At 32.0% G+C, this 144,179-nt stretch overlaps 3 protein-coding genes and 1 long non-coding RNA gene across 6 annotated transcripts; all 4 read left to right on the forward strand.

Annotated features, from left to right (window-relative positions):
- The first annotated feature begins 774 nt into the window (after nucleotides 1-774).
- LOC127712350 (uncharacterized) lies at nucleotides 775-7,989 on the forward strand. The gene is made up of 4 exons (XR_007987050.1): nucleotides 775-1,070; nucleotides 4,203-4,531; nucleotides 6,893-7,171; nucleotides 7,931-7,989. It is a non-coding gene; the product is annotated as an uncharacterized LOC127712350 (long non-coding RNA).
- A 1,220-nt stretch (nucleotides 7,990-9,209) lies between these two features.
- Nucleotides 9,210-22,009, forward strand: LOC127712348 (B-cell receptor CD22-like). Its single transcript, XM_052218719.1, has 8 exons — nucleotides 9,210-9,392; nucleotides 10,726-11,004; nucleotides 12,008-12,142; nucleotides 15,464-15,509; nucleotides 17,111-17,166; nucleotides 18,123-18,156; nucleotides 19,971-20,053; nucleotides 20,933-22,009. The coding sequence occupies exons 1-8, from the start codon at nucleotides 9,242-9,244 to the stop codon at nucleotides 20,989-20,991; spliced, it is 843 nt and encodes a 280-aa protein (XP_052074679.1). The 5' UTR covers nucleotides 9,210-9,241; the 3' UTR covers nucleotides 20,992-22,009.
- Nucleotides 22,010-31,389: 9,380 nt separating this feature from the next.
- LOC127712344 (uncharacterized) lies at nucleotides 31,390-115,839 on the forward strand. 3 transcript variants are annotated; one of them, XM_052218713.1, is made up of 10 exons: nucleotides 31,390-31,491; nucleotides 40,381-40,683; nucleotides 43,764-44,093; nucleotides 44,618-44,896; nucleotides 46,817-46,954; nucleotides 111,244-111,289; nucleotides 113,508-113,563; nucleotides 114,512-114,545; nucleotides 114,886-114,968; nucleotides 115,557-115,839. In XM_052218713.1, the coding sequence occupies exons 1-10, from the start codon at nucleotides 31,422-31,424 to the stop codon at nucleotides 115,607-115,609; spliced, it is 1,392 nt and encodes a 463-aa protein (XP_052074673.1). In that variant the 5' UTR covers nucleotides 31,390-31,421; the 3' UTR covers nucleotides 115,610-115,839. The 3 variants fall into 3 exon arrangements, with proteins under 3 accessions (XP_052074673.1, XP_052074674.1, XP_052074672.1); XM_052218714.1 differs by lacking the exons at nucleotides 111,244-111,289; nucleotides 113,508-113,563; nucleotides 114,512-114,545; nucleotides 114,886-114,968; nucleotides 115,557-115,839 and adding exons at nucleotides 47,731-47,776; nucleotides 53,159-53,214; nucleotides 53,787-53,820; nucleotides 54,166-54,248; nucleotides 54,857-56,127; XM_052218712.1 differs by lacking the exons at nucleotides 31,390-31,491; nucleotides 40,381-40,683; nucleotides 43,764-44,093; nucleotides 44,618-44,896; nucleotides 46,817-46,954 and adding exons at nucleotides 103,096-103,245; nucleotides 104,909-105,211; nucleotides 106,562-106,891; nucleotides 107,317-107,595; nucleotides 110,569-110,706 and having other exon boundaries at nucleotides 111,229-111,289.
- Nucleotides 69,088-88,289, forward strand: LOC127712347 (B-cell receptor CD22-like). Its single transcript, XM_052218717.1, has 7 exons — nucleotides 69,088-69,308; nucleotides 70,421-70,699; nucleotides 72,964-73,227; nucleotides 73,710-73,988; nucleotides 75,487-75,621; nucleotides 86,711-86,766; nucleotides 88,257-88,289. Exons 1-6 carry the CDS (start codon nucleotides 69,281-69,283, stop codon nucleotides 86,758-86,760), a joined length of 1,035 nt encoding a protein of 344 aa, XP_052074677.1. The 5' UTR covers nucleotides 69,088-69,280; the 3' UTR covers nucleotides 86,761-86,766; nucleotides 88,257-88,289.
- Nucleotides 115,840-144,179: the final 28,340 nt, after the last annotated feature.

Below are 144,179 nucleotides of genomic sequence, written 5' to 3' on the forward strand. Positions count from 1 at the left end.
GTCTTAACGTAGTGCTGATACATGTAGCTGACCTTAGTTGATTCGTTTTATCAGACAGGTCTGTTGACGGTTTAAGTATTTAGTTACTTTCAAAATGATAAGTATTAAGCCATTTGATATAGTTGCACGTTCCATATGAAGAAAATGTAAATTGTTTCAACAAATTGGAGTCTGTCATTGCAGAGTCTGTAATTTCCAAAGCTATTCTACATCTAAACGGTAATATATCACCTTGGTTAGATACGATCAGTTATAAAAGGATAAAATGAATGGACAATTATGACTTCTAAAAAGCTTTAGAGAAAGTTTTAAAAATACGTGTCTGACTTCAGGTATTTAACAAATATTTTGTGTCGAAATTAATATGTCTAACTATTTATAAATGCAACAATGCAAGTGACTTTAACAATTAAAGACACTAACTGTTTGCCTGTTTTGTTCATGTTGTTGGTATCAGTACGCTTTCGATACTGTTATACATAAAAGAATCAAGATGACATTATTATATATTTAGTTTAGGTCTTTAACTGAAATCGATATAGTTAAGGTAATTATTGTTTCTCATAAATGATAATTGAACTTGCTCAGTCTTTAGTTTTCTATGTTGTGTTTTGTCTACTGTTGTTTGTCTTTTGGTCTTTTTATTTTTATTTTGCAATGACGTTGTCAGTTTGTTTTTACTTATGAGTTTGAATGTCCCTTTGGTATCTGTCGCCTCTCCTTTAAATCAGCAAAAGTTAAACACGTTGTTTTATTTGTAGCATTTATAATTTCAACATCATCTGACAAAGCAACTGCTGGAAAAGACTTTAACTTGACTTGTAGTTATGATGGATACTTTGTGTTCGTGATTATTTACATATATGACAAGTATGAATGTGCCATGGGGGTTGATGGTACTTGTAGACTATATTATAGCAATCCAAACTTCAATTGTACCTGCAACTATAAATCTATCATTTTGACGATACCTGGAACATTTGATATAGACTCCTTACATGGATCTCTTTGGACATGTCGAGGTATCAATAGAGATGAAATCTCAAATACGGTGCAGCTGTATGTATATGGTACGTAGCGTTAGATATAATTATGTTTATTTGTAAGTCATCAAAGATACAAGGATTATAATTTGGTTCTCCAGACGCGCGATTCAATCAGTGACACTCAATTCAAAACAGTTAGAAGGCAAAATAAATATGAATTTGAAGCTTTAAAAAAAGAAAATTCCGAAAAATGTGTGTTAAATACAGTTCAGGAAATTTAACTGTTTGAAATAATCAAACATTCTATAAATAGAGAATTTAAGAACATATATATACCATGCATAATGCTAAAATTTCGTGTCAACTCGAAACGTTCACTAGCTGTGGCATCTACCCAGTGGTTGCAAACACTCATCAAAGATATGAGGCTTATCATTTGGTACATCGGACGTGCATTTCATCTACATATTATTCGTCAGTGTCAGTTTTTTCACTATGCAAATGTTGTTACTCGTCAAACAATTGTTTCTTTCAAAATGATTATTATTACTTATTCACACTGCGCATTAAGGTCAAGAAAAAATGCAGTTCTTAAAAAAGCACAATAGGCGAGACAAAATACTATGCAAATAATTTAAGAAAAACACGTGTAAGAACCAATTATTGTCAAATTCCAATATGCTATGCTACAAATGTATATAATGTATATTTGAAACTTAATCGTTAGTATATCAGTTAATAAAGTAAAATACAATAATTTATTTTTTGTTAAGGGTTTGGATTATTTTACAAAAAGTAGAATCTTTAAAATTTTCTACCATATTTGATCGTGAAAGATAAATAAGTCCATATTTTGATAGTTATAGGCAATTTAATACTTGAATTAATAAGAATGTAAATGCATGATTTTCTATAAGAGCTATTACAATTACTGCATGCATAATATACCAATATTACTGTTATGATTATTCAATGAGTACACATGGAAATAATTTTCAGACCTTTGGCAGTTATAAATAATCATCCAAGAATATATGGCTACCAAGGGCGTACCTACATGTAGCATACATTCATCTGTTTCATTTCTAATGCCAAGGTACTGCTGAAGGCAGAATGAAGAGGTCTGTTTGGGTTATCCTCTTTAAATACGTTTAGTATGTGCGCAACTGTTTATGCATAGGGGTTGTTATGCCCTTGTATATATTTCTTATATACGTCCAATGATACTCGTGTAATTACTCACGTATATAGGATAACTTCTAACGTACTTTAAATGTCGATTGACAACAAAACTTTACGACAAACGAGATGATTTTAGCTTCCCAATTGTGAACTTTCCATTTCTATATATCAACATTCCAGCTGCGCTTGCACACAAGTATTTATCTCCCAGTTAAAACGATATTCCAGGGCTTGCGTTTCCTATCATGGTTTCATCTTTCATCACAAGGAAGTTATTAAACCAAGAGGTCTAAATGGTGCAGTTGGAATAATCCCTTCGAAAACTTTACAGATGCCATCGCGAGTTAGAATATCTGTTTCACATCGTAAAAACATCCCGTCCTCTTTTTCATTTGTTTTTCATTTGTTCCGTTGATTTATAGCGTTTGATTGTGTCAGTGTTTAAGGAATTTCCCCTTTTTGAATTTGCCTTGGAGTTCGGTACTTTTGTCATACGTTTTCCCCCCAAATGCGAACTACCGAATTATTATCACTTGAATTTTATTTACATGAGCAGCACGACGAGTGCCTCATGTGGAGCTGGATTTGTTAACCCTTTTGGAGCATCTGAGATCACCCTTGATTTTAATGGGGATCGTGTTGCTCAGTTTTTTGTTTTCTATGTTGTGTTTTGTATTATGTTGTTTATATTTTGATCTGTCTCTTTTTTTGCCGTGGATTTGTCAGTTTATTTTCGACCTATGAGTTTAGATGTACCTTTTGTATCATTCTCTTCTCTTTTAATGAAACGGCAATGGTACAATGTTTCGATATGTAAGCATAAAGTAGAGGTAACAGAAGTTTAAGACACAATAGGTTTACATGTACCTGTATATTTCATACATAAGTCAATCCTGAATACGGTATAAGAACATTTGCCGTACGTTTTATTCGTCTTGTGCCTTTGAGATATATGACAGTGAGTTTTTTATTGTCTACTGTAGACATTAAAGACTTTAAAATTTGTATTTGTTTCTTCTCCGCTCAGCACGCGGTTTTAAGAAATAAGAGCAAAGACATGTTTTCCTGCGGACTATAACCTTGTAAATAAGCAAGTTTAAAATCCGGTTCAGCGTCTCGGTTAATTACAAACCAGGGTTAATATTCATATCACATTACCGTGTTCTCGTCCTGAATATGCATTTAATTTGCCGCTGGACGTTAATCAGCCATCAATCATCATCATTATGGATTCAAACTTAAATGAACATGTCTAATCACCTGTGGTAAGTTTATATGACTTAATATTTATGATTTATAATCAACGTTATGTTTTCTTGCTATTTTAAGTTATAGGTAACTGTAAGTAACAATTCATAATTATTCATAATGTACATGTCATTTGCAATTTTCACTTAACTTGGTGAGCGTTTCATAGTCAAATAATCGTCGTCGTGTTTTGCACATAGTTTAGTTCATAAGTCACTTAGGATAATATATTATTGATACATGTACAGGTCCGAATACAGAAAAAAAAACTTGACTTTAACTTGACTCATACCAAGCAATGTTTAAAATTTTGGCCTTTTGTTTGTCCGTTCTTCTCCCCAGAGGAATAGGTTGTCGGTGGTTAGCGTTGTCATTTGTTCACCATATTTTTACCAACATTTGCTATTCCTCTAATGAATTATACATTGACCTAAAGATTTTGGCACATGATGTACTTTGCTTATAACTTTTGATCTTACGACACCTAGACATTATATATCACTAATGTCTAGTTGATATCTACAACTCTTTTGGTGTTTGTGTCGTTCAATTGCTGTCACATGTATGACACATTCGATATCTCCTTTCCTTGGTTCATATAAGTGTATAAGCCAATGGATTTTTTTTTATTATGGTAGTCAGTTCATGGTGTGTTCTTCATAATGTACATTCTTGCAACAGACTAAGTAAATACTAATATGTAATACCAACATATACTACTAAAGCAACTTGTTTTGATTGAGTTAAGCCTTGTGTATTTTTGATACCAGTATTTATATTTTTCAGTGCCAATTACCCAAGTCAATATAACATCAACTCCATATGATTTAAATCCAACAGAAATTTTGTCCGGTTCAAGTCAACACTTTACATGTACAACAAACGCCGGTCGGCCATCGTCAAGGATACAGTGGTATCTTTCTGGTGCAAATATTACTGATGCTGCTGTTACGCAGGCTGACGGATGTAATCCTGGGTGTGATGGAAAAGTCACATCGTCAAGTGTTTTTGAATACATCGGTAATTCAACCGACGCTGGAAAGACATTTTTTGCACAGCTGTAAATTTTGAGGGACAAAGTGTCAGATCATTTAACCGAAGTATTGATATTTTGTGTATGTATAAATTATTCTGTTATTTGTTAAAGTCATATAAAACTTCAAATCCCCCCCTCCCCGCCCAAAAAGAATATAAAGATGTATTATAAGTTTTACAATTAAACAAGTGTCTGTAAACATTCTTGTGGAAGAAAATCATTTATATAATCAAAATTGTCATAAATGTACTGATACTGAATTATTGTTTTCCCGTAACTTAATTCGCGGATATTTTTACAGATGCAGCGACGTTAACTACGAGACCTCTCGTAAGAACTTAGGTCACCGCGCAACGCAAGTGCGAGGGGAAATCGTGATGAAAGAATGTAAATAAACGTGCACTGGAAGATAAATAGAAATAACCGATTTTTAAAGAACACATTATGTACAACAAACTATTTAATAACTGTTAAAGATGTATTCTTCTGATGTTTCAGTCTCGTTGAAATCACGTTCGGGAATTATTTCCGAAACATGTGATACAAGTGGAAAATATCAATGAATTTAAAAAATATTATTATCAAACTAAACTCTATGAAAAAATTGTGTACTTACTGTAATTTTATAACCAATCCGATCATTGTCATCAGCCTTCAATGTTGAGAAAATGGGCGAGGAGTAAAAAGAAATGATTTTACCAAAATACGTACATCCCATATCAATGTTTTCTCTTTTAAAAAAGAGAGAGAAAAATCACAAATTTACAAAATTGACAGCACGGTCAATTTCACATGAAAAAGCAACAAAATTTTATAAAACTTTCTAATTTTAACACCAACCTATAGTTTTTTAAGTTAAATTTATTTAGATTGGTCCATTTCATCTTAAGTAAAAAAGGTTTAATTGTGAAACTGATTTTGTTCGTGATAATAGCCCCAAAATAGGTAAAATTTGATGAAAAATGTGTGAAAATCATTAAAAATGAGTACTTTCGAATGGCCGTAGCAAAAAAAGGAGTACACCACCATATGATTTTTTTCTTTATCAATTACTTTCTGAAGTCATATGAACCCAATAATCAGGTTAAGAAAAAAGTTTAATTCTAGAAATTTTTGGCTCCTCAGAGGTGTGCATCCTTCAGGAAACGTTAGATTAACAAATAGGAACGCATGGAAAATATTAAAAAAAAACATATAAAGCCTCTATAAATTCACGGGTGTGGCCCGTGCTCTACGTGTTCAGTGTTCATTTTTTTTATCAATGTCACGATTTAGTTAACTTCGGCAACAAACACGAAAGTTAATGAGCTTGATATCAACATTAATGAATGAAATATTTTTGTCGATAATACGCTATAGAGTTGTAATAGTATTAAAAAAACCCGTGCATACAGGACTTAGGTAAGAATATCTGCATGCATTGGCTGAATGGTTTTGATAACATTAAAATTACAAGAGACTCGTTTTATATGGCTTTAATCATGTCACAAAGAAATGTGCTAGCTCGATGTAGGTTTAAAGGGATTGGGCTATTTATTTCAAAATAATTTGTTTTGTTTATATGATAATGAAATTAAATATAGACATCTATGACAATGGTTAAAGGTTTCTATTATTTATAGATGTGAAATCATATGGCATATCACTGTTGGTTCGTCATAGGTTATACACTGAAAAACTTTGATATATTTATTACCTAAGAAGAACAGATTGCTATCTTCAACCACAAACTTATTTTTGTATCAGTGTCTGATGACATTCACTAACAGATAACCAACAGTGGTATTGGCCCAGTGTCAGTGTCATAAATAAGCTAAAAACAGTTCATACATGTCGTGCGTCAGAACTGCTTTTCTGGATTTACCTTCATCAAGAACGGAACTGAAACCTAAACATTTCAAAGCTAGGGATTTTACAACGTAATAAACTGTATCACCAAAGACGATTTATACCGATGATCAATTTCATCTAAGGTCAATGTTTCTAGGATTTATTCCAATCAAACTATAAAATGGTTTATGTTACAGGAGCAATGAAAGCCATAAGCTGAAAAAGACAGTCAACACCATGGCCAAACAGAAAGAACAAACAATGGTTGACAGAACACTATTGGGCACACTACATGTACATATTGAGAAAAGACAAACAAACAAACAAACAAACTAAGGATATTTCATACAACGTTAAAGTAATAATTCATTTTATTAACATCAAATAGTACGAGAGGATATGGTACACTTTGACCTTTTTTACGGACTCATTACCTTAAAAATATATTGTTATTACCTCCTAAGGTGTTATAAATTTTCAACAATTCCCAGTGCATAAAGCCGTCAAAATAAAATTGACATTTTATTTAATATTATTATATACAATATAACGGTATATATAATGTTTATTCAACAGTACAATTTCACCAAAAAAGTATTCATTTGTATAGACAAACCATTGATCTTCAATATACCAGATTACAGCATAACAGAAGGATCTAATCTGACAATTACACCTTCTATTGATGCTAATCCATACCCTGTATCTGTATGGTGGACTCATCAAAATGAAACCGGTTTCAGGTGTAATGATTCGAATCTTATAATCAGTAACATACAGAGAAATTCAAGTGGTCACTACATCTGTCATGCAATGAACACTATAACAGCTTCAGGACATCTCCCACAGAACAGGACATCAGAGGAAATTTTTAATGTCAATGTTCAATGTAAGTGCAAATCTTATGGAATAGGAGCCAAGCCTTTTTTTCATGGAAGAATAAAACAAAAATATATTAAAATTGAAATATTGGTTTTATTACAATTCATTTCCGTGTTATCTTTTTAAAGTATATAATCGTCAACGAGATTTTTTTAATATTAAATATTTCATCTAGTGAACGACAAATACACCACTTGTTCGAATTAAAAAAATCCGATAACATAATTTTTCCAAAATTAGCATCTAGTTTATCAACTCAAAGAAGTGTTTAAACCATATCATCAGAAAATAACTGATATCAGCACTAAATGCAACATAAAACCGTGACATCACTAGGTAATATTTCTGCCTCTTCCTTTGGCAATTGCGAATGGGCTTATTTTGCTATCCCTTTTAACCTCGATTCAATGTGTCTGTACTGTTTATATAAAAAACACTTTGTAGTTATTTAGTATCTAACATGCCTGGTGGTTATTCAAGAAACGCTTGTCGTGCCTTCCGAAATCGATATTATGTTTGAATAAGCATGTTCACATGTGGTTGTAAAGTTTAACCCTGTCTAGGAAGTCAATCCTTTTCCTATTGTTTCAATCAGTGTATATAACCAAATCACAACATTTTTTTTACCACAAATAACAATCAATTCAGTCATATTAGCATCATAAAGGATCAATATCTAAACTGAATAAAACCTTTACAATATATAAAACAGAATGAAACAATGTTCACTGATGATTTATATATTGCTTTGATTGATCAATTAAAGATTCACCGTCAGTTCACATTGAACCTCACTATATTCCATTCATCGTGCAAAAAGGACAACAAAACGTCCGATTGATATGTTATATAGATACAATGGATAAGCGTGGATTCTTGAAAAAAAAACCATGAGCCCGGGGGGCGAATGGTTTGTTTTTCATGAATCTACGCTTATCCATTGTATCTATAACTTAAACTATTGTGTTAATTTCTTTTCAAATTTAAAGCTTTTTCTTAATTAGAAGGTATTGTAAGTGAGTTTAAATAACCATGTTATCGTGTCCAACGATGCATTGATAATTCTCAGATCACAATTAATTGGTTAACAAAATAAAAATATAACACTTCTACCTTTAAAGATCTTTATATTATCAGGCATCTGAATATTATCTGTTTTTACAAAATAAGACATTTTCGAACTTATTTCTAATAAAATTGAGAATGGAAATGGGGAATGTGTCAAAGAGACAACAACCCGACCAAAGAGCATATATAAAGTATATGTAATAAGTATGTTACCGAAATTTCTAGCACTCTAGGCACATCACGATTTTCTAGCATAGGAATTTGGGAACAAATATTTGTAAAATTATGTAGTAAAACAGATGAAATCATACTATATTTATACAACAAAAATTGACAAATAGAATGTAATCATTTTTGTTTCAAACATGTGAAATAGCCAATAATAATCCAAAAAATAAACGGTAAAACACGCTATTACATGTATTACAAAAATATCCACTATAACATGCAAAATTAGAAAAAAAAACAGAATTGGGACAACAGAGATAATACAGGGATTCGAACCTAAACCGACAAATCCCCATCTTTTAACTCGTTGATTTTAAGCATGCTAACCTCGCGGCTACCAACTTATACTATACGACTGCCCATTGTGTATATATAAAGGTACAACCCCTGTGTGTCCGATGTTCATTTATATATATAAAATAGACATCTAAGTTGTAACCCATTGGTAGCCGAGAGGTTTCGTCGATATGTTGATGTCAGTCATTCATAACAGATTTCAAGGAAGGGTTCGATTCCCAGTGAAGGCATATACAAATTACAAAAATTAAAAGTAAGTTTTTAAATTAATTCCATTAGTGAACAGAAATCAGTAAATTAGCCAATTCAAACTTAATGAAATTAGACACACAAAGGAAACAATTGAATATAATTTGGTGAGTCCATTTCAGCGGCAGATTCAGGAAGCGTTGATTCTAGAAAAAGAATCCACGGTAAATGAATAGGCTGACGTCACCACAATGGTTTAAGTGTAGTAGATGACGCTAATCCTTCAGATGATATTATGTATCAATGGACTAATCCAGCTGGTAACATCAGGGGTGGAGTCTTAACCATAGCAACAGTTTTAATGAAGCATATCGGACAGTATTCATGTATCGCTACAAACTCGGTTGGTACATCAACAAGAACGAGGCAACAAATAGATGTACATTGTAAGTTTATAAACAAGAAAAAAAGGTAATTTACCTGTAAATCATAAAATTGAGAATGGAAACGGGGAATGTGTCAAAGAGGCAACAACCCGACCAAAGAGCATAAAATAACGCAAGGCCTCCAATGGGTCTTCAGCACAGCGAGAAAATCCCGCACCCTTATGTGGGCCTCAGCTGGTCCCTAAACAAAAATGTATACCAGTTCTATGAAAATGGACGTCACACTAAACTCCAAAACATATAATTGAACCAAAATTAAAAAACATACAAGACTAACAAAGGCCAAAGGTTCCTGACTTATGACAGGTGCAAAAAAGTTGTTTTATCTATTGTCAGATCATTAAAGATGGCATTTTGTTGAATTAATATTGATTCACTCATAGGGTCTTTGCATCTGAAATAAACACATTTATTCTAAAACCAGTTGTTGGCATGATACGGGTTATGTTTTTCTCGTATATTTCATGATGGTATGATACCAAACCCCCTATGGGAGGGATTGTGCTTGATCTTCAAATGATGAAGATATAATCTTTCAATCAGTTTAATTGAGGTCTGGAGCTGGCATGTCAGTAACTGCTAGAAGTCCTTTGTTAACTTATGTTATCGTTGTCATTTTGCTTAGTTTTTTCTGTTACCTATTCTAACATCGGACTCGGACTTCTTTTAAACTAAGTTTAACTGTGCGTATTGATGAATTTTTGTTTATTCTACATTGGCTAGAGGTATAGGGGGAGGGTTGGAGCTCTCAAAACATGTTTAACACCGCCGCATTTTTGCGCCTGTCCCAAGTCAGGAACCTCTGGCCATTGTTTGTCTTGTATGTTGTTTTAATTTCGGTTCATTTATATGTTTCGGAGTTTAGTGTGACGTCTATTTTCTCTGAACAAGTACACATTTTTGTTAAGGGCCCAGGTGAAGACCGCCTCTGGGTGCGGGACTTTCTCGCTGTGTTGAAGACCCATTGGTGGCCTATGGTTTTTTTCTGCTCTTTGGTCGGCTTGTTGTCTCTTTGAAACATTCTCCGTTTTCATTCTCAATGCTATTTGTTATTAAGGTTACCACTCCAAAGATGTTTTTTCGTGTACCATTTTACTATTCTAGATTATCTGTTTATCGTCCCATTGTAGAAGTATCTCAAAGGTAAAAGTGTGTCTTTTCTTTTCTTACGGTCATTATTATAATAACTTGGACGATGATAGATTTTAACGCAATAATTGTTATTGCACAGTGTTTTGCACGTTATACACTTTCCAAAGATAACAAACGATTGTAATTGTATTTGCATGCATGTTAGAAATAAATGTTAAGATATCTTTATTAATCGTTTCAGATAAACCTGTAATTTCTGGCATTCAAGATTATAACATTGAAGCAGGCGAAACACTTACTGTTACTCCAACAGTAGATGCTAACCCTCTCCCTACAACTATATGGTGGACTCGTCAGAAAAATATCAGCTTTATATATCATGGATTCAATCTTACAATCATGAATATACATAAACGGGACACTGATAACTATACATGTCATGTGATGAACACTTTAAGACTATCAGGGGTATCTGTGCAGAACAGAACTTCAAAAAAAGTTTTTAACATTAATGTTCAGAGTAAGTAAACAGTTCTATTTCCTTTGGACTTTGTTCAATAATGGTCTCATTGACAATTTTACTACATCTCCTCTTATTACATTATCCTTCTTTTCATAAATAACAATACTTCAACTTTACGTTTCACATGCATGGACATATATAAAACTCAATTTCATCGAGTAAAACACTAAAATTGATCTGTTGATTTTCTTTATTTTGAAAAACGTTTTGAATGTTTGATCTCCTGTTATTTGGCTTTCTAAATTTTGGTGAATTTTTGCATCTCATATATCTCGAAATACTTGAAATTTAGGATACTATGAGGCTACCAGTTTTGCGTCATATCTTGATAATTATCTCGATATTGACACTTGGACGACTTCAAATTAGAATGATGATTTTGACTTATAAATTGTTAACATCCTATTTCGTTTACATTTACGTTTTTCCCATGGCATTGAATTAAACCAATTGGAACGTTGCGCACGTGCATATGCATATGCTAACACAAAAAGTGCTCTAAAAGAAACTGCTTAAGTTTTAGTGTGACCATCTCAAATAGGTTGACCGATACGATATGTCTGTGTCTTCACTCACTAGCGACAACTTTTCCCGGTCTCAGATAGTATGAGTTGTCATATCTATAACTTTTACCGATTGTCTCAGTTTATGTGTGTTACCTGGGTGTTTTGTTTTCTATACAAAAGCGTTGATGGCTTATTTTAAAATTTTTAGGTTTCTAAGGAATTTTTGCTTCGAAATTGATTTTAATTTTAAACTGTTTTATGTTGAGTGCAACTTAAAAGTCCAGAAGAAATTTAGTTATGAGCTCAGTATTCAGAAGGTATTTTTGTATCATGTAGATCAAAGTTTTAATCTGAAATCGTTTCCTTAAAAATGTAATTTATGAAAATAAAGCTTACTGTAAAGAAGATAACGAGAACGACAATATAATGTTTGCTGCATATTTCATTTTATTTCTGAAAATTATCTATTTTACATTCAAATTTACTCATTTTAGAGATACCCAATGAAGAAACAGTAAACGGTGCTGCGATCGGTGTAGGAACAGGATTTGCTATTATCATATTGACATTAGGAGTTACCAGTCTATTCGTTTTTATGTACAGAAAACGTCGAATGACAAAGAGAAAAGGTAAACAAAATTTTATTATTTCAATGGATACATTTTCAAGTGTATGTTTGCTTTTTGGTAAAATTATAATCTTAAATTGACTAATACATTTAATGAATTAAGGAAGTTCGCTACTCAGTTTCAAAATAACAAGCTTTTCATAGCACTAGTATATATTGATAGGGGACTAATAAAGGAACCAAACGAGCGAAAAAAAAGTATAGGTCCGTGTGCTTATTTTCGAGATATTAGCCATTGAAATTTTGGCGGGAAAATATTCTCTCTTGATTTTTCATAGCTTTATCATTGACAAGTTTAAGTTCTCAAAAACTATTAAAAAATAACAAAAATTTTATAAGACTTTTACAGATGGCTTATGATTATACATGTAAAAGATTTATAAAAAGAAAAATGGGGGTCAGAGGGCAAAATTTTTTAAGGCATTCAAATGGATAAAACCAGAGGATTCCGAAAATCTGACAAAAATTCCAAAACATGACAAGCGAACATCCTTAATGGATAAGAAAATACATGGTGGTAGACATTTCGGAAGAATTATAGTATGAAGAGTGTATAAAATATAGCATAATCAAAGTAATCCCAAAACAGCTTTTAAACGATGGCAACATGAATGCAATTCATCAACGGTGATATGTGGCATTCGTTTTAAATCCTTAGTTGTTTTTATTTTACTATTAAATCAGTGCTGGTCTTTTCGTCTTCTGTGCTTTGGGATTGTATCATCTGTCTTTAATAAAAAAAGTCTTACTTTGTGAAGAACAGCACAGATTCTTGCAACAAATACATGCACACCGAGGATAAAATCATGAAAATGCTAGATATTATAACAAATTAATTGATTTGCTGGATTGGTTTTTCAGCAGATAGTTAGTATTCCAATGGTTACTAATTTTGCACAGACTTGCCTTTGTGCTTATATGAAAGATAATCAAGACAGAACCATCTCAAAAAGAAAGAGAAAAAAAGTCTTGCAATTTTATTTATAATTAAAAAGTAAAATCACAAAAATACTGAACTCCGAGGAAAATTCAATCGGAAAGTCCCTAATCACATGGCAAAATCAAATGACAAAACACATCAAACGAATGGACAACAACTGTCATATTCCTGACTTGGTACAGGCATTTTCAAATGTAGAAAATGGTGGATTGAACCTGGTTTTATAGCGCTAAACCTCTCACTTGTACGACAGTCTTATCAAATTCCGTTATATTTACAACGATGCGTGAACAAAACAGACATTATAAATAAAATAGTCAAAATATGGGTACAGCAGTCATTACTGTGTTACAATATCAAAACAAACAATTATTTACAAAAAAGCACAAAAGCATCCATCAAACCAAAAACCACATTCATTGCTTCGCGTGTCTGACGTCAGAAAATGTAAACGTCACATAAGAAAAAAGTTTGTCATTCAATGTTTATTCAAAACAATTTTATAATTTCAAATGGGGAATGTTGGCACACAGGGTTAAAAAATCAAAAGTTATGTTAAAACCAACCTCAGAAACAGACCGAGATTTAAAATTGTCCAGAAGTTCTTTAGAATTTTCAAGAATCCACACACGGTCAATACCACCACGCGAGCAAAACAAATTTGTCGTTTGTCGTTCAAAGTATTTTCAAATTGATAATAGAACAATAACATAATGACATATATTAGAACAATAACATAATGCCGGGATCTTTTAAAGTACAGAGTCACGTTATAAGAACCACAGAAACACAAAAAGTCGCATATACAAAACACACCAGCAAAAATGAAAGATAATACAAACACATTGACGGGATGTATAAGTACCTAGCCACGTCAAATGGATATCACAGAAAACAAACCAACAGTAAAATTAATATTAATAGTAGAACAAAGACAAATGAAAGAACAATATTACACGTTGTTAAGATGATAAACAACGTCAGTATGCAGAATCTATACTTCAAGACCATCATGTATTATTTGTGAAGTTGATACGGAATATTTATCAACAAGGTCTTGGTTTAAGTTTCACCTTCAGATATATTAATAGTGTCCAATTAATGAATAATTCACATAATAGTAAGTATCATTCTCTTATATTCCACTGAATTTGGGATTAAGGACACTACTGAATCTAGAATGTATTCTTGTATCTTGATATTTTCCTTCATATCGACACAGATGGATGACTTCACACTAGAAAATAGGACAAACGTGATAATTGTAATTTTCTAATTGTCAACTTGAATTTCTCAGCAGAAAAAACACTTTCTGTCCTATTGTATGGTATATAATTATCCTAGTAAATACGCTTCGATCGTGCATGTTCACACTATTCGGTCTTCACTAACAGAGGTGTGATAACACTAAATCTGCTCCAACACCGGTATGAGGAAAAACGACTGAAATTGACACTAAATACGTTTGACGGTCAACCAACATAAATTGGTTGACCGACACGATGTATCTTCCTCTCTAACCTCTATCGATGTATTTACGCAGTTTTAGATTTTTTAGATTAGAAAATGTCGTATTCCTTCATTAATGATGATTGTATATTGCGCATTTTTTTAATTTTTCGATTGATATAAAAACATTTAGTGATGTCTTCAATTTCAATGAATGTAATAATCGAATGCGGTATAAAATTTTACTCTCCCTTTTTGTTATATAGAAATTTAGGAATGCAGTTGCACAATGATTTACAAGTTAAAATCAAATAAAAAAGTTGGATACCTTGTCGATTATTGTCGATCCTTTTGTTTTGATTTCTTAAGTTGTTGTTTTAGAAATTGTATGTCAATATCAGAAGATGATAGGTTAATGACATCTAAAAGTCATTCTTAAAGGAATGTGAATTGTTTTACATTTGTCATTTCGAGGCCTTCATAGCTGACTTTGCGGTATGGGTTTTACTCATTGATGAAGGCCGTACGGTGACCTATACTTGTTAATTTCTGTGTCATTTGGTCTCTTGTGGAGAGTTGTCTCATTGGCGTTCATATCACATCTCCTTATATTTATACAAAGACCCAAGTATGCTCTTGACAAATCATAAGCCACGAAATTAAGGTTTTATTTTTGTTAGTAATGTTGAAATCAAAGAGAGATATTAAACAATTTGCAAAATCTCACACTTCATTTTAAGTGTGAGGTGACCTCTGACGCTGATATGAATGGAATTCTGCGTTAAATGTCGAATAAGGAAAAAATGCAGAAGAACACAGATGATCAACAAATAAAAGATATCCACATACCACATCACGAAAACTGTTAGGTAATTTGACAGAATATTATTATTAATATCTCCCCATATTCATATTTAATAACAATTTTTACAGAAAACAGCAACAGCAAAGTATATGAATCAGGATTAGAAAAACGGAGGTAAATAAACATTATAAATCCAGAATAGACGAAATCAGTAGCGGATATCATAAAAACTATTATATAAGATTATGTAAAATGTTTAACAGGGATACTATTGGTTTACAAATAAGCAATGCTAGTCAGTAATATTATATATGAGCAGCACTACAAGAACAAACGATTCTGAATGACTAAATGTTGTCTGAATTTAAAAAAATTTGTCTCTACACTAATATGTAAAGAATTACTTTTCCGCAATGTTCTTCACATTGTCTAACACCTCTGGAACTTCTTTTATTATTCACAAAGTTGTGTCTCAACACATTCCTAACAATCTTAAAACTGCATAAATACTTCTCAACACATTTTCAACATTTCTCATTCCAGATAATCTTTTTCACGGTCATATATCGTCCAGCCTTATGCAAAAGACCTTATGGCTTTATTATGTACACGTATGATGTTATAAAAAAAGGTCAAAAACTAGAATTTCAGATTAATTTTGACCTTGATCTAAATTTCAATGTCATAGGTTAAGGACATGAAAAAACACAGGTTCATGATATGTTTGGTTAAGAAGTCTTCCTACCAAACAGCTTATTTTGAATATACAGGGGAAGAAACTCCTATAAAAGCCAACAGAGCACTTGGACCCAAATGTATTGGCGTAGCGCCATGTGGCAAATGGAAATTTGTCTAAAACGTTGTGCCGGTCAGTTTTACGGTTTCTCAAGAGTTGTGATAATAAGCATTGTTCAGAATTTAGAAAAAAACCCTAACCTCTGGATTTGCTTACCCTTCTGTATCACTTCGATCACCCCAATTTTTGATTGGGCTCCTGTTGCTCAGTCGTTAGTTTTTCTATGTTGTGTTTTTGTGTACTGTTGTTTGTCATTTCGTTTTTTGCGATGGCATTGTTAGTTTATTTTCGACATATGAATTTTAATATACCTTTCATTGTAGTCTCTTTTCCTGCTTATTCACTAAGGGCCTCATATCAAAAGCGTCTAGGTCTCTATCATATACCAGATATCTTGTCGACATACTTCGAAACAAAAGCAAATTTTAGAAACCTAGGTGGCAAAAGAAAAATATAATCAGAACAAAATATGTTCTGCAGTTTATTAATCTTAACCTATATGTTTCTAATTTAGTTTTTAGCTTTATTGTTGAATCGATCTTGTTTATTTAGTCGGCATGCATATCTTCCCTTGATAGGGCAAATTAATGCACAACTTCTTTCACTTCAATGCCAATGTTTGCATACATGTATACTACTGCTAATGCAGACAGCATATCGTCAACACGACATAATTGATATGACACATGTATATTTATTTGACATTCGGGAATAATGAAAGTTGGAGACTTGTGCATAAAATTGATGTTGCATTATTTAACCCATGGAATATAAAACCTCTTACTTAATTAATATTTTAGGTTTTTTTTTATTTCGGGTTATGTTGTAGTTAGTCTTATTGGAGTGTTCTTTTTTACTTTTGTATATTTATTTTTTGGTATAAGAGTCACGAGATAACCCGTGTTGAAGCGTAAGTCCATTAAATGTGTAATAATAAAGTAAACTTAAGTGTAATAATTTTCTGTCTTATTGTTTATAGACAACTGTCCGAAACAGACAATCATTTATATAATGAGTTACAAGATCTAAAATCAGGTGAGTACAAGCATGATCTAATGGTTAATTGAATTGTAAGTAAAATAACTTTTTCGTAAATAAAAACTACAGATATGCATTTTAGAATAAACAAATTTATAAAATTTAAAATTGAGAATGAAAATGGGGAATATGTCAAAGAGACAACAACCCGACCAAAGAGCAGACAACAGCCGAAGGCTACCAATGGGTCTTCAACGCAGCGAGAAAATCCCGCAACCGGAGGATGTCCTCAGCTGGCCACTAAATAAAATTGTGTACTAGTTCAGTGAAAATGGACGTCACACTAAACTCCAAAACATATAAATGAACTAAAATTAAAAAATAAACAAGACTAACAAAGGCCAGAGGCTCCTGACTTGGGACAAGCGCAAAAATAAGCGGGGTTAAACATGTTTTGTGAGATCTCAACCCTCCCCCTATACCTCTAGCCAATGTAGAATAAAGAAAACACATAGCAATACGCACAGTAAAACTCAGTTTAAAAGAAGTCCGATGTACATTTAGTCTGAGACCATTCACTTGAATTTCTGAATTTTGAGTCCTAAGTTATCTTCAACTTTTTTTTGCTTCAAACGTCACTGGTGTGTCTTTTTAAGACGAAACGCGTACAAAATAATGAGCCAGTTGGTATCTTTTATGATGTTTTTTACATGACATAATAAAATACACTAGAGGGAAAAAAGGAGGTAATCATAAACTATGAATCTGAGAACATTTATATCGACCGCTGTACATTCACATTGACGATAGAAATGTCTAGTAAGTATAATAAGCCCAACAAAATATCATCTAATGTGCCTCGTATAGCAATATATGAAAAGAACAGTTCTTTTTCCACGGATGCCAAATCGGTTCAGGAAAAAAACGGAATTTGAAATACATCATTTTGCTAATAAACGATACGCAATTAAAAAATACATAATTACAAACCGATTTGATTTATTATTTTACAGATGCTAAACAGCAGCATAAAATCTCAGAAAGAATGTAAGTAGTGTTCTTATCTATTGTGTAACGCACGTTGCTAAATAATATTAAAAAAATGTATTCGGTTCACATCAAACGATGATGTCATACTTTGCGTTATGTCGTCGCAGCTACCTTTGTTCTGATTTGATTCCCATTCGACCTTTTGTTTATAGGAGAGTATAAGTACTTTACAAGTATAACTATTTATCTGCAACTGTTAAAAATTAAAGTCAACTGATTTGAATAATGTTCATATCAGGACATAGTAAACAAATGTTGGGAATTCTGGAAGTTCATGTTTATGTTCACAACATCTGTGGTGTGATGAAATTTTATTAAAGGTAACAAACTTACGGATTAAGAGAGAAGGTCACAGGTAAAATATATATTATTCAAATTAATTTTACGAATGTGAAATATTTTATCTAAAACATTAAATAATATTATTATTTGTTTTTGTAATCTTGATATTTATTATTATTTGACTAGGCATTTAATGAATTAGAAAAAAACGCCCCAAGCTCTTTTTATGAGTACTTTTGGCAGGAACGCTGAAACCCCAAAATTTTGATAGCCAAAGACGAACCTATATACAGGAGGGGTTATAATAGAAAACAAAATCAAGACATATTCTGTCTTGGAATGTCCCCAATTAAGATGTGCATTCAGGAAAGCTTACGTTAAGAAATAAAAATATGTGTAGATTAACTTTTTTTCTTTCATTTTCTGATTCCAAAATTGTAAATTCAGTTACATTTAAATAGAAAATATACGAGAAAACTGTTGAAATAATTTTATTATATAGTTCTATAATAGTATATATTTGGAAATTTTGTTTAATGTAGATTTATCAAATTTTCATCATGCAGATGATACATCATTGTCTTGAATATCCATTACCATGGAAACACTAGCCTATTTACATGTTAATTTAACAGTTTTTTCAACAAATATTTTATCATTATTATAGTTTTAAACATATTGCTTACCAAACATGCTGTACAAAGTAGATATACATGTAATAGCTCAATAAAAATAAAAAAATGATTTAGAATCTGTTGTAAAATCTCAAAGTTTAATTGTTCTTTCTTGTCAAATGATCTTCTGTCTTACATTCATGGGCATTTCTTTTAATCAGACTTTGTAATTACTTTTAGTGAGTTATGTCTTTGTACACGTACATGGTAAAAGAGAATTTACAGTTTTTGTACAATCCTTTCAACGGTAGCATATGTGTTGTTACATTCATAATTATTAAAAAATATTTGAGGAAAAATAAAAAAAAATCAACAACAATGTTTTGAAAACTCAGATAATTGTTACCTTATTTTTTTGTCCTCTGTGTTTTCCTCCTATTTTGTATTTCATAATTTGTCTTTCTAGCAGACCCATACATCAATCTGATCACTGTAAATCTAAATAAATGTTATTCAATTCTTTTGAGTATGTTGGTAGTGAACTAAATTAACATTGTATTTATATTATTGTAGCTCATCCAGTAGGTGTCAAGTTTAAATTGCCCTATATAACTAGCAGTCCATTGTTTCTTACCCTTAACAAAGGTACACTAGCACACTTGAATGATAACGTGCTATTTCACATAGCAGTTAGCAAGATTAAACGTACCTTGTAGTCCATAATTTATAGTTTCCTTCCAATAAATGCCTAATATCTAATGCCAGGTAATGCTAGTAATTGTTTGAAATATGTCCCAGTGTGTTCTGTATAAACTCACATAAAGATTTAAAAAAGGGCCCTGATCAAATATAAATTGTTATAAAAGAGGTACATAAAAAACCATTCTTATGTGTGTCATTATTGTCTCTCTACAGCTCGAACACTTACGAAGAATTTGGAGAAGTCAAGAGCAATACGAATGATAATATTTACGAAAATATGAAAATATCAACCAACGGTAGGTACCATTTTCATAAATGTAACTACATAGTGTTTTTATCGATCTAGCATTTAAAAATATTCTTTTACATTGCAGCTGATATTAAATAGTTATATAACATGTATTATCATTCTGCTTCAAAAGAGGTCGTATTGGACTGTCAATCTGTCCGTATGTCCGTTCGTCCCTTCGTCTATCCGTCCAGCGATAATTTTGCTGCATATTTGTTAGGATCTACAAAGAAAAACTTCCTGGAGTTTGTTTACACATTCCTGTTAACAAATACGTATAGCTAGGTTATGATTTGTAAACAGTAGGTCACAGTACATCTTTTGTTTTGTCTATTTATAAATCAGTTGCAAATATTACAATGTGTTGGAACATATAATAACCTGATCAAGGCAAAATATATTCTTGGAACTAAAAAGAATCAAGGAGAAAAAAACATAAGTTTTGTGTAAAGTGTAACACACGTAAAAAAAAGTAGTGTGTTGGTTATGTTGTAAATTTGAATGAGGTTGGTTACTAGTTTAGACATTGATACTATATCAATTTACTGAAACAAATGAAAAGCAGTATATTTTTATACATAAATATCTATCTAATGATTCATTCGTCCGAGATTTAAATACTACTATTGTTGCACAGTTGTATTTTAGAAAAGCGCCTTTGGTGTGTTTTGGGTAATATTTGTATTTGTTGGTTGTCTCATTGATATATACTTCATATGTTTAAAATAATACCAATATTGATTCTCTTAGAATCGCATTGCTTTGAAAAAAGATATCTAAATTGTAGAATATCTTTTGTACAACAGTTGTCATGATAAACTATGCATAGCGAATTTCAAGATTGAATGAAAGAATTCTAAGGTTGTTCTTTTTATGTTTATTTCAGAGATACAAATACATCAAAAAGATACGAATTTATATGTAAATATGGAACTAAAACCTTAAAAAAAATCTTAATTAACCAGTGTTGTTTGATAACTTACTGAAAACTTAAAACAGTCTCTACATCATGATACATTTCAATCATGGACTGCATTGCTTTGAAAAAAGATATCTAAATTGTAGAATATCTTTTGTACAACAGTTGTAATGATAAACTATGCATAGCGAATTTCAAGATTGAATGAAAGAATTCTAAGGTTGTTCTATCAACATTTTGTTAGCAATTGAATCCACGTTCACTTAATTATAATGTAATTGGGCTTCATGCTATTGAATGTTCTAAAATGAATTCACAATATATCTACAATATTCAATTTAACAATGGAAATTTTCTGTGTTTATATTCATCTTTTTCACTATATCCCTTATAACAAACACACGTTCAATTAAAGAACACTTACCCAAACACTATTCACAAGTTTCTAGCTAAATTCTGGACATACAGACCACATCAGTTTAGTCAACACAGGTTTGTTTCATACACAACTATGTTTTACTATATTGAATCTTGGGTCTCCTATTTTTGTTGCTTTAATATTTAACATTGAAAAGCAATAGCTGCCTGTACAAAAATATATGTTTTATTGAGCACATGTTAGCTTTTTATCTATTCAACTTACCCCTTACATGCGTGATAATGTGAACGCTTCATTGTGTTTGAATTTCGAGCAATTCTATAGATTAAGTAGGTTTTTATTAACTTTTAATTTAATGAAATTATCTTAACATGTACCTTGAATATATTAGATAAACAAATCGTCAAAAAGGCAAAAAAGTATCTTTTTTGTTTGCTTTTGTTTATCAATGAATTAAAACTGTTATCAATTATATCATTAAAGTAGAAACAAGACGAAGGTATATCTCCACTTTATTAATACAGTACAAAACGAAGCTAACGCCCATCAAACAATATTTGATATTAATTTTACATAGCTGCTTAATTAACAATAATATTTATATGTTTATAATTATATTTACTTCTTATATCTTCTTATTTAGAAATTTGACAAATCGATAAACCGAAGATAAAAGATACAAGTTTTGTTTCTTCATTTCGCTTTAAATGTCATATTTAATGTTATATTATGAAGACAAGCTGGCAATGCTATGACATAAAACAAAAACAAACAGAACTCTACAAAGCTTACCATATATACCTAAAAAATGAGCAACATGAACTTCATCAAAGATACGAAAGGTAATGTCAGGTACTCCGAAAGGTTAGGCAGATCCTGCTCCATATGGATACTTTGCTTTATCTGAAATGGTATCATTGTAATTGATCAATTCTTTACAAAAAGGAATCCTGCTTGTACGGAAACTATATCTTGAAGATTGTATGGGTTCATAATGATAAAGATGAATTTATCTTTTGAACGTTTTACGGACGTCGTGTCTTGGGTTGAGGGGCCGTTATGAAATATCAGATCGCAAAAAAAAAGGGAACCTCAAATTTATTAAAGTTTACTGAAGATACCAAATGATATTAAAACGCATCAGTCGAATACAAGCTAACAACGTTCCTGCAAAAAAACAAAAAAAAACAAAACAAAAAACCAACTAAACAAACAAACAAACAAGGTCGAAAAGACAAGCAACAGTCTACGAAACACTACATAAAAAACCGGTGCAATACGAACCCCACCGAACACTGGGTAAGATTTCAGATGCCCAGGAAGGATAGGCATATCATAATCTACATGTGCGGTGATTGGTCTTATTTGGTCTTATTTGGTGATGTTACATTGAAAAAACGATGTCGGGATTATAGTTACAGCAATAAAAACATATCCTTCGTCAAATGTGAAACAGATATTCCATAACGGACAAATAACTCGTGATGGCGTCGGTTAAATTGTCGAAAGGATGACTTCAATATCATCATTTGGAACCCTTCGATTTAAAGCTTCCTTGTAAGTTGAAATCCTTTATCAAGAAATTCATGATATGAAAAAGAAGCTCTGTGATATCGTAACAACTGAGAGATATATACCCCATATGCAAGCGTTAATGGCACGCTCCACGAATACTGAATGATCAAAAGCATAAAAATTATTTTTCAAACTAACTGATGAAGAATTTGAAAAAAAAGTTATTAAAAAACCACTAGAAATTCTCTTAAAACTTCTTTCAAAAACAAAAAATTCTCGTTAAGACTACCAACAAAAAATAAAGTTTAATCATTAACAAATTTTCATATTCATACATACTTGCTCGTGTAAATTATAAAACTGGTACTTGACTGTTGCACTGCTGTTGTTTTCCGTGGGCAAATATGCCTGATTTCCTGTGGCACTGGTAGGTCCAATGACATTCCTCATTATAATAGTAACAGCGGGTTGCTTCTTTCTTCCCTCTAAAATACTCTTATGGCGTGTCGAATCTTCTTCTATCTGATACGCTCCTGTTCCTAGATGATTCTTCTATATATGTTCCACTAGGCTGAAAAACAACGTCGTCTTGCTTTACCTTGTGTCATAAAATATAATAGATTTGTATGATCTGTTTTAAGAGATTTTCCCCTCCTCTTCATTTGAGCTCGATATTCCTTCTGCTTTAGTCTGGAAGCCTCTTCTGAACTCTCGATTAGCGGGTCGCCCGTTAACTCTTCAACGACATCACAGCCATACTTGTCGGCAAAACGAAGTAACTTGTTTCTTTCTTTAAGAGATGTTTCAGCTTGCTCTAAAGTTTTAACAGCTGCGCCAACAGAACCGAGCTCTAGAAAATCTTTCGCTTTATCAATGTTATTTTTACATGCAGTATTGAAGTCGTGTTGTCTTCTATTACCCTCAATATAAGATTGGGAGTGAATGATGGTAAGCGTGAACTCTTGTCCGTCGAACTATTGCAAATTTTTCAATCAATTTCTGCAGAAAGATCTTACATATGTCTTATCAAAGCAGAAACTAATTGACGAGAAAACAAAGAAAGAGCATTTTCAGGAGAAAACTCTACAATTGTTCCCTGGGTATGTTCGATTGTAAGCTTCAATATCCCTAATATGTTATTAACATCGTGTTAGTCGTCTACGTCACTCATGTTTAACTTTAAAGTTGTTGAACAAGTTTGGTGGGTGAAATCTGGATGCCATTTGCCCCCTACAGCAGTCAGTTTTTGCATGGGTTTCTTATATATGAATCATGGGACGTCTTTCAAAAGGAGGCACCAATGCCGTCCGGACGTGGCTGCGTATTTATACATGTCCCACAGCCAAACGAACGTCCCACTTTAGCAAGCAAGGGTTTTACTGCTGAAACTTGAGAAGTCAAACATTAACCATAGTTCTATTTGTGAATATAGAAAATTACTCAACCATGTTTTTACCTCAGAATGTAAGAAAATAAAGCAAAAATTAGGCCTACTAATGCGCTCACTTTATGTTTTTAAGTACCAATCTGCCAAAGATTTCAGGCAGTTGTGAAAACATGACAAACAAAAACCCGCTCAAGTTTACATTAATTTGTGTTTAAAATGTATAATGGTGCATGATTTGATTTTTATATATAAGGTTAAGGAACTAGCAAACTTGAATATATATCAGTTTGAATATTAACGGAATGATAACAGTACATCAACACAAACGTCAGGTGTTTTTGTTTGGTGAATATGTAAACAGTTACGAGTAAGTATTGGCAATCAGCATAAGAAACGTGGAATTGAGAAAGGGAGAGAAACTAGCTACATACGACAATGACAAGCTTTATAAAAAGTATAAGATACTTCGAACACTGGACTTTGATGGGGTTCATAAAATTAACGGGGTAATTTTTTCTGCATTTCGCTAATTAATGTCTCTTCAGTGATGCTAGAAGACAAAATATTTGGAAATCCAAACTTATTAAAATATGAAGACCTATGTTAATTTTGCCTAATCTTTAGGTTTCTAGAAGGTGCATATCTGTGGTATACAGTCTGAAAAGAAATATAAATGCATCCATCTAGTTCTGATTAACATTAAGCAATGTGGCATGCATATCAGGTAAACATGTGTCCGATTTGCTTATGATACCTTTTTGATGATATTAATCACCAAAAACAAATAAAAGGCTACGCTGGCATCAGCATGATACAACAGTAACTTATACATGTGTGTATCAAAAGTGAATATAGACAGTACCCTTTACATTATACGACAGGCACTCTTTTGTGGTTATTTTAATTAACCTTTTAGTACATAAACAAACATTATAATTCCTCCATAATGCTTCTAAACATGAATTTAACTTTTAAATATTTTGATCATGAACATACGTGATTGAGGTTTATTTAGGAACATGTGTAGTTAGTACACAATTATGTATTATATGCTTTACTTCCTCTTGTTTTTACATCGGCAGGATGAAAATTATAGTTAAAACTGAACAGCTTAAAAGATTTTCCCAAGATGTATGTTAAAACTTGATTAAAAGTCTTCTTCGGAATCACTATAACCACCTTCATCTTATGTAATTTCAATATGTGACAATCTACAACATAGTGCTAGTATACTAGAAAATGAAATTTTTATAATTATAAAGAAGACATACTGTTTATCAGTAGTTGTGTCTGAAAGATAATGGTATATGGTTCAGTGTCACCATTTACCCTTGACCTTTGTATCAAATTGAATACTTATTATAACCCAAAACACAACTGCCAAGGTTAGCTCTGATTAACTTCTTTAAGGTTTTTAATGGTTAATGGATTTGCAAATACTTAGACTCGAGAATCGCGGAAGAAATAAAAATTGTCGAAATATGCATATGGTGCTGGACAATGACTGAAATGTTATAACTATCACTGGATCGATTCCTCTGATGGTTGACTGTTAGTCAATGGGGTTATCACCAGCCCAGTAGCCAGTGATTAGGTACCAACATTAATATATACAGATATTGATTTATTGAAATTTTGGGAATGACATGAAATTTCTCCTGCATGTAAAGCTTTAGTTGTCCGAGTTTTGGTCTTACGTAGTATTTTGTTTTAGTTTTATCATCTCTTTAGGCTTTTGATTTTCAAAAAGTGACATTTATTGTCAAATAGCCAATCTGGTGCAGTAAAACTGTTACAGTTAATGTTATTCCAATTCCAGTGGTCTATCTTATAATTTCTGAGAAATTGATTTGATTCGCCGTATGATCAAGGGTAAGCAAGCATATTAGTGACCAACTGTGAAGTTCTTTATATCGCGCACAACAAGTACCTTATTTCAACAGTATGAGAAACTACCACGATCAGTGGTTAAAGTAATTAATTATCTTGGTATTGTCACTCAAAACCATTTTTGATTGAGAGTATCTTTCTATCTTGTACGGTTTTAATACCCACAAATATAGGGTTAGACAATTTTTTCACTTCTTTAGCAATAGCTCAAAAGCAATAAATCCCCGTTATTTGGACTTAAATTGACAAATGTAGATGTCGATAAGACGTACATGTCTTATATGAACTGCTTCAATCTGTTTCAGTTTTGGAGATAAAGCGATATAAAAGTATTCAACAAAGAGTCAACGTCACCAGTGAACTTTATTCTGAACATTTACGGGTCCTAAGATAAATGATGAAGGTCCCTTTGACCTACGATTTATATGTCAAAAACCTTATATACTATCGGCTAATCGGCAATAACTTTAATACAACTAGACAGTTTTGGAACCATGCAACACATGTAGATATGGAAAAGCTGCACATGTTTGCAATATTGTCAGCACTTATCTTTAACGCTCTTTGAAATAGAGCAATAACAAGTCCCTAGGCCAAAAGTCAAGACCAATTATGATATTTGATCATCTTATTTTCCGAATTGTGCTATAATGTTGCCTGAAAATTGTAGAGGGTCCTAGACCTCATCAACTTTTATTGACCCTACTCCTTTTTGACAAGGGGACACAGTTCTTATACGACTTTCCTTTTTAAATCGATTCAATACAAAACACGGAAACGAAAGGGATTTACTACATAGTAAAGCTTGTAACTAATCTTCAATGCACCCGGGAAAACAAATCAATTAACCTTAATATTCATATACTCGTCTGACATTGAAACTTTCAATCTAGTTAGTGTTGAAAGACTATTACAGCAGTAACGCATTAGGTAATTTTCCTCTTTTCCCAAAACAAAACCAGTTTATTAATTCGAACAATCGGTAAAATTACAGATCAGACGACTATTCTGGAATCTGAAGATCTAAGACAATGAAACTATATCGCTAGTGAGTTGAAACACAGACACATTGTATCAGTCTACTTATTCTTGATTAAGAGTGCCAATATTTCTTCCTTTAATTGTCAATCACGTACTGTTACTTGAAATCAGTCATTTAGTATGCGTTGTACTGTGAAAGTAGTTTTATTTGGGGGGAGGGGGGGGGGACCAATTTTAGTGGTTTTCGTTGATTACTTTATCCACAAATTTAAATGTCCAACGAAATATAAGAACTGTTGTCCAAATCAAGACATGGAAAGATCCCCATTACCGTAGGTTTGACTACATGGATACGGGCATATGATCTAAAAAAGACCTTGAATATCAGCAAGCGCACTATGAACTAAAAAACAACTTCAGAGAGGATTTTACCCATTTAATCTTTACAAAACTTAAATAGTTACTGTACAACATGTTACCCTCTTTATTCTCACGAAAAATTAGTTTTGATTGATAAAAAAGGCAATAGTAGTATACCGCTGTTCAATAGTCATAAATAAATTTAACTGAAACAAATCCGGGTCAAAAACCAAAATTGAGAGAAACACACCAACTATAAAAGGAAAGAAAACGGAACAACAGAAACACTGAACTGCTACAAAAAAAAAAAACCGCCAACATACACGGAAAACGGACTATGTGATAACAACTGCCATATTCCGGACTTGGTACAGGACATTTTAAGGAAAAATGGTTGGTTGAACCTGGTTTTATGGCTAGCAAACCTCCCACTTATATGGCAATGTTAAAAATACCGCTAAAATGACAACACTACGTCACATTTAAAAATAAATGCAAGAACACTCAGGACAGAGAAATACATAAATAAATAATATAATAGTATATTTCAACATGTAAACCACAGAATAACAACGAACACCTAAAAGTAATTTACGACAGAACACAAATACAGCACAATAGAATTATGAACTGTGCGTCACACGAATGTATCAACGCCAGAAAAAGTGACGTCACAGGTAAATTTCTAAACAAAGAATAAAAAATTGGGATTAAGTTTGCAATGGTGTTATTTGATGTATTTTCTAGCCATTACAAGAATATTAATATAGCATTATCTTAGAAATGGTGTAATATTTGTATTTTATAACCATGTCGGTTTTTCTTCTAAATCAAACTGAGTGTGTAAAAACAAATAAATCCTGTGCATATAGTTGCTTTAAACTAAAAATAATATAAATGAACTAGGTGATTATTTATCTTTACTTTTACATACATATAGAAAATAGAAATAGAATTAAAACCACAAACGATAAGACATAAAACAACATCCAACCAGAATTACAAATGAAACATCATAACTAAATACATGTATGTTGGATGTACAAATACCGAGACACGTCTGATAGCAATGCGAATTTACACTCAGCAAAACAGTCATATTCGGGAATGGGTCACGTTCGGTACTAAGAAGACCATACGACGTAGATGGTAAACAACAATCTAAGACATGGTAAAAATCGTTAATTAGTTATAACACAGACACATCGTATAGATCAACCTATTCGTGATGGTGTTCGTAGAATTATGGAGTGTCATTTTTAATCTTTCCTCCTCATAACTCTGTTGGAGCAGTTTCTGCGTAAGGAGCACACTCCTGTATATGAAGTCCGTATAGTGTGAACATGCACAAGCATAACGTATCAACTGAGATATGTAAACACCATACGATGGGGCAGAGGGTATGTTACTGCTGAGAAATGGGACATTGATAATTGGGAAGTTGAAATCGTCCTGTTTGTCATAGATTTTAGTGTGAAGTCGTCTATCTGTGTAAAAATTTAGGAAAAGATCAAGGTATGAAGCAGTCCTTCTGGTATCAGTAGTATCCTTAATTTCAAGTTCACTGGGATATATGAGATGTAAGTACTGGCTGAAACATGGGTTATTCAGTGATAGGACATCATCAATATATCTGAAAGTAAAATTAAAGAATTTCGCAAGGTGCTTTTTCTTTTTGTCTTTTAGAAGGTTATGAATGAATTTTGCTTCATACGAGTACAAAAACAAATCAGCCAGTAGGGTTGCACAATTAGTACCCATTGGAATGCCGACTGTCTGTTGAAATATCAATCCTCCAAACTCAACAAAGATATTGTCGATCAGAAAGTCCAGCATTTTGATAATATCATCTTCAGTATATTTATAAAGTCTTATTTTCCGCGTGGTGATGATAAACGACGATGAAGTTTTCATTTTATCTACTCATAATTCTCGTACGAAAAAATAAATAATTTCAAATTGGACAATCATTTTTTATTTCATAAGAATTAATTCTACTATTCAAAATTTGTAGAATTTTGTTTTATTTAACCTTTGGTGATCGTTAATTTGTTGATCAATCGATCTCGGTGAATTAGTGTCATCACTTCTGATAACACGTGTACAACAATTAAAATGTTTACTTTGCAATTTCCTTCAATCGAGAACATTTGTAAGCAATGATGAATCGACTTATTTCCGAAAGCAATTATCTTATTAAACGTTTGATGAATGTTGTCAGTAATGAAAAACAAACAAGTAAGTGAAAATGAACACCTTATTTTACAATGTCCACAAATTATTATAGAACAACATATGAATATTTTCACGAGTTTTCGTTTCAGATGGCTTCAAATTCTTAACCCGATTTTTGTTCTTTAAAAAAACTATTTTCAGTATTTCATTAAATGTGAATATTATTAAAGAGAGGCGGATGATAACAAAGGGACATTCAACTCATCAGTCCACATTGCCATGTTTACAAACGAAAACTACCAAACAGACAAATAACAGTACACACAACACAACATCGAAATCAACAGACTGAGCATTAAGATCCCCATCAAAATCCGGGTTGATATCAATTTATCCGGAAGGGTAAGCAGATCTTGCTCCTCATGTGGTATTATATATGAGTAGAGATACTTAGTATATAAATTGTTTTGTTTGAGAGTGCAATTATTTTTTTAACATTTTAATTGAAATCATGAAACACCATTTGATATCTGTACAATTTGATCAGGTAAGTTCTTTTTCATAGAATGTTATAAATATAACTGTGCTGGTTTTATACTTTAAATTTGTATCTATCAGGAGTTCAAATTATTATTCTTGGCATTAAAGCATGATGTAACGTCATATTTTCCTGTCGGTACTATAGTAGAAGTTGTTTTTGTACTAAAAATCATGTAACAGTATCGTTATTGTCTTTTATTCATTGATGGTTTGCTTTTCTTAAAATGTGTTGAAATTGTTTTGTTCGCATTGAAAAAAGGTGTCAATCTTTTTCTTGGTTTTACCAAAAATGTTTATAGATATACGTGCTTGTGGTTTCTCTAGATGTGATTTGTTTAATAAAATGTGTTAAATATAAAAGACGATAAGGCCACAGTGGTTTACCGATGTACAAATATCATAAATCGACACACAAAAACTCAGGGAATAGCACGAACTAAAAAAAAAAGAACGGGATCGGAAGGGTCGACATAATATATGTCTTCTGCTGTAATCATGCATCAACGACTATGCGAATCCATACTAATTCAAAGTATGACATCAGAGTTATGAGAAAGACCGTTATAAATCAAGACGTCATACGTTTTACGGTTACATCGCACATTGGTTGATTGATCTGATAGGTCTGTGTCTAAACTTACTTACGATATTCCTTCGCAGTCTTAGATCTTTAGATAAGGGAATAAACGTCTAATTTGTAATTTTACCGATTGTGTCCTTTTCCCGATTGTATTATTTTGTCTGATTGTGTATTCGAATTGCGATCATTATATGCATAACAACCGACGCTTATCCTGTCGACGCACTAGTTCTCACTTTATTCGCGGTTCTTACAGTTTTTGTTTGTTATATTGATTTGTTTCTTTAAATTGATTTACGTGATTTGAAAATCGGCTCAATACTTTTGCTTTAACTGAAACTGGCATATAAATACGTGGAGGGTTCAACTAAGATTTTTAAAATTTACACCCTCACCCTTTTAATCTCGATCAGTGGCCTTAACTTATTGTAAAGTTAAAAAGATTTTTAAAGGTAACAAGTACGATCACAAGGAAGTTATATACATTCCCTCCTTTTTCATACCCACTAATATGTTAGTACAGGTAAATTTTGTACTTAATGCACTTTTTTTAACAAAAGAAGCATTAAACGTGTTTTGGGTCAAAGAGTTTTAAAATTATAAATATTAAGTGACCTATAAGGAAGTTGAAATATACAAATATTTGTGCATGATGAATGCTTATAGCTATTCGTGGAGTTTTGCTTTATATTTACTTTCATTTGAAGCATATTCCATAGGTATTTAATTGCTTATGCATTTTTTTTATTGAAACTCCGATATAATTGAAATAATTTAATTTTTACAATGTATAACCAAACAAATATATGGAAACTGCTTATCATTCATTGAAAGTCATTATATATGTGCATTGTCCAGTAATGATTTTGATATGACAATACCTTTTTAGTTCATCTGGCTCAAAGGGCCAAGTGTGCTTTTCTCACCACTTGGCGTCCGTCGTCGACGTCTGTCGTCTGTTGTCGCCCCCCGTCAATTAACTTTTACAAAATTTTCTTCTCTGAAACTATCAGGCCAAATTTAACCAAACTTGGCCCATTTATCATGGTTTAAAAAATGTGTCCGATGAACATGCCTACCAACCAACATTGCCGACATGGCTAAAAATAGAACATAGGGGTAAAATGCAAGTTTTGTCTTTTATTTTATAAACCGCTATGAAAGGAGAAAATTTAACAATGACAGATCTGCCTTCCGTCCATTACATAAAAAACTGTCTGAGTTATTGCCTTAACATGACGAATTTTACTTTTGTCCCCCATTTTTGCTTTATATCTTGAAAATTAAAATATTATATTGAAACCTATATTAGATAGATAGACTCTTTAAATGGAAAAAATTATCAGCAGTACAAGATCTACAAATAATTCAACATCGATCAAATCGTCAGTCGACTTCTTATTAGAGATCTTGCACTTTTATGATGATTTTTACCATGTTTTGCCTTTTTGCCTATAATCTTTTATAGAAAACTATAAAAGATAGATACACACTTTGAGATTGCATTTCTGTAAAGATAAACAATGCAATTTCCCATAGGAACTCCTTTTACGGCTAAAACTGTACCACTTTTACTATGAAGTTTCTTAAATAATTATATGCTAGAATGGAAAGCTCCTATGCACTAGTATTTTTTTCAAAGGTCAAAATATAGGGCTGTGCGGCATATTTTCAACATTTATATGCCCCGAACTTCTAAGAGTTTAAATATTTATACACAAATTCTGTACTACCCCTCCCTTCACTGTAAGTCTTCCTCAGAATTCAAGGCGGCCGCTATTTATGTTAATTTTTACAGGTAACATTTTCAAGTTATGTCTCTATGAGATGAAACATAGAGATCATATCTGGGAACCAGTACGTAAACAAAATAAAATATCTATGAATATTATATATCTCCCCAAAAGAGGCTAGGTTTGTGAAACAGCTGTATTTACAAAGTGCAACCTTAAAAAACAAAACTTATCAGCAAGAAAAAAATCTGCAAACGAATTAACATCAATTCTCTGTATGCATCAACCAACAGCTGGCCACATAAAAAAATAATGTGATAGAAAAACTACTTCTAACATCAAAGTTAGTTGCATTATTCATAAAAACCAGTTTAAAATCTTAATCATCCAAGTCCTTCTTGTCGGTTGCTAAGGAAAATAAAAAAGAGTCAAATTTGACCAAATTTGGTCCCTAAAATATTTTTTTTTGCAGAAATATAGCCAAAACATGACTCACTAGACTTAAAGATTAGGTATTTAGCTAATCATTAATGAAAAAATATCTCCGGGTAAACATATTTTAAATTACTGGCGGATAATTCAAATTGGGTCATATTAAGGGGTGTAAACTGTTCATTTAGGCCAATTGTACATATCTTTGCTATCATACCAGACAATTTCCACCATATAAACCGACTAACATGTTATATAGATGTTGGTGTTTGTTGAATATGTTTGTTCAAATGACTGACCTATGATTGACAATAAAAAACCTTAATGCAAACCTTAAAAAAAAGGGTGTGTGGGGGGGGGGGGGTCGGGGGTGGGGGGGGGGGGGGGGGGGGGGGGTTGACATAAAAAAAAAGAAGTTTTTTTGTTTTTTTTTTGTACAAAAAGTTAGTACAGAATTTTGGAATGGATACTTCTAATGATGTTCTTTAAATACAGAGATAAACCAAATGGGTTCATTACGAGGTTCATTATATTTATGGACATTTTGGGTTTTATGTTAAAAATTTGGGATTTTGAGAATCAATTTATTTTACAGGGTATACTTTGAGTAATTAAGGAACAACTCTTTTGAATCAAAGTTGAACATATAATTTGGTATTTTGTTTTCTTCAATTCAATTTAAGGTAAAGGTTAGAGGACAAAATATTACATTTTTGTTGAAAAACCTTAATTTTGGGATGAAGTATACTTTAGGCAGATGCTTATTTTAATAACATGATTAGTTTTGCATATATTCAAGTTATTTTTAATAAATGTATTAACTTATAATTGTTTGGACTATAAATAATTTTGTTTTGAAGGTTTGAGTCAATACCCATTTAGTTTCACATCAATATATGTATCATTATACATACACATGATACAGTTGTAAAGATATTTTTAAACAATATATTTAATAAACACTTTCTTATTTTAAATCAGATATACTCAGATTATTAAAATATGTGTTCATCTTTAAAATAACAAGAATAAGAAAAATTCGAAAGGGTTCCGCGGAACCCAGTGTCTAGCCTACTTTTTCTGTTAATCGCAAGCTCAACAAAAATGAGGAAGTAAATCAATAAAAATATTCCACTTGATAATATCTTTTGATTGTAAGAAGCTTCTGTCCAAGTTTGGTAAAAATCCAGGATAGTTTATGAATCTAATAAATGTTTAAAAACTTTAACTGCAGACTGAATGTAATGTTAACTGGAAGAAAACAAAATTTCCTTCTAGATACTAGCATTTGATCATAAACAAGCTTCTGTCCAAGTTTGGTACAAATCCAAAATAGTATAAGAAAGTTATTAAAATTTTAAAAACTTTAACCACAGAGTGAATGTGTTGTTTCCTGGCAGAAAATCCAAGTCCAGTTAAAAGTAAAATACAGAGCAAATGGATTTATTTTTTTACAAAATTTCCTTCTAGATACTAGCTTTTGATTTTGATCATAAACAAGCTTCTGTCCAAGTTTGGTACAAATCCAAAATAGTATAAGAAAGTTATTAAAATTTTAAAAACTTTAACCACAGAGTGAATGTGTTGTTTTCTGGCAGAAAATCTAAGTCCATTTAAAAAATAAAATAAGGAAAAAATGGATTTATTTTTTTACAAAATTTACTTCTAGATACTATCTTATGATCATAAACAAGCTTCTGTCCAAGTTTGGTACAAACCCAGGATAGTTTTAGATAGTTATTAAAATTTTAAAAACTTTAACCACAGAATGAATGTAATATTTCCCGGCAGAAAAACTAAGTCCATTTATAAGTAAAATACAGAAAAAATGGAATTTTATTTTTACAAAATTTACTTCTGGATACTATCTTATGATCATAAACAAACTTCTGTCCAAGTTTGGTAGAAATCCAGGATAGTTTAAGAAAGTTATTAAAATTTCAAAAATTTTAACCACAGAGTGAATATTTGTGGACGCCGCCGCCGACGACGACGACGCCGACGGAATGTAGGATCGCTATGTCTCGCTTTTTCGACTAAAGTCGAAGGCTCGACAAAAATGAGACGGCAATGCAGTGCTTAGGCCAAAATTAATACCTTGGTCTATATATATGCAAAATACTTTTATTAAAGTGACTAATATGTCAGACTAAACTCAAAGGCAGACAGAAAATTTCTATCTTCTTGAGCAAATTATTGTCAGCCAATCTTTCAAAGAGCAAAATACTACAATAGAAAAAAATTCCAATCACAATCCAACTCTTTTAAAATTGATACAATGCATATGAAATGTGAAAAAAGTTAGGTAAACAGGAGTATAACTCTTGAAAATTGAATGACATTCAGGCTTGAATATCCTAACCATTTAGAAAACAAGGTTGCCCATTGTTGAATGTTAGAACAAAACTTTACAAAAGAAGCCTACCCAATGGAAATTTCTTATAGTATTTCACTTTCCTTGCTTAGATATTTATTTTCTTGAGGTAATAGGAATCAGGAATTTTCAAGCCCTGGACATATGTTGGCCAATGAAAGATAAAAGATAGATTTTTTAACACAAAATCTAAAAGACATGATTATATGCAAGGAAAGACTTTTATTGCTGTTCTTCATTTTGCAATTTTCTCATTGTTGCTGAAATCCTTCACAGAAGAAAAAAGTCCACCAGTGACCTCAATGTTCAAAAGACTGGTTATAGTACCTGTTTGGGATATATTGATAGGGCAAACTTTTAAATATAAAATACAGCCTTTGCACATGTTGCAATTTTAAAAGTAATAATAGAAAACAGACAATGTATTCAACAAAATATTGAGATCAGTCACCATAGGTTCATGTGTCTGCATTAATGTTAGCCATTACTTCTTGTATGATAATTGATGTTTCATTTTCTAATTTAAAAGCTATTCCATCATTATATTTGGTGTTTATCTGTCATGAATAACAAGAGAAGTAACTAGCAATATGTTGTGGTACGAAAAATCTGCATGCCATTTCTTTTGGTCTATGGAAAAGGTGACATGAGCCTTCCTGGATTTCAGAGCCCACTCTTTCATCTGTTTATTTGTGTTTGTTGTTTCCCGAGCATTCAAACTCAAGTTGAAACAAGTACCAACAGTCTGGGTTACCTTCAGTGCATATAAGTTTTTGTATGTGTCACTGGTATATTTACATTTTGATTGGAAGTGACAGTTCCCAATGATGATGTGGTCGTTTAAAGATGTATGCTTTAGAAAGCTTCTGGTACATCCAGAAACTGTGCAATATAAATTCCACAACTGTTTTCTGAATTACTGATGACAGCAATGTCATCTCCAGAAATATCCAGTTCAATGCATTCCTGTTGAAAAATTTCTTGATGTTTTTATCGGTTGTAATTTCATATCACTGATTGCTATATTCTATGATCTTGTTGCAATCTTTAGGTTCATGGTAAAAGTTTGGCGTGGATTTGTCACTTTGCTCATTGGAATAGTCATTCCTAAAAAATAACAAGGAAAGATGATAACATTAATATTCTGAAAAAAAGGAAGGTGACAATGAACAGCAAGGAAAGTCTCTTAACTACTTTTCTGTATTACAGTCAAACTTGCTTAAGAAACCATCAGTATTAAGCAAAAACCTGTACTATAAGATCCCTCTGTAGTACATTTCATATAGATTGAACCTGTAATATTAAAAGACCACCTGTCTTTAGAGCCAACATTTTTGCTCTTCCTTAAGTGGTCTCTTTAAACAGGTTTTACAAAATCCTGGACTCAAATGGCGAAGTAATTTTTATACTGTAAATTTGAAAAACTTTATATTGCACTGTTATATTATTGGAAAAGTTCAGATAGAACAATATTTTAAACTAACATTTTGACTTTTCTACATGTATTCTATGTGATAACAATTATGTATTTCCTCATATGCTTAACTTTTTTTTCATTGTTACAAAATGGATATTCCTCTCTCAATAATCGTCCTGAACATGTATGGAATATTAATGATATTTGCAACTGGACGTTAAGCAATCAACAATCAATCTCAACAAAATACAGATAAAAAGAATTTGCTGTGAAGGAGCTAGAATATCAATTTGTTGTTAAGTTTATTGTGTTTTTCCTCATATGCTTAACCTTTTTTTTCATTGTTACAAAATTGGTATTCCTCTCTCAATATTCGTCCTGAACATGCATGGAATATTCATGATATTTGCAACTGGCCGTAAAGCAACCAACAATCAATCTCAACAAAATACAGATAAAAAGAATTAGCTGTGGAGTAGCATATAAATTTGGATACATAAATTCCATATATTGATGATAAATGGTGATGCTAGAGTATTACTTAACATAAATGGGAAGTTTGAAAATTAAAATCATCAGATCTGTAATAAATTGTTCATTGTGATCTACCAGCAGTCTTGATTTGAAAGTAAATGTCTAAGTATGAAGCAGGAATAATCGGTGTCATTTGTTTAGTGTCTTCAATTTCAAGCTTTCTAGTCTAGGATATATATATGAGTTATGACAAATTGCTGAATCAGAATCAATTATTGTTATTGTTACATTATATATAAATTTTAAATGGCGAAATTAAAAGACTATAATTCATATTAAAGCATGAATAAATATTTTTCTTTAGCATACATTTTCTGTCTGTCTTTCATCTGTAGAATCTTTTTCATGTTCAATGTGCTGTTGAGACAAAAGTTTTTGTCAACAATTTCTGGAAATAGCTGAAAAATAAATTGTCAAATGAATGTGTTACAAATGTACATTGACTTTGATCGATATCTTTTAAATGACAGTAAAATACAGAAAACAAGATCAAGGAACCTAATTATTGGGTTAAAATAGGCAACAAATAATTTGCGTTTTATCGGAACGAAAATTTCTGTACACTTCAGTTATGATTTTACTTTTATTTGGCATTAAGACCAATATTAGAGTACATTATATAAATAAATGTCCTGTGCACATCATCAAAAAAGTAAACTGACATCATATTATTACAAATTCACATCATTTGATTATCAAACAATTGTTAAAATAAACCCTTCGGGTAACCGTAGACCCCAATGAGACAGACCAAGTAATTTAAAATAGAACAGTGTTGGCACTTTGGCATTCCATTATTGTAGATACATAAATATCTATATTAAGTTGAAATAATGGGAGATAATCAGCGAGTGTAGATTAATCAATATGAAAATATGTAAACAATTATAATACGGTAATATTTTTATTATGACCGTGTAATGATTCTTTTACAACTGAATTTGATTAATTTTAATTAATTTGATATAACTAAAACCATGTTATTTACAAAGTTTAAATTTGAGGAAATATATTTGGAAATTTTTGTAAAGTGTTACTAGTACTTGTTCTGTCTCACTGAGCTCTACAGTAATCCAAAGGGTTTATACATTACAAGGTAAGCTTGGGTGTAAATGTGCCACCCCCCCCCCCCCCCCCCCCCTCAAACCGCTCTACAAGTACTAAAAGTGTTACATGTCCAGTCTCGGTTCCTACAGTTACCCCCAAGGGTTTATACATTGCAAGCTATATAGTTATATAGGGCAATTACAGAATATTTCATTTGAGGAAGATGAACATATATAATATATATATAAACAAATAATTCTTACATGTTCCAACTGGCAAAACATATCCAGCATGTTTGTGGACAAGAAGAACCTGGTCGATGTTAAGTTTCCGGTCTGTTGTTATCGAGGCTGTTATGCCTTATGGCTGTTCTCTTGCTCCTTGACAGTTTCTCAAAAGTTATGTACATTGATCACATTTAGAACTTCACAAGTGGTTTTTCTTTTTCTGAGCTCTATTAGGCTTTCAATATGTTTCAGATGACGGTTACACAATTTATTAAGTTAATTTTTAAACGTGTACCTTGTGTTTCATAGTTGAAAGTTTTCAATACTCAGAGTTTCAATATGATATTTCAGTGTAATAAATGTCACAAATTATGTCCGGAAATTGTTTTAAAAATGGACAGGCAACATTCATAATTCAGTATGTCACTATCTGTGGAATATTTCAATGATAATTGTTGTAAAGCTGTCAAACAAGGAATAGTGATCCAGAAATAGTATAATCAAGTTGTCTGCTGGAATGTTACTGCTACAGTTTTTTCTATCTCCTGAACGAAGGTTTTCAAAAAGGGGAAATAACTCATATTTCAACATTACATCTAGATTAGTTTGAGCATGAAATTTTTAATTGCTGGAATATGTTATATGATATAATTACCCTCAATACATCTAAAATAGTTTTTTTCATAAGAAAGGACTATTTTATCATAAAAATATTCATATAAAATATTTATTTACAAAAAGAACCTAAATAAAATAGAATTTTAGGGTAAATTATAATGGCTAGTATTCCTCTATTGGCAACTTTCTGCAACATTTACCCAAACATTCTTTTGCAGCAATTTGTTGACAAAACATCCATAATTATAAATTTTATAGTCTTTTATGTGAGGATGTCTGCGTTTTCGGTAAAACCAGATGTAAAAAATGACAAAAATCATGTCGATTTTTGTGTTAAGTGGACCACCTTATGTACCAAAAAACTGTTTTTATTCGAAAAATTTGTCAGTTAGCAGTTTAAATGATTGAAATCTTCTTTTATACCCATTAAAATAACAAAAAATGTTATACTTTATCTCATTCTTACCATAAAATACAATGTTAGCCATTTCTCCTTGCTTTACTAAATTAAACATATGATGTCACGTTGTTTCCATGGCAACCAGACTAAACAGATTTTTTTTATTGATTTTGTTTTAATTTGATTGTTAGTTTGGACCATTTAAACTTAAAAATAAAGTAATCGAAAAAAAATAATCTGGCCAAAATTTTTCATATTTGGTCTATTATTACAGAGAATTGATGTTAAATTTTGCCGAAATCGTTAGTAGACACTTTATATAGGAGTGATTGTCCTTTAATGACGATTGTTTTACACTTTGTAGTTTTTTAGGCAAAAACTAAAGAAGATAGAGAGTTACTTTAAACAGAAAAAAAATATCAGCAATATATAATCAACAAAAAAGAGATTATTTGTCAGGAATTCTATTCAAGTCTTTAATGTTGGAGAGTGTCCATTGTTGATGATCCACAAAGACCTAGATGAGCGACACAGGCTCTAGTTTAAAACCCAGAAAAAAGTGTAATCCGATCGCCAGGTAATTTTAAGTTTGCAATGTAACTTAATAGAGTATGTTCGATAAATCAAAGAATAAAGAGAAGGAAGGGAGAGGGTAATGCAATATTTGGAGTCGTAATCATCCCCACATTACTATTCTATGAGGATAAAAACAACACAATCAGAATCATGAATTTTATTCAAAACTGAAGAAACTGATCTGCTGCTTGTAAAAATAACATTATGCATAAATGCATTCATTACAATTACGAAATGTTATTTGTTGTAGCAAATATATTGACAACCTCTTCTGACAAGGCTACTACTGGAATCGACTTTAGTTTCAGTTGCAATTTTTTTTCATACGAGAACATTGTGGCTATATATAGAGATACCATACGCGAATGCCGTTTTCGATTACCTTGCAGATTGTATAGTAATAATCTAAACTATACTTGTACTTGTAACGATACCACCATCATTTTGACGATACCTGGAACATTTGATATAGACAACTTACATGGATCTCAATGGAAATGTTCCGGTGTGTATGGAAGCAGTAATTTTGACACGGTGATGTTATATGTCAATGGTAAGTAGAATACGGTAAAGACATACTTCTTTAGGATTTGATGTCAGCTGTTGTACAGATGAGAATAATCTATCTGATCTTATGTCTTATACATAGGACTTTAACTCAGAAATTACTGCGATGTTTTTTTTTTATTAATGCGAACAATGCGACTTGGTGAATATTGCAATAATAAGAACTCACATTCTGATATCTTATACATATATCTGTATGCAGATTTTCCTGAAATCGCAATAATAAATCATGCATTTTTGTTCATTCTCCAAAAGTCACAATAATAAATGGACGCATTAGCGATTTACTTTCAGAATTAAACTAATTTTAAAGGTATAGAACACTATAAAGTACAAAAACATAACGTGAAAGAGACCACAAAAAAATTTAATTTCATTTTTAAATTATTTTACTGCATTTGTATCGTAATCTACTATCCAACATTTGCATTAAAAGAAAAATACTGTTAGGACAGCTTTTTTTCTTATAATGTTGAGTTAATTTGGAGTTACTATTCACATGTAAAGCTCACTTTGCCTACAGGGCCAAATGAGCTTTTCTAATCACTTGGCGTCCAACGTCGTTCGTCGACCGTTAACTTGTACCAAAATTCTTCTCTTTTGAAACTACTTAGCCAAATTTAATCATACTTGGCAACAATCTTGATTGGGGTTTCTAATTTTAAAACCAACATGCCCGATATGACTTTAAGTAAAACAAAGAGATAAAATGCAAGTTTTGTCTATCATTTTGTAAACCGCTATAAATAGAGAATGTATGAAAAGGCAAAAATATTAAGAATGTTGAAATCTGCCTACCGTCCATTTACATCAATACTGTCAGACGACTTCTTATATGATATATTTTCTTTAAACGACGAATTTCACCAATTTGTTTCATTTTGCCTATGATCTTGAAAACTGTAATAGATAAAGAGAACCTTTAAATTGCAAAACTGATCAGCCAAAAGATCTACAAATACGTTAACATGGCTGATATTTTCAGAGGACTCCATATTGAAGTTATTGTCGTTTGATGGTAGTTTTTACCAATGGATTGCATTTTTGTCTAATATCTTAAAACGTATAATAGATATATATAAACTTAAATTAGCAAAAAGGATCAAAAAGACAAGGTCTACAAATAGATCAAATTGATAAAATCGCCCGAAGACTCCTTATTGAAGTTATTGCTCTTTAATGACGATTCTTACCTTTATTTAGTGTTTTACCTATTATCTTGAAAACTATACATTTGTTATAGGCAGAGAGACACTCTAATAGCAAAAATGATAAGCAAGACACGATCTACACATAAGTCCCCTTATTGGAGTTATTGTGTTTTAATGACGATATTTACCAATGTTTTGCGTGTTTGCCTAATATCTTAAAAACTACAGAAAAAAATAATAATAACTTAAATAAGCAAAAATGATCAACAAAAAATTATCTACAATTTGAGTGTAATTGTTGAAATCGTCCGTGGATTCCTTATTGGACGATGTTAACAAATTGTTAGCGTTTTTGTCAAATATGTTGAAAACCATAATAGATAAAAAAAAAAAACACACATTTTGAAAAGAGTTGTTAACGCAAAAAATGTCGAAACTAGATCACTTTCGCCACATGGATTTCACGACGTCTCGTTTCCATCCGAATAGTCATCGTCTTTCGAATTAAAAATCATGTCTCATAAAGATTATCAGTTCGATTTATCGACCAAATTATTACGTTAAGAATAATATTTTCTTTCAAACAAATTGGAACAAATATAACCTATCGATATTTATTGTCTACGGAAATTATGAATCTTGTGCATTAAGAACTATTTTTATTTATTTTTGTTTATTTGGTCTCTGATGATTAGAGGCAGCTACTTATGTATCCCTACTATAACGTCCTTCCGCCCCAGCTAAACTCCGCTGGTTTCCATGATTGAACACTGTGAAAGAATACTATGTCTTTATTTGAATGTTGTGAAATAAATTAATCTATTGGATATTAGAAAATTGGTCGCATTCAATATTTCTATTTCAGGTGAATTTTTTTTATATGCATAATGGAAGTTCCTTTTCCTTTTTTCACAGTTTACACTAATCAAATACTGTCTTCTGTTCTAAGAATTATGTGTGTTTTTTATGTCACACAAACAAATAGTTTTTTTTCAAAATATTTGTTTTCATACAAGTTTACATTAAAGGTACTATTTAAGAAAACTGTACGCTATGTTCTTTCCACTTCATTTAAACACCACTATGCGTACACAAAAGACAAGTTTGAACTGTTGTATCTTTAACTTATATCGTTTAAACTTAACTTGAAAAGAGACAATTTAGCACGAATGTCCGTAACAAGGACATCAAATGCTTATTCATTTTTATCGAGAATTTTTTTATGTGTACTACTGATGACGAATTTCGTTCTTTTTGCATTAAACTGTATGCTTATGCAATTTCCATATAAGATAAAAAGAAATGTCACAGTTGTACTCTATATTAACCTGTGTTTAGTATTCACGCTCCATATCGAAATTTCTGTTTTAAAGTATCTAATATGTGCCGTTTTCAAGTTTTTATAAAATAAAATCTTAGCTGCATTTGATTTCTTTGAACAGTGTGGAGTAAAAACTTGTGGGTAAAATTCTTACTGGCCATTCAATCTAACTCCAACTCTCCGACGGTCACGCAATGTCAAGTTATTTTGAGTTTCGTGAATGGTTGGGAAAGCACTTTTTTACATGGACAAGTTGCATTTACAATAAATGCATATTTTTATAGATTTGAATCAATTGCATTATGTCCATCATTTTGTCCAATTCGTCAACAAGCCAGATAAAATAATGGTATGGTGTAAGGGAGATAACTCTAATAACGATGTTATGCTAACTGTTCATCATTTGGTTTTTTCTGGTATCAATTAATGAAACTTATTTTAAATTATTAGGTTATGAAAATTTAAACTTTTAATTTCAATGGTTAAGTCCAAATAAACATTTAGGCAACTCAAATAAAATTAAAAAAAATATATACAAGATACATTGCTATCAAGTATACATGTACAACTGACTCTTTTCTTTTTGATTTTCAGTTCCGATTAAACAAGTCAGTTTAAAAGCTATTCCAAATGATATTAACCCAACAGACATTTTGTCCGGTTCAAGCCAACATTTTGCTTGTACAACTGATGCTGGTCGACCGTCATCAAGAATACATTGGTATATCTCTGGTGTCAACATAACTGATGATGCTATTGTTCAGAAGGATAAATGTAATCCTGGATGTAATAGCAAAATGATATCATCAAGTGTTTTAATATACATCGGCAATATCACTGACACTGGGAAGACAATTTACTGCACAGCTGCTAATGTAGACGCAGAAGGTGTCCGATCACAAGATAGAGAAATTAATATTTTATGTATGTATCCATAGTTCCCTGAAAATGTAATATGTAGAAGGGTGTTGGAGAGAGCCCTAGAAATATATATTTTTCTAAATCAGAGAATGTAGTTCCAAATCAGAATAAATGAAATAAAAACAAACATATTTTACAATTTTGTTGACTGGGCCACTTTAGGCTCTTCAATTATCTCCCCTGACAGCTAAACAACAAACCAAGCTTCATACATTTCTATTTTTCCAATATTTACTGAATATTGTTTTATTCAAACTGCAAAAGGTGAACAAAAAAATATATGGAAACCATTACTTATTTAAATAGTTTGAGCGTTAATGGTTACTTCTGTCAGAACGTGAACATAATTTAATTTAAATTAACATAAAAAGGTTGTACAAATTCAGCAACTATTATTTACTGTTCTGAAACGTATGTTAAAAGTACATTTATGTAATTTTTGTCAAAAATAATTTTATAAACATTACAGCAAAAAATGAGTTCATAATCATAAGATGTATAAACAATTTCAAAATTTATCATTATAGTCAAACCAGTCATCTTAGAAATACCAGATTACAATATCACAGAGGGGAGTAATCTGAAAATTACCCCTACTATTGATGCTAATCCAGATCCTATATCTGTATGGTGGACACATCAAAATAAACCAGAATTCATTTATTATGGTACGAATTTTACGATAAGTAGCATTCAAAGAGGGTCAAGTGATAGCTACACTTGTCATGCTATGAACACTATAACAGCACCGGGACATCCCACAGGGAACAGGACATCAGAGGAAATATTTTATGTCAATGTCCAAAGTAAGTAAAATCTACGATAAAAATACAGAACAAACCTGAAGATAGTGTTATATATGTTTATTAAGGAAGTTAGAAGCTATTAAGGTATTATGTTAAAAGAACATTTTATGCATTTAAATTGGGAATATACTTCAAAATTGAAAACTGTATTAAATATTGTACCATTTTGTTATACAATATTTTGATTGTAGTTGTGCGTGGATTTTCTCCTTTTTCACTTTAGTTTTTGTGTTAATGTTGATTATTATGATTTTATGTAATAAGAACCTTACGATAACCACAGTGGAGATATTGATTCAATTATAACAAAATGCCACAGTGTTTTCAGTAGTTTAAGATGGAATTATGTAGTGTCTTGCTATTATGCAATGTTACCGTTATTGTATCTCTCTGAACGAGTAAAGTACAAGTCGTCAACTTTAGTTTTGTAACAATTGAAGAAATGTAGAATACACTCATTGGTATTAATTCTTTCAAACATGGCAATTGTTCTGCGTTCGAAGCGATTGTTTAAGAAATAATTTATGGCAGCCGCAGATTTGTATTCATTTAACCATAGGTTTGGCATTAATATTCGATTATCGCTCTGGATAAAATACGAATATAAATACCCAACCCACTGAAACAAAAACGGCTTTCATGAAATGTTTTGATTCTAGTTAGACAAATACGGTTGTTTTTGTCAACCGTGAAATTAAAGCACTTTGCAAGCGATACTGTTTTTGGTTGTTCCGTTTAACCCCATCCCTCATATAATAACAATAATAAATTAAAAACTAACATTTTTCACCTAAAAATGTTCTTTTTATCTTATTTATTACATTTTGAGGCGTACAAGAAGCCTGCAAACGACCGGTGTTTAAAATTCACGCCAAACATGTGTAGTCACCCTGTTGAGTTGCGAAAGACGATGATATCATGTTCGAGGAATTTTGGTTTTATACACCTAAATAATAATTAAAACGGACTGATTTGTTTATTTTGCATTAAAATAGAGATAACGGTATTGTATTCGAAAAATACCAAGACCTAATAGATATATATTCAGTGTCTACTTCACAAACAATACGAGATTGTCTTGAGTTATAGATTCTAGTTGCTGAAGTCTTTTTATTTTACCTTTGTTTCCCCGTTATTTGTCGTCGTGTTATTATGTTTCTTTTGGTCGTATGACGTAACCCGCCAAAGGGTTTTTGACTTTTAGCTTTGGACATTTCTGGTGCAGGTGGATAGCGATGTGCAATTCGGACAAAATTTGTTTACAGTATCGTTTCTATTTTGTTTATCTTTGTAATTATATTTACTGAATTTTTACTTTATTTAGAAAGTGTATACTAGATACGGTATGTACTATCAAAGACAAAACCTTTTTTTGTTGACGTCATTGTCAAATTTACTACACTTTTTTTGTTGGCGTCTATGTTAGATTGATTTGTATGTTTGTTTGAATTTTTTAGTCAGTTGTGTTGTATGTATACACAGTTTTGGCTGCTTGATCGTAATTATTGTCACATTAACCGATTATGTCTGCTTGGGTTGCTGACCCAATTTTGTCAATGCAACGGAACTATAAAATACTGTCATACACGTGGTATGTTTAGCTAGCTATAAAAACCAGGTTTAACCCACCATTTTCTTCGGAAAATGACTGTACCAAGTAAGGAGTATGGCAATTGATTTACATTTGTTCCGTTGATTAATAGCATTTGATTTTGTCAGTTTTTATGGAATTCCCCTTTTTGAAATTGCCATGGATCTCGGTATTTTTGTTATACTTTTTTATCAACTTTTTATACGAAATTCGCATTGTGTCCACTGAAACCGCTTAAAAATATTGAGATATACATGAATTCATTAGAGACGCCCGGAATTTCGAAATAAGTTTCACAATTTTTCTAATCTTAAGTTTTCTTCTTGTAGTGTTACAAAGGCATGAAGATTCAATCAATGCTACTGCAGTTGGTCTAGGAACAGGGATTACTGTTATCATTTTTATAATCGGAATTACCATTTTAAATCTTTTTCTGTACAGAAAACGTCGAATGTCTAAGACAAAAGGTACAAAATTTTGCCGGGGACAATAATAAAAAACCTCTATAGGTACTCATTTTTATGGAAAAATGAGCAAATATTCAATTTTTCTGTTGACCTGTACAAGTTGTAAAATGTTCATCTTCTTATATCTATATAATTTGAAAAATTTCTTTATATCAAAAGAAAGCCGAGATATACCGAAGGGACATTCAAACTCTAAGTCGAAAATAAAATAACAACGCCATGGCCAAATAAGAAAAAGACAAACAGACAAACAACAAAAAGACAAACAGACAAACAACAAAAAGACAAACAGACAAACAACAAAAAGACAAACAGACAAACAACAAAAAGACAAACAGACAAACAACAATACACAAAACAGAACATAAGTACTGGAGAAGAAAAAAGAGAGTTTATAAACATTAATAAAAAGCTCACACTTAACACTTAGTTGTATATTCAAGATAGCCTCAAACACCAGACTGAGTTTGAATGCAATTCTACGCGAATTGTAGATTATGCTATAAATGCATTGAAGAAAACATGTCATCAAATCGCTGACCGATCAAAGATATAAACAAATTTGTAACAATTTGTCCAAATACATCATTGCTAAATGCACATACACACAAATACAGCAATAACATAAACAATTAGCTAAACACAGAACACATTACGATAAATGTTACATAATTGTTGAGAGGAAATAACCATGAATAATTTAGTTTTATTTGATGCCAGATGAATGAATCTTTGAGGTATGCTCCATATCTCCCAATATTTTCATCTTTCTAAAGAACAGAGCAACAGCAGAGTATATGAAACAGAATTAAACAAGTCAAGGTAAAAAATTGTTATCTCGCCTCATACATAAGTTTAGTTTGATAACAACTATTATATAAGAATATAAACAATGTCTAAATTAAGGAGATAGTAATTTATTGATATATTCAAATCTCGTAAATCAAATAAGAAGAGAAAAATCAAGGTAACCGAGAGAAACTGAGGGAATTGCATGAATTCCAAAAAGAGCGAAACCGGATGCGTCGACAGGGTAAGCGTCACCTTCTTTGCATGCATCGCTCGCCATGCAAATTCACATTCAGTAAAAAAAGATATCAGACCGCGAAAACATTGCACTAGTGATTTCAACCACCGACACATCGCAGCCGTCAACCAATTCGTGATGAATACAGTAAACTTATGAGGAGTCCATTGCAGTCATTCTCCTCATAATTCTATTGGACCATTTTTTGTATGGACCACATCCCCTGTTAAGGTAGTATGTATCTGTGAACAACATACATTACATGATAGTCGTGTTACTTATTTTCTAATAAGTAGAACGAAAGAGGGCTACCTGTTTGACGTCAAACGCGCAAATCTACGCCAGTATTTAAAACCTTCAATCCTTTATGGGTTGATTTTACATAGATAAATGAAATCGTATAATAAAAAAACAAAATGAGGATGTTAAATTTGATGTATGCCTTTTTGTGCTTTTTTGATACATTTGTTTGTTTTTATAGTGATTAAGATGATAACACAATGTTGACTGCTGTACCCCTATTTTTGACATTTTTACCTATTGTGTCTGTTTGTTTTGTTCACGCATCGTTGTCAATATAATGGAATTTGATGCGACTGTCATACAAGTGAGAGGTTTAGCTAGCTATAAAACCAGGTTTAATCCACCATTTTCTACATAAGAAAATGCCTGTACAAAGTCCGGAATATGACAGTTGTTATCCATTCGTTTGGTGTGTTTGAGCTTTTGATTTTGTCATTTGGTAAGGGACTTTCCTTTTTGAATTTTCCACGGAGTTCAGTATTTTTGTGATTTTACTTTTTTCGATAACGTATCAATTCTTGTTATATTGAACTTTTTGTTTGGTGTATATTTGAAATTGAAAATGTTTCTATTGAGGTGAGGAGTTAGTGCTTTGATACTGATATGAAAATAACGTACCCTCCGTAAAATATCGATTGCTAAATTTTGAAGATTTTAGTGGCGTCCAATTAACTACAATATGCGATTAGTTGTACTGTTTCTAGTTTGAACTGTTTGTTATTGTGCTCTTGCATGGTCATACTGTTGGCCTAGATTTCACTTATGTAACAAGGGTGAAAGTGATGTACAAATGAAGTGAAAGTTACCTAATAATAATGAGTTATCAATTTCGCCGTCGAATAAAAATGCACAATTTACCGGGAGGATACTTAACATGACATGATAATAGTGTGACACATTTTCTAATTCGTTGAAGTAAACATGGTAAAGCAGGGCTTCGATTGCGTATCAAGTCTTGTTAAATTGTAGCCGTTATTTGGTAGATTGCAAATAAAAACTATTTCTATTGAGCATAGCAATTAGTACTTCGATACTAAAAATAACATACTCTGTGTAAAAGAGAGGTGAAGGATACCAAAGGGACATTCAAACTCATAAGTAGAAAATAAACTGACAACTCATTGGCTAAAAAAAAGACAAACAGACAAACAACAGTACACACAATATAACATGGAAAACCAAAGACTGAGTAACACTAACCCCACCAAAAACTGGGGTCGATATCAGGTGCTCCGGAAGGGTAAGCAGTTCCTGCTCCACATGTGGCAACCGTCGTGTTGCTCATGTTAGTACAAACTCGGAGATAAGTCTAATTCAGTATGTCACATTCGGGGAAAAGGGGACGGGATTGAAGATACAACAATTGGGTACATATCCGTTGTCATCTTTGAAAAGGATACTCCACAACGGTCAACGTCCTCATGATGGCAACCGTAAAATTGACGAAGAGGCGATTTCAACTTCACCACTTGGAATTCTAAGTTAAATAGCCTCCTTGTGAGCAGCAACCCTCTATCAAAGAAATCATGATAGGAAATACAAGACCTAGAATATCGCATCAACTGGGAGATATATAGATATAAGAAGATGTGGTATGAGTGCCAATAAGACAACTCTCCATCCAGGTCACAACTTGTAAAAGTAAACCATTATAGGTCAAAGTACAGCCTTCAACACGGAGCCTTGGCTCACACCGAACAGCAAGCTATAAAGGGCTATGACACAATGTAAATACAAAATTAATAAAAAAAAATGAAGTTAGAAGTAAAACAATATCAGAAAGACAACCATGACCTTGGAAAAAATGCCGCCAAATAAAAGAACGTACACAGGTAAATACAAATAGTTTAGTTGTAAGGTCTTCATGAAGTACGGAAATATTTTTTTACAAAATAAGTTTTGTTGTGGTTCATAGTACGAGAACAGAAATGAAAATTTATAGTCCTACCAAACACTTCTCAAATGTGGTATATATTAAAAATAGTGAGACGTGATATAACACTAAATAAGTAAACATTAAATAACAAAAATGCATTACAAATTGTATCAACAGGTCAAATTAACACAAAAGTACGATTTGAGAGTACTCGCAGTTACCTAGTTAAAAGCCAAAAACAATTAATAATAAAAAATCATGCATCAGAGATTGATTTACCGATTATGCAGGCGCTGCTGAAACGTTGCTACTTAGAAATGGAATCATCTCTTTTGTCGTAAAGTTTGTAAAATTCCTATTGCTTAATTTTGAAATTATGAAGCAACTACGTTCATATTCTCTCAGAAGCGTTGACCATAGGTGGATTTGACTATTCTTTTTATATTTCCTTTGGTCATATAAAAGTAGTTGTAATTTTTTTTATAAATTCTTGGTGTTTAGAATTTGATGTTTGAGCGCTCCTGTTGAAGGAAAATTCAGAAACAAACATCGAGCGGATACATTTATAGTGTTATTTTCATTCTTCATTTATTTAATAAGTAGAATATTTTAGTATACAGTGTATGATATTGAGGCATCAAGTCTGACATTTTGTTCTGCAAACTGGAGATGGGAACACGAGGAAAGATTTATGAATTCAACATCAAACCTTTTTGGAAAACCTTTCATTCCAGGTTTTAGTGCTTTCGATTTGCTCCAATATGCATATGCAGTTAGTCTTTTTTGAGTTAAGTTTGACAGGTTTGTTGTTGTTTTCTGTCATAGTCATACTGTTGGCTTAAATTTCACTCACCCTGCGTTATATATTCGGTAATTGTAATAGAGTGAATGAATTAAATTCTCAGAAAATCAGTGTTTAAATTTCATGACAACGAGACAATTTTTGTGCAAATGAACGCAATATTCTTTCCTGTTAACGCCAATGTATTTGCTATCCAGATGCATCGTGGTACGTAGGTATTTTTGTAAAACGTTACCCGAAACGATTTAACCATAGTAGCAATGCTGCTTAGAATTATAATTTGTATCTCGTAAAGTCAATGCTTTGCAAATATTGTTGATGAAGTAGTCAAGGAACAGATAGTTAAATAGTTGCTTCCAGTGTTGACGCAGCTGATCTCGTGATATGTTTGTTTTATCAACAGTATTAGTTATTCATCTTTAACATTCTGTGTAGTGGTTCATTGAATGTTGTTTGTCGTTTTTAAGTGCTGATATCAAAGTAAATTTGTAATTGATCGAAAGTTTAGTTTGCACATTGAATAGAAATACAATGAAGAAAGTGAACAGCGAGTTTATATGTTTTTCCAAACGCGTGTCGTTTACGTAAAGTAAGTTCTTGTGACAGTATGATTCCACTTTTGCTTTGACGTCCTCATCAATTTTATCATAGAATGTTGTAATTTATTTGCCGAAAAGTCAAACGCGAGATGTGTGTTACATACCGTTCCCATTTTTGGCCGTAGACTAGTGTCTGTAAAACTAAAAACGATTGCGATATTAAGAAAAACGAGAGCAGACACTTAGGAAGCAATGCGATTAGCAGTGCATGTATATTGTATATGGAGAACTATGTGTACCGGAACCAATTCGTGTTTTGCATTTTCGTCATAACTTTTCAGTCATTTTTTTATATTTTGTATAAAGATTGATCAAATTCTTAAAATAAGTTATCAAACTAAAATTGATTTTCCTAGAATATAATTCGAAGCTGTGTTGACTCCCATTTTTTTCAAGAATGTCCTTTCCTTTTTTGTCTAGAATGATTATGGTTCTCCAGAAAATTTGCTAATATCAGGCGTGCTAGCTGATTAACCCGGTCTCGCTCCTTTTGAAGTATATGCGATTCCCTCGGTTACCCCGATTTGTTTCTTCCTAATCAATTGATGAGATTTTAACATAGGTAAACTAATGCAGCCTTAAGTTACCCCTTATTCCAAATTTGTTTGACTTTCATTCTTTTTTAAAGTGTGTCAGTTTTAGATACGGGCTGACATCGGAATCATTATTTTGGTTTTAAATAACTTGACAAATCTGATGATTATGTATTAACGTATGTAACTAAAGAACTGTCTGAACCGCAACAGATGACAAACGTGCAACAAGACAGAATGATATATCATACAACCAAGCAAGTCTCATATTTGGGGAGGATTGAGCGCTCGCTAACATATATATTTCCGCCACATTCTGTATGTGCTTGTCCCAAGTAAGGAATCAGTCGTTGTCGTTTGTTGCTGTATAGTATATTTGTTATTCACTTTTTGTTTTATACTTGAATCAGTCTGTTAATTTCGCGTTTGAATTGTTTATTGAATTTGTTACTTTTGTGCCTTTTACAGCTTGCTTTGCGGTATTGGTTTTGTTCATAGTTGAGGGCCATACGGGTACCTATAGTTGCTTACTATACGTCATTTTGTCTCTGGTGGAGAGTTGTCTTAGTGTCAATCATACAACATCTTTTGATTTTTATATAAATGTTAATCATATATTTGGATGATGAAGTTTATTTCAGTGTTTTGAAATAGGAAAATATTTATATGCAAACGTTTAAAATAAAGCGGTAACGCGCAAATATCATATCTAGTCTCAGCATGCTTGTTAATAAAAATGTAAAGAGTTTGCATGATATAAAAACAATTGAAACATGTGTAAATACATCCATGACCTTGTGAATATCGAAACATGGCGGACACTATTAGTAATGCTGAGCTAATTTTTGTACAAATCAGGCAAAATCGAAGTTGATATTGTGATTAGTCATAAGGGATTGCAACATGGTAAGAATCGGTGTTTCTAATTGCATAAGAAAGATGGTGTTTTAAAAGGATCATGACTAAATAGTGTAATTAAAAAAGGTTTAGCTTGTTTGATTTTCATATGATTAATTTTAATGCAAGTTAAATTTAAAAATTCTATTCTTTCATATCATTTACAGACGAACGCCACAGACAGACAATCATTTCTATAATGAGTTAGAAGATATTGAAACGGGTGAGTAGCAAACTGATCAAGTTATTGATGGATCAAACTTGTTAAAATGATTACTATCTTTCGGCTATAGCTAGATATTGAATAATAATATACCATACTATGAAACAGTATTGCTACTATCACTATAGCCGTTTTAGATTTAAATATAGATGTAGCGTAATATTTAGAGTACATTGAAGATAAAGGCTTTCATACTGACAACTGATGTTCATGAAAAAATATAGATATACCTTTGTAAAGAAGCAATAATTATATACCTGAAGGCGTAACCCATCTACTTCTTAACACAAGTGATTAAAGTTAAAGGAAAGAAAATGGTATTCATAACCAATGAAATAAGAAGTTTTATATCGGTCGTTGGATATTTTCTAAAACAAAAATGAGTAACACTTATTCAACACAAAAACCAGTTAAAGTGAATATTACTGCGATCAAGGAGAGAGCCGGTTCTCATCTACAATTTTCAAAAGATAGATCAGAAACAAACAAAAAATGAGAGAACAATATTTTATTAAAAACGATATGCATTGAAATACAATTGCTACAAAATGGTTTGATTTATTATTTTCTAGATGATAAACAACCACAAAAGATTCCAGAAAGAAGGTATTCGTTCAGTCAAGTTTTACTCTTCTCTATTCTGGAATTATGTTGCAAAATCCCCCATCCAATTAAAACCAACAAAAAAAAGAAGCTAATTATAATTATTTTGCAATTAACTATACCATCAAGTAGCGTCATGCAAGTAAGGTTACTTAGTATGTTCTTTTGTTATTCCCATTCGACGTTTGGCTTCAAAGAAAATATATAGGCTTTTCAAATATAACTTTCTATCTCTTTATCAAAATGAATTATTGCTTTCAGTAACATACTTAAAAAAATAATCTCCATAAACAAATATACAATCATGTAGCTTCATGTATACTGTTTGTCGTAATTCTCTTTGTACAGCTCGAACTCTTATAAAGATTTTTGTGAAGGAACGAGCAATACAGCTGGTAAAATTTACGAAAATATGAAAAAATCAGACAAAGGTATGTGGAAGGCTCGAAAATGAAATATTATTATAATTACTAAAATTATGTTAATTTGTTTAGCATTTCGAAGTTTTTTTAGGCTCGGCAATTTCTATAAATACTTATCATCTTCGATAGATAATTCAGATGCAAATACTAAATTGTGATTGATAAACCATCCAATAACCTGATCGACAAATAAAAAAGAAGCAATAATTTTGTAACCAGAATGAAAACAAAGAAAGGAAAATGTCACTTTATAGATTTACTACAGACAAAAGAAGAATTAGTGTATTGGTTTTTTTTGGATAACTTGAAAAAAGTAATTGGTATCGATCAAACTAATTAAGACCATTGGAAAATTGAAGCTCTCGTTTTGTACCTTTGTTACTGTAAAAGGTCTGCAATACATTTAAACTTAAATATTTATTTTATGATTTGCATATATCATGTTTGTATATTATAAAGTGCTACTATTTCTGCAAAATTAGATTTAATAAGAACCAATAAGAATTCGTTTTATCAATTATAGTTGTGTTGGGTGATGTCTCGTTGACGTATACTTTATATCTGTTTTTCCGTACCAAAATTGAAAAGTAAATTTTGCTTTTTTACGTTTATTTCAGAAATACAAATACAATACAGGGAAACAGCATTATATGTGAACATGGACCTATAGCCTTTTACAAATTACTAATTTTACAGGTGTTTCTAGTTGTTTATATTCTCTTCAACTTATTATCCAAACTTATCTGATTGGGTTCCATTAATAAATCCTCCAGAACTAGAAATTAAAGAAATAACAGACACGGCTTCCTCAGCCTCAATTTTAGACTTATACCTCGAATTTGACATCAGCGGTCATCTCATCTCAGTACCTGAATCTATGACAACGAGACGATTTTAATTTTGAAATTATCAATTTCCCCCATCTTAGTAGCAATATACCAACTTCACCTGCATATCGCATATACATTTCCCAACTCATTCGGTATTCAACAGCTTGCAGCTGCTACCCAGACTTTATAAAACGTCACCAGTGTCTGAGCAAAACGTTGATGAACCAGGGTTATGTTTAAGAATGTCTCGTCCATAAAAACGTTCATCGGCAGATACCAAGACCTTGTTGATAAATATTCCGTATCAACTTAACAAATAATACATGACGGTCTTGAAGTATACATTCTAGGTACTGACGTTGTTTATTATCTAAATTACGTGTTATAGGGTTCTTTTTTGTCTTTGTAAATTATTTACCTTTAATGTTTAATCCATTTTTGGTAATATTCTTTTTGCGTGGCTCAGTACTTATACATCCCGCCATTGTGTTATTGTGCTATGGTCATTTTTTGTATTGTTTTCTCTCATTTTTCCTTATGTGGTTTGTCTATATGCCATTTTGTGTTTCTTTGTTAACATATATGTTTGTTTTTTATAGGGATTACGATTATAACACAATGTTGACTGCTGTGCTCCTATTTTTGACATTTTTACCTATTATGTCTGTTTGTTTTGTTCACACATTGTTGTCTTTTCTTTTGAGTTCGGTATTTTTGTTATTTTACTTTTTATGCAGTCGGTATCTAAAGAAACAATACAGATATGGACAATATCGCTTTGAAAATGATGAATAAATAATAGATTACAAAGAACATTGAGGACAATAGAACAAAAATGTGACTAAAGTATAGGGTATGTTTCGCTGTTCCTAAGAAGGTTAATCGGATCCAATTACATCACCACAATTGAATAAGGACGCGGTTTTTGCAATTCTTTATGAAATTTTAATGATGTTATGCATAGTTTTTCTACTAAAATACATTTTACAACGAACATTTTGTGTATGAATTTTCTAAAACTGGATTATAACGAAAACCTTTGTATTTAAGGAAGACTTACTGCGAACATTTTTATAAATACAATAAATATATTTGTTAGGTCAACTTAAATTGGTTAAATCATGTTTACTTTATTGACTTTTGAACACCATTCTTGTTTGCTTTATTTCATACATGTACACATCTATGGTCTGTAATTGGTAGCAAAACAAACATATAAGCTTTATTTATCATTACAAAAACAAAGATGATGTTTGAATACATATACAATAGAAAAGTGTTCGAAATTTTCCATATTCTCTCGACAAAAGTCATCCCTAATACATGTTTTGATATGTAATCGTCATAGTTATTGAATTCTGCTCAAGTCGTCCGGATAAAGTAAATATTGCTTAAGCCTTATTCTTATTAAATCATCTGTACATGGATTATATCAAAAAATGTAATCGCTTTAGGAACACAGTAAATGATCTTTTATAAATGAGTCAGAACTGACATATATTATAAAATCAAAGCAAATTTGCAAAACGGTAGAAAGTGAAATGACGGTCTATTATAAAACATTGACATTATTTTTAATTTTTGTATAACTGATCAATCGATAATCAAAGTTTATACTTTTGTAAGTTATCTGGTCTTAGATCTTACGTTAATTTATATCTGTCAATGTAGACAATTGACACATAAATTACCTGCAAAGTATCCACGTACATATATTAACAAGAAAGAATACTTTTTGAAACGAAACTATCTATCAAACTTATAGCATTTTTTGGCAAAGTTGAAGGTGTTTGAAGAAAATTTAACGTACGCAGTGTCAATATTTGTTTTGTCATTGTTAAGTAAATCATTGAACCATATAATGCTACTTGTTAGTGGACATTTGCTGGTACCATTGGTAATGAGACATCCCACAATGGCAAGAACTGCCTATTATTCCGAAGTTCTTAAATAACTTCTGGATTTCAAAAAGCTTGTTTCTGTCTTTCTTTGAATTATGTTTTCAAAGACAATTATTATTATCGTACTATTTTACGCAATACGTTTAAATAAACAATGTAATGTTCTTGTTTTCAATTGATCTCATATCAAAACAAGAAGAATATGGCATGATTGTAAATGTGACCACTATTTACCAAGGACCAATTGACGTAGATTTAAGCAAGTATAGATCACTGTATGGCTTTTAACAACGAGAAACCCCATACCGTATAGTGAGCTTTGAAATGTGCCGACATGAACAAAATTAAAATAAATCAAATGAAAAGAAAAAAAGACTTGTTTTATGTAAAAAAACAATAAACAAATAACAAATAAGCTAGACAGCGACTAACGACAGCCATGCTATTGTTTCTGAAATAAACTATTAAAAGTTGAAATGGTTTCATACGAGCAATACTGGAAGGTCCTATGTAGGTAAAACTAGCGACAGGTAACCACATTAGCAGCTTTGTATCTTTGATTATTTTTAACAACAATTGCAACAGATACCACTGTTGATAGACTTTTCATCCCCGAGGGTATCGTCAACTCAGTAGTCAGCCCTTTTGTGGTGACATGAAATATCATTGATATGTTCATTTTTTTAAAATTTTCTGTCCTGAATTGTTGAACTAGCACGCATAAATCGCCTAAGTCTTGTTTGGTAAAATTTAAAAAAAAATGGTTTGCAATATTGTTCAATTTCGTTTGGATTTTGCAAAATATTTTTTTGATTTAGCCTTAGTCCTGTTTGGTAAAATTTTAGAATTTTTGGTTTGCAATGCTCTTCAATTTCGTTTTTTGTTTAGCAAAAATACTCTTCTAATTCGAGCGCAACTGGTGACTTACAAGCGTTACAAATAATAAACGTGCAAGTTGTTTAACATGTAATATATGATTACATAAAAACAACCCAAATGCCTACGTTGGAAGTTTTATAGTCTATTTGTTTTTGTCTCGTAGAGAGGCGGAAGTTACCAAAGGGACATTAAAACTCATAAATAGAAAATAAACTGACAACGACATGGCTAAAAAAAAAAAAAGAAAACAAACAAACAACAGAAAACAAAACACAACATAGAAAACTAAAGAATGCGCAACACGAACCCAACAAAAAACTGGGGGTTATCTCGGGTGCTCCGGAAGAATGACCAGATCCTGCTCCACAAGTGACACCCGTCGTGCAACTTTTATAAAATATGTTGATAAGTTATATAAAGTGATTATACATCACGCAAAAGCGGATTGGTAATTGACTCTTATCTAACCCTGAGACATCACCAAATTCTAATCAATCGGTCATGTAAAATTCCACTTGACCGAATGTGAAATTTTTAAATTGAGACGTTTTTCACGAACGCTGAAGACTGAAAAAATGGAGCAAAAGATGAATAAAAAAAGAAGCAATGTGATAACATTTAATAGTGTAATACAACATGTTTAACGTGACAGAGTTGCTTCCATCCTGTATTATTCAAAATACAACCGGTCTTATTGTTCATTTTCTGTAAATTTAGACATGTATTTGAAATGTTGATTTATTCGAAACACCAAGGTATTTGTACCCAGATATAGATTACCGTAGCCGTATTTGGCACAAATGTTCGGAATTTTCAGTTGTTTAAGCTCGACAACTTCGTATCTAATATGGCTTTTTTCTAACTGTTTAGATTTGAGCGTCACTGATAAGTCTTATGTAGACAAAACGGGCGTCTGGCGTACAAAATTATAAGCATGGTATCTTTGCTGAGTGTTATTACCTGAAAGATAATTTGGGCAGGCTTAAGAGGAGAGAGAATTCGATAATGTTTGCATAAAAGGAAAATTTGTTAATCATATTAGTGCTACAAAAAGCTTGTTTAAATGCAGTTTGATATATAATTTAACGACAGGTATACACAGTTATGTTTAACGTATTTGGACGCAGTGCGATTTCAATTATAAGAGGTAGAAGATAGATGTTTGTAACATCATTTGTTTGGAATTGACTCACTTCAAGAATTAAAAAAATAATGTTTTGTAGAAATTGTATATTCTATGATTTATCGAAAAGGAATCTGAAATTTCTAATTGCATTACAAAAAATAAATGAGTTAATCGTACTACCGGTGATGATGGGCTTTGTCCATCACACTCTGGAGAAATATAAAAAAGACTAATATTCATACTCACATTACACAGTTCATTGATTAAGTAAAAATGTTGATATTCACAATTCCGGAATTTTTAAAAATGAATCAGGAGTTTTGCAATGATAAGTCACACTATATCTACATGACAGATCTGCACAATATTATGAGAAACGGAATGGATTTTTTTCTCATTTGAATGTTGAGTTTCACTTTTTAATTGACCTAAATATGTTTGATAAAACACAGTAAAAGTATTGAATCAGACGTTGGCATGACGTCGGATAAATCAGAACAAAAACTTAACTTTTTTTGTCGACATGCCAACAAAGCCGATTACTATATAGAAGTTACTCATGAAAAACAGTCTTTGACACTACTACAACCCTAATGAAGACACCAATATGTTTCTTCTCAAAATCTTCATCCATTACACTTTACTAAGGTAATCGTTGGTAGCAGAGTTTCAGAAAAAAAGAGAAATACACTTCTCTTGTGCTAACAACACCAGTCGATATGAATGTTTGCAGTTTTATAAGGAAAGGGTCATGTAAGAAAAGGTTAACATCGTCAGGATATCGTAGACAAAATATGTCCAACCTACATCATATTTTGCCTACCAAGACGTCCAAATAGAGCTACAAGATAAGCCTTACGCCATGATCGGCGCAGTAATTATTGGGAATTATTGGGAAGAGATTTTGATTAAATAGAAATAAAAAGCGTTGGCATCAAATGATACTGTAATGGAAATACAGTGCTACAGTGTTTCAATGAATTTACTGTATACGACGACTTATAGTAATCAAAAAGGACTAGCGTATATGCATATTGACTTCTATGAATATACAATGAGTCGTGTTTTGGTTTTTTTTCCTATTCTTGTTTATATGATCCATTTTTTTATACTGAGTTTTCTTAAATTTTTCTTTCCTTCTAATATCTGTGGATACTAAATATTAATGATTGAAGATAACAAAACTGTTCGGTTTTTTATTATTACACAGAGTTTGGTTTGTATTATTTTCAAGACATTTTCATTAAGCATTTGAATTGATGCTACACGTTTTCTCAACGTCATTTTTATAACATTTGTGTCTGTATTTTACGTAACATAACTCTCTAACTCAACATGCTCAATTGAAATATCGACTACGTCGTCTCATTACTCAGAGTTTTTTTCTACAAAAATAAGAAACGTAGATACACATTTCTTGCTTTATGATAAATCTTACTTTGTGAAAAACCAAACTTATTGTCACAACAAATACACCGACGATGCTGGACTCGTTGATCGACAACACATTGTTGAGTATAGTAGATCGATGGTTTAGCAGACGGTATTAACACGGGTACTTATTGTGCACCATTACTTGACAATTTGTTTTTGTACCCATATGCAGCAGAATTTATACAGAACATTCTAAAATAGAATAGAGATATAAAGACGAACGACTGAATTTATTTATTCTTTTGACAGGTTTACCCTTGTTTATATATATTTACTAGGCAACGATTTGTATTATTTTATCATGTTTATTATCTGTTTCTCGTGATTTTCAGACGAAATGAGTGTTAAAATTTATTGTTTAGTTTTAATATCTATTTCCGTATTTCCCTTTTTTATGGTGAATATTTTTATTGTATTTTTATTTCAGTATTTGCATCTGATTTGTTTTAATTACCATGCTGCATGTACAGCACCTTAGAGTATTTTTTAAAATTTTAGATAGGGCGCTTTAGAAATTTTCATTATTATTATTATCATAATTATTATTATTATTATTTTTAAAACTGCATACTTACTACGGTTCCCATTGCACATTGGTTGTTAGATACGATGTGTCGATGTCTCAACTCAATTGTGACATATTTTTGCAGTCTGATATTTTTAGATTCAAGTATAATCCCCTGATCTGTAATTCAACGATTTTGTTATCGTGATTGAGTGTGGATTCGTATGACGGGTGATACATGCATAGCAGGAGACACACCCCGTCTCAGCCTTTTTTGTGTTTATACGATTTTCTCCGTTTGTGTCTGTCATCTTGATTTGTCTCTTCTTTTCAATTTACAAGATCTGAAACTACTTGCAACTAAATCTAACAATAGGCAATACCTTACATAGATTGAAAGAAAGGGGAGGTCCAACAAACACTCTAATCCAGTCCCATGATTATTGTTAAAGTTTCATGTGTAAGTGACACTTAGTTTATCTCACTGTTTATATCGAAGAGGGACGAAAGATACCAGAGGGACAGTCAAACTCATTGATCGAAAACAAACTGACAACGCCATGGCCAAAAATAAAAAGACAAACAGACAAATAATAGTACAGATGACACAACATAGAAAACTAAAGACTAGGCAACACGAACTCCACAAAAAACTGGGGGTGATCTCAGGTGCTCCGGAAGTGTAAGCAGATCCAGAAGATATACATTTTGTAAAAGTGTCTAAAGTATCATTATGACAGAATCTATATCTATACCAGGCCTTACTGTTTCTTAGGCTTTAAAAGATTGATTATGTCTAACTGTCATTTAAGCGGTCTCTGTTAGTCTGTTTCTATATTTATTTTGAATATCAATGCGAATTGAAAATATCCGCCGTGACTTTCCATAGATTATTACATTCACATGTAACTAAAGTGTCCATGTTGTTATCTGTAACAAATACTTTAAAAAGTGATATTGATCTTATACCTAATTGATAAAGATTACCAATTTTTAGAAGGAAGTGTGATATTTGTTCACGGTTATCGTTTATAGGACAACGGAAATTTACGATTAAACGCATGGATACAAAAAAGAGCTCTTTTAATTCTTATTTATTCGTGTTTACTGATTTTTGTATAATTCTTTTTGATAATATTATGAATATTGAACATCGAAAACCGAACAACGAATAACGAACCGGTTGCTCACGTAAAGTACATACTAGGAAGGAAGTTTAAATCTGATTATCTCTTTGCAAGATGACTACTTATTTATGGAGGTTTGCAATACTTTTACTATCGGTAGAGGGATTTACGTCAGGTATTTTAGTTTTATTCTTATTTCTGATTTGAAAATCACTCGATATTTTTAGAAAAATAAGTAAAATCATCACCGATTGAACATAATGTACATGTAAATATTGGTAGAAATGTAAACTGTAATAATATATACCTTATGAGCACTGCCTTCAAATAAATTGTTAAATGTTCAACAGCATGAAGAATAAAATATCTTTTGTTGTTGCAGCACATGATCCTGATAATAAATCCTTATCCGTTTCTTCGACTCTTTTTTTTCACAAGTACTAATACTGCAAATATAGATTGTCTGGTATATTTAATTTATTTAGACATTTACAAGGGGGAGTTTTCAATAATAAAGAAAACAGAAATGCAGTAAGTTTATGAAACCAGAGTGGAAGTATTTTTTTCTACCATGACTCTGGCAAACAGTGGATCTCAGAAAAAAATGAAAACTATACTTTCAAAGATATTTCTTTTTAAGCTCACCTCACAATAGATTAACGTTGACAAAAGACGATCGTTCGCCGGTTGAACGACAATTGACCCTTTCATCATTTCCTTATTAACCAACTGACAGATTGTAATAAAATATTGAATGTCTTTAACATATTATAGCGATCCGATTGGTTGACAAATATGCCTGCACAGCCAATCTAAGAATCTATTTTACGAGTTTTCAAAAACACCCTCTAAAATGTTTTAAAAACTAAGAAAGTTGATAGCGATATCATTGACTCGATTAGGTTGGACAACATGGTGTCAGTTACTGGCATGCGAATTCGTTTTGTCATAGTTTGTTACTAGTATGTTTAATCATCAAATGAAAAATCAGTTTAAGTTCTGGACACCTTTGCTTTAGCCATGCTTGCTCAAATGTTAGATAATGTATTTAAATTTGGACCACGTCTTGTGCCAAATATTGACCTTTTTATCCTTTTACATTAATCGATTTTTACCCGAAATAATGTATCTAAGTTTTCAACAAACAGAATGAATTTGGTTCTTATCAAATGAGTTCCATTGATATATCACAAGTAAACAAATTTTAGTCTGAAACCGTTATTTCTAGATATATATATAAACATATATATTTACATTTACCGTCTACATCAAATATCAATGTAATTTGCTGGTTATTCAAAAATTTCTGCTCTTAAAGAGGTGTAAAATTTCTAATTTGTCAAACCTCTTTTACTGAATTATTCAAGGATACATTGTCAAGTGAGCGCAAAAGTCTAAAGGACTCTCGTGGGGGTCATTCCTTTTGCATTATAATATCAATAAAAGTACAAAAAGTGAATAACTATTGGTTTTTTTTAACCATAAATCACAAGTTAACCAATTTTGATCTGAAACGATCAATTTGATCTTAGCAGCTCTTAAAAGATTGAACAATAAATTATTACGTCATTTTCCGTTGTTCCGTCAATTTGTAGACTGATACACTGAGGTACACCCAGTACTGTTCAGACATTTCGCTTGCAGTCAATTTAGATCTCTTAAGTCTATGTTCAGACTGTTCAGTAGCTGATATTTACCTGTACGAAACAACAACATAACAAATTGTCTAAATGCTACTAAACAGTACTGAATTGACTGTAAGGAACTGTCTGAACAGTACTAAATTTATCACAGTGATTAGTCTGAAAATTAACTAAAAAGCATAACATGACTGAATAATTTATTGGTCCGACTTTTCACATCCTGTTAGGATCAAAATGACCGTTTCAGACTAAAATGCATATACTTGTGAATTTGTGTAATATTTTATTTTAGCTTTTTTATTGACAAAAACAGCAACTGCCGGAAAAGACTTACACTTCACCTGCACTTTTGCGAAAGGTGCAACTGGAATTATATCGATAGTTAGAGATCACACAGATGAATGCATAATAGATGTTGCCCATACTTGTGGATTGCTTTATTGTAATTTAAACTATGCTTACTTTTGCAACGGAAGCACAATCATTTTGACTATACCTGGAAAATTTGATATAGACAGTTTGCATGGATCTCGCTGGAAATGTCACGATAGATTAGCAAACGTGTACTCTAATGTGTTGCTATTATATGTCAATGGTAAGTAGAGTAAAATAATATATTTAGATATGTGGATATCTTACTCCAGAACTTTATTTAAGCTTTAGCCATTTGATTTTATTTTGCAGATATGACTTGGATAGTGTATAATCTTAGACTATGTGATCGATAATACTATTATCCTTACTTACAACTTGATTTTTAAACGAATCTCAACGTTTACTTCATATCTTAACTCATGATTATCTGATGTTTACCTATTATATTTTATCTTTCTCATGTCAATGCTGTTATATTTAATCTTATTTAACTTTTTACTTATAGTTGATGTGTTTCCCTCGGTTTTAGTTTGTGACCCGGATTTGTTTTCTCTCAATCGATTTATGACTTTTGAACAGTGGTATACTACTGTTGCCTTTTTTTTTTAAGTATAACAGTTTGATGTGGTTTTACAACTTCTAGGTCGATACCACTGCATGTGTCCCACAGTATTTAGCACTTTTGCGTTGGCATGAACTCTCATTGAAATGTTCTGTTGGTGTAAATTTACTGTTTATAAAAGGTTTAATAATTCGAAACACCAGGGTTTTTCTACCTTGGGTTTCATAAAGATTTAATTCGAGTGCCAAAAAAGAATCATACCTGAACGAAACGTGCGTCTAGCGTACACATGTATAACTTTGATGCGTTTGTTAATAATGTTAAATGTTTAATACAGAACATTGGTCTTTCAGTTGAAATCATTTGCAACTTATTCATACTAGTGCGAGTTAAAAACTTTCCTTACTGCGTATGCATTTTCTATGATTTATAACAATAGATGTCCCTATAAGTTGACTTCCTAGATAACTGTATGTTGAATTGATGTCTTACAGAAGGCTTTAACATTTTATCGATTTTAAAAAAAATTGCATGTCAGCCGATCATCGAGAGATGATCAAAAATTTTACTATCACAAATCCGTTTTGAATTGATTTTTTTCTTTGAACAGAAGTCAAATACCTTGACCTCTTTCATGTTTCAGAGAACAGTTTTAAGTTTTCATGCTTAGGTTAGCATCTGGGTTATTTTGGATATCATCACAAATTTATTCGTTCTATATAATTTTGGTAAGATAAATTCAGCTGCCTATTAAATGTCGTCAGACCTAGATCTATATGTCATGGTTCTTAAATCAAAATTGAGTTTTTGTGTTTAATTGGAGGTAACAGTAATTTATCGACGTTCAATTCCCATCAATCGATTTTGAAGATACAAATCATGGTAACTAAAAACAGAACATGAGGAAATTGTATGAATTGTAAAAAGAGCGACACCGATTGTGTCGATAGGCGTATGTTTATTTATACGCCGGCAAAATGTCACAATCAGTAATAGCACACAATCGGTAAAATTACAGATCTTATGACTATTGTGGTAACTAAATGTCTTAAAGTGCGTAAAATGGTGGCCAAAGAGTTTAAAACACATAAATATCCTCAGTCAGATGCTTGGTCTATTGAATAATTATGAATTGCATATGTCCGTCAAGCAGGAGTTACCTGACCTTCACCTCAATTTATTTGGGTGAACATCAAAGCTTGTTTTAGTGATTTTGTCAGTTTCCATCAGAACCAGGTCAACCGTATTTGGCCAATAGAAAAATTTTAAAGTATTCTTGGTTGTGGTTAGAGATCCCTTGACATGTATTTTGTTGCCATTTTTCAATATTTACGTTATGATTTGCGATTATATCCACTAGTAAATGAATTTTGGTTTCAAACGATCATTTTGATCTTAACATCATCTGAAAAGTCCACAATAGATTATTTAGGCACGTTCAATCTTTCAGTCAATGTTCGGACATATGAGGGTCATGACGAATAACGGTAACAAAATCTTTTTTAAATGACGTCGACGGTAATTTTTGATGCATGGTGATAAAATGTACATGTTCTTTGTGACGATAAAAAAAATCGACTGATTTTGACGAACCACGTTAAATTCATTCCAAAAATAACGGTAGCGGATAATCATTTGAGACCTCTGACGAATCACGATAAAGATATTTTGACAAATCACGATAACATTTTAAATAATTTGACGCTAACGGTAGCCAAAAATTACCGATTGACGCCTGACGGTAATGGGCATTCCTGCCCTCACATATCCACTGCGGTAAATTCAGTACTGTACAGATACTTTGCATTCAGTCAATTCAATACTGATCAAAAGCTTTTTAGACAATTCAGTATGATATAAATGTGTATAGATAATTACAAAAATAAGATATACAGCAACAAACAATAACCACATGATTACATGATAAGGACAGGCACATATAGCAGACTATGGCGGGTTAAACATGTTTACATCTAGTGGTGTAAGAGAATCAACATAAGAACAAAGTATAAAGATCAGTTGAAAGGGTTTAAGTTTGTAATATTGTCTACTATCGAAATAAACTTTACGATTTCAGCCATATTTTCGTATTAAAAGACTGTAATTTTGCACAAGGACTGCTAATAAACGCCACTACAGCTTCGTGGTCATTTACATGTTGGAGTTGTATTACCGCTCTTTGTTCTAGACGACACAATGTATGGAATTTATAATTTATAATGTTAGATGTCAAGGTAACAAGCTGTAGGAAGATAAATCACCCGACCCGGACTAATTATTCTGAATCCGAGCTTTCACTCCAAAATCTGTGCGTTTATAGAGAAGAAAATACACTGCAACAATTCAAGGCATTGTTTTATCTAGTCGGGGATCGAACCAAGGATCTCCTATATCCGAGGCAAGCAAATTTTTGCGATACCAACCAGGCGATTGTAGGGAGACATATACTATTAATTTAGTGCTTTGAGCACAGTCTCTTGCAGTAATTGTCATAGTTAATGTGTACATTTTTCATGTACTTAATAATTATGAATCGATAACCACAAGAACACGATTACACTGTATTACATCAGGCATTGTGTGTCGTAAGTTATTTTGGAGTAGATTTTTGTTTCACTAATCAATGTCCTTTGTCTTTGACATATTATGCATATCAAAATTGTTGGTAGAGTACAAAAGAATATATTGTTAAAGGCATTATACAACAAAATGGACAGGCGAAACATTAGTAAATATAAGATTAATAAAGCTTGTACGAAGAGGATTTTATTAGGCATTATAAATTGCATTACATTTATCAAACATTCTCGAGTTTGTAATCGAAATGTATAACAAAATGATTTCACTCTGAAGAAAAATAACAATGGAACTTCCACCAGAATGGTGTTCAAACTAAAAGGGAGTTTATTATTGACAGTCCCGTAAACAGCGTATAGTTTTGAGAGTATCGATCCATGTGTACTCGAACAAGTGCACGATATCTGATGATTACAGTCTGGTTGCTGTGGAACGACAAGCCGAAAAAAGTTTCAACATTAAAAAAATTATTTCTTTAAACGATTCAAGTGATTCATACAAATTTATTGAAATTTGTTTAAACATTGTCTATATTTTGTATCATGTGTGGACACACTGGTAGATAATGGATTACCACTAAACGTCCCGTATATGACAAAAACGCGTTCTAACAAGATGAATTATAAAACTATGATATTGTTTGCAGCATATTCGACACACATGTCGATGTTTTAAACAAATTAACATAGTCTTAGATTAAATGTTACAGTAAAAGTAAAACGTCCACTACTAGTACACGATAGTTCATGAACAGTGCTTATCTAAGCTCTCATAAAATTAGACAGCTATTTATCGCAATATACACCACTTCTGTGAGGGGTGTAAGCCCTTTGCAGCTATTTTATTCTTAAGATATTTTGAAAACTCCCAAAATTTGATGATTTTTAAATTAATGTCCTCTAAAAAAAAACTGCTTCTTTTTATCAAATTGTATAATGAGACTTAATCAAAACATAAGGTCAAAATTAAGGCTCCCACTCCTTCAAGACGCTGACTTTGAATCCTTTTTGGATCCGCAGTGGTTATATATCTCCCCAATTGTTCAAGTACTTATATATCCTTGACGTTTAAAATTGTGGGTTTGAACATTCATAGAAATGCTCTTTGTAAACATGGTAAAGTAAAATATTCACTTACTAGCACTTCTTGATTTAGCTGCTATCAGACGATTGTTCTTGTATGTATCATTAGATCAGCAATCAGTGTTTGAGTACTAACATAATTTATGACATGCAATTCCCGTTAAAATATTCGCAGGTGAATTAAAATATTATCAAGAAACTAAAAATCCAACTTCTTCAGAGAAAGGTAACCTTATATCAATATTGCAATTCTTTTCTATGTCATTTTGGATACATAACTACTAGCGTATTCAAGGACTTTAACAAACTTGGATTTCAAATTTTACTAATGGATAGTACCTTATGAGGGTAAACCAGCGCCCCGAACATATCAAACGCACCACATTTGCCAACGTGTTGTTTAAAATTTAGTAGTTTTGTATAAAAAAACAAAGACATGAACCATTTTGAAAAGACTATAAATGTATTATATCTTTGTTTTTTTTTATTACTTTTGATATGAAAAAAAAAAAAAACAAAAAAAAACCAATCGTATGTCTTTCAAACGGCTGGGGAAAAAATCAAAAAAATCGTAGTTTGAATTCGTCAAAATTGTTTTAGAATTCAAGCTCAATATAGACAACAACTTTTTCCCGATGTTTAAATCATATAAATCGATTCAGAAGAGAAAATCACAAATTAATATATGACAAATCAATTAAAAAATGCAAATTATGTATGAAAGCACACTTAATTCTGGTACAAAAACAACTTGTTTTGTGTATATGCTAACGATCCTACTTTTTATTTCTAAGTTCCAGTCACCAATATCGGTTTAACTGCTACTCCATATGATAAAAGCCCGGTAGAAATTTTGGCTGGTTTAAGTCAACACTTTACATGTACAGCTAACCCCGGCAGACCGCCATCAAAGATTCAGTGGTATCTGTCTGGTTCCAACATTACTAATGCTGCTACTGCTCAGCCTGATGTATGTAATCCTGGATGTAATGAAAAAGTGATGTCGTCAAGTGTCCTACTATATATCGGTAATATTAATGACAATGGGAAGACAATTTATTGCACAGCTGAAAATGTAGATGAACAGAGTGTCAGATCAATGGACCGAAGAATTGATATTTTGTGTATGTAGACATCATTCATCATTTTTACTGATTCGATTGATTGCAAAAATCAAGGTTTAAGAAACTCGTTCCCCATACAATGTGATGGTGACCCTAAACGAGAGATGTGATACAAGCGAAAACCTTAGCTGATGTATTATTTTATCATTTTAGAAACGGTTTCTTCTAACATAAAGTGTATATAAAAAAAGAGTGAAATTTAAACTTGTTAACCAATTGTTTTTCTTAGAAACCATCGTTTGATAAAACGTTGAAAAGACTATTACCTCTACGTCATATAGTCTCTATTTGATAGTTGATGCACTGGCAATCACACAATATCTTCTTATCTTTATTCTAACTAAATTACAAAAGAAGACAAAATAAAAATATATTGAAAACTTTCGCTAGTTAGAAAATTTTGAGTCATACATTAATAATCAATATTGCATTATCAACGTTGGTAAAAGAATATTCAAATTTTCAATTTAAACAAAGCGTCCTTTTTTGGAGGAATAAAAGACTTCATGAATATAAGATATGTATTTTACCTTTTGATAGTAAAGGTCTCGAATTTCGCACTTGTATGATTTTCCTACATGAACACAATCTACTTTATAAAATGAAAACGATGTATTCTAACTGTCATTAGCGTCTCTTATATTGACATTTCTTTTTAAACAGTATGTGTATTACATATCATACTTTATACTCTTCTGAATTACTAGGCACGTTCTTTTGTTTTAGGTGGTATTGAACTATATCTCTGCCCATAGTTGTGCATGTAATATTAAAAAGCCTGTAACAATACGTTTTTAATACTCTTAAAAATAAAAAAATAAAAAATTGAAAAGATGTGGTATAATATCCAATGAAATTTCTATCAGACAAAGACCAAATGTACAGATTTTAGTAACTATGCACAATACCCATAACGTAAAGCAAGCAAATGTCCATTTAAGTTTTATTCTGAGACTCGTAACTATAATATTATAGTAGAAATGTTTTCATTTATTATACAAAATACATTATTGCAGATCCACCTGTTATCTTCAATATACCAGATTACACCATCACAGAAGGGAGTATTCTACACATAACTCCTACTATTGATGCCAATCCTCAACCTTTATCTGTTTGGTGGACTCGTCAAAATGACACCAGTTACACATATACTGGCATGAATCTTACAATCAATAATATACAGAGAGAATCCAGTGATTACTACATATGTAATGCAATGAACACGATAACAACATCAAGCCATTCAACTCAGAACAGAACAACAGAAAAATTATTTAAAGTCAATGTACTATGTAAGTAAAAATCTACGATAAGACACATTAACATATTCGATATTTGGAATATCATTTTATATCATGTTGTTATCAATATAACTTATGCGACTGTTATACAAGTAAGAGGTTTAGCTAGCTATCATAACATTTTTAATCCACCATTTTCTACATACGGAAATGCCTGAACCAAGTCATGAATATTACATTTGTTTTCTTTGGAGTTCGGTATTTTTTGTTATTTCACCTTTTACCGATGTTCAAATAATATAAATAGCTTAGGAAGATAAAAAAAAAAGTGACACACAAAAAAAAAACAACAAAAAAAACCCCCGAGGGAATGCCATGAACTCCAAAATCAGAGAGACTACGTGCGTCGTCTGGTAAAGCGTCTCCTGTTATGTATGCATCCTCTGAATAAGAATCCATACTCTGTCAAAATGTCACAATTGGGAATAGAAAGGAGTAATTCGATATGGTAATAGATCCGACTACCATACTTAAGATGTAAAATTAAGAGCAACCTTGTTAATAAAGTTCGTTTTGTGAGATCATGCACTAACGTAACGTATTAATTAAAAATGTAAATGTAATAGAATAGGGAAGAGGTGGGTTATTGCTGACGTTTGAAAAGTTGAAAATAAAACATTTGTTATAGATTTTAGCTTGAAGTTGTCAATCTGTGTCAATATCGGGAAAACGATTAGGTTATAAAGTAGACCTACTGTTTTCGGTAGTGTTCTTGTCGATAATTCAATGGGTGATCTGTGTGATGCAAGCACTCATTGAATGTTATTGAGTGACATGACATCATCAATATATCTGAAAGTAAAATTAAAGAACTTTGGCAGATTTCGATTTTTTCTTTTTGAGATGGTTTCATATCTTGTTTCATATGAGTACACAAAACAAGCTGCCCAATAGTGGTAACAAAGTACTCATTAGAATACTGAATGTCTGTTGAAATAACAATTCATTAAAGTCAACAAATGTTTTGTCGATCAAAGTCCAACAGTTTGATGAGACAATCTTCTGTGCATTTGTTGTTGCTTTTTAAATATACCTTTTCACAATAATTCTGAATACTTTTCTTAACTGTAGAAATAGTATTTGTAAAAAAAAGAAAGATTTATAGTGTAACATTTTGACGATCCTGTAATACTTTTCCTTTAAAAATAATTTTGTGAAGTTGAGGTATCCAGTATTAAGACGGAAGTTTCATCGTCCTGTTTATGCTAACCCAACAAAAGAGAAGGACGAATTTGGGAGTTTATAAAATCGGTTCTTTTGTGCATGATGAAGTAACAAAATTAATGATACCGATTTTACTGCACCAGATGCGCATTTCGACAATAAAAGTCTCTTCCGTTATGCTCGAGTCCAAAATATTTGAAAATATAAACCTTATTAAAACATTGAAGAGCTGATAAAACCAAACAGGACAAAAATATAGCAAAAGTCGAACAAGGAATCAGAGCTTTACATATCGGAGACCTATTCCTTCATTACTGTGACTTGACTGTAAATGTTGCTCTCCTCCTATTGCAATTTATATAAAATTCTGACCAAATTGCATATGTTTTATAAAACCAAACTGTTCAACTGGTCAGAAATTTAAACAAACCGCTATAGAAAACCATAGTCAAGTCGTGAAAGTGTAACGTGATAAAATAAAGCATACCTACAATCATATAAGACTTTAATTCCACTTTAATGAGATTATGAAAAATCCGTCTAACAATTTATATACAAATTTTATTGTAATAATTGTCATGCTAAAGGTGATAGGTAGTAATTTTGAATTGCTATAGAAATGTCTAAAACTAAGTTTTCGTACAATTATTCTTTCGAAAAAGTCCTCTATATTCATAAGAATCAGACATCATTTGATCTAAAACATCTTATATTTAGTAAAATATATTTGAAATTACAATACGTTGTTAATAAGTTTCCATGGGAGATTACCTAAAATCATTATTGTTTTGAATATAGAAGACTTTTCGAAAGAAAAATTGATTATCTCCCATGAAAACTTCCTAACAACGTATTGTAATTTCACATATATTTTACTGAATATAAGATGTTTTAATTCAAATGCCAAAGCCGGGCAAGAAATTAGAGGTTTGCATGAGGAATAAACATTCTTTAATTAAAATAATTTTAAAAAGTGTATGTAGGGGAATATAGGGAGTTCCTAGTTCAGCTGTGCTTTCAAATGTCTTTATAATACAGAATAGTTCATTTTTTTCAGTTTTAAACCTTTTCTTATGTTTGATCAATTTTAGATCCACCTTCAGTTTATATGGAACCTATGTATAGTCCATTCATTGTGCATGAAGACCAACAGAACATCAGATTATCATGTGTAGTAGCTAAAGCTAATCCTAAAGATGCTATAATGTACCAATGGACTTATCCTGCTGGTATCGTAAGAGATGGAGATCTTACCATAACCACTGTCTCAAAGAGTCACTACGGACTGTATACGTGTACCGCTTCAAATTCGGTTGGTACATCAACATTTACGACGAAACAAATAGATGTACATTGTAAGTTTATAAATGTGGAGAAAAAGGTCATTTTCGAGTAAATAATACAAAAACACACTTTATAAATTTCCTGCTTCCAAAGCGCCATCCTGGATTGAGATTTGCACACCCAGGTTTTGCATGTACCATTTTACTATTCTAGATTATCTGTTTATCGTCCTTGTGTAAAATTATCTCAAGGGTAAATGTGTGTATTATCTCTTGTTCCGAATTATATTATAGGCAGGACGATAATAATTTTTAAGGAAGTAATTTATTTTATTAGACAGTGTTTTGTGCGACAAATAGATTTTAAACATTACAAACAATTGTTCTTTCATATGCATGCATATTAGAAAAAAAACCCATATGATTCTTATAATAGAAAAACAAAAGGATATGGGGTATCCATCTATGACACAAAATCAGTACATGCATAGATATTAAAAAACATACGATGCAAAATTGCAATAAATGTTTATAATCCTAGTTTACAATTTCAGATGAACCTGTAATTGATGGAATTCAGGATTATAACATTGAAGCAGGCAAAACACTCACGGTTACTCCTACAATAGATGCTAATCCTGCACCTACAGCTATATGGTGGACTCGTGAGAATGATATCAGCTTCATTTATCATGGACTAAATCTTAAAATCACCAATATTCATAAACGGGACAGTAATAACTATACATGTCATGTAATGAACACTTTAACACCATCTGGGTTGTCTGCGCAGAACATAACTTCAATTACAGTTTTTAACATTAATGTACAAAGTAAGTAAACAATTCTGATGCACGAGGAGGAGAACGTTTACCTTCTGTATCCTTTAGACTTTATTCAATAAAGGACTCATTGGCAATTTTACTACATCTCCTTACATTACATTATCAGTCTTGTCATAAATATCGTATACCTTTAACTTTATGTTTCACATGCATGGACATATATAACACTCAATTGCAACGAAGTAACAATAAAATTGGATCTTTTTATTTCCCTCATTTTGATTATGTTTTGGAAGTTTTGATCTCCAGCTATCTGACTTTCCATTTCGGTTAGTGTTTGCATCTCATATTTCCCACCAAACTTTGGAGATTTATGATACTACCAAAACTAGAAGGTCTGCATCATGTCTTGGTCTTTTCTACGATATAGATACACGGACGCAATCAAACTAGAATGATTATTTCTACTTACTAATTGTGAACATTCTATTTCATTTATATGTACGTTTTTCCCATGGCTTTAACATAATTCAGTTTGAACGTAACGCCCGTGAATGTGCACGCTATACCGAATGAATCAGGAGTTCTTTTATAACACTATCATTATGTTCATTAAAATCATCACTTCAACTTTATGTTTCACATACATGAACATATATAGCACTCAATTTCATCGAGTAAAACAATAACATTGATCTGTTGATTATCCTTATTTTGAAATCGCTTTGGAACGTTTGATCTCCAGTTATTTGTCATTCCAAATTTTGGTGATTTTTTGCATCTCATATATCCCACCGAACTTGAGATTTAGGATACTACCGAAACTAGAAGGACTGTGTCATATTTTGATCTTTAATGCGATATTTTACATCCTATTTCCTCTATATTTACGCTTTTCCCATGGCATTAACAAGAGTCAATTTGAACGTTATGCCCGTGAATGGGCACGCTATACCAAATTTATTAGCAGTTTTGTATTTACACAAACATTTCTCCAATAGAGTAACGAGGAATAACGGCTAAAAACACATAAGTCTTACTGGTACCATTATCAATTGGTTGACCGATACGATATGTCCGAGTCTCGACTCACTTATGACAGATTTTCTCACTCTCAGATAATAGATTAGTTGTTATATCTGTAACTTTTACCAATTGTTTCAGTCTATGATTGTTACCTCAACTTACCTAGATGTTTTTTTTCCAAAACACCAAAGGCTTTTCTTCCCAAAAGCGCTGATGGGCTATTATTGGAATTTTTAGGTTTCCAAGGCTTTTCAAATTCTAAATTGATTTGGATTTTAAACTGTTTTATGTTGAGCGCAACTTAAAATTGAAGAAGTAATTAAATTATGAGCTTAGTATTTTTTGATGAAGTTTATCATGCAGATCAAAGCTTTAGTATGTACTTGCTTTCCCGAAAAATGTAATATGAGAATTTAAGCTTAATGTATAGAAGATAACGAGAACGACAATATCGTGTTTACTTCATTTCCTTTTCATTTTTAAAAATTATCTATTTAAAATTCAAGTTCAATTATTTTAGAGATTTCCAATGAAGAATCAGTAAACGGTGCTGCGGTCGGTGTAGGAATGGGATTCACTGTTATCCTATTGACATTAGGAGTTACCAGTCTAATCATTCTTCTGTACAGAAAACGTCGAATCATAGAGAGAAAAGGTAAACAAAATTGTAATATTTCAATGAACGAATTTTCATGTTTTCTGTTGGCTTTTTGGTAAAATTATAATCTTAAAGTGTCTATAACATTTAATAAATTCCTTGATAAAAAAATGTTGTACTGGTTAATATTTCGTTAAAATTGTAGTACAAAGAGTGTATAAAATATAACAAAATCAAAGTAATCACAAAAGTTTGAATAGCTTTTAAAGGATGGCAACATGTATGCAATTCATCCATTGTGTTGTGTGGCATTTAAATCATTAATTTTTTTGTTTTGCTATTTAATCAGTGCTTGTCTTTTAGTCTTCTGTGCTTTGTAATTGTATCATCTGTCTTCAATAACAAAATCATTATATGCAAAGAGTCAAACTAGAAAATATAACAAACGTGATGATTTTAACTGTCCAGTTGTCAACTTGAATTCCTCAGCAGTAAAAAATATTTTCTGTCCCATCGTATGACATATACATATCTTAACGAATAAGCTACGCTCGTGCATAATAAAGATGACCAGTATATTGATATTGACGAACGAACATAGCTGGACGAACGAACGTAATAGGAGCGGTAATTGTATGTTTACAAAACTTAGTTTAACCTTAAAGATGTTATTATTTGGATGGCATGTAATCATGAAAATAGATAGAAACACATGAAATATACCGATTTTAAAAAGGTTTTCATGATATAAATGAAAGACGTTTAAAAGTTTCCGCTAGTGTTATATATCTTACGATACACTGTGGTTACAGTCCGTGTAACGTAAAAGTTAACAATACGAACGATACCCGAATCATGTACGGACGATGCCCGAACGATGTACGTACGCTTCCCGAACGGTGTACGAATGCAAACGAAACGCTGACCGAACGTTGTACGAACGCTGGACGAATGATGTACGAACGAAACCATGTACCATAAACCATACCATAAACGATACCATAAGCACCCTTTTATCGTACATCGTATGGTTTTGCGTAAATCTTTTCGTTTAGCGTATATCGTATCGTTTAGCGTGTATCGTATCGTTTAGCGTACATCGTTTCGTTTAGCGTATATCGTATCGTTTAGCGTACATCGTTTCTTGGCATACATGTAGGACTCAAATCTATGGTGGGTTCCAAATCTATGGCGGATTCCTAATCTATGGTAAATATGACGTCATGCCATCCCAAATCTATGGCAAAAAATTTACACTCCTAATCTATGGCAAGTTTTTTTAAATTTTCTAATTATGACGTCATGCCATCCCAAATCTATGGCAGATTTTTTACAACCCAAATCTATGGCAAATTTTGTAATTTCCAAATCTATGGCGGATTTTTGTTGATTTAAAATCTATGGCAAATGTCGTGCAAATGGAAAACAATGCAGTATATACGACCAATGACTTGTCTAAAACAAATGGAGATAAATGACAACGTAAGAGTGTGTATAAACACTAGTGAAATAAACATGTTATAGCTGACTATGCAGTATGGGCATTGCTCGTTGTTGAAGGCGGAACGGTGACCTATAGTTGTTAATTTCTGTGTTTGGTCTCTTGTGGTGATTTGTCTCATAGCAATCATACATGTCATACCACAACTTCTTTTGTATATTGTATAAATTATAAACCACATCATGACAGTAACCAAATTTATAAATGATCAATTTAAAAAGCTTAATAAAGACTTCATGATCTTGAAATGATGTGTCCCGTAAACATAAGCATTTTCTACTCTGTGCATGGTCATGTTTAACCGACACATTAACCAAATAGTAAGTCATTAAACAACAAGAAAGCAGTTTCTGTTTGTAAAAAAAATAAACACTTTGACTCTTCACATGCTATTTATTTTCTCCTGATCACATCTTTTTAATTTGATGACGATTTAAATCAAATTTGTATCCTGTAATTTGATCTGTCACTTTATACACTTTTCCAGCAGTAGACGCTGAAATTGAGTCTATGACCCCTTTCCTGAAATATCCTGTACTGAAAACTGCGGTGCCTTTGTTCATCGCAGGATTCGGTCTGTACATCACATTTTGTCCCTCTTCCGGATAGTAGGTAATGTCTTCCCTCAAACCATCGGAAAACTGCTCTAGTGGAAAAGCTGAAATTGTTTCCCGGTGAATTTGTTTATAAAAATCGGTGAGTCCAGTGTTAAATACCGGTAACGTTTTTTGATTTACATTCTACAAAAAAAAATAGTCTATAAGTATAAACAAAAAGTATATGTTGGCTGAGTGAAATCAAATCTAAATCATCTAGATAGATATACGAAGATGTGGTATGAGTGCCAATGAGGCAACTCTCCATCCAAGTCACAATTTGTAAAATTAAACTATTATAGGTTACAGTACGGTTTTTCACACCGAACAGCAAGCTATAAAGGGCCCCAAAAATGACTAGTGTAAAACCATCAAACGGGAAAGCCAACGCGGTTTACTTATTTTTAGGTTAAAAAAATATATGCAAAGTGTAGCAGTTTTAAAATAAAGTTGATATACTAGTAATAACCGTACAAAGCAAACTAAAATTCAACTTTTACATTTTGCATTTGAATGGTTCAGCATTATTAAAAGTCTTATACATGTACATGTATACGTGCAGTCGCAACACTTTTAAAGATTTCTATCAAATGCATCAAATTTTATGTTATATAGGACAATATTTTAAAAAGTACATCATACAGTTACAAACCTATTCTATACAACAGTATGTAAACAAAATTATTACATATTACGCTTACATAACGAGCAACAAACTACTAAGGCACAAAGTTTAAAATATAGGATATTTAAAGACAAATCCCAACAAAATCACATACCTGTGGATGAACTGGTACATTTTCTTTATTTTGCTCATTATAAAACTTTCTCTGATACATTTGTTTGTAGTATGGACTAACATTTTCCTACAAAAAAATAAACAGAATATTTCGTGTTATTTTGTGCACAATTTATCACTTAATATTTCACTGAACAAATAATACATTAATACACATGTAAAAATATTCGTCTAATCTGTAGGTTATACGGAAACTCATACAACAATAGGTTTTTCTATTTAAAAAATAAGATATTTATGTATTGGTTAGGAACAAGTACGTACTCTTAAGATCTAATGTGTTGGTTTTCTTTCTTCTTCTTTTTTTTGGCGTGTGTTGAAAATTATAAACAAAGTAATGCACAAGGCTTAACATACTTACTTGCAAAATAACAGTTTGTGAAAATGATGGTTCGGGCACTACAAAATCATTTTCCTGGGTACAATCTGGAGGTAAATTGCCATGTTCTTCATTTACGCCATGGTCTGCAAAATAAAAACAAAAACTAATTAATTAATTTACAGTTAAATATAGCTAAGCATATGTTAAATTTGCATTTATTTTTATCACATGTAAAACAAGTAATTGTATTCATTTTTAGAATTAAATGTATAATTTAAATTTGTGTACTTTTATTAGTTTTAAATAATGATTGATTGTTTGTTGGTTGCTTAACGTCCAGTGGCAAATATTTCATGCATGTTCAGGACGATAGCTTTAAGTAAAAAGTTCATGCATATGTGTTTAAATCTTACCATGTAAAGTGAGTTCCTCTTCATTATGATTTGTACTGGCGAATTGGTTTCCACCTGAAGCCTCAGTTAAGGATGAGTGTAGCACATCAACAGATACTTCTGGGAGTTCTTCCTCTGACTCATTTTCATCAACATCTAATTCGGCGTGCTTTAAAAAGTCTCGTTCTTCTTTAGTAAGAGAAGCATAAGGTACCTATAAATACAAAGGAATGTTGAAAAGAAGATGCTCTTTTTATAATAAAAAATAATTTTCAATTTCTTTGGTGTGAAAAAAACCGTTGTTTTGTTGGTTTGTCTTTATTTCCTGACATTCGGCAAGTTATAATTTTTAAATAAATCTATAATGTAAAAATCTATCTCAACCGCAAGTTAAAAAACAAATACTGATATGAATAATAACCCTAATCAAATTTTTCTTAAGACACGTCTCAGGATAGCTTATTTACACAGACTAGACTGCATATTCTTACAACTTAAGTCACTAGACGGCACATTGTCACGGTAAGAGACTTAACATTGACACAGCCTACGGCTAAAAATAGTACATTTGCAAACTAAGGCGCTATAGTGCACATGACACATTCTATGGTACTTGAATGCACATTGACACAGCCAACATCCCTAAACGGCACATTGACAGCCTACGGCCCTAGACGGCACATTGACATAGCCTACGGATCTAGACGGCTAATTGACACAGCATACTGCCGTAGCCAGCTTATTGACACATCCTACGGTCCTAGACGACTTATTGACACAGAATAGCTGTAACATAAAGTAAGAATACTACTATAAATGACCTAATTACTAAGATTTTTTTTATAACACAAAGACTCAATTTTTAATTTCCGAAATAATAATTTAAATAAAATTAACGAAGTAAAGTAAATACCTGATCATCAAGCGGCACAGCAAAATTTGGTCGACTAAAAAATAGCTGATATGGAGTCTTTGGACGTGTGGCCTTGTTTAGCCTGTTGTTATATGCGTAATAAAATTCAGGAAGTTGATCGGACCAGTCTGAACGTTCTGACATTTTAATTCTAAAATACTCAGTCAGTGTGCGATTAAAACGTTCCACTCTGCCCTGACTTTGTGGGTGGTATGGTCTACCATGCATTTGGACTGTGTCAAATTGTATTACAACTTCTTTAAGATGCGAGTTCCGGAATTCTTTTCCATTGTCAGACTGTAGAATACGTGGAGCTCCATATAGATAAATGTAACTGAGTACAACTTTGCTTATTTCAGTAGCACTTTTAGTTTTACATGCTTGGCCAAATGCAAATCTTGAAAAACAATCAACGATATTACATATGTACTGATATCCTTTATGAGGTGGCATCTTTTTTAGGTCAATTTGCCATCTTGAATTTGGATAAGTTGCTGGTATTGGGCGTCTTGTTCTTTCTGTTTTTGGTAGAGATATAGCACTTTTACATTGTTCACAGTCCACGTAAAGATCAAATAAAAGCTTCACGTTTTCCCTTACGACTGGGAAAACAAATCTTCGAATAGATTCATAAATGCTGTGAGATTTTCTGTGATCTAATGCATGATTCTTTTTTACTAGATTAATTAAATCCTCCTTTGAAAGACATTTCCTATGAGGAGTAGCTAGGTCTTTTTCCTTTGCTAATACAAAACCTTCATCTGGAATGGTGTTCATGGGTTCCGCCATCTTCAAATTCGGCGGCGGCGACGACGTCATATGGCGTTATTTGATTGTGACGTTATATGTAACTCTTTTTCCCGGAAAAATAGGCAATTTCAAAATCTGCCATAGATTTGGAGAAAACAAAAACTGCCACAGATTTGAGACGGCATTACGTCATATTTACCATAGATTAGGAATCCGCCATAGATTTGGAACCCGCCATAGATTTGAGTCCTACATACATAGTTTCGTTTAGCGTATATGGTTTTTTAAAATATATAAAACATGAATTGTGCTCTGTTAAATCTTTTCATATAGCTATAGGTGATCATAGGCGTAAAATTTAGATTGGATGCATATTTAAGTTTTTAATTAATCATTTAATAAATTATACTTTAATCTGCCTCGATGTTAATCCAAAAGTATTTACATAAACAGTTTGAAAAATTAACACTGAAATAAATTTAAACAAATTAAAAGATACGATTATGAATTTTGTTAGCCGTGGAAATACGTACTTGGTGAATGTGCGGGTAAACTGCAGTCTGCAGGGTTTTCAGTCAACATTTTTTGAAAATAGCCTAAGGTATTAACAATCTTTTAACCTAAATGTACAATGTATTTTAGATGGAATTCGGAATTAATCTAATGTTCTTACAAAAGTATATTCGGGGTCTTAAGGTTTGCCTTTTGTTCAAAAAGTTTGTTAATCATATTTATATATTCTCTTTTATCGCATGTATTTAAACATCGACTGAATAACAGTTTCATCTATATATCGTAATTAAACATTTTTTTAGATTTTATAGATTATAGATATATTTTTATTCATCTATCAACTCAGTCGAAAAAAATCAAATATTCGAGAAATTTCAAATAAAAACCATTACCCGTTATGTGCGTCATCAACACCAAACATAAATCCTTACCAATGTACAAACGATAGTGTATTATTTTTACTACAAATGCACTTGATTTTAAACAATCAGAAAACGTCGAATCATAGAGAGAAAAGGTAAACAAAATTGTAATATTTCAATGAATGAATTTTCATGTTTTCTGTTGGCTTTTTGGTAAAATTATAATCTTAAAGTGTCTATAACATTTAATAAATTCCTTGATAAAAAAATGTTGTACTGGTAAATATTTCGTAAGAATTGTAGTACAAAGAGTGTATAAAATATAACAAAATCAAAGAAATCACAAAAGTTTGAATAGCTTTTAAAGGATGGCAACATGTATGCAATTCATCCATGGTGTTATGTGGCATTTAAATCATTAATTTTTTTGTTTTGCTATTTAATCAGTGCTTGTCTTTTAGTCTTCTGTGCTTTGTAATTGTATCATCTGTCTTCAATAACAAAATCATTATATGCAAAGAGTCAAACTAGAAAATATAACAAACGTGATGATTTTAACTGTCCAGTTGTCAACTTGAATTCCTCAGCAGTAAAAAATATTTTCTGTCCCATCGTATGACATATACATATCTTAACGAATAAGCTAGGATACGCTACGCTCGTGCATAATAAAGATGACCAGTATATTGATATTGACGAACGAACATAGCTGGACGAACGAACGTAATAGGAGCGGTAATTGTATGTTTACAAAACATAGTTTAACCTTAAAGATGTTATTATTTGGATGGCATGTAATCATGAAAATAGATAGAAACACATGAAATATACCGATTTTAAAAAGGTTTTCATGATATAAATGAAAGACGTTTAAAAGTTTCTGCTAGTGTTATATATCTTACGATACACTGTGGTTACATTTTATTATTGTTTAAAGCATGATGAAATGTACCTCACATATATGATTATTCGAGTGCACCGACGACATTCGCAAAGCTCAAACATATATTTATGCAGGATTTTGATGATGTGAAACAATTTATAAAATAACAAGATTACTAAATAACTGTTGTCGGATTGTATGTTTGCTCAATGTTTTTCATTTGGGTATTGAAGTTTCAACCCTCCCTCCACCGCCAAGGGTGACTGGGGAATAGAAGTATATTCATTACAGGTCTTCTTCCGATCCACAGTGAAACCTTTGACCAAGTTTGGCGTCGGTTTGGCAGTGCAGGATGTACAAGTACGCAGCCACGTCAGGTTAAACCCGATGCCTCGTTTAGAGAGATAGTCACGCTCTCTGCACCTTAAGAACTCTTGCAACACTTTTGTGATGGGTCCGTATACTTAGGTGGCCTGTTGCAAGGTTAAATTTCTGTCCCTATCCAATATACCCTTGTTTTCCAATGGAAATCTAAATTTACCCGACTTCCTCTATCACATTGTATTTATTGTTAATTTGTTTTCGTCCTAAACATGCATCAACTTTTTGACACTGGACGTTAAGCAACCAACCATAACTAAATCAATCAATCAAGTTTCAAACAAGCAAATCTATCAGTTTTCAAAAAAAAAAAAAAAAAAAAAAAAACTTATAGTATTTTGAACCAGTTAAAAATAATGATTTTTGGTTTTTTTTTTTATCTTATCTGTCAACCTCTGAGGATGGCGAAACTTGTTAAGTATAAAAAAAAAAACACTAGTCAAAACGTTTTTAAAGGGGATTTAACTAGACAAAAGGGGTCAATTAATAAAGCATACGAAGAGAACTTTAAAGCCTTACGACTATATACGGAACTTTATAAATTTTGGTGATATCCAGTATGTACATAATCATTGCATCTCCTGTGACATGTTTATTTAATGCAATTGTAAAAATACTTTCCACCGATTTAAGTATTTCAAGTTGATTTCACAAAATATCCAGAAGGCAAAATATATGACCGACACGATGTGACTTCTTTTTTAAACCGCTGTATTTAAGAGTTCTTATATTTGTAGATACCAAAATGGTCATCTGATCTGTAAATTTACAGATTGTGTTGTATTCCGTCGTTGATGATGATTTTATATTGCATCATTTTAATTTTTCGATTGATATGAAAACATTTAGTGATTTCTTCAATTTTAATGAACATGTAACTCAATAATTGAATGCGGTATAAACTTTACTAACTTTATAGACATTTAGGAATTGCAGTTGCACAATGATTTACAAATAGAAATCAATAGAAAAACGTTGGTTACATTGTGGATTATTCACATTCCGTGTGTTTTCATACTTTTAGTTGTTGTTTTGTCAATTTTATGTCAATATCAGAAGATCGTAGGTTGACATCTAAAAGTCATTCTTATAGGTCAAGAAAGGCAGTGTACGAATCCACGACACAAAGACCCAAACATGATCTTGACAAATCATAAGCAACGATTGATCGATTAATTGATTGATAAGTGTTTAATGCCACTTTCAAGCCTATTGTGCTATTTCGTGGCGGTCAGTTTTTATTGATGGAGGAAGTCGGAGTGCCGAGAACCACTGAACTTCGGTAGGAAAACTAACAATCCTAGTAAATTAAGATTATTGTTAAGTGTACCTTCCACGTACGAAGTTCGAACTCACAACCCGCACAAGCAACGAAATTGAGGTTTTATGTTTGTTAGTTATGTAAACATTAAAGCAAGATATTAACCAATTTGACAAAATCGCACACCTCATTATAAGTTTGAGGTGACAACTGAAGCTGAGATGAATGGAATTCCTCGATAAATGTCGATAATGCAAAATATGCAGAAGAACACAGAATATAAACAAATAAAAGATTGTAACAGGCACAGGAATTAAACAAATTCTGCAACAAACCATTGCAAACTATCCGAACATCTCACTTAAAATTACACATGAAAACGAAAACAAGGAAAACATTTTGATTAAGATATCTACATACCACATCACGAAAACTGTTATATAATTTGACAGAAAATTGTTATAAATTTCTCCAAATATTCATATTTAATAACAATTGTTACAGAGAACAGAAACAGCAGAGTATATGAATCACGATTAGACAAACCGAGGTAAATAAACATTTTAATCCCCGAATAATCGAAATCAGTAGCGGTAGCCGGTTATCATCATATTAAATAAGATAATGTAAAACGTTTAGCAGGGATTTTTTTGGTTTACAAATGAGCAACGCTGGTCAGTAATATTATGTATGAGCAGCACTACAAGAACACTTGATTCTGAATGACCAACTTTTGTCTGAATTTTCATAACTTTTGTCTTTCCACTAATATGTAAAGAATTACTTTTCCGCAATGTTATTCACATTGTCTAAATCCTCTTGAATTTCTTTTATTATTCACCAACAATCTTAAAACTGTAAATACTTCTAAACACATTTTCAACATTTTTCAATTCCGGTGAATCTTATTCAAGGTCACAAATTGTCCAGCCAAATCCAAAAGACCTGATGGCTTTATTATAATCAAGTACGATGTTATAACAAAAATCAAAATCTAGAATTTCAAATTAAATTTGACCTTGACATAAATTTCTATGTCTAAGGTTAATGACCTGACAAAAACCCAGGTTCATGATATGCATAGTTTAAAACTCAATCTACCAAACAGCTTATTTCGAATATACAGGGGAAGAAACTCCTATAAAAGTCACCAGAGCACTTTGACCTTAATGTATTGGCCTAGCGCCATGTTTACAACTTAACATTTTCAAAAAACCTTGTGCCGAACACTTTTATAGTTTTTCAATAGTTGTGATAACAAACAATATTCCGAATTGAGAAGAAGACCCTAAACATGCTAAACGCAGGATTTCCTTATCCTTCTGAAGCACCTGCAATCCCCAAAGATGTTTTTAGGAGGGGGGCTTGTGTTGCTCAGTTGTTAGTTTTCTATTTTGTGTTTTGTGTTCTGTTGTTTGTCTTCTTGGATTTTTGTTCATTTTTGCCATGGCCTTGTCAGTTTGTTTTCGACTTATAAATTTTAATATACCTTAGGTGTCTTTGTCCTCTCTTTTCCTGCTTATTTACTAATCACCTCATATCAAAAGCGTCTAGGTCTCTATGACTTATGGTTTTATGAGTTATCGAAACATACCACTTATGGCAAACACAAAAAATAAAAAGAGAAACAAATTAAGTGATAACATTTACGCTTTATAAGAGGCGATAACAGGAAACAGAATACAGGGAGATAGCTCTAATATGAAATAATGTTCGGTTAAGAAGAGAAAGTTTCAAAAGTGCAATAACTTTTTGATATCATATACCAAATGTCTTGTCGACATGCTTCGAAACAAAAGCACATTTCAGAAATCTAGGTGGCAAAAGAAACAAAATATCATGAGAACAAAATCAGGCACAGTTCATAATTTTCAGACCTTTATGACAAAAACCATACAAAATCATTTAAAAATTGAATCGAGACCAAAAGTGAAAAGAGAAAACTCGTTGAAAACACACAATTCTGCAGTTTATTAATCGTAATCTATATGTTTCCCATTTAGTTTTTACCTTTGTTCATGTTGTTGTTGAATTGAACTTGTTTATACGGTCGACATGCATATCTTCCCTTGAAAATGCAAATGAATGCACAACTCTTTCACTTCAACGGCAATATTTGCATACATCTATACAACTGCTTATGAAGACATTCTATCGTCCACACCACGACATAATTAATATGACACGTGTATATTTGTTTGACGTTGGGCAATAATGGAAGTTGGAGACTTGAGCATATAATTGATGTTGAATTATTTAAGACATAGATATAAAACCCCTTAATTAATATTTCAGGGTTTTAAATTTACGGTTATGTTGTAGTTAGACGTATTGGAGTGTACTTTGTTTTACGTTTGTATTTATTCATTCATATAAGAGACATGAGAGAAGCGTGTTAAAAGTCCATTAAATTTGTTACAATAAAGTAAAATGAATTGTAATGCCAAATGTTTTTCTGTCTTATGGTTAATAGACAAACGTCCGAAACAGACAAGCATGTTTATAATGAGTTGCAAGATATAAAATCAGGTGAGTAGAAGCATGATCTAACATTTAAAAGAATTCTAATTAAAATTACTTTTTCGAAAATAAAAACCATATATATTCATTTCAAAATACACAAATTGGTTTACATTTATTTTTAGACCACCCCTTTAAATTTCAGAATTTTGAGTCCTCAGTTACCTTCAACTGCGTACCGCGTTTTTGGAGACGAATCGCGCGTCTTGCGTACAAAATTATGAGACAGCTGGTACCTTTGGTGATTCTCTTTGGATGACATCACAAAAAACGAAAGAAGGAAAAAAGAATGTAATCATAAACTATGAATCAGAGAACTTTTATATCAACCGCTGAACATGCATTCACTTTGACGATAAAAATGTTTAGAAAGTGAAATAAGCCCAACAACATATCATTTACTGTGCTTCGTTTTGCTATCTTGAAAAGGAACAGTTCTTGTTCGACGGATGCCAAGTCAGATCAGGAAGAAAAAATTATTGAAAATACATAATTTATCTAATAAATAAAGGCAACAGTAGTATACCGCAGTTTAATAAAATTAAAAGTTTAATTAGTTTCTATTAAGCGAAAAACAAATCAGGGTAACAAATTAAAACCGAGAGAAACACGTCAACTAAACGAGGAAAACAACGGAACTACAGAAACACTGGACTACAAAAAAGCAAACGCCAACATACATAGACACGGACTGTAGATAACTACTGCCATATTTCTGACTTGGTACAGGACATTTTATGAACAAAATGGTGGGTTGAACCAGGTTTTATGGCTAGCCAAACCTCCAGCTTATATGGCAATGTTAAAAATAGCAATAAAATGACAACATTACGTGACATGAATACAGTACAAACAAACGTATGAACACTCAGCACATAAATAAATAATATTATAGTACATTACAACATGTAAACCGCAGAATAACAAAGGACATCTCCCATGAATTTACGACAGCACACCAGAATACCACAAAAAAAATATAAATGAATGGATCAACGTCGCAAAAAGTGACGTATTTTTTGGACGTTTATATTATCACAGGTAAATTTCTAAAAATAAAATAGATTTTTTTTTATTTATAGACACGTACACGAATATTAAAGTGGGATTGAGCTTGTACATGTTGTAATTGTGTTATTTTGTATATTTTCTAACAATGTCGGTTTTTCTTCTAAATCAAAACTGTGTATAAACAAAACAATTCCTGTGATTATAGTTGCTTTTAACTTCAAATCATATAAATGAAGTAGCTGATTTTTTGTCTTAACTTTTACATGCATATATAAAATAGAAATAAAATAACTGTAATATAAGGCAAGATCATGTAAGACCAAACAGTAAACACACAGGAAAACAAACAACATAAAAGAAAAACCCTATACACGAACTAGGAGAAGCTCGACTATACTGACAAATAATAAACGATGAACATTTAACGTGTTGTTTTCATTTTTTAAAAGATATATAATTACAAACCTATTTGATTTATTATTTTACAGATGCTAAACAGCAGAAGAAAAGCTCAGAAAAAAAGGTAAGTAGTGTATCCTGAAACGCACGTTGCTTAATAAAAAAAAAAAACTGGTATTCTGTTCACAGCAAACGATCATGTCATACTTTGCGTTATGCTTTCTCAGCTACCTTTATTCTGATTTGATTCCAATTCGAACTTTTATTTATTGACGAGTATAAGTACTTCTCAAGTAAACTTGTTTTATCTCTTTTTAAAAATCAGCTGATTGCAATAATGTTCATATCGGGACATAGTAAAAAAATGTTGGGCATTCTGAAAGTTCATGTCTATGTTCACAACATCGTGGTGTAATGAAATTGTATTAATTAAGGGTAACACACTTTAGGAACTACAGAAAAGTCATAGGTAACATAATTATATAGTATTCAAATTAATTTTAAGAATGTGAAATATTATATTATAAATTCAAAATAATATTTATGTTTTTTAGTATTGTTTTGTAATCTAAATAATTATTACTAATTGACTAGACATTTAATGAATTAAAATAAATTAATATTTTTTTACGTCCCAAAAAACTTTCACCAAGAACGCTCAAACCCCAAAAATTTGAAAGCCAAGGATGAACCTAAATGCACGAGGGATTATATGACAAAATATAAGTAAAAAAATAACCATATTTATATAAAATCAACTTTGCATCAGTGTTTCAAACCTTAGTTTCTAAAAGATTATCTTTAATGTCAAGGAACGACTTATGAAATGTATGTTATAAATCATGCCAGTACCAAAAAAAATTCATGATACGATTAGGAACTTACAATCAAGCAGCAGTGATACATCGACCTAGTGCTCATAATTGTAAATATCATTTTATAAACTCCTCAGGTTTGACACGATTTTTTTTATTTAAATTTCGTGTTTAATAATTGTAAAAGAGAGGCGAAAGATACCAAAGGGACATTCAAAATTGTAAGTCGAAATAAACTGACAATGCCATTGCTAAAAAAGAAACAGACAAACAGACAAACAACAGTACACAAAACACAACATAGAAAACTAAAGACTTAGCAACACGAACCCCACCAAAACCCGGGCGTGATCTCAGGTGATCTGGAAGGGTAAGCATATCCTGCTCTATATGTGGCACCCGTTTTGTTGCTCATGTTAGTACAACCCCGGTAATAAGTCTTATTCGGTAGGTCACATTCGGGAAAAATCTAGTCAGTAAGTTTTGTTATCTTAATCATTGTTTTTTTTTTTAACTATAGACTTTAATCTTTGTGTATCAAAATAATTGATAAAAAAATCTTATAAGTTTGTTTTGTTACATAAATTCTTTTTATTTTGTATTTCAAACTTCAACTTTAAAAGAATTACATAATTTTTCCAATTTGGAATGTCCGCAAATGTATGAAATGTTTGGTTCCACGCTGTTATGGGTTACCCTTTAAGGTATACTTTTAGCATGTGTGGTATAATATTTCAATACTATAAAAAAATCTATTGGGGAAAAATGAAAAGAAATGTTTTGAAAGCTTAAGATAAATCAAAGCGTAATTGTTGTCCACTGTGTTTTTACCCTATTTTTTATTTTGTTATTTTTCTTTTCGTAGTGTAGGCACATACATATACATTAATCTTAGCACTGCCAGTCTAAAAAAGTGTTATGATTCTTTTGAGTATGTTGGTAGTGCAGAAAATTAATACTGTATCTATATTATTTAAATTCACCTTTCCGATGGTTAGATTAAATTTCCTATCAGTTCATTGTTTATTACCTCCAACAGAGGTAAAATAACACACCTAAATGATAACTTGCTATTTGACTTAGCAGTTAGCTAAGTTAAACGTCCAGTGCATTTAATTGTTTACAGTACCCTCCTAGTAAATGACTAATATCTAATACCAGGCACAGGTGATGCTAGTAATTTTTAAAAATATGTCCCAGTGAGTACTGCACATAAACTCACATAAAGATATAAAAAAGGTCAATAATCAAACATATATCGATATTAAAGAAGTACATGAAACAATCATTCTAACGTGTGTCATTTTTGTTTCTCTACAGCTCGAGCACTTACGTAGAATTTGGAGACGTTAAGAGCAATACGAATGATAATGTTTACGAAAATATGAAAATATCAACCAACGGTAGGTAGCATTTTCTTGATTGTAATTACATAGTGTTTATATCTTTGTAGCATTTAAATAACATGCATCATATCTCTGTTTCGAAAGAGGTCGTATATTTGTCAACTCTGTCAATCTGTCCGCATGTCCGTCTAGCGAGTGTTCTATTGCATTTAAGTAAGAGTCTGCACAAAAGAACTTACTACAGTTTGTTTAAGCTTCAGATGCATTATTTTACTATTGCTCATCACATTGCTGTTTACAAATACGTATAGCGAGGTTGAAATTTGTAAACAATAGATAAAATCAGATCTTTTTTTTTGTCTGTTTATAAATCAGTTGCAAATTACATTTGTTTGAACATATAATAACCAGATCAAGACGATATATATTCTTATAACAAAAATGAATAAATGAGAGAAAAATGTCAGTTTTGTATAAAGTGTAACACACGAACTAAAAATAAATATGTTGATTACATGGCAAATTTTAATGAGGTTGGTAACTTATTCAGACAATGGTACTGTGTTAATTTTTGAAACAAAATGAATAGCCGTTGTTTATACATGAATATTTATCTTATGATACATTCGTCTGTAATTGAAATAACTTTTTTTTTTAAAGTTGTATTTTATAAAAAGTTTGGTTGATAAATGTATCGGTGGATGTCTCATTGATATATACCTCATACTAGTATTGTGTTTTATTAATATATCAATACTGATTCTCTTTTAATGTTTATTTCAGAGATACAGATACATCAGAAAGATACGAATTTATATGTGAACCTGGACCTAAAACCTTCAACAAAATCCTAATCTACCAGTGTTTTCTGGTTCCTTACTCACAAAATTTCACAGTCTGACATCATGAATCAATTCGGTTATGGACCGAGTTGCTTTGGGAAAGGATATCTAAATAGTTGAATATTCAATTCACATGGTAAAATTTGAACAGTCATGATACTTAACTAGTGTATGCATAGTGAATTTTAGGATTATGTGAAAGAGTAATATTGTTATACCATGGTTTTGTTAGCAATTGAAACTATGATCGTTTAATTGATTTGGTTGCGGGTTATTGCAATGTTTAAAATGATTGTAAAAAACTATATTTAACAACGAAAATGTTCTGTGTTAGTTTTCATGTTTGTTTACTACTAGTAAATCCAAAATAACGAACAGACGTTCAATTAAAGAACACTTAACCACAAACTATTCACAAATTTCTTGCTAAATTCAGATATAAGGAATACATCAAGTTGGTCAACATACGTTCGTTTCATACATAACTATGTTTTACTGTATTGACGTTTAGGTTTCCATTTTTTATTTCATATTTCAAATTAAAAAGTAATCGCTGCCATCACAAATATAAAGGTTCTATTGTTTCAGGTAGAGTGAAGGTTGGCGCCTATTAAAACGTTTAAACCTGCTGCATTTGTTTGCACATGTCCTAAGTCAGGAACCTGGTGTTCTGTGGTTGTCGTTTGTTGATGTGATTCATAAGTGTTTCTCGTTTTTTATATAAATTAGACCGTTGGTTTTGCTGTCTGAAGGGTTTTACACTTGTAATTTTTGGGGCACTTTATAGCTTTCTGTTCGGTGTGAGCCAAGGCTCCGTGTTGAAGGCCGTACTTTGACCTATAATGGTTTACTTTTACAAATTGTGACTTGGATGGAAAGTTGTCTCATTGGCACTCATACCACATCTTCTTATATCTATTTATTGATCACAAAAAAGACTACCAAACTGGCTGAATTTTGTTCTGTCCCATGTACTTTGCTTTATATTAGAAAAACAAATCGTCAAAAGTGCAGACAAATAAATCATTTATCTTAAAAATGAACTTAAACTGCTGTTAATTATCGTTAAAGTAGTTACAAATCTTTTCGTGCATTTGTCATTGTTATTCAACGCAAAATGATTATCTAAGATACCTGGAACGATCTCATTTCATAATGGATCTTTTTTGTTTACTTATAGTACTTCGAACTTATTAACCCGGTGTATGTCTTTAAGTTGTTGTTCTATTCACAAAAAGTTAATCATGCATGACTAATTAGACACGCCCCCTTAGAATAAGGGGGTCTAAAAATAGGATCGAGAAAAAAAACGGCCAGCGAAATACCATAATTATAAGACATTTGAATAGAAATACATTCCTGTCCGCCATCCGGAAATTTTTTGCTGCAATAGGAATTTGTTTACAAAATTAGTGCATATCTCATTTACTTACAGTGCTTGCAAATTCATTTCGTTTTGTTTTGGCATTCGCCTACCGTGGAAAAAAAAGGGGGGGTTGATGGGGTGTGATAGCTTAATCATGATTCAGCTTTATTCTATCACGGCATACGTTTTACCTCTAGCCAACGCTACGTTTCAGGTCGACCCAATTTGGATCTCGTCATGAATATGCATGACATTATTGCCACTGGACGTTAAGGGGGCAATCAATTAATCAGCTTCATTTAGTGATGTATAATCTTTGGATGATAATTGTAGGATTTAATTTAATTTAATATTATTTACCGTCTAAGAGATCCCAGTAGGCACAAGAACGTTTAGTATGGTTGAAAAATTTCACCTTCCCTTTTTCTAATTTCGATCAGTGGAAATCAAAGAAGGTGTATCATAAACCAGTAGAAGAAAAACTGTTCTCTCTTTTTATATTGTAATAGTAAAATAAATGGCAGCTTAACGTCAAGCGGCGCATTAATGCATATTCAGGATGAGAACATAATAATATGAATATTAATCCTGCTTTGTATAAAGTCGATTTTTAACGTGTTTGTACACAAGGTAACAGTTCGCCGGAATAAAAGTCACCTTACCCAGACACATTTCTGACTCCGAGCCGACCAGTCTTTCCTCTCACTCGTAGATACCGCGTGTTTAAAGTTGTAACAGTAAATACCAATTTTAACTTAAGTACCAATATTAATTTATCATTGAACTTTTACTATTAAAAACAAGACGAACTTTAAAATAAACAACTGTCATAGAAGTGGGAGGTTTAGCTAGCTATAAAACCAGGTTTAACACACCATTTTCTTCGGAAAATGCCTGTACCAAGTCAGGACTATAACAGTTGTGTTTTTTTTCCACTGACTGATAGTGTTTGTTTTTTTTTTCAGTTTTTATGGATTTTCTCTTTTTGAATTTTCCTTGGAGTTCGGTATTTTTATAATTTTTATTTGAATACTACAGTACAGAATGTAGTTAACGCCCACCATTCAACTTTTAATCTTAGTTTTGCATAGCTTTTAAATAACAATTTCATTTTCTATGTTAAAAATTATGTTTTCTTGTTATATCTTCTCATTTAGAAATTTGAAAAAAATGATTAACCGACATTAATATAGTTTTACATTTTGTTTTCCTTCAGTTCGTTTTAAATTTCATATCTAAACATTTATTAGGGACTTTCCTTTTTGAATTTTCCTCGTATTCAGTTCAGTATTTTTGTGATTTTGCTTTTTATCATGTCTATTGAGGCTAAAAATACCAACGATATATTCATTTTATCAGCCGAAGACAAGCTGACAATGCCATGGCATAAAACAATAGACGAAGAAAAGATCAACAACATTCCACAAAGCACACAATAGGAAACTAAAGACTGAGCAACACCAAATTTAACAAAACACGGGAGGTGATGTCAGGCACTCTAAAAGGTTCAGCAGATCCTGCTTCACACGGGTGTTTTGCATGATCTGAAATGGAACCATTGTAATTCATGCGAATCAATTTTTTGCAAAAGGGGTTCCTGCTTGTAAGGAAAATATATTCGGAAGAGTGTATGACGTGTATGTGTTCATAATAATAAAGATGAAGTAATCTTTTCAAACGTTTAACGGCCATCGTGTCTTAGGTTGAGGGGCCGTTATGAAATATCAGATTATTATTGATATGGTCAATGTTGCATAGCAACAAACTCGTTTTCTCTTTTTGCATTAATTGAATCATCGAATTATCAAGCGCCTTGTCAGGGAATATTTGATGAAAATGATTAACAAAATACTGCAGGAATTACTGCCTATTTTTGAAAGAGTATATCTGAATCAAAATTACAAATTTGTTTCTTTGTTTCTTTTCTTGATTTCTGTTTGTTATTGCCGTATCCGTATCTTGTTACATTTCTTACATTTATTAGGACAATAGTTTCATGCAGTTTAAGTTTATAAATATAAATATACAATGTAAAAAAGGGGCGAATGATACCAAGGGGGAATTCAAAACTCAGATGGAGGAATGTAATTGAATTTAGCAGACTAAGAAGATTTAGTAGATTTTTGATCGATATGATATAAAAAAAAAATGGAATAGGTCTTATACCAGAATGTAAACTAGAAAATATGAGAGATTGTTCAGTAATTTTGCCTTCAACTAGAAAAGTTTGGTAAATGAAGCTAGTGCTGTAAAACATGTGTTCGATGAATCATTGAGTGAATATAACAAAACAGATATGATGTGCATGTGTCAATTGGTTAATCGGAGAAACGTTGGACCATCAACTGTACTACTAGATCTTATATGATTAAAAAGTAAAGTAATATACATGCTGCAATATATATTAAGGTGTGTAAACCTCATTATAACCATACAAAAATTATCAGAGAAATCAGGGAAAGTGTGAATTCTTTGAGAAGAATATGTAAACAAAGGTCTGGTGTCCTAGGAAACACTATCATACAATTTCTAACAGTCACATTTACACTGAAATTGATAAATTTAGGAAACAAATTTTTCATGCCATGCTCTATGCTCATTCTTACATTAGTAGGCATTATATTTGTCAACATTTTACACCTGGGAATCAAGATATTAACAATTATTTCGATTCTAACAGGACAATTAAAAACTTTTACTCTTCGAAACGGGCATTAAAACACGTTCAAAAGGCAGCTATTTGAATTTGATAAATCTTGAAGGTCATTAAAAACAGACTGTTTTATGAGTAATAAGTGAAAAATGAAATTGCCACATGTATGAAACAGTAGAAACGGTCGCAATGATAGGATCAACAAAGCAAACAAAACAAGAACATCAAATTCATTGAAGTTTATTGAAGATACCAAAAGGACATCCAAACGCATCAGTCGAAAAAAAAACCCCAAAAAAACTGACAACATCACTTTGAAAAAATAAACCAAACAAACAAACAATTAACAATAACCAAAAGACAAACTGCAGTTCACAAAACACAACATCAAAAAACTAAATTCTGTGCAATACAAACCCAATCAAAAACCGGGTATGATCTCAAATGCCCTAGAAGGGTAAGCAAATCCTGCTTCACACGTGGCAGCTGTCGTGAGGCGGATGCAAACGCAAATTCTGTGATAGCTCTTATTTGGTGATGTCACATTGAAGAAACGCAGTCGGGAGTGTGGTTACGACAATAATGAGATATCCTTTGTCATCTGTGAAACAGATATTCCATTATGAACAAATAAATCGTGACGGGTCCGTTTAATTTCGAAAGGATGACGTAAACTTCACCGCTTAGAGCCCGTGGATTCAAAGCTTCCATGTAAGTTGCAATCCTTTATTAAAATTCATGATATCAAATGCAATAACTGAGAGATATGTACGCCATATGTAGGTGTTACTGGAATGGTGCTGCAAAGAAATTCATAATTGGGAAACTAAAACCATCTCTGTTGTTGAAAAATTTTGATCTCAGATGACTAACCTTGTCAATTTCCAGATGTAAGTCAAGACATTAAGCTGTCTATACTTTATCTGTTGCATCCTTTATTTCAAGTACGAAAGGATACATGTAGATGCGTTCAACATATTCACCAGAGTTTGAATTATGTAGTTAGAGAAAATCCTCTATAAAGCAAGAATTTTAGATTAAAGGATATTGCTAGCTTCTTTTTATTCTTCCGTAGAAACTCCTGTATGCATTTTGCCTCATTTGAATAAAAGAATAAGTCGAGAGGATGAGGATCACAGTTGTTTCCAATGGGAATGTCAATTGTATGTTGAAGGAAATGACACAGCAAACTTTATAAATATGTTGTCAATAAAAAAAATCAGGCATCTTGATAATGACAGTTTCAGAATTATTTTGATTTGAATCATACTGTATTTCTTTAACAAGTTACAATGTATGATTGTTTTAACTAAAACAAGATATTTGAATTTACGTTAGCAATTCTTCTGTCTGAAACAAAGTAGGACAAATGTTTTTCATTTGTCTTTTAAATGGGGAATACTTGTGTAAAGTGTAGAAAAGTAATGTTTTTATGCTATTGAAAAAGAAAAAGAGGCTTGTAATATACAATTGGATTGTTTGAACTGTTCGAAATTTCAATTTAGTGATTACATCTGATACACACCGTCCCAAGATGATATATTTTTAAAGCCCGGAGTTGATTGCAGATGAATTGGTGTTAATGGTTAAGAGAGAGGTGTCATGTAGCACGTTCAAAACTAGTAATATAACAATGTTTGTAAAGCACACGTATGTAAATTAGGTATTAAATAAAGTGAAGGCAGATCATATTCACTATTATTGGTTGAACTGTCAAAGGAATGCACTTTTGTAAGTACTGTTGGTTTATATAGAAAGAGAATGGACACGGGGATTGTGTCAAAGACACCACAACAACCCGACAAAAGAACAGAAAACAGCCCAAGACTACCAGTGGGTCTTCAACGCAGCAAGATTATCCTACATTCGAAGGCGGGCTTCAACTGACCGCTTAACAATAATGTAAACTAGCTCAGCGAAATGAACGCCACACTAAACTCCGAAATATATAAATGAAAAAAAAATGAAAAAAACACACAAGACTTACAGAGGCTAGAGGTTCCTGACTTGGAACAGGCACAAAATAGCGGTGGGGTTAAACATGTTTTGTGAGATCTCAACACTCTCTTATACCTCCAGCAAATGTGGGATGTTGAGTTTCCAAGTGAATCGTGAATACATGATTCATTTATCAAGCAGTGTATGTAATGTGTTTAATGCTCAAAATCCGATTTTGTTTAGGGCTTTAACTGCAGAGACAACACCATATTTGTTATGGAGATAAAACAGATGCTTAGAAATATTTAGGTCTTAAGATATCAATGTAGCATGACGTTAATAGGTGAAGTTAAAATCATTACTTAAATTAAAATTTTACATATGCTATCACAAGTTGGTTAACCAAAATAGGATATCTTTTTCACAGATGACGACGGATATATTCTAATCGTCGTAACCACAATCCCGTCCCATTTCCCCGCATATCACAGGCATAGGGGTTGTATTTACATGAGCAACACGACGGGTGCCACATGTGGAGCAAATCTGTTTACCTTTTTGGAAAACATGAGATCACCGACGAATTTCGTTGGGGTTCGTGTTGCTCAGTCTTAAGTGCTTTGTATACTATTGTTTGTCTTTTGTGTTTTTTTCGTTTTTGCCAGGGCGTTGCCAGGTTATTTTCGACTTTTTAGTTAAGGTTTCTTGATATTTTCCAGGATTCGTGTGAGTTTAAAGATATATGTTAACTTGTTGATATGAACCTCAAAGGCAGCTGCTAAAAAGCATATTTTTATTTATCGAAACACAATAATTCATTCAATGATAAATACTGTGGCAATGTTAACAGAATGACAATAAGGATAGAGCTGACGCTTACCCTTGTCAATATCTTTTATATCTTGACTACGTTTCAACGTAAGATTGAGAAAATCAAATTCTCATACTTCTTTTTTATCAGCCCCTTTTGTCTTGATCAGGTCCATTTTGGACTTTGACATGATGGATGCATCAGAACTGGAATTTGAAATTGTCATTCCACATGCCAACCACGCCCATCACTAAATATAATTTACTCTTGAAAAACATTTTGCATTTCACATCATGTTCATTGACACTACAACACAAGTAAGGAATGGCATCACAAGTTTTTACTGCAAGCCAAATGAAGACGCCGATATCTTTCTACACAGAATTTTCATCCATTATACTTTACTGAAGTAATTGCTTGTAGCAAAGGTTCAAAACAAAATGATGAATACATGCTTCTCTCGTGCTAACAACATCAGCCGACATAAACGTTTGTAGTATTTTGAGGAAAGGGTCAATTAAGAAAAGATTCACATCGTCAACAGGTTCTTGTAAGAATATCAGGTACAACAGATGTCCAACCTTTATACAAAGAAGTTTTAGTTGCTTCTGCTATAGACCACATCTTAATGACTACTTGATGGACGGTTTCTACTGTAAGTGTCTTGGGAGTGATTGATGGTAAGCACAAACTCTTTTCCGTCGAACTATTGCCAATCTTTAAATAATTTCTGTGGAAAGTTCTTTCTTGTGCTTATTCAATGCAGAAACTAGATGACCAAAAAAACGAAAAAAGAGCATATTCAGGAAAAAATTCTACATTGTTTCCCGGGTCTGTTTGATTGGACGCTTCACTAACCCTGTTAGTAACATCGTGTTGGTCTTCCTCGTCACTCTTGTTAAACATTAAAGTACTGAACAATTTTATTGTGTGAAATCTCGATGCACCTTGCCATATACAGGCACAGCAGTCAGTTTTTGAAAGGTTTCTTAAATATGCAAAGATCATGGGACTTCTTCCAAACGGAGGCATCAATACCGACCGGACGTGGCTGCGTACTTATACATTTCACACAGCCAAACGAACGTCTCACTTTAGCAAGCAAGGGTGTTACTGCTGAAACAGAAGTAGTCAAATGTTGACCATAGTTCTATTTGTGAATATAAAAAATACTCAATCATGTTTTTACCGAAGAAATTAAGAAAATAAAGCAAAAATCAGGCGTGATAATGTGCCCATTTATGTTTTTAATTGCCAATCTGCCAGAGAATCAGGCAGTAGTGAAAACAAAAACCCGCTCAAGTTTACATTAGTTTATGTTAAAAATTTATGATGGTTCATGAATATAAAAATTCGTTTCCTTTTCCTGTTCTAATATTGATATATAAGGTTAAGGAATTAGCAAACTTTAATATACATATCAGTTTGAATATTAAAGGAATGATAACAGTACATAAACATAGTTTGTCGGACTGTGATTGCAAAGTTCCATTTCATTGCAGCAAAAACGGCAGGTATTTTTGTTTTTTTGAATATGTAAATAGTTACGAGAAAGAATTGACTAACAGCACGAGGAGCGCGGAATTGAGAAAGGGAGAAAAACTAGCTATATACGAAAGTGACAAGCTTTATAGAAAAGAACTAGACACTTCGTACATCGGTTTTTGGTGGGGTTCATTAAATTAACGGTGTCACTTTTTCTGCACAAGAAGAGCATTTCGACAATTAATGTCTCTTCAGCGACGCTCTAACATATTCTAATATCCAAAATTAATCAAAAAATAAAGAGGTATGTTCATGTTGCCCAATCTTTAGTTTTCTAGTGCATATCAGTGGTATACAGTCTGAAAATATTATAAATGCATCCATCTAGCTCTGATTAACATAAAACAATGTGGCATGCATATCAGATTGGTATGCTTAAGATACATTTGTGATGATATTGATCACCAAAAACTAATAAAAAGCTACGCTGAGCTCAGCATGATGCAATCGCACCTTAAACAATTGTGTATCAAAAGTGAATGCAGACAGTACCCTTTACAATATATGAAAGGCATTTTTTGTGGTAATTCCAACAACTAACCTTTTTGTACATAAACAAACATAATAATTCCTCCATAGTGCTCCTAAACATGAATTTTACTTTTAAACGTTTTGATCATGGGCATAGTTTTATTCAGGAAGATGTGTAGTAAGTACACATGTATGTAATATATGTTTAAATTCTTTTGGTTTTTTACCTAGACAGTCTTTTAATTGTAGTTTCAACTAAACAGCATAGATGTGATTACTACCACTGGATCGATTCCACTAATGATTGAATGTTAGTGCATGAGGTAATCACAATCCCAGTAGCCAGTAATAGGTACCAGCTCAAATAAACGAATATTTTTTTATTGAAATTTGTTGTTTAAAAAGATTGAAAACGATTTGAATTTTCTCCTTCTTGCTTTGGTTTTGGATTTTCAAAAAGGGACATTAAGTGTCGAAAAGCACATCTGGTACAGTAAACATGTACCGGTTATGCTATTCCGGGTGTGTATATTATAATTTCTGAGATATTATATATTACTTTGATTCTCTGTTTGGTCGAGGGTACTATATTCTTGACCAACGACCTAGTTTCATATTGTAGTGTCTTAATATCGCACACAAATAGTACCTTTTTGATATTTCAATTGTTGATAGTTTCACAAAAACTACCACGACCGATGGTTTAAGCTATCAATGATAAATGATCTTGGTATTTTCACTCAAAACTATTTTTGATTGAGAGTATCTTTCTATCTTGTTTTGATATCAAGTAATATTGGGTTGAACAACTTTCATGAACATAGAAATAAATCCCGTGTTTTTGGACCTTATTTAACAAATGAAGACGAACTTTACTCTCATTCATTTCATATAAAAGAAAGGCAAAAGATACCAAAGGGACATTCAAACTCATAAGTCGAAAATAAACTGACAACGCCATCACAAAAAAAAAGAAAAGACCAAAAAACATATAAGATCTGCTACAATCTGATGGATGCAGTGTTTGAGATAAAACTATATAAAGGTATTCGACAAAGTGTCAATGACACCAGTGAAATCATCCTTAACATTTACGGATACAACATATGCCATATAAGATAAATGATGAATGGGACCTACGATTTATGTGACAAAAACCGTTTATACTATCGGCTCAGCGGCAAAACTTGTAATACAAGTTTGATGACAATTTTGAAACCATTCAACACATGTAGATCTAAGAGAAATGATGAATGGGACCTGCGATTTATGTGACAAAAACCGTTTATACTATCGGCTCATGAGCGGCAAAACTTGTAATACAAGTTTGATGACAATTTTGAAACCATTTAACACATGTCGATCTGGAGTCAAGGTCAAAAGTCAAGTCCAATTATGATCATTGACTACTTTGTAACGGAGTTGTACAGGTATATTCCATGATAATTGGAGAACGTGTTAGACGTTTTTAACTATTTATGACGGAATCTTTTTTGAAAATCATATTTCTTATACGAAATTGTCAAAACGATTGAACACACAAACATAAAAATTAAAGAGATTAACTATATAGTAAAGCTTGTTATTAACCTTTAATGTATCAGAAAAACAAATCACTTAACTTAAATATTCATATCCTCGTCTGACATTGAAACTTCCAATCTAGTAATTGTTGATAGATTATCACAGCAGTGGCTTAAATGTCATTTCCCTCTCTTTAAAAAATTATAGGTTTATTAAGTCGAACAAACAGTAAAATAACTGATCAGACGACTAGTCTGGTATCTAAATATTTGATATATTGAAAGCATATCGCTAGTGAGTTGAGACACAGACACATGAGCATGATGATATTGATTGAGAGTGCCATTATTTTTTTAAATTTTAATGGAAATCATGAAACACCATTTGATATCTGTACGATTTGATCAGGTAAGCTTCTTTTTCATAAAATGTTATAGATATAACTGTCCTGGTTTCATACTTTTAGTTTGTATCAAAAGGAGTTCAAATTATTATTCTTGGCATTAAAGCATGATGTAACGTCATATTTTCTTGTCGGTACAATAGAAGAAGTTGTTTCTTGAACTGAAATTTATGTAAAAATACCGTTATTGTATTTTGTTCACTGATGGTTTGATTTTCCTTAAATGTGTTGAAATTGTTTTGTTCGCATTTTGAAGAAGTGTCCATATTTTCTTCTTGATTTACCCAATAATGTTTAAGATATACATGGACGAGCCTTTGTTTCCCATTTGTGTTTTTTTTTATAAAATGTGTTAAATGTAAGAGAAAATAAGGCCACATTTGTTTACTGATATACAAATCGTAAATCGACACTCACATACTGAGGGAATCACACGAACTCCAAAACGGAAGGGACAGGGAGGGTCGGCATAATGTATGTCTTATGCTATGCTCGATTAACGGCCATGCAAGTCCATACTAAGTCAAAGTATGACAACAGATTTATGAGAAAGACCGTTAGAAATCAAGACGTCACACGCGGTTACCATCGCACATTGGTTGATTGATCTGATAGGTATATGTCTGAACTTACTAACGATATTCTTTCGCAGTCTTATTTATACGAGAAAAAGACGTTTAATCTATAATTTTACCGATAGTGTCCTTTTCCCGATTTTAACATTTTGACTGATAGTGTATTCGAAGTGCGATTATTGCATGCATAACAACCGATACGTATCCTGTCGACGTACTAGTTCTCGCTTATTTTCCGATTCTGATAGGTTTAGTTTGTTATCTTGATTTGTTTCTATAGATTGATTTAAGAGATCTGAACATCGGCTAACTACTGTTGCCTTAATTTGAGCAGGCACATATATACGTGGAAGGTTGAAATAAAATTTTCAAAATTTACACCGTCACCCGTTTTATCTCGATCAGTGGACTAAACTTATTGTGAAGTTAAAAAGATTTTCAAAGCTTTATTTTAAATTGTACAAGCATGCATGCACAAGGAAGTTATACAATGCTTTTTTTTCATACCCACTAATAAGATAGTACAGGTAAACTTTGTACTTAATGCACTTTTTTTAACAAAAGAAGAATTAAAGTTAACGTGTTTGTGATTATATGAAATCGCTATTGTGAACAAAAACAGTGCATAATTAACTCCAACATATTTTACTGTTTTGGGTCAAGGAGTTTTAAAATTGAAATAACAAGTGACCAATAAGGAAGTTTAAATACACAACTATTTGTGCATGATGAACGCTTATTCGTGGAGTTTTGCTTTATATTTACTTTTATTTGAAGCATATTCGTCAGGTATTTAATTGCTTATGTACATGTATATTTTTATTGAACTTCGATATAATTGAAATATTTTAATTTTTACAATGTATAACCAAACAAATATATGAAAACTGATTATTATTTATTGAAAGTCATTATATATGGTCACTTACAGGTAAAAATTCTTATATGACAAACCTTTTTCGCTCATGTGGCTCAAAGGGCCAAGTGTGTTTTTCTCACCACTTGACGTCCGTCGTTGTCGTCTGTCGTCTGTCGCCGCCCCCGTCAATTAACCTTTAAAAAAATCTCCTTTTCTGAAACCATCAAGCCAAATTTAACCAAACTTGGCCCATTCATCATTGGATATATGGTTTAAAAATGTGTCCGATGAACACGCCTACCAAACCAACATTGCCAACATTGATAAAGATAGAACATAGGGGTAAAATTCAAGTTTTGTCTATTATTTTATAAACAGCTATATAAGGAGAAAATTTAACAATGACAGATCTGCCTTCCGTCCATTACATAAAAAATGCCAGAGTTATTGCAATAAAATGAAGAATTTTACCTTTTTTTTTCATTTTTGCTTTTTATCTTGAAAATTAAAATAGATAGATAAAAAATAAGTTACAGCCGAAATGATTAGTAAGAAAAAATCTACAAATAAGTCAAACATTGTCCTATTAGGAATTATTGACCCTTTATGTTGATATTTACTAATATTTTACTTTTTTGCCTAATATCTAAAAATTATAATTGATATATAGAAAATTTAAAAAGCAAACATTATCAGCACGGAAAGTATACAAAAAGTCGATTGGCTGAAATTGTCAATTATTGCTCTTTAATGACAATTTTTATCAAATGTTAGTGTTTTTGCCTATTATGTTGAAAAATATATTATATATATATATAGACTCTTTAAACAGCAAAAATGATCAGCAATACAAGATCTACAAATAATTCAACATCGTGTAATTCATCAGTCGACTCCTTACTGGAGTTTTGCGTTTTATTGACGATTTTTACGATTTTTTTGCGTTTTTGCCTACCATCGTTTATTGAAACTACAAAACATAGATACACACTTCATGACGAAAAAGCAAAACTTATCAGCAAGACAAAATCTACAAATGAATTAAATTTTGACGAAATTGTTAGTAGACACTTTATACTGGAGTAATTGTCCTTAAAAGGCGATTGCTTTACCCTTTTTGTGTTTCAGGCAAAAAATACAGAAAATAGAGAAGTACTTTAAACAGAAAAAAAGAGACTGTTTGTCATGAATTCTATGCTAGTCTTTAATGCTGGAGAGTGTCCATTATTGATGATGCACATAGACTTAGATGAGCGACACTGGGTCTAGTTTAAAACCCCCCAATATAGAGTAACCAGATCTCCAGATAATTCTAAGTATACAATGACACTTAATAGACACTTAATAGACACTTAATCGACACTTAATAGAGTATGTTCGATAAATTAAAGTACAAAAAGAAGGAAGGGGAGAGGGGGTAATGACATATTTGGAGCCGTAATTATCCTTTCATCTCTGTTGGATGAGGATTGAAACAATACAGCCGAACTCATCAATTGTATTCAAAACATAAAAAAACTGATCAACTGTTGGTATAACTGACACTGTGCATTGAACATTCATAATAGTTAAAGAATTGTTAATTTGTTGTAGCATATCTATTAACAACCTCCTCTGACAAGGCTACTACTGGAATCGACTTTAATTTCACTTGCTATTTTCCTTCAATCGATTACATGCTATCTATATCAAGAGATAACACACGTGAATGTAGTTTTCGAAGTTATTGCAGATTGTCTAGTTACAATCAAAACTACACGTGTACATGTAGCGGTACAACCATCATTTTGACGATACCTGGATCATTTGATATAGACACCTTACATGGATCTCAATGGATGTGTAAAGATTTGTTTTTTGGCGGAAGCTCAAATAAGGTGATGTTAAATGTCAATGGTAAGTGGAGTTCGATAGAGATATTTTGATATATCAACAGCATACTCTGTAATGATTAGAAGTCAGCTTTCCTACAGATAAGAATACCCTTCACATCAACGGTCGCAAAGACAATGTGGAAGATAATTATCTTGTTTTATTCCATTGAAAGTAAGAATGTAATCTTTAATTGTTATTTCGTATCCATTAATCAAATAAGCAGAAAGATTACTTTAATCCTTCTGTACGTTAGTATTCATTCTGATTGTTGTTCATCCTAGTTAACTCGGTCACTGGTACTGAATCTCTTCAACGGTTTTCATTGTCCCCTGATGTGTTTGTCTTTTCAGAACATTATAAAGTTTAGATCCGTTGATGTAAATCAACAGAAGTTTATAATGACGATCAATTAATTCTGTATTAAACCACTATGACAGCCTCTTCGGTACGAACAAAAGTTCAGCAACGTATATATAATCATGAACAGCGGGTGTAATATTTTTATTCTTACATTGAACCCATTTTCTATGTAACTAGATTTACTCAAAGAAAAATTGCAACATTTTTAGTACTAGAAGAAAGTATGAAAATAAAGCATAAAACTGTCCTTAAAATAATAAACAAACTTTGTCATGGATGTTCCAGATATGATATTAATAACACATAGCTGAGAGCATGATAGAGCAGATTGTTATCGCCTCGTTCGACAATGTCTTTTCGAGGGGTTAAATTCTGCTCTATCACCTTCTCATGTATATATTATATAATTTATTATACTAAATGTTCTTTTATTACTGTTTATTAACTTTCAAATTCAAAGTAGTAAACTATGCCGTCTTGTACATAATAACAAGTTGAATTTAATAAAGGGCAAAATTGTTTAAGCGTCTCCGTGAAAGGTAATAGAATATTTGTCATGGGATACAGTAAATTATTACCTGTGTATTAACCAATCAAAATCGGGCATTTTGACATGAAATATAATAAAATGTATTGTTGCTCATTTATTGGCTACCTACAACAAATATCTTTGATGTACAGTACAAGTGCAATCTTGATAAAAAGTTTGCAGTCAATTTACCTAATTTGAAAATGAAAGTACGTTAAATAAAACAATAACCAAATGACGTTTACATACCAACGAGCCAGATCCTCTCCCGACATGTTTAAATATTGCATCTGGAGTTAAAGAGATAATGAATATACAACGTTAAAATTAAATCTTCATCTCTGGTATCGATCAACGAAACTTGTTTTTTAAATAATTGAACTAACTAACAAGACACAAGGCTATCTAATATACAACTGATTATGCAGTTTCCTTATATCATTGTCCGTATGTACAAATCTCTTTCTTTTTTGTGTTTTCAGTTCCGATTAAACAAGTCAATTTAATAGCAATTCCAAATGATATAAATCCAACCGACATTTTGTCCGGTTCAAGCCAGCATTTTACTTGTACAACTGATGCAGGTCGACCTTCGTCAAGGATACAGTGGTATATGTCTGGTGTCAACATAACTGATGATGCTGTTGTTCAGGCTGATACATGTAATCCTGGATGTACTAACAAAGTTATTTCATCAAGTGTTTTAGTATACATCGGCCATATCACTGACAATGGGAAGACAATTTACTGCACAGCTTTTAATATTGATGCAGAAGCTGTCCGATCACAAGACAGAGGCATTAATATTTTATGTATGTAAACATAATTTTATGAAATGGAAGTTGTGAAAATGGCTAGAAAGAGCCCTAGAAATAGTTTTTTTTCCGAAACAGTGCACTTAGTTGAAAATCAAAATGAATGTACTAAATACAAACATATTTTGCAATTTGGTTAATCGAACCACATAAGGCCCTTTTGATGGTTATATCTTCTGTCAGTTAAACCACACACAAATCTTATTCATTTGTATTTTTCCAATTAGAGTTACTGAATATTGTTTCATTCAAACTGTAAAAGGCAAACAAAATAAGAATAACATGAAAAGACTGTGTAAACGAAGTAACTTTTATTTTCTGTTCTGAAACGTATGTGAAAACTACAATATTTTTGTTTCCAAAAACATTACAGGAAAACATGTGGTTATAATGATCAACAATTTCAAAATTTATTATTATAGTCAAACCAGTCATCTTAGAAATACCAGATTACAACATCACAGAAGGGAGTAATCTGAAAATTACCCCTTCAATTGATGCTAACCCAGATCCTATATCTGTATGGTGGACACGTCAAAATAATCCCGGATTCATATATGTTGGTACGAACCTTACAATAAGAAGCATTCAAAGAGTGTCAAGCGATAACTACACGTGTCATGCTATGAACACCATAACAGCGCCGGGACATCCCACAAAGAATAGAACATCAGAGGAAATGTTTAATGTCTATGTACAATGTAAGTTAAAATCTACAATGCCAATTCAAAACAAACCTTAAGATAGTTGGATATCTATTTATGATGGAAGTCCGCTTTTCATTTAAAAGAAAATTTTGTGCATTTTTTTGTCATCTCCTTTATAATTATTCACTGGATTTAATATTTGTACATTGTGTAATACAATATTTTGATTGTAGTCTTACAAATATTTTGATCTTTTCGTGTTAGTTGATTATTACGATATTTGTGTTCTGTGTTAGAAGCGCTTGTATATATGAACCTTTTATAGAAATTTGCATTGTTTCAACTTAAATCGGATACAAATATTGGAACATTTGTATTCTTTAGAGACGCCCGGAATTTCGAAATAAGTGATATTTTTCTTACTTATCATAGCTATTTGGCATATATATAATGCAGTTGTATTGGCGATGGTATATGATTCCTATGGGAGTATGCCCTGTTAACCAGAAAGATCTAAATTTCAGAATACCTCAAACGTTCCATCGCACATCACATAATATTCATTATAATTATCTCTGATAGGCTCAATACGCATAAGCAATTTAAAGTATGGTTAATGACAAAAGTCTGGATGTCTTTTTATGTCATGGTGTACAACAAAGCTCCTGATTACACGAACTTACCCTCCCAATAGACGTGTTACAAAAAGGTATAAACTCGACGCTGAGGTTGACAAATTAGACTTTAAATGTGGGGACTGTATCTAAACAATAATTATCGAGTGAAACAAGTAAAATTCAATTTGTGTGATGTTAACCCGGTATCCTACACACTTCTTGGTTTATTACGAATTATACAAATTTAGAATAATCATTTTCCGATATTATTGCTTGTGATAATAGGATGGGAAAGGTGCAAGTGTTTGCAGGGGAGGGGGACGATGGTTTTTCTAGTATGCACTTCTAGATTTGAACAAAATCAAATAATAAGTCAGTTTGATTTTTTACTCTATCAATTACGATATCAATCTGTCACTCCACTACTGACCGTCGTCTTGAAAATGCATGAAATAATTGTCACTGGACGAAAAACAAACAACATTCAATCAATATCTGCAAAACCCGCACAAAGCTCTACAGTCTGGTTGATTTTTTTCGGATGTCTCCATAGGCTTTCACTGACTTTGTAAGTATTTATTAATAAGCGTCTAATAGGGTGTTCCACATATACCTTACACACCAACGATAATTGCAAGTTTATTATAATTGCATTATATTCTATCTGCTCTTGTTCTTCACGTAGCTCTAAGTTTATGGCGCCATTAAGGATAACGAACCGAGAACGTCATGCGGCATTTTTATCTTACCTAAAATGGCAAAATCCCGGGGAAATCGAATGTTATACCTGGCCAATTGAAGGCAATAAATTAAACTGTTGAGCATCATCCTGTTGTACTAGGAAACTACTGTGTGTTCACCTGATATTGTCCACAAAGCCTGCGTAGGTATGCAATGCCAGTATTTGGAATAAAATTGTGCCCGAGGCTCTGTGTCTTGTCTGAAAATGGCACGAAAATTGCTGTCAATTACCGCTAACGCTTCCGGCATATTATGCCACCCTACCACGTAGTTATCGAGGATGTGCAACCGCCTAAAAGCGAGTCACATTTTACATAGAACCCTTACAAGAGAGTTGACAATTTAAGTTTAAACTTTTTGGTTTTTGTTTTTTTAAGGACTTAGATAGAGTTTAAGAAATAAACAAAGAAAATACATGCATTAGAGTGTATATGACAGCAAGTACATTTCGGACTGTTTAATAGGCAGGTCAAAAGGGTAAGACAATTTCAGACCTTACGAATTACAATGCGGAATGTTTTGAAACTTTGCAGGAATATTTTTAAGATGTCTTTTTCCAAAGATCCCCTGAGTTATTTCGTTGGGTCGAACCAGTCACATTTTACATGAAAATAATCTAAAGGAAACTAATCTTTTCCTGAGTAGGTATTAACAGATTATTATATATAAAACCATTTCCAACATCTAATAAGGGCTAGTGAGGCCATAGAGGTTAGGAGTTTATTACTCAAAACGGGTACCCTCTTCTCCTGCTTGCCTGCACGTCCACGTACCCGCCCGCCAGATGAATTTAATAATATTGTATGATAAGTCGGTTCTACATTGAGTACAACCCGTCCAAAAGTTCTGACCACGGGTAAACACACCTTTAATTAAATGTCCGTCACTATTGAGTTCGAAAAATTAAAAAATAGAAAGTTGCTTTAATTTAAGGATTTTCAAGGGAGTTTTTTCTCTCATCCATTACTCCTTTTTTTTATCGGATTGTGTATCCTTTCTGCTATACCCTCTCCTTCTGTACGTATTCCAAAATATAAAAAGGTAGAAATATTATGGGTATATCATTTTTATTCTTCAAGGAATAATTATTATTGAATATTTGTTCCATAAGGAATATCTAAAATGAAATTATCTATGATAAAGTTTTCAAAAGGAACGTTTGTTATAAGAAATAAATATACGCGGACATCCTTACTATGCAGTTTAAACAAAAGATTTAAATGGTACACAGATAATTTAATCTTTAAATTTTTCGTGTTTTGATACGATACCCGTATTTAAAGTCTAATTTGTCAACCTGAGCGTCGAGTATATATACCCTTTCGTACAAAATGTTACACGTCTATAAGTATTTTGTTGCAAATCGAAAGATTAATTCAATATGCAAAATACAAATGGAACTATTTCAATTATATAAAAAATGACCAAAAGAAAATCAAAAATGCTAATCGCCAAACGATTCTTTACGAAGCAAAATTTACACTTACAATAAGTAGTCCTTTGCTTGGTCAATTTAATATCATCCTTCAGTTAATTCGAAACCTTATATATACTAGTATGGCGGACTTGTTATAAAGAAGAAGCTTACTATGTATGGGTCCTATAATTGAAAACATGGTGTTTTTCCCATTTTTGTCACTTTTACTTTCCTAGTGTTTTCCTATTGTAGTTTTACAACGGTATACAGATTCAAATAATAATACTGCAGTTGGTGTAGGAACAGGGATTGCTGTTATCATCGTAATAATCGGAGTTACCATCTTAAATCTTTTTTTGTACAGAAAACGTCGAATGTCCAAGACAAAAGGTACACATAGTGTGCAGAATACATTCCTAAAACATCTATATAGGGACTAATTTTTATTGTTAAACTGAGCATATATGCTAATTGTTTATTGTGTTTTACATTTTGTAGAATGTTTATAATTTGAAACATGGCCTTATAGCAAGTACTTGATTATAAGAAGTGAGGTTATTAACATTCACAAAAGTTCACACTTTACACTTAATTATATATTCCAGATTTCCACTAACCTCTCAGTATGAATGCAACTCTACGCTTATTGTCGATTATGCTATAAATGCATCAAAGAATACAGATGATCAAATAGCTAACCGATCAAAATATTAAACAAATTTGTCATAATTTTTTGAAAAACCTTACCGTAAAATACACGTACACACGATTACAGCAACTACAAATAACAGTTAAATAAACACAGATCAAGATAAATGTAACATAATTGTTGAAAGGAAATATCAACGAAAAAGATAGTTCTCTGTTGTTAGATGGATGAATATTTGAGGTATGCTCTATATCTCCCAATAGTTTTTCTTTCTATAGAACAGAGCAACACCGAAGTATATGAAACAGAATTAAACGATTCAAGGTAAAAAAGTAATATATCTCCAAATACATAAGTTTAGTTTGATAACAACTATTATATAAGACTATGTAACTAACTGCTAGTAGTCCTTTGCTAATTTATGTATCATTGGCATTTTGATTAGTTTCTTCTGTTACCTATTCTGACATCGGACTCGGACTTCTTTGAAGGCTGAGTTTTACTGAACTTGTTTAACCCCGCCATATTTTTGCGCCTGTACCAAGTCAGGATCCTCTGGCCTTTGTTCGTCTTGTATGTTTTTGTTTTAATTTTAGTTCAAATTTCAGAGTTTAGTGTGACGTCCATTTTCACTGAACTAGTACACATTTTGTTTAGGGGCCAGCTGAAGCACGTTTCCGGGTGTTGGATTTTCTCGCTGTGTTAAAGAACAATTGGTGGCCTTGGGCTGTTTTCTGCTCTTTTGTCGGATTGTTGTCTCTTCGACCTATTCGCGATTCCCATTCTCAATTTAATTACAATGTCTATCCACCATTTTCTACATAAGACAATGCCTGTGCCATTTGCTTAGGGACTTTCCGTTTAGAATTTCCTCGGAGTTCGGTATTCTTGCTTTTTTACTTTTTAATTGAGGCGACAGTAGTTGTCTGATGTTCGAATTTCGTAAATCATTTAGGAAGAGACAAATCAAGGTAACCGACAGAAACTGAGGGAATTGCATGCATTCCAAAAGGAATGAGACTGGGTGTATCGACAGCGCAAGCGTCTCCTGCTATGTATGCATCGCCCGTCATGCGAATTGAGACTCGAAGTGTAACAATCGGGAATAGAACACAATGTTTAAAACTACAGACCAGACGACTACATTGGTATCTTAAGATCTCAGACCGCAAAAGCATGCCACTAGTGAGTTGAAACACAACCAATTCGTAATGCAAACCGCACAACTTATGAAGTGTCGATTGCAGTCGTTCTCCTCATACCTCTGTTAGAACAGTTTTTGTGTAAGAAGCACAAGTTTAGCTGTTCTGTTTCTAATTTGAATTTTTTTATATTGTCCTCTTGCATGGTCATATTTAGATCTCACTTATCTAATAGGGGCAAACGTAATGTACAAATGAAGTGAACGTTATCTAATGTAAACGAGTTATCAATTTCACAGTCGAACAAAGATGCAAAGGTTGACGGGAGAAAATTTAAGAACATACTGAGATGAAAACCGTGTTACAAACTTTAATTGAAGTTAAACAGGGCAGATTGCTTTGATGTCTTCGTCAACCGTATTGTACAAAGATGTAATCTATTTGCCGAGCAGTCAAACGCAAGACTTGTGTAATGTTCCGTTCCCATTAGTGGCTGTACACTATAAACGATTGCGATATAAAAAAAAAAAACAATCCCTGTTCCTACACTGTAGAGGCAATGCGATTAGCAGTGCATGTATATTATATCGAGAAATTCTGTGTACCGGAACCACTTCAATTGATATCATCCGGTATTGCTTGCAATATCAATTCTAGTATTAGAATATTTCGTTCGCCATCCATTTGTTCTTATGTAGGGGAGGGAAGTATTTTTCTTAATCCTACTTGTGAAAATATGCGTTAAATAATTGTCACTGGACAGAACAAAACGTAAAATCAATAAATAAATCAATGTAAGAATTGCAATTTTAGGCTATACAATATGTTGCCCAATCATTCAAATCATGATTAAGGTAACTAAATCAAAAGTTCAATCAATCAAGTTTTAAAATCCAACAAGTAATTATTCGAGTGCAAAATTCGAAAAAACGACCCCTCACCATTTTGAAGTTATTTGAAAATAGGGAAATAATTATATGGAAAATATTGGTTTAAAAAGACAGCGGTAACGAACTAATATTTCTTAAATTGTCTGATTCCAAAGACAAATAATAGCATCAAAGCAATGCAAGCATGTTAACAAAAGTGAAAAGAGTTTGCATGATATAAAAAAAATGAAACATGAAGATAAACTACATGAATATGTGAATATAAAAAAGCGAGACTATTGATAATGCTGTGTTTATTTTTTGTCAAAGTCATGGAAAATCAAAATTGATATTGTAAATAGTCAAATGAGATTGCACCATTGCAAAAATCAGTGTATTTCACATGAGAGATGGCGTTTTAAAGTTCATGTATAAATCATGTAATAAAAAAGTCTAGCTTATTTGATTTTCATATTATAAATTTTAATTCAAGTTGTAATTTTAAAAGTTTTTCTGTCTTTTCATTTACAGACAAATGACACAGACAGACACACATTTCTATAATGAGTTAGGAGATCTTAAAACGGGTTTGTAGAAAACTGATCTAGTTATTGATGAATCAAACGTGTTGAAAATATTTCTTTCCCTAGATATTGAATCTGTAAAAGAGAGAATGATTCTAAAGCGACATCAAAAAATTACATAAGTCGATAAGTAACGTATTGATTATATCAGCACAGCAGGCCATTTGATTTGACGACAAAGGCTTTCATATTGACACTGACGCCAATGAAATAGTTCAACTTTTCTTGACAATAAAAACATATATACATGAAGGTGTTACCTATTAACTTTTTGACACAACTGATAACAGTTAAGGATGTTCTCTCCTCTTTTTTAAAATAACATGTTTTTTTTAAAAGACTGGTATCAATTGATAGTACAGAAATAACAAAACTCAGGTCCCTGTCCTTGTTTTTGAGATATAATCAATTGAAAAGTTGTCAGGAAATGATTCTCTCTAGATTTTTCATACATTTATTATAGGCACTTTTTTTCTTTTAAAACCTGTGAAAAAAAATAACAAGGATTTTATAAGATTAAACAAAATGGCTTTTTAAACTAAATGTAATAAAATTATGGAATAGAAAAGTAGGGGTTAGCGAGCAAACTATTAATTGGCAATACAGGGATAAAATTAGAGGATTCCGAATATCGGACAAAAAGCCAAAAAACAAGAGTAGCGAATATCCTTAAAAAAACTAAATAGTATTCATAACCCATGGTATAAGAACTCTTATATCGGTCTTTTAAAATTTTCTTTAACAAAAAAAACCTAAAATGAGTAAAACTTATTCAACACAATAACCAAATAGAATCATTTTTGTTGCGATAAAGGAGAGAACCTTTTACATTTAATGTTCTCAAAATATGGATCGGAAACAAAACGCAAAAGAGAGAAGAATATTCGATTAAATAACGAAATACTTTGAAATATAATTGCTACAAAATGGTTTGATTTATTATTTTTTCAGATGCTAAGCAAACACAAAAGAGTCCAAAAAGAAGGTATTTAGTCAATTAAGTTTTGCTTTTATCAATTCTGGAACATTTTTTCTCAAAATTCCCCTCCTAAAACACAAACACAAAATCTAATTATTTTGCAATTAACTATACCGTCAAGTAGCTGCATGGAATCCAGGTAACGTATGTTCTAATTTGATTCCCATTCGACGATTAGCTTCAAAGAGAACATATTGGCTTTTCAAATACATCTTTATATTTTTTTTTAAATAAAGATATTGCTCGTCATTAACATACTTAAAAATTAAAATAATCTCCAGAAACAAATATGCAACGCGTACATGTAACATCATATATACTGTTTGTCGTAATTCTCTTTCTACAGCTCGAACTCTTATGAAGATTTTGGTGAAGAAAAGAGCAACACAGCTGGTAATACTTACGAAAATATGAAAATATCAGACAATGGTACGATGAAGGTCCAAACATGAAATATTACGATAATTACTAATTTAATCTTTTTAGCATTTTAGAGTTTTCTGTGCCACGGCATCTGCCATTAAATACTTCTTATTTTTTCTTCAGATAAATCAGATGTAAATACTTAAATTTTGATAAACCATTTAAAAACCTGATGGGCATTGAAAAAAGAATCAATAATTTTGAAACAACAATGAAAAGAAAGAAAGAAAAATGTTACTTTATAGATATACTAAAGGCTAAAGATGACAAAATGCATTGTTTTTTGATAACATAAAAAAGTAGTTGTTATTGCTCGAATTGATTCATACATTTGGAAAATTGTAGGTCTCGTTTTGTACCTTTGTTACTTTAGAAGGTCTGCAATATATCTAAACTTTAAAAAAAAAATTCTGAAGAGCATAAATCATTTTTGTATATTATTACATGCTGCTATTTCTGCATGGTTTGATTTCATAAGAATCCATAAGATTTCATTTCTTTAATAACATTTTTGTTTGGTTGAAGTTTCGTTGACGTATACTTTATTCGTATGAAAATTGAAAAGTATATTTCGCCTTTTTATGTTTATTTCAGAATTACAAAAACACCACAGGGAAACGGCATTATATGTGAACATGGACCTATAGCCTTCTATAAAATACTAATTTTACAGATGTTTCTATTTATTTCTATTTATTTACAAGTTTGATCGTTTATATAAATATACATTGTTAATTTCCATCGTGTAACGAAATGTAGGCGTACATATAATAATAATTTTGCAGCTGATATAATAGTTTTAGGTAAATAAATTGAAGAAAAACTACGGTTTCTTATTGGTGCATTTTGAATAAAATTCGGATCTATCATAACTTTATTTCGTATACACCTCTATGTCTTGCATTGTTCTGGACATAATATTCAATTTCATGTATGATAATATAGTATCAACCTATGCTAATCTTACTTCAAGCATACGGATTCATTTCATCTCTATTGGTAGCAGATTCTGCTGAACAAATTTTATTGGTTTTAAAAAATATGGGATGCCTATATAAATCGGTAATTCATGGAACTTCTTTTGGTTTATATGGCTTTGTGAGGCATTTTTTTCAGGGCAAATTCAGTCTTTAAAAAGCTTCTTGACTTTCTAGACCGAAAATCAATCTTAAATCAAATTTCTTTGCCTGTATTAAAATTGTAAGGACTCTTTACTGGTGTAGGTCATATGGCTAGTGGTGAACAAATTAATTTAGCTGACCAATTTTATATTGGCCATGGCAGTAGGGCTTGTGGTTAATCGTAATTAGAGACATAGTCTTGATGGGGTGTCATGTGCATCAGATTTTTGTCAAATCTATTTATTTCTCTGCGGAACAGCTTAATCCCGCATTGCATGATAGGATACATATTTTCAAAATATATGAAAACGGAAATGGATGTCTCAGATGCTCACCGCTACTACAAAAGGATCGAAGTGCTATATGCACATATCGTTGGCCAAATGAACGACTTGTCCTAATAAGTGTTTTAAAAACTTCTCAGGAAAATATTGACGGAAATGAGGAATGAGTAGGTGAAAAATAAATGAAAACGGAACGACTGTGATTCTAAAACGGATGTTAGATATACTGTATATTTGGGTTGAAATAGATGCATACGATGTTATATTTTTGTCCAGTTTCCCATATTAAATAATTAAAATGAGAAGGAATCTATATGGAACGCCACAGCTGTCTTATGTGGAACTCTTATATTACGTTATGTTGTTTTATTATTGCTTGATATGTTGTCTTTTCATTTTCCGGCAATGCTGAAATGTTTAAAGTTATAAAACTAACACCTCGTTCATATAAGATGCAAATACATGAAAGCTGAACCAATAATCTGCACTCCTGCTTGAACTATTGATGTCATGCAACAATCATTTTTCAATTGTGGCATCATATATTTTGTATTATGACGTCAAAATTTTACAGGAACCTGGGTGATGTCCAGTAATGGCAGACAAATAGCAACAAGGTGTATAGGAAAACATGACCTAACACCTCGTTCATATAAGATGCAAATACATAGAAGCTGAATAGTTGAATGTGTTCAATATGAAAATAATAGTTAAAATGTCAAAATCACAAAACAGCCGTTGGACCATGAGTATGACTGTTGAGCAAATTTGGAGGGAAATGGGGTGTAGAGGGGGTCAAATAGTGTTCAAGGGAGGCAAATGCTCTATAAATTATGCGTGTTTCAAAAATTGAGGAAAAATTACAGGGAAAGTTGGGTCATCTTTTCAGACTTAAGTTAAATAATGACTAATTTACTTACCTTCTAATTCTATATAAAAAAAATCACAACTCAGAACAGGAACAATAACACTATGTCTATTTTTACTTTGACTACTGATCTGCAAACCTACAAACAGACACAAAAATATCATAAAATAGTGAAATATAAGATTGATTGCACTTTGTATCAATGGATCATTCCCACACGTGTTACATGGGGAGCCCGTTTGTTTACAAATAATAATGTCACGTGATCGCGCCCTGACGTCACAAATTTGCATCGCCCTTACAATACACTACACAATTCACACATACATAACCCATTTATCATGCAAACATGCAAAGTGAATGTGATTGGTTGTCAAATAATACAAAAATATTGCATGTACAGTTAATGAAGAAATTAGTTCATCAAATAGATAAGATTTTCACTCATGACACAATTCGACTGGGTTGACATTTCTGTCATCGGGGATAATTGATAAATGGGATTAAACTGACCGTCAAGAAGGTCTAGAGAACCACCTCTGGAGAACCTTAACATTTATAAGTAATACTTACCAAAATTACTCTATATTATTAAACGCTATTAAAATGAAATGTCAGAAAGATTACCATATAATACTGATGCAGGCGGGGATGCAGGTTATTTTGGCGCGAACAAATATTCTTACTCCTATTGCTTGACGTAATAAAATTTGTATAGAATCAAATTTAACTAAAGTTCAGCGTAAACAAAAGTGAATATTCAGAAGCATGACAATATATTAATGATAAAATGTGTATATATTTCTGTAAAAGAAGTTGCCGGTATACTTCACTAAGAATTACATTTGAGCGCAAGGAGATCTTTATTTGTGAATTGGTTTATTAACCCCGGTTGAACCCGGGGTCGAAGTTCAATATGTTAAAATATTAACGGAAATTTACATCTCTATTTGTGAATTGGTTTATGAGGGTGGTAAAGGGGGGTGCTTGCACGGAAAAAACGTGAAATAAGACATAATTTCACGTTGAACGTGAAATAATTTCTGTCATGAACGTTGCACGAAAAATAAAGACTTTGATGTGAAACTTTGGTGACTGAGTCACTGTCTTCTTGTATATATAAACTCTCTGTTTTACTTGATATTTCCCGATTTAGAATACACATTTATAATATAAATGCTTTTAAAAAAGTATATAACGATCTTCTTAACTTTTAAAATGCAAATATCCCGCCGAGACACGAAAGTGTATTCTTGATCTACTAGTATTTCATTGTCTTTATTAACAAGAATAAACACGTTGTCATGTTATCCATGCCACCAGCTACCACGACTCGTGGTTAAAAGTATCAGAAATAGGAAGTTTGAACTGACAGATAATGGAAAGTGCAAACACATTAAAGCTCATCACAGTTAAGATGTCGATCCTATTTAAAGTCATTCTTTTCATTTTACCAAAAAATTCAAAGAATCGGCAATGAGGAAGCATGTATCTAGGAGATCCGAAAAGTGTTCACAAGTTAAAAACATATCAGATTCGACTTAATATGAAGTCATTATGTAAAGTTGTTTCTTAGAAAAATCTAATGGAAATATTTTTTAGATTGACGAACAGAAGCACAAGTTGATTGTAATATATCCCTAATCCTACAGCTTTCCCTAGTACTTCATAACATGCAGGTCTCATTAGTCCATTTATTTTTTTTATGTTTTCTAACATTACAATCATGAACTAGAGACATATACGGCAATACAGCAATCTGAATCAAATCGAAAGAATACGACAAAAATAAATATGTATGACCCGTTACAAATTTGTTTAGACAATAAAATGTCAGTATGATGTATACGAATACGAATACGAAAGTTTTATTTTGATTCGGTTCACATATAACAATACAAACATAAGCTCTTAAGAGCTTTTTACCGAATATAAGGTAACACAAACACAACATTAAAACACACAACATGCAGACAGGATATATAACAGCACAGTCATATCGAAATACATGCAAAGCACTTTTAAAATACATATCTAAAGCCAAAGCTGAAGCACAACTAAAAATTAAGCACAACTAAAATTAAGCACAAATAAAATATAGCATACATGCAAAAATTTAAGGCATAATAACATGTTAGAGCAACTTCTAAAATATGATAAAGCTTATCTACAAGCAGAACAACAACATTTTGAACCATTCCAAGACTGTATAAGGCTCTTAAATTGAGAAAAACTGTTTTCAGTCCTGAAATGGTCAGGTAGGCTGTTCCACAGAGTAGCAGCTGCAAATTTAAAACTTTTCTTACCAAACTGTGTAGTTTTTACATGTGGTATATCCAGTATATTACTATATCTGAAAGAATATTTACAATCTTTTACATTTAATAAATCATGTAAACAGACAGGTGCTAATTTATTGACTATATTAAAAGTTTCAATTGCCATAGATCTTTGTCTTTTAATATGTAATGAAGGCATCTTAGCCTTTTCAAGCAACTGTTGATATGAGCTTGAATGGTCTTCGTACACAAACCTTAGTGCTCTTTCTTGCACTTTTTCTAATTTTTTTGAATTTTTCTCGGTACAAAAATGCCATGCCAAAGGGCAGAAATTGAAGTTTGACAAAATAAATGTATGGAAAATAGTAAGCTTACTTAGCTTGTTCAGATAAGTTCCCAAACGTTTCAAAATATTTAGTTACTGAGATGCCTTCCTGCATATTTTACCAATATGAATATCAAAATTTAGCTGATAATCTATGTCAATGCCAAGTAATTTGACAGTTGACTCACACGAAAGATCAGCACTTTGGATACGTATAGATGGATTTTTGTTATATGTCTTTTTCCCAACTGCGAAGACCTGAAATTTGTTGGGATTTGCCTGCATTTTATTTATTTTGAACCACTCAATAAGTTTGAGTGATTCAGATTCCAAAGTAGAAATCAAAACATCATAATCAGGACTACAGTAAGATAAAGTATTGTCATCTGCATAATTATACAAAGTTCCATTTTTTATAAATAAGAATATATCATTGATAAAAACATTGAATAGTAGAAGGCCCAGGATAGAACCCTGGGGAACCCCCTTATGAATGTCAGCCCAACTGCTAAGAATAATATTTATTTGAATTTGTTGTTTCCTGTTTGTCAAATAAGATTTAAGTAGTGAAATAGAATGAACAGAGACACCATATGCTGATAATTTATCAAGCAGAATTTCATGTGGTAGGCAATCAAAAGCCTTTGAAGGGTCCATTAAAACAGCAGCTATATACTGGTTTTTATCTAATGCTGCACGCCAATCTTCTAGCAGTCGTAACAGTGTGGTCTGACACCCATGGCCACGTCTAAAAGCACACAGATAGCGATGAAAAATAATTTCAAAAAAATCACCAAGTTGAATTTCAAAAACCTTTTCATAAATTTTAGAAAAAATTGGTAGAACGCTGACAGGCCTATAATTGGCTTTGTCAAGTTGGTTGTTTTTCTTGTGCAGTGGTGTTACTTGAGCCTGCTTGAGTCTATCAGGAAAAACTCCAGTTTCTACAGATAGATTTATAAGTGTTGTTTACTGTGGCACAATTATCGGTTTACAATGTTTCACTACTTTTGCTGGTATGCCATCTACTCAAGTAGCTTTTTTAATGTTAATTTTGTTAATAATGTTTGCTACTTTTTCTGTTGTTGTTTTCTGAAAATCTAATTTTGTGTTAGTGCAGTTTTGATCTTTTATTTGCAAGATACTGGCATGAGTTGGTGGGTCGTATATCACGTCACTACCAATCTTGTCTGCAACTGTCGAAAAAAATGTGTTAAAGTGTTCTGAAACATCTTTGGTGTTGTTTATTATTTTGCTGTTTTCACATAAAACAATTTTTTGTTCCCCTGAGTGACATTTTTTTGAGAAAAACGGCTTTATAGTTGTCCAAAAGTTACTGTTTTTTGCCCCACCTGAACAACGTTCTAAAAAATAATTTTTCATGGATACTTTTTTAAGTTTTGTAACAAGGTTTCGCTGTTTTCTATATTTTTCCCATGTTTTTGAATCTTTATGCTTTGTAAATTGTGTGTACAGCATGTGTTTGCGATATACAGCTTTTCTAAGTTCACTATTCATGCACGGTAATGGTTGTTTTCTTGGTTGTCTTGTTTTGATCGGTGCATGTTTGTTTAGAATATTTGTGAATGTATCTTCAAATTCATTGTATGCCTGGTTTAACTGTTCAGAATTTGTGACATTTTCTGTAAGTGGCATTTTTATTTGGTTTAGATCTGTGTTAAATTTATCTATATCAAAATTTCTATAACTTCTGTATGATATTTTTTGCTGTTTTGGGGCATGAACTTTGCCCTTGATTGTAACTGATATAAGATTATGACAATCACTAATACCTGTAGATAAATTGTGGGTGTTAAAACACATATTTTCCTTGTTTGTGAGTATAACATCAACAAGTGAGGGTTTAGACCCTTACATAAAACTAGTTGGTTTTGATATTAATTGTGACAAGTTGAAGATATCACATATGTCATTCATAGATTGACATTTTTTACTATTTAACATGTCAAAATTTAGGTCACCAAGTAATAAAATATTATCATAGTTAATTATACATTTGTCTATATTTTTTGTAAAGTTATCTGAAAAGTTGTTGTCAGGTACTGATGGGGGTTTATAAATACCCATCATCAGCCATTTGGTGTTATTTAAGTGTTATTTATTTAGTTACTAAATACTTAATGAACAATGTGTTAGGCCAACCCAGTACATATATCTTGGAAGCTCCAAAATCGATAAGGAACAAAACATCAAAGGACTTTCCGCTTTATCAAAAAATAAAATTGAATCATTTTTTTTCTTGACGATCCCTGCCAAGTGTTTGAATTTTATTTGAAAAGTACCGAGCACGCAAAATAAGCATTTGAAAATCACGATGCACGTAAAATTAAATAAGCAAAACACGTTGAACGAGGCACCTGTCTTGCAGGACTGAACGTCAAATAAAAAAGTAAAAACACGTTGAACGTGAAATAAAAAACGGCGATCACGTTGCACGAAAATAACCCTTTACCACCCTCGTTTATTAACCCCGGTTGAACCCGGTGTCGAAGTTCAACATGTTAACATATTAACGGAAATTTACCTAATTGCATTCGGAATTCTCATGACTTTTTATACCTTCAACGTATTTTCCAAATCATTTATTTATTTGGTATATTTATATATAATATTTCTCTTCAACTTACAGTCAGTAATTAAGAAACAATTCATCTATGGACAAGAGTGCTTTGAAAATGATGATGAAATAGCAGACTATAAAGAACATTGAGGACGATAGAACCAAAATGTGTCTACAGAATAGCAAGTTTTATGAACTAAGGAATTCGATGTTTGGTATTCCTAAAAACGTTAATCGGACGGAAAGCATAGTTTGTCTACGAAATAAACTTGTTGTGTATGCGTTTTTCTAAAACTGGATTATGACGAAAACGTTTGTATTTAAGGAACACTTACATCAAACCTTTTACAAAATTAATAAATGGCTAATTTCTGGACATAAAGAATACATTTGTTTGGTCAACTTAAATTGGTTAAATCATGTTTTACTGAATTGATGTTTGAACGCCAACCTTTCTGTTGCTTTTTAACGCATCTACACATTTCGGTCCGTAGTTGGTATCATTACAAATATATGAGATTTATTAATCATTAAAAATAATTGAAGATGTTTGAATACATGTACGATAGAAATGGCTTTAAATTTACCTTATTGAATCTTCTAAATTCATTCCTAATACATGTATTGATATATACTCGTCATATTTGTTGAATTCTGATTAAGTCTTCTGATTAGAGTAAATATTGCTTTAACCACATTCTTATAAAATCCTTCGTACAATATATAATGTCAAAAAATATAATCGCTATAGGGACTGAAATATAAATTAGATTTATAAATGAGTCATAACACCAAAACAGTAGGAGTGAAACGACCGTCATTTAGATACCATTTTTAGTGATTTTTGTATTTCTGATAATTAAAGTGCATATTTATATGGTCTTAGATCTTATGTTTATATATATCTGCCAATTTAAACAATTGACACATGGATTACCAGAAAAGCATTCACGTACATATGTTAACAAAGACGAATTCTTCTTGCAACGAACATCTATACTAATTAAGGAAGAGACCGATTTCATTGAGCCGCAACTCCTCTGAAACCATAAAAAGTCGGAAATATTTGTGATATGACGTATAAATGTAGTGTTTTGTACTTCCTAAATTTGTCTTTGAAACAATCTTTTTTCCACAGAAAATGCCAATTTTCGAGAAAATATCCAAATTCGGAGTCCGTAATCGATCCGTGTCTTATACGCTTTCGCGCATGCTCAGTCGACGTACTGCCCGACAACTCGGCCCACAGCCAACTCGCACCATTTAAACACTCTCACTAATTATTACAACTTGCATCACTTTATCAAACTCGCACCACTCAAAAAAAAAAAAAAAGAAAGAAATATAACAAACTCGAAGAAATGTGTTTAATCATTAGATTGTTTTCTTCTTCTCTTAGTAAATTCCTCCTTTCTCGGAGCACCCGTGTCACACAGAGACAGAACTCGCACCACTCGAATAAAAAAATACTATAAACTCGAACCACTGAAGAAATGTTTTAAATCATCAAAGTGTTCTAGGTTGTCTTCCTCTCTCTCTGAGTTATTTCCTCCGTTCTTGGAGCACCCGTATCACACAGAGACAGAACTTGACTCGCACCTTTCGAGAAAAAAAAAAGAAATACTACAAACTAGCACTACTGAGAAATGTTTTAATCATCAGTGTGTTTGGTTGTCTTCTTCTTCTCTGAGTTATTTTCTCCGTTCTAGGAGCACCTGTGTAACACCGAGACAGAAACTCTTAATTGGACATTCAAACTTCTATGGAAAAAGAACTGACAAACTAATAAAAACATAATGCATCAGTGCATAAAAACAGTCTGAGAAACACCAACCCAAGCTGTGTATCACCATAAACATTTCAAGTAGTCTTCAAGCCACGCTCGCGCGGGTTTTTTCTAGTATCTATTAAACTCATGGCTCTTTTTTGGTAGAGATGAAGGCGTTTCACGTACGCCGTGTCATTATTTGGTTTCCCTTTGTTAACTGAATCATCGAACTATCGTATGCACCTTGTCTACGGACATTTTCTGGTAATGAGCCTTCCGAAAATTGCAGGAGCTACCTATTCTTGCGGATGTCCCGATTTTACTTCTGGTTTTTAAAAAGTTTGTGTCTGTCTTTCTTTGAATTATTCATGTATTGACTCCTCTGTTTATTTCTACATTTTCGACAATATTATCGTATTCTTTAACTCTATACATTAAAAAACAATGTTATATTCTGTTTTTCAATTGGTATCAAAAAAAGAAGAATGTGGTACAATGTTTGATTGTAAATGTGACAACGATTTACTAGAGACCAAATGACGTAGATTTAAGCAACTACACATGTATATATCACTGTACGGCTTTCAACAATGAGAGAAACCAATACCGTAAAGTGAGCATTAAAATGTGCCGACATAAACAAATTTAAAACAACTCAAACGAGAAAAAAATCATGTTATAGTTTTTGAAATGGATTCATACGAGCACTGCACAGCTACTCTTGATAATATACTTTTTTGTTGTCCCCTAGGGTATCGTCAACCAAGTAGTCAGCACTTTTGTTTTGACATGAATTACCATTCATATGTTCATCATCCTGTTCTGAATGGTTGAACTATTAAAAAACATTACATTTTTTATCCGCACGCGTAAATAGCATTAGTCCTGTTTGTTTCAATTTTCGGGCTTGTTTGTTTGCAATGCTCTTTAATTTCATTTTTTATTTGGCTAAAATACTATTTTGATTACAACGCAACTGGTGAGTCTTTTGTGAACGAAACGCGAGTCTGGAGTATTAAATTTTAAGCCTGCCAGTTTTTTTTTATACACGTATCTCGTTACATAAATACAAAAACAAATTTTGCGTTGGAAGAAATATCTCATGTTTTATTTCCTCGCGAACGCTTACGACTGTAAGTTGGAAGCAAACGATGAATAAAAAAGAGACTTATGTAATAACATTTAACAGTGTAATACAACAGGGTTAACAGGGCAGATATTCTTTCGTCTTGTATTTAAAATACAACAGTTTTATAATATGTGTACATACTGTAGATTTACTACATAAAAAGGTGTTTTATCCAAGGTATAAATTGCCTTAGCCATATTTGGCACACATTTTCGGACTTTTCGGTTAAAACGGTACTACAACTTCGTATTAGATATGGCGTTCTAACTGTTTGAATTTGAGCGTCACTGATAAGTCTTATGTACAGAAAACTCGCATCTGGCGTACAAGATAATAAGCCTGGCTTTTTTTAAATGAGTTTTGTGAACAGATATATCATGTTAAGAAGGGGTATTTTTCGCAAATACCCCTCAAGAACATGCTATATCTGTTTAATTACACCGAATGTTAACGTTCAAAAACGCATTGATGATCGTGACGTTACAAGCGTCCAGTCGGATAGAGTATTTTTTGGCAAATACCATGGCAGAGAGGGTAAAAAAGGCATATCCTTTTTGCATATACCCCGGCGGCGTTAGAAAATGAACGATATTCATTTGATAATAGTAAATTGGTGAAAAATACACTGGAAATCAACCAATCAAAACCCAGGATTCTTACATAAGGTGTAATTATATCTAAAAGATAATTCTGGCAGGTATTAGAGGAGATGGTGTTTAATAAGTTTTGCCAAAAAGGAAAGTTTTGTTAATCATGTTAGTGCTGCAACGTTTGTCTTAAAGCAGATCGATATATAATTTAACGACTGCTACACAAAATTGTGTCAAAAACTAATTTGGACGTAGTGCGATTTTCACTACTAGCGAGACAGATGTATGAAACATCAACTGTTTGACTCAGTTCGTGGAGTAGAAAAATATAGAGGGCGAAATTGTATATTCTGTAATGTATCTAATTTGTAAATGCATTAACATCCCCAGTTAAATAAAAACCGATGATGACACATGTGAAATTAATTCGATAATTTTACTTACCTGACATCATACAACAATGGGCGTTGTCGAGACATTGTCGATGACGCTGCATCAAAATGAATTGGAAATGCGTAGAAAATGATACAGTTCCTTGTCAATTAGTTATGCGAATTCGTGAATTAATGCGTTGGTCGGTCATTCGTTCAATATTTGTCTATATTTTAATTCTTTGATTAGTTATTCTATAACTAATATTCATACTCACCTTACACAGTTCAATTAATTATTAAAATATGTTGCATATTTACAATTCTGTAATTTCAAAAATAAATCAGGAATTTTGTTAAAATAATGTTAAGGATGACTGTCTCAATAATGCGTGTCACTATAGCATCATGTGAGATCTGCATAAATATCCTGAGACACGGAATGGAATTTACATTTGTATTCTTACACTTTTTAATCGACAATATATGTTTGTTGAAACAAAGTAAACATAGGCACTCATACCACATCTTCTTATATCTATATATCAGATCCGCCCATCAGCATAGATGATTTTCAAATTAATGCAATATATGTTTGATAGTATAAGGTCAGATTGTACAAAATCTTTCCATGCTTACATTTCTACATTTATTATTGACTAAACATCTAAAGTATTATATTCTATAAAGTGAAAGTTAATGACGGATCTTCAAATATATGGTAAAAAGTTTTTGGTTTCTTAAAATTAGTGTTTCATTGAAAAATAATAAATCAAATAAATAAGAATGTATTATGCTTGTATATTTTGTTACGCCTAAATCATGAGCCTATTTCCCTTTTTCATAACTTAATCCTTTGATCAACATTTGTATAGAGTAATATAAGAAAAAAATTCCTAAGATCTGTGTAATAAAGGGTTGCTAATCAGGTTTTATTGAAAAACAATTTAAAGAATTCTTATGTCACTCTGATCACAAAACAATATTTAAATTCAAAAATAAAAGAGAAAACAGTAAAGGCGTGTCACTCAGTCGTGGATTTGTGAAACAAAATGTCACAGGTGTGTAACCAATGCATCTCTATTATCTGGTTTCCTTTGGTAGATAGTAAATATAATCGCAAATTAAACCCATTACCCAGAGTACCATTAACATTGAAATTATTAGATTTTACAAATTGAAACGAATACTCATTTTAGTTAAAACAAAGGTTTTTGGATACGTTGACTAATTGATTGAACAAAATGGCATCGGAACATAAAGTAATCAATTTTTCCGAACTACTTTTGAATTTCGAAAAGGATTGATATATATATCTGGAACTGGTCTCTCTGTTTTTTTTTAAGGTCCATGCGATTTTCTTAGTTTGTAGCCGAAACCTTGATTTTTTTAACTTGTTTTATATTTACGAGATTTGAACATTGGTAAACTACTGTCACCTTAATATAACATTAAGCAATACTTTACAAAGATTGAAAGACAAGGAAGGTCCAACAAACACTCTAAATCCCGTCCCATGACTGTTGTCAATGTTTCATGCGTAAGTGACACTCTGTATTTATCGCAGATGTACATGTACAGTGTCTTGCATATCATTTTGACAGGATCTTTATCTATGCCAGGCCGAGTTGTTAGGCTTTTAAAGATCAGTAAAGTCTAACTGTCATTTGAGCGACCTTCGGTAGTCTTTTGCTGTAAATATTTTGAACATCAATGCGAATTGAAAATGTCCGCTGCGACATTCCATAGTGAGATACTTTCACATGTTACTAGAGTGTCCATGTTGTTATCCATGATAAGGACTTTAAAAAGTGTTATTGATTTTATACTTAATTGATAAAGATTGACCAATTTTAGAGGGAAGTGTGATATTTGTTTAGGATTATTTGTTCAGGACAACGGAAATGTACGATGAAATGCATCGATACAAAAATAGTTCGTCCTTTTCTTTTTTATTCATGTTCACTGTTTTTTTTTATAATCCTTTTTGACATTATAATGGATATTGAACAACGATTACGAATCAGTCGCTTACGTCACGTACATATCAGAAAGGAATTTTAAATCTGCTTATATCTGTGCAAGATGACTGCTTATCTATGGAGGTGTGCAATACATTTACTCTCGATCGAGGGATTTACGTCAGGTATTATGGTTCTTATTTCTTATTTGGAAATCAATCGATATTTGGAAAAAAAAAGAGATGTCAAATATCATCCATTGAACATTATGTAATTATTGGCAGAAATTTGAAATGTAATGAAATATATCTTATGTGTACGGCCTTCAGATGAATTTTTTAATATGTTCTACAACATAAAGAATAATTTATCATAGATTGATACGGTACATGATTCTAACAAGAAACCCTTACCCGTTTCTTCGACTAGTTTTTCAAAAGTTTTAATACTACAAATATGGATCGTCTGGTATATCGGATTTATTTTGACATCCACTAGAGGAAGTTCGTCATACAAAATGAAGTAAGCTTATGAAACCAAAAGGAGAAGCAATCTTTTTCTAACATGACTCTGGCAAACAGTGGATTTAGTGGATTTATAAAAAAACTGTTTAAGCACAGCTGGTCTATAGAACAGCGTTGACTAAAGTCCAAGGTTAGCCGTCGCTAGACAATTGACTTCATCATTTCTATATTCTTTTTCTAAGATCCTTTTTACGAATTCTCAAAATATCCTTCGGAATAATTTAAAAACTAAGAAAATTAATCATTCTAGAGAACTATCGCACTCGATTCGTTTGGAAGCCATAGCCTCAGTCAATTGCATTTCGTTTTGATATAATTTGTTGCTACGATGGTTATTCATCATGTAACAAATTAGTTTTCAGTTCTGGATACATTCGCTCAAGTCATGCCTACTCAAAAGTAAGATCATGTTTATGTGCACCACATTTTGGGCCAATAATTGAATTTATTATCTCTCTGCATTAACTGATCTTTTCGAAATGATGTACTAAGGCTTTCTATAACAAAACAGTTTGGTTCTGATTGAATGAGCATCATTGCCGTCTAGGTCAAATATCGATATAATTTGCTTGTTATAAACATATTTCTGTTCTTAAACAAGGGGAAAATTTAAAAATATGTTGCTTTATATGTCTAATCCTTTTCTTACGGTATTCAAGTATACATTTGTCGCATGAGCGAAAAAGTTTATCGGACTCTCTGTAATGTTAATACAAATATAATATGTGATTTACTGTTGTTTTTTTTACCATAAATGTGGGCAATATTTTATTTTAGCCATTTCTTTGACAACATCATCTGACAGAGCAACTGTCGGAAATGAATTCAATTTCACATGCAACTTGGCAAAAGATGCAAATGGAATTATATCGATAGTAAGAGATCATACAGATGAATGTAAAATAGATGTTGACCGTACTTGCAGATTGCTTAATTGTAATCCAAACTATAATTACTTTTGCAACGGAAGCTCAATCATTTTGAATATACCTGTAAAATTTGATATAGACAGTTTGCATGGATCTCGCTGGAAATGTCACGATATATTAAGAGACATGGCCTCTAATGTGATGCTGTTATATGTCAAAGGTAAGTAGAGAAGAATAAATATTTTTTAGATATGTGGATATCTTACTCCGTAACTTTTTTGAAACTTGGGCCATCTGTCTTTTTTTGTTACGAATTTATTCGTTTACTTCATATTTGAATTCATCTGATGTTTGAGTATTATATATTTATTTGTCTCGTGTTAACGATTTGATTTCTTTAACCATTATTTGGTCAATACCACCGCATGTCTTCCCCAGTATTCAACACAACTACGTGGCATAAACTATAATTGATAAGTTCCTTTGCTGTAAATTAATCGTTTCTAAAATGTTGATTTAGTCGAAACACCAGATAGTTTCTACCTCTAGACAGATTGCTTTTACCATTGTTATCCATTCGTTTGATGTGTTTGAACTTTTGATTTTGCCATTTGATTGGGGACTTTCCTTTTTGAATTATCCTCGGAGTTCAGTATTTTTGTGATTTTACTTTTTACCGCATTTTACACAACTTTTCGGAATTTCCGGAGTGTAATGCATACCTACTTATCATTTGATTTGAATGCTCAGAAGAATAATATTCAAACGAAAGTCGCGTGTCTGGCGTACCTATTATTAACATGCTGGTATCTTTGATGCGTTTGTTTTAAATAATGTTAAATCTTTAACGCAGATCTTTTACAACTCATTTATACTACTGCAAGTTAAAAACTTTCCTTACTGCGAATGCATTGTTTAATCATTGATAGTATAATTTGTCCTATTGATGACTACCTAGATGACTATATGATGAATCAATGTGTCACAGAAGGCTTTATCATTTCATCGATTTTTTTTACAAATTGCGTCTCACTTAAAAATATAAATTTACACAAATGCGATTAACTAAACGCTAAATCGAGAGATATTCAAACCAATTTCTTTCAAACATGCACAAACGCGTAGCAAGGTGAATATTCTCTTCGAACAGAAGTCAACTACCTTAAACTTTTTCCTGTTTCAAAGAGCTGTTAAAAGTTTTCATGCTTAGGTTAGCATCTCGGTTAATTTGGAGATTATGACAAATAAGTTTGTTCTATAGATTTTTAGTTAGAAGAATCCAACTGTCTATCGTATGTCGTCTTACATATATGTATATTTCATGGCTCTTCAATCAAAATTAAGTTTTGGTGTCTAATTTAAGACATTAGTAATGTACTGACGTTCAAATACATAAATCGATACAAACCAAAAAAAGTTAAAAAAAAAAAAAATATGGGAATCGCATGAACTTTAAAAGAAGCGAGACCGATTGCGTTGGTAGGTGTTTTTCTATTCATACGAAATCAAAATATCACAATCGGTAAAAAGACACAATCAGTCAAATTGCAATTCAGACGACTTTTGGGGTATCTAAAGTTGCGTAAAACGAAGAGTTAGTACATAGACAGCTTTAATGCTTGGTTTATGGAATAATTAAGTATTGCATGTGGCGTCAAACAGAATTCACCTGGCCTTAACCTCTTTGTATTTGTGTGAAAATCAAAACCAGTTTTAGTGACTTGTCAGTTACCAGTTTCTTTCGGGTACTGGGCAACTGTATTTGACCGATAGAATGATTTTTAGGTGTTCCTGTCGGCAATTAAAGATCACTTGACATGGCTTTTGTTTTCATTTTTCAATGATTACGTAATTGTTGCGCATATATCCAGTTTTAGGTTCCAAGAACATACAAGGATGCACTAATAACTGGTATAAAATCCTATTTAATCCGGGTTTGGCTTTACGTTTGGTTTTGTAAGCTCTTCAACGTTGGCATTAAGTTTTGAACTTTCAATTATTTTCGCAACAAGCATCACCGAAGAGAAATTAATTACCGAAATGCGCATCTACTGCAATAAAAGTGGTACTACTGTCACTTGTATTGCGTCACATATGACCTTGGATATGTACAATATTTTCTTGTATATTTTTTTCAGTTCCAATAACACAAGCAAATTTAACAACAATTCCGTATGATATTAATCCGACAAAAATTATTTCCGGTTCACGTCAATCCTTTAAATGTACAACTGATGCTGGTCGGCCATCTTCTAGGATACAGTGGTATCTTTCTGGTAACAAAATTAATGATAACGCATCTGTTCAAACTGACACATGCAATATTGGATGTAATGGAAAAGTGATATCATCAAGTGTTCTACTATATACCGGTAATACCACCGACAATAAGAAGACTATTTCTTGCTCTGCTGACAATATAAAGGGAGAAGTACGGTCACAGGAAAGAATAATTGAGATTTTGTGTATGTATACAGTATTGTTATTCTTTTTTTTATATTTTTTGACATGGCATTATCAGTTTGTTTTCGACTTATTAGTTTGAAAACCCCTTTGTAATCTTTTGCCTGTCTATTATTTCTCGAAATTCAAAGTCATGTCATTGTGAATTTTTATTTCACAGTTTGTAAAGGACTACGGTATCCAAACAATCTGGACATATTTTAAAAACAACCAGGATGATTCATTTGTCGTCACAGTATGATTTGGATAAGTGTGTTCAAACTGCTAATCATGGTAAAAGTTTTCTGCTTTTTGTAATGCAAGGGAAATAGTCACCTGTAATTTTAATTGACCCCTCCGATACGGCAATTTCAGCTCAATCACTTTAATATTTGGAGCCTATCATATACATTTATATTGCCATGATACTACCTCACAGTCAGAAGGGAGTGCTTCGATCTGATTTTGATCGGTTTATATATATCGTAAAAGGTACTGAAAAAAATAAGCTGCACAAAGATGGAAAATGTTGCAAAATAATCCGTATTTTTTACTCTGTAAAGAAAGACTTCTTCAAAATAAATTAGGGGTATTTTTATGACTAAGTTACCCCGTGTATTAATAGATAAAGAAGGACAACAGGAATAACAAAAATATATTTTTTATTTCAACTTCTCTAAAGATTATCTAGAGTGATTTGAACGCTTAATGACACACACATTAACAAATAAAATCAAGCAGCAGACCACAACCAACATCGGAATCGTCTGAAGAACTAATATGTTAAATACACACAATACAACGAACAACACCTGGTCAAGATAGCCCGATAAGCAACAAACTAGAATGCTTTCTTAACCATCTTTAAAAGTTGAGATTTCGACCAAACGTTTATAGAGCGTAAAAAATAAATACAATATAATTGATCCCTTCTAATAACATGTCAGTTGCAAACAAAAGCAAACAAGATACAAAGAGGCAAGAGAAATCAAAAATTTACAATTGAAGGAATTAAAATATTATCGCCAAAATAAAAAAGATAAAAAAAAACAAAAAAAAAAAAAAACACACACACACACTACGAATTAGAATACTGTATAAATAAGTATTGGTCCATACGAACCGCACAATAAACTAGAAGTGATCTAGTCAATATGAATTGTAAACAATAGGAGGTTCCAATTGCTAAGAGACTGGTTTGTATTTTTGTAACGTAGCTACAGTCGGTAAAAGCATAAACCATATGATTAACAAAATAAAAATAAATCAGACTAAAGACTTTCATATTTGAAAATGTTTATGTTTGTACTATTGACATTTTGAAATGACTAAAATTTTATCAGTGTATCCTGAATGGGATAAAGGTGGTCAAGGATTTGATGGAGATGAAAATTGTTTACACAAACTGTAAATGACATATTATATGTTATACCCTGACTAATTAACGGACTCCTTCTTTTAAAACTGATATTCATCTTCATTATTCTGCAATTGTATGTTTAACATTAAATTTAAAGAAAACGCATCAATTTTGTTTGCAACTTTCAAACGTTTATTATATGTACAATTTTAGAATTTTTGTAATAGTACACATGTTTTAATAACTAAGAACAGTTTCAAATTTATTTTTTGAAGTCGAACCAGTGATCTTGAAAATACATGATATCAATATCATAGAAGGAAGTTATCTGAAAATAACCCCTATCATTTACGCTAACCCAGCCCCTGTATCTGTATGGTGGACACGTCAAAATGTTACTCAATTCAGATGGTATGGCAGAAACTTAATAATCAGAAGTATACAAAGAGATTCCAGGGGTTACTACACCTGTCACGCAATGAACACTATCACAGCATCAGGACAACCCCCACAGAACAGTACATCTGCGGACAAATTCTATGTCGATGTACAATGTAAGTGAAACTGTACGACGGGCTTTCGATAGCTAAATATATATTTATGATGAAAGTGAGAATCTATTGATTTATCCTAATAAACATGTTTTTTTTTCATTCAGAACAGGCTTTTCGATTGATACATTGTGAACTACAATTTTGTCATGTAAGTAATGCACCTAGCCATTTATTTAGTAAAACAACAAAAATACCGAATTCCAAGGAAAATTCAAAATGGAAAGCCCTTTATTTGATTGATAAGTATTACGATTGCCAAAGGGTAGATGATTATTAAATAAAAATGACTTTTCAAATCCTACCATTTTGTTAACTTGTTGTGGCGTTTCAAAGCTTGACGTGTTTTTCAACAAACAATCGGCATTTACATGGGAACAAACTGTGCCCCTCTTCTTGCCGACTTGTTCCTTTATTCATATGAGGCTGACTTCATACAGGAACTTCTTGGGAAGAAAGAAAAGAAGTTAGCAGTATGCGTTAACTTTACTTTCCGCTATATAGATGATGTGCTCGCACTAAGTAATTCAAAATTTGGTGACTATGTTGAAAACATCTATCCCATCGAACTTGAGATAAGGGATACAACAGATACAGTTAATTCTGCCTCATATCTTGACTTACATCTAGAAATTGACAATGAGGGTCGGTTGAACTCAAAACTTTACGACAAAAGAGATGATTTCATCTTTCCAATTGTGAACTTTCGATTTCTATGTAGTAACATTCAAGCAGCGCCTGCATACGGAATATATATCTCCCAGTTGATACAAAATTCCAGGGTTTGTTTTTCCTATCATGATTTCCTTGAGGGTTGCTGCTCACAAGGAAGCTATTAAACCAATAGTTCCAAGTGGTGAAGTTGAAATCATCCCTTCGTATATTTTACGGATGCCACCACGAGTTGGTTGCATATCCGTGGAATATCCGTTTCACAGATGATAACATGTATGTTCCAAATGTCGTAACTACAATCCCGTCCCCTTTTCCCCGAATTGACCTACCGAATTAGACTTATTACCGGGTTTGTACTAACATGAGCAACACGACGGGTGCCACATGTGGAGCAGGATCTGTTTACCCTTGCGGAGTATCTGTGTTCACCCCCAGTTTTTGGTGGGGTTTGTATTGCTCAGTCCTTTGTTTTTCTATGTTGTGTTTTTGTACTATTGTTTGTCCGTTTGTCTTTTTCTATTCTAGCAATGGCGTTTGAATGTTCCTTTGGTATCTTCGCCTCTCTTTTACTAATGAACGGAAAACTATTAAATAAGATAATATAAAAATATTATTCAATGAAACAAAGATCCTAATCAACATAAAGCATAACTTATCCTTTGCGTGATCAATTTTAGATCCAACTATGGTTTACTAGTATATCGAAATTGTATACATATATGATGAATTAAAAATTCTATTATAAAGAAGGGAAGAGATCTCAGTGTGTGTTCACAAAACAAGGAGAACAACGTAATCTCATTAGACGAAGTATAAATTGATTTTGTCTTATTGTAGTTTTACTGAGTGATGAATCAATTAATGGTGCTGCAATTGGTGTAGGAACAGGATTTGCTGTAATCATATTTACATTAGGCGTAAGCAGTTTATTTGTTTTTGTGCTCAGGAAGCGTCGAATGTTCAGGAGAACAGGTAAAAATATATCTTTTATATATTATTTTTCAGCAATCATTTATCAAAAATCTAAAGCTTTTATAATTTTAGTTAACTTAATTTAGTTCACTTCCCCCTTTTTGACCGCATTCATGTACATCAATTAATAGTGTTTTGTGAAGTGTTTGCATATAGTTATTTGTGTTTATATTTTTCTGGTGTAGCCTCCACATATCACAGTAGACAAACACTTTTCATGTTGTGTAAACACAACCAGCGACGACAACTGATATACAGGGTCTTGACTTGGGACAGGCACATACAGAATGTTTCGGGGTTAAACATGTTTGTGAGCGTGCAAACCTCCCCTAACTTGGGACAGATATGTTACAGTGCAACATAAGATCAACCTTTAAATTTCAGTTGCAAATGGCATGTCCAAACGGATTACATAGATGTGCAAACATGTTGTAGTTTATCTACGGTACATACTAGTAAATGCATTTTAGTCTTAAACGGTCATTTTATATCATCTACAAAGTCTGGACAATAAACTATTCAATCATGTTCAGCCTTTCAGATCAAAACGCCCATTTCTGATAAAACTCTGTGTACTAGTGTCATGAACGCGACTTTCATATTTAAGTCACCCGAGTGTAATATCAGCTCAGTACGTAGTCGATGCTTTTGTACAAATTTTATTTTTAACTGAGCTTTCTCTTAAATTCTCTGTTGATATATTTAGAAATATGTACATGCAAAGGTCCTAATTCCTTAGTTGGAGTTGACCTTGGATGGATTTAGCTAATTGTTTTGTTGGTCATATGGCGACTCATGTGTTTCATTATATATGGCATTTACATTTCTGTGTTTGGGCATTCCTGATGCAGGTAAAGCCAGGAAAAATTGCACGACACACCAGATTTATTAAGTAATATCGATCGATACCGCTGTTGGTTGGCTACTAGTCACGAGTATAACATTAGCGCAGTAGTCAGTTGTTCAGTGAAATGATTTATAATGAGCGTATAAAATTTGTTAAGGGTTATTTTATGTACCAGTTGTCAGGATTGTTATGTTATTATTGACCGTGTTATACGAGGTGGCTACCTGTCAGGAAAAGAGATTTCTAGGTCACTATTCAGATTATTTTAAACAGTTGTATGATATGAATTAAAACCTTACATCATTTCTCTGTTTTTTCCTGTTGTTAGAATTGTTGTCTGATATCTCTTTTTTTATATCACAAGTTAATACATTTTCCGCTGATAACATCTTATCATTTAACATGTAAGGCATACATTTTTACTGGGAAGTTATCATAAGATGAAGGGGATATATATCATTGAGACAATCACAAATTGTAAGAGGACTAGTAACACCATACCCGATTTTTTTTTTAAATGAATCAAGAAATGAAACAATACCGGGAAAACGCGTCCCTTTTAAATGCTACACCGAAGACCTCAAACAATTTAGCACCTTCTAAAACAAGATGATAATCGATGAACTTTGGAGGGGTAAGCAAAAAAGAAGCGAAGGATACCAAAGGGACATTCAAACTCATAAGTTGAAAATATTTATTTTTAGGTTAAATCCTAACTATCCTACTGCCTGCTGTCGTTACTTTTATTTTGGCATTGCACAAGTCATGTCTTCTTTGATTGTCCATGGCGTTAAAACACTAAATTCCTGCCTGGGATGTGTTTTAATTGATTTTAGTCTCTGATGCATGATATTTTTATTATTAATTGTTTTTGGCTTTTAACGTGTTCAACTGGCTTTCAGTAACTGCGAGTACTCTCAAATCGTACTTTCGTGTTAATTTGACCTGTTGACACAATTTGTAATGCATTTCTGTTATTCAATGTTTACTTATTTTGTGTCATATCTCGTCTTACAATTTTTAATATGTACCGCCTTTGATAAGTATTTAGTATGACGATAAATTTTCACTTCTGTACTCGTGCTATGAACAACAAATTTATTTTGTAAAAAATTACTTCGGTACTCATAACAACAAAATTATTAAATTTAAATTTACCTGTGTACGTTAATTTATTTAACACCATTTTTTCCTAGGTTAAAGTTGTCTTTTTGACATTGATACATCTTTTTTATTTATATTGTGTCATAGATCAAACTTATTCGTTCAGTGTATATTTACTTGTTTGCGAATATGTCTTTTTGGTCAAGTTAAGCCATTTCAATTGATATTTTATTGTGTGTCTTTTTATGTTGTAGTGTTACACCACTGTTTCAGGTAAGGGTGAAGGTTGGCGCCTGTTAAAACGTTTAAACCCGCTGCATTTGTATGCACCTGTCCTAAGTCAGGAGCCTATTGTTCAGTGGTTGTCGTCTGTTGGTGTGTTTCATAAGTGTTTCTCGTTTCTGGTTTTTTATATGGATTAGACCGTTGTTTTTTCTGTTTGCATTGTTTTACACTAGTCATATTTGGGCCCTTTATAGCTTGCTGTTCGGTGTGAGCCAAAGCTATAATTGTTTACTTTTTACACATTGTGACTTGGATAAACAGTTGTCTAATTGGCACTCATACCACATCTTCTTATTTATATTGACAACGCCATTACCGGAAAAAAGAAAAAGACAAACAGATAAACAATAGTACACAAAACACAGCATAGAAAACCAAAGACTGAGCAACACGAACCCAACCAAAAACTGGGGTGATCTCAGGTGTTCCGTAAAAGTAGGCAGATCCTGCTCCCCATGTAGCATTCGTCGTGTTACTCATGTTAGTACAAACACGGGGATAAGTCTAATTCGGTAGGCCACATTCGGGGAAAACGGGACGGGATTGTGGTTACGATAATTGGAACATATCCGTTGTCGTCTATGAAACGGATGTTCCATAACGGTCAACCAACTCGTGATGGCGTTCGTAAAATTTACGAAGGGACGATTTCAACTTTACCACTTGGAACTCTTGGTTTAATAGCTTCCTTGTAACAGCAATCCTCTTTCAAGGAAATCATGAAAGGAAATACAACCCCCTGGAATATCGTATCAACTGGGAGATATATACTCCGCTGCTTGAATGTTGCTACACAGAAATTGAAAGTTCACAATTGAGAGGCTAAAATCATCTCATTTGTCGTAAAGTTTTGTTTTCAACCGACCATTATTGTCAATTTCTAGATGCAAGTCAAGATATTAGGCAGACTTAACTGTATAGTATTTTGCTCCATTAAAGCCTTGTTATTAGTATGACATTTAAAAACTGACGATTGAGTGATAATTGTTAAATAGAAAAACAGAAAATAACCGCAAATAGAACATGTCCCTAGTCATCTAGTGCAGAAAATTATACTTTTGGGGAAAAAGGTCTATTTGAAGGTTAACTTGTCAGTGATGAATAAAATTTACTTGCACATATATAAATAGTGGAACAGGACCCGCTGATTATTCTGGGGCTTCTAAAGTTCGACGCTTTTTGTAGGGATGGTGGTATGTGTGTAGTAATTTATGAGCATTTGTTTATCCGTTAGTCTTTTTATATCCGTGCTGCTGTTGTTTTCTTCGATCAAATGTTAATATTATCAAACTGAGTCCTTCGTCTCCTTCCGGAAATGCCATACGTGTAAATGAACAAATCGGCTTTTTAACCACATAATATCAAACAGTTTTGACTATTTCTTCGATAAATATAAGTACAATTATGTCTGTTGCAGTGGAATAAATATTTTTAAAGCAAACAGTGTGCAAGTATTACTCAAAATAGACAAATGGAAAATATTGACACTATTATTATTTTGGGAATTTGTTAACCGTTAAAAACAATTGTTTTTCCTTCTTTTAAGCTTTTTGTGTTTATCAAGAAGCAATCAAAATACCAAAATGGGTTACACACGGAACGACCGTTTCTTTCGTAAGGTCACTTTTTTCTAATCTAAATGTTAATGTTGTGTTCGATCCGTTTTATGGAGATTACATTGCCCGATCGGTTTGATAACCAAATATTTTCAGTGAGGTGGAATATCTCGCTGAATGCATATACGATTCAATGATCCTCAACATCAAATATTGTCATGTCATAATGTTTCGATTCTTGAACCTTGATTATAATTTATAAGTAAAAAGATTAAAGGGTTGACATTGGAGCTCATTCATATACTAGTAGTGTTCGATCACTAGGAATTGGTTTTAAGTTATTTTCAATATTTTTTTCTTCTTCAGAAAATATCAGCAACATAGTATATGAATCAACACTAATGGAGCCAAGGTGAATATTTATTTTGTACATCATTACAGATATTGAATAATACTAAGTATAAATAAAAAAATGTATCTACATGTTATTTCAATTTTCTAAAACTTAAACCAATAAAAATAAAGAGATATGTATGATTGCCATAGAAATAAACTATCCATTTAGATCACAGCACTAAAATGTTAAAAACGACAGCTCACCATACAGTCTTAAACAATGAACAAAACCCGTGTCATAAACAAAGCTACAAAAGGCATTGCTATAAAAAATGACAAAACAACACCTTCCTTTAAGTATATTAACAGAACAACAGAACAAAAAGTATATATGTCAGACAGCATCAATACTAAAAACAATAGTGTACAGGTTCCTGGGACAGGTATATATAAAGAATGTGGGGTGGTTAACCATATTTGTAAGTGATCAACCCCAAAACTGACAAAAGTAATTGCTATAGCAAATGGTGTTTGTATCATGTAGCAACGTGTACTGAAATACCTTAATATTTGTTTTTGCATTGAAAAGGAAACATCGAACATAATATGTTGCGTTTAAAATACCACTTTATGTATAAGAAAAAAGTAAAATAACAAAAATACCGAACTCCAAGGAGAATTCAAATCGGAAAGTCCCTTATCAAATGGCAAAATCAAAAGCTCAAACACATCAAACGAGTAGAAAAAAACTGTCATATTCCTGACTTGGTACAGGCATTTCCTGATGTAGAAAATGGTGGATTAAACCTGGTTTTATAGCTAGCTAAACCTCTCACTTGTATGACAGTCGCATAAAATTTCATTATATTGAAAACAATGTGTGAACATATCAAACAGAAATAATAGGTAAATAAGACTATCATACATCTAGGAGACCCGGGTAGTAGACACATGAACTGCTATCAAATATATAGTGGTAGGGACAAATTTATGCTAAAAGGTGTATTTATCTAAAATGTGAACAATGGACTAACAATAGACTTTTATAAAGGTTTTGCTGTTTTTCAAATAGTTGCGTCTTTATTTATAACATAATATTTGAAATGCTGAAGAACGACTACTATAACTTTGGTATGGCAATTATATCTTTGTCGTAAAATTTACAGACAAACGTCACAAACAGACATGCATGTGTATAATGAGTTGCAAGATTATGAAACAAGTGAGTATTAAATTGATTTAATATGGTATAGACTGTATAGCTAATGCATACTTATCTGCATCATAATCGATAGACTTTTCCCCAATTAACAATTAACAACAAAAGATCTAAAATACTTGTAATAGTGGACGTTTAAGATAGTAGCTAAAGCATAATAGTAATCAAATGAAGAACAGAACTCAAATTACTAAATGAGGATATCATTCAATAGTCAACAACGTTGTAATAGTTACCAACATGAACAAAATCACCAGAAGCTGACGACTCTTTAATATGTTTTGTCGAATATAGTTTTAAGTAATTCTTACCTTGACAACTTTTCAATGAAGAATTATTATAAACCACGCCATTTGATCTTAGGAATTCAATAGAAAAGAAATTCATTTTTGACAAATTTTTCAACAAAAGTAAAGAAAAGGGATGTACACACAACGACAGGTCTCCCTACTACCTTCAACAACAGCAAAAACAATACCGTATAGTTTATTTTTATTCGAAAGCGTTGAAGAAAGGACTTCAGTATTCCAACCATAAAATATATTGGAAAATTGCCCCCTTTCCTTTTTATATAAGTATGAAAATGTGTATTTTTGTTGTATTACTATTGATATTACTTTTTATGAACAGCAAATCTCTATCAAGGAAATTGTAATCGAAAACGCAAGCTCTGGAATTTCGTATCGAGATATATACTCCTTATGAAGAAGCTGGTGGGATATTACTTCATAGACGGGACAAGTTCCCAATTTGAAAGCTGAATTTATCTTGTTTGTCCTAAAGTTTAATTTTTTATCATATCCTCATCTTACTTGACTTGAATGAGAATATATATCTGTCAAAACAAATTATACATTTAAACGATACAATTGATTCAAACTGATTTGAATATATTTTTCAGATGATAATCATCAGCAAAACAGAGCGAGCAAAAGGTATGGTATGCACTAACATGACTAACAAAGAGCGAAAAGATACCAATAAGTCGATCAAATACTGTAATTTCAACCAAAGCAAACAACACAATACCATGATAAAAAAGAGGTTGAATGAAAAACAACAGTTTGCTTAACACTACATGATAACCTGAATATATAGCAACAGAAACGTCACAGAAAAAAAAACGGGGATGAACTCAGTACTCCGGAATGTCAAGAAATACTTGCTCTACTTGTGATACTAATTGTGATGATCGTGTCAATTAAAAATCGGTGATGAGTTCATTCGTTGATGCCACATTCGATAAAAGAGTGGACGATATTATGAATACAACAAGGGAATATACATGCATGGTATACGTATTCAGTAACAAAGATAATAGCAAAATGTCAACATAATCATAATGACGAAAGAGTTAAATTCAAATGTATCATTTTGAAATTTGGTTAAGAAAACTTCCTTTTAAAACAACTGCAGAAGATACAATGAGCAATTTCGAACATAAGACAGTCAGACGACAACCGTCATGTTACTCATTGCAATTTGATATAAATTTAAAAGTTGATGATGCAATCGATGACAAAAACATTGTGATTTCGACAGCTTATTTCATATTTTATAATCCAAAAAGATCAATCAAATATTGTAAAAAATGATTTCATCTTTCAAAGCCCTTGGTTTATTAACCTTCTTCTTAGGAACAATCCTCTATCATAAAAATCATTATTCATGTTAGACACGCTTGCCTTGGAGTATCGCATCAATTTGGAGATATTTACTTCAAAATGTAGGCGCAACTAGAATATTACTAAACAATAACTAAAAGTTCACAACGCGAAAAAAATTGAATAAATTGTCTCGTTAATTAAAAGTTACTTAACTGTATATGTGGTATTCTTTCTTCAAGATCTTCTTGATAGATGCGATCAACAGGAGAGTTCAATGATCTATTATAGTTTTCATTATAGATTTGTCGTACGACCTTGCAGCCTTCGACCATTCGACAACAGATACTGTGATTTCTTTTCCCCGGTTTGTCTATTGTTGTGGCATAATCTTTAACTAAATCCATTTGTATTATACAGTTTTGTTTTTGGTTCAATGATTGAGTCGATGATTATCTCCGGGTACTCAGGCTTCCTCCACTAATTTACCCAAGTCATTATTATGCAAAGTACACAAAACATGACATTAAACACCATAAATTAATCAATCAATCTATTAGCTATCTTCAGATAAATAACAAACCTTAAAAGTATACATGCAACACCATATATAATGGTCGTCATTATTATTTTCTACAGCTCAGACACTTATGAAGAATTTGGTGAAGTAAAGATCAACAAAGCTGGATATATTAACACAACTATGCAAACAGCAGACGGTATGAGTGCCTTAGTGAAATATGATAATATCAAAGATTGATAATATCTTTATACAATTTTACAATAGTTTTTGCACAGAAGTTAGTGTCTTACCTTAACAATTTCCTTTGAATAAATCCGATGCAAATAGTAAAAGCATTAAAATAGATTGGGGTAAGTAATCTTGTATACCAAGAATGAAAAAAATATAAATAGCAATTGGAAAAAAGGAAGAAAATGATAGTGATACATGTATATCAATTTTTAAAGAATCAAAATATTACATTATATCGTTTTAAGATAGTAGGTTTAATCCCCCATTTTCTACATAAGAAAATGCCCGTACCAAGTCAGGAATATGACAGTTGTTATCCATTAGTTTGATGTTATTGAGCTTTTGATTTTGCCATTTGATAAGGGACTTTTCTTTTAGAATTTTCCTCGGAGTTCAATATTTTTGTGATTTTACTTTTTAATTGAAAGAGTAAGTAGAGATCACAATATTCGAATTGTATTTTACTCTTTAGTAAATTATTTGCTTTATAAACAAAGAATGATCATATTGGTTACTTACGTATATCATTGTAAATACGACTTTAATTTGTTGCATTTTACGAAAATATCAATTTTGACAACAATAGATATCATTTTAAACGTTTATTTCAGAAATACAAATAAATGACAAGAAAGTGGACATATATGTTAACACAGAACTAAAACCAGCAAGGAAAATCTAATTCATGAAGTTTCCTGATTATTTATTTTCCAACTTACAAAAATGTATAGAGATCAGAACAACTAGAAACAGTATAGTGGTAAACAGCACTTCATTGACATAAAATACAAAAACAGCTGAATATTGAAAGCACTTCAAAGGCAATAGAACAAAACAAAAAC

This window comes from Mytilus californianus, unplaced genomic scaffold (genome assembly GCF_021869535.1).
Source record: "Mytilus californianus isolate M0D057914Y unplaced genomic scaffold, xbMytCali1.0.p SCAF_8, whole genome shotgun sequence".
Lineage (NCBI taxonomy): Eukaryota > Metazoa > Mollusca > Bivalvia > Mytilida > Mytilidae > Mytilus > Mytilus californianus.

Bases quoted from the DNA above. Each gene is read 5' to 3' on its own strand.
- LOC127712348 (XM_052218719.1), top strand. From the start codon at position 9,242: ATGTATCAATGGACTAATCCAGCTGGTAACATCAGGGGTGGAGTCTTA. The intron at 11,005-12,007 runs GTAAGTAAACAG...TACTCATTTTAG, and splicing joins TTTTAACATTAATGTTCAGA to AGATACCCAATGAAGAAACA. The intron at 12,143-15,463 runs GTAAACAAAATT...CAATTTTTACAG, and splicing joins TCGAATGACAAAGAGAAAAG to AAAACAGCAACAGCAAAGTA.
- LOC127712347 (XM_052218717.1), top strand. From the start codon at position 69,281: ATGTCGTCAAGTGTCCTACTATATATCG. The intron at 73,989-75,486 runs GTAAGTAAACAA...CAATTATTTTAG, and splicing joins TTTTAACATTAATGTACAAA to AGATTTCCAATGAAGAATCA. The intron at 75,622-86,710 runs GTAAACAAAATT...TATGGTTAATAG, and splicing joins TCGAATCATAGAGAGAAAAG to ACAAACGTCCGAAACAGACA.
- LOC127712344 (XM_052218712.1), top strand. From the start codon at position 103,182: ATGATGAACGCTTATTCGTGGAGTTTTGCTTTATATTTACTTTTATTT. The intron at 105,212-106,561 runs GTAAGTGGAGTT...TTGTGTTTTCAG, and splicing joins GGTGATGTTAAATGTCAATG to TTCCGATTAAACAAGTCAAT. The intron at 114,546-114,885 runs GTATTTAGTCAA...CTCTTTCTACAG, and splicing joins CAAAAGAGTCCAAAAAGAAG to CTCGAACTCTTATGAAGATT.